We start from the raw sequence: 144,179 nt of genomic DNA on the forward strand, positions 1-144,179 counted from the left end.
CTTTACAATGGGTGGACGAACAGACATGTAGTTGTAATCAGACAAGTTGGACACACAGTAACAGAGGAGTTGAGGGCCCTGCTCAGTGAGTTTACATGTTAGAGGGAGTGGGGTATAGTGACACAGTAACAGAGGGGATTGAAGGCCCTGCTCAGTGAGCTTAAATGTTAGAGGGAGTGGGGTATAGTGACACCGTAAAAGAGGGGATTGAGGTCCCTGCTCAGTGAGTTTACATGTTAGATGGAGTGGGGTATAGTGACACAGTAACAGAGGGACTGAGGGCCCTGCTCAGTGAGTTTACATGTTAGAGGGAGTGGGGTATAGTGACACAGTAACAGAGGGATTGAGGGCCCTCCTCAATGAGTTTACATGCTAGAGGGAGTTGGGTATTGTGACACAGTAACAGAGGGATTAAGGGCCCTGCTCAGTGGGTTTACATGCTAGAGGGAGTTGGGTATTGTGACACAGTAACAGAGGGATTGAGGGCCCTGCTCAGTGAGTTTACATGCTAGAGGGAGTGGGGTATAGTGACACAGTAACAGAGGGACTGAGGGCCCTGCTCAGTGAGTTTACATGTTAGAGGGAGTGGGGTATAGTGACACAGTAACAGAGGGATTGAGGGCCCTGCTCAGTGAGTTTTCATGCTAGAGGGAGTGGGATATAGTGACACATTAACAGAGGGATTGAGGGCCTGCTCAGTGAGTTTACATGCTAGAGGGAGTGGGGTATAGTGACACAGTAACAGAGGGATTGAGGGCCCTGCTCAGTGAGTTTACATGTTAGAGGGAGTGGGGTATAGTGACACAGTAACAGAGGGATTGAGGGCCCTGCTCAGTGAGTTTACATGTTAGAGGGAGTGGGGTATAGTGACACAGTAACAGAGGGATTGAGGGCCTGCTCAGTGAGTTTACATGTTAGAGGGAGTGGGGTATAGTGACACAGTAACAGAGGGGTTGAGGGCCCTGCTCAGTGAGTTTACATGTTAGAGGGAGTGGGGTATAGTGACACAGTAACAGAGGGATTGAGGGCCTGCTCAGTGAGTTTACATGCTAGAGGGAGTGGGGTATAGTGACACAGTAACAGAGGGATTGACGGCCCTGCTCAGTGAGTTTACATGCTAGGAGGGAGTGGGGTATAGTGACACAAAGGTAAGGATAGTATTAGGCTAATGAGAGTTGCAAGAGAGGAATCAGTCGGGATCTACTAACAGTTTAATTGATACGCTTTTATACATGCCAGGCAACATTTATATACATTTAGTTCTAATTTGAATTCTAGTTTCTGCCCTGTTTAGGTTCTGAGGGTTTTATTAGCCTTTTCTCCAGTGACAAAGGAGGACACGCCGCCTCATGTGACATCCTCTCCTAAACTACGTCTTACATTGCAGAATACAGCACCCAGACCACCTCATTGAGATAAAGTTGTCTGGATGATTTAAGTGGTCCATTAACTGGTCTTAACTGGAACTTAGATGATAAAATTGTCCGTTATACAGAATATAGGCAGGCAATATGCACAAACTGACACAACAGAGGACCTTGACAGTGAACTTACAGTCTTTGCTAATATATCTGTGAAATAGATCATATAAATATTGTATCCAATTGTACTTACTGTCAAAATGTAATATCTGTGTATAAAGAAATTAATTTTTTATTTCTTTGTATTTCTTTTTTTCCATTTTTGTGCACCCCAGATATATTTAAAGGGTTATTCCACTTCTGATTTTAGAAGTGGCCATGGTGGTAGGAGTCTGCATGTGCAGCTTGAAACGCTTTTGTGCATTCCTGACACACATGACTTAGACGCCCATATCTCTATGCTGGGCTGGTAGTGTCAGTTCGATGCAAAAAATGTGTTGTCCGCGCGGACACTGTGCTGGCAGCAGACATCATAAGCTTCTTCCTTGCAGGCTTTGTGCCTCTGAGAAGAAGCTTCAATGTTCCCTCCCTGGTGTGCCCCACCAGCCTCCCTCCTGTGAACGTTATTTATGTTTAATCTCCTTCCTCCACTACCTGGCTCAAAGCATGCATGCATACAAACATAAACATTTAATTGGAGTGTGCAAGGGATGTGGAAACTAGGGATCTTCTCCCAAAGTGGGCTTCGAAGTTAGTTTTTGTTTTTTTACTTCATAATGGGGAGACCTAATTAGCAAAGCCCAATAAGGTTTTCTAAACTTATAGTCTGAAAAGGGTTGGTCCTATAATGAATTGTTCATTATACTTCAGTTTACCAACAGGGTCATCTTTTGTTTGAGTTCTTTGGAAGTATATTAATTATAATGATTATTTGTTGGTATAGAGTGCCCTCCGCCCTAGTAACACACATTAAAGACTCGATTTTCCCTTTCAGATCGTCACCATGGGACTCCGATGCTGCTTGATGGTGTGAAGTGTATTGGAGCAGAGCTGGAGTACGACTCCGAGCAGAGCGATTGGCATGGCTTCGATTGAAGGAGCCACGGAAAAGGCTGGGGATAGTCTGCTTTGTGTTGCTAATTGGCTTTGAGAATGGAAGAAATCAATAGGTTATCTGCTCGTCTCGTAAACGTCCGATGGCCAAAGCTTTGTATTGGACTGTAAATAGAGCCCAGGGTAAAGTGTCACCAATTTGGCCCGGCCATTTGACAGTTTTATGTTTTGGGAAGGATACCTACAGCTCTGTGTTCTGCAGTGTGATTTATTGTGTTTACAAATGCAGGCACGATATGATACAATAGCTTTTAACTGTGCCTAAGATGCCGCAATCTGTTGCCTTGTGTGCCAAGTCTATATCGCGCTAGCAGATGAGAAGCGAGAGTAACCCTGTGTAACCTCCACTTTTTGTGTAATGTATTCGGTAGCTGCCTGAGGATTATCGGCTGCTAAATGAATGTTTCCACGTATGGTACTTGCTCAGGACTTATTCATACAATCCATATGCCCTGTGACATTTTTACCCCTTGTACTCTGAATCGGGTTGAACAGACATCATTTTAAGGAGCGTTAGAAACTTTTAAAGCATTTCTGCATTTAGTCTTTAATTGCGTTAAATATGAATATATACAAAGTTCTGTTCAATAAACCTCAGATGGCAATATTTAATGTATGGATTGTAATATTTTCATTATTGAGAAAATATATCAAATCAGAATGAAGGGAGCAGCGACTCTTTTGTCATTCTTTTTCCCTTTTTCATTCAGCATTCCCTTTCAATATAACTAAATCTTGTCTTTTTGTGCAAAAACTAGCAATGCATTTGGAGAAAATCAGCATGACCGCCATCTAGTACGTATCCATGAAGCGTTTCCATACCAGGTCGTTTGATTTTTATGGGATATTGTGCGACTTGACCAAGAAGTGTTTTAGGCCAAAGTAGCCATAGAACGAAGTTCTGTCTATTCCACCCCAATTTTCTGTAGCAATAAGTTAGTGTTATGAAAACCCAAACTCTGAAGAAACTTGGAGAATCCTAACCCTAAACCCTCACTCTGGTAGCTGGCTACAACGAAGACTTTGAGAACCCAATATCTCTGGATGTCTTTGATTACCCCACAATTTTAATTGTGTGTCCAATCCTAGGATCCTAAGCTAAGGCACCACAGGAGGAAATTGATGGCCCAGTGCAAAGTTTTATTTTTGTTAGCCCATCCCCATAGTTACAAGCCTCTTGGACACAGATCCTTCATTATGGTTATAAGGCTAGATGACCTCTGTCTGTATTTGTTGTTCCTCCACACTGCCCCATCTTCTAAATGGATCTGAAATTGTGCTCTAATTTTAAATGTTCAGAGAGTGATTTCACATGGTGGCTGCAGTAAATTGGAACATGCCAGGTGAGTATATTTGTATAAAGAGCACAGGAAAAGTGTGTTTCTCTATAATGATGGCAAAGCTTTCTAGAAATAAAGAACATCTTTTGTAGTTTGTTTCTACATTTATCATGTACTTTTTAATTAAAATGGGCAGAACTCATCCAAACTTCCCTACAGAAAGTATTGTATTCAATGCTTTACTTTGAACTTGTGCGTTGCATTACCGTTTTACGCTTTGAGTGCTGCAGACGTGCTTCTAGCATTGGGAAGACTCCACTAGATGTGGAATTAACCCTGCGATGTTTCTACAATTACTACAATGTTATACAATAGAGATGAAGTGTTCTCGGTGACATTAGTGTCCCTTTAAGGTGATACTTTGTCTTTAAAAGAGAGAAAACGGCACAGAAGGAAAACGACCAGCAATGATTGCTAATCTGTATCAATCTCCTAATGGCTTTAATGTAATTATAGAACCACTTTCCTGAAAGATTCCATTTATTTATTTTTTGTAGTGAGTCTTTTTTTTTTTTTGCTTCAGTCCGAGATGCTAAAGTATTTATGATTTTTAGTATTAAATATCCTCTAAGTCAATCTCTAAATGGATGTACTGCGTGTCCACTTCCACAGATCAACATCTTACAAATGGAATTTATCAACTCATTTGGACATATCGGTACATAATGAGAAACTGTTCCTTATACCAGTATATCCAATCTGTAAAGGCTTTACCATTCTTTATATTTAATAAACATGTATTTCTGAGGTAGGGATACAAATAAAATGTAGAAATCTGCACCTCTTGATCCTGCCACTGGGCGCCTCCATCTTGGTTGTGAGCTCTGTCCTTTACACCTGGCAGTCAGCACAGAGAGAGAATATAAAATAAAATTGCTATTTATCCTTTTCATTTGCAATCTTTACACCGTTTGTGCTTTTTCTGAACTGGATTATATTGTCACTTGCTAAATCTTTTATAGAAATGTAAACGGACATGTAGCATCTCATGCATAAAAGTATCAGCTATAGGGGAGTTTCCTTATGGATATTGGATGTATTACTGCAGGGATTTTCCTCCTGGTCTCCTTCACGACAGGTAGCATTTAACCCTTAAACTTTAAATCTAATATCTTAGTGCCACCCAGACTCCTTCACACTATGTTACAGGGTAGAAACGCCCAACAGGTTTGCATTTGTGCCTTTTTTTTTCTCCCCCCTTCTTACCTGCAGTGGGTGAGTCTGCAGAGGTTCAGATTAGGGCAATCTGAACACAAGTGAAGGTGCATGCTGGGAAGTATCTGGGCCAGAACCTCCTTTTGCAGTGGTACACTTGCTGGAGTTGTCCCCATTACTGCCTGATGGGTGCAGGATATGAAGGAGAAGCCAGCCATGAGCTGGAAGGGATATTTGCAGTCAAATGTATCCACCATTCCAGCAGTGAACAGGGCCAAGGCTTGTATGAAACCTTTACAAGCAAACCTTCTGAGGGAATGGAACAAATATTCTGTCACTGGTAGAAGTCTTCATATTTGGTCATCAACGGGGTACACCTACTATGTTGGGTAAGAAACTCATGCTGCAGGAGTTTCTATTAGAGGATGAAAATACCATTTGTTGTCACCATAGATGCATGAAAACATGGATGGTGAGCCCATCATCTTCAAGTCACAACAAGAGGTGGCTGGAATCCAGAAGGCAACAGTCCTCGAACTACAAATAACTGAAAGCCGTGTGGAAAGCATTGGTTTCTTTCCGAAAACAAACAAGGTCTAATTTTGTTCTGATTGGCTCAAAGTTTCACCATTGTGGCATATTTAACAAATCAGGATATGGGTAGAAGTGTTCATCTTAGGTCTACAAGAAGTCCATGGCGACACCTACAACTCCCATGATGCTTTGCAGCCATAATTCTGACAAAGCATCAGGGGGATGCAGCTCTCAACATCTGGAATGCTGGTTGTCGCCCACCCCTGATCTAGCGAGATCTCTGATAGGGGGCAGTCATGAGCGATATAACAATCACTGCATGCACACCCCACCACTACACAACTTGTTCTCGCTTTGTGTTGATAATAAGTTTATTATGTTCAAGGAATACATTTTACACAGTGACCATTATGCATACAACGTACAAAATGCATAAAAAGGTTAAAAATACAAAAATAAAATCTGGTAAAATTTTTAGAAAATATTCTTAGAATATGTAAAAGACACTGGCATTAGTAAGTTACAGAGTGTATGAAAGGGGCTCGTCTGTGCACCCCTCCCCAAACGCATCTTGCATAGTATTTTCTAGAGATCCTCAACATTGTGTAAGTGCTTAACGTAAGGCAGATCATCTCTCCCTGTTACAGCTCAAACTAGCCAAGATTATGGGGAAACGCTCTACCCAAGGCTGCCTTTACCAGCTGGTAACATATTCTTTCTCCAAGGTCTTTAGAGACCAATATTGCTCATTTGTATCAATCTACCATTTTATTTCCACTGGCTATTACTGCCAAGATCACGACTGCTGTAATATTATTCAAGAGAGCTGGACAACGCTGTATGCGATCACGGGTGATAAATCTATCTGGTTTTACAGTCTATCAGATTCCCTTGTGAACAATGGTGGTAAATCTTAAAATCAGAAATCATAATCTTTGTTGGCAAGTTACAGAAAGCCCTTATTATAAGAAAATATCTCATTACTTCTAAGCAAAGTGATTACAAATAATACATTAAAAAGGGGGGGAAATATATGTATATACGTGATCTAATACCGCTTTCTGTTCCAAGCTTTGGTATGGCAAATGGCGAATGTTTTTGATAACTGCAATTTCCATATGAAATGGTTCAGCATTAGTTACTCTAATATCTGCAATAAATCCATTTCACTGCGAATGATTTAGGCAGCCATTAGACGTTTGTCTCCGAATGAGAGAGGCAGTTCTGTGACTGATAGGAATGTGGCTTTTAACAAGGAATACAAGATGATGGACTATTCAATGTAATCGTTGAAAGACATTATTAATCGCCTTCTGCTGTGTGACTGGAAACACAATGTTCCTCTAAAGAACACGGACATTCTGATACAGATCATGTGTCTACATTTATACAGATTAGTGATTGTTAATTGCTATTGAAGTTGTGGGGATTAATTATTTGTGCAGAGATGTGCATGTATCATGGGGTACTTCATTACTACATAATACTACAGTACATATGAGAACTTCGATAAATTCTCAAAGGCCTGTTGCTAGGACTGTAACAGCTATGCATGTACATTTTTGTACAAAGAGTTAAGTCCTGAAAATGATTAAAAAGTGAAATTATTCCTAAAATGTTTTGAAGAGGTCTATTTTTAGTTGGAAAGAAAGTCAATGGCAGCTCTGACTATTTTTGACGTTTTGATATCCATAGCAGTCATTTTGATTTCCGTGTCGCCAAACTGCATGCTTGCTCTGATCTCCCGGCGACTTATCTTTGAGTTGGACTCGTTGATGTCTGGTAGTTCTAAGTTAATAGTCCCACATTTTCGGACACCGGGATCCGTGATATATACCACATCATCAGTGGAAGAGCAGTAAATGTTGATGATGATTTTACGTTGCCCAAGGCGAGCTGGACAGTAGCTCCGCTGTACTATGTCTCCGAGTGCCACCGACTGATCCACGGAAACAAATTTATCAAAGATATCGGTGCACCAATTCTTTCCATCTTTAACCAGCAGCTTTTCTTTAGGATGTTTCCCTTCCACAAATTTATTTAACACACCCACTCCATAGGTCAGTGGAGAGCGTCTCACTCTCACTATAGTTGGATCAAGACCAAAGAGGACGGCTCCTTTTAGTATGGTGAGGCCAACATCTTGTGGGATAATGACTCTGCAGATGTCACTAAAAGCCAGTTGGACAGCATTTTGGAGCATTGGAGATTCTGCAAAACCTCCCACTAGAAACAAGTACTTGATGCCTTTAACATCTGGTTTCTTCATTAGATCCTCTATAAAACATGAATAAAGAGTTGTTAACATGGATAGATGATAGAAATAGATATCAACATCTGCTTAAGTGAAGAAGAATAGAAGAAAGGTCCAGGCATTCCAGGATACAAACAGGCAACTTTTGTCAAGACCGTGTAGGTCGAAACGTTGTGAGTGGCAGTGGGTTCAGTAAATTTGCCTTTTTGTATCCTGGAGTGCCTGGACCTTTCTTCTATTCTTCTTCATCAAGTATTTGGTCCCTGGTACTGGGTCTGGCCTGGTTGCACCCGGATACACATTGGGATTGAGTGCAGTTCCACATTCCTGCTATATTATATACAATAGCTAAAGTGACACTTTACGCATCAACTCAACGTTTTTTTTGGCCTCATGTTCATACTGTATTACCCCCCCCCGCCCCTCACCTCTCCATATTTATGCTCCTACTATCTGCTCCCTTTTCGCTTTTTTTTGTACTACTACATATGTAATAAAAGACACACACACACATATATATATTATATACACATCGATCAGTCAGAACATTAAAACCAGCTTCCTAATATTGTGTATATCCCCCTCATGCTTACAAAAAAGGTTCTGATGCATTGATGCATGGACTCCATAAGACCTCTGAATGTGTCCTGTGGTACCTGACACCAAGACACATGGTTTGGACCTGTTGTTCCAGCACCTCCCACAGATGCTTAATTGGATTGAGATCTGGGGAATGTGGAGGCCAAGGCAACACATTTAACTCTTTGTCCTGCTCCTCAAACCATTCCTGAACAATATTTTTCAGTGTGGCAGGGTGCATTAATCCTGCTGAAAAAAGCTATTGCCATCAAGGAACACCATTGCCATGAAGGGGTGTATGTGGTCTGCAAAACATCCACATGAAAGCCAGGATCCAAAGTTTCCTAGCAGAACATTACCCAGACCATAATACTGCCTCCGCTAGCCTGCATTCTTCCCATAGTGCATTCTAAAAGAAAATCTGATTCATTAGACCAGGCAACTTTCCACCATTGCTCCATGGTCCAGTTATGTCGCTCACATCCCTATTGAAGGTGCTTTTGGATGGGGACAGGGGTCATCATGGCCACTTTGACTCATCTGCGGCTTCACAGACCCATATGCAGCAAACTGTGATTCACTGTGTATACTGACACCTTTCTATCATTGCCAGCAAAGAGTTTTAGAGAAACTTGAGCTACACTAACTCTTTCAAGGGATTGGACCAGATGGACTAGCCTTCGCTCCTCATGAATGAGCCTTGAGCGCCTCTGATCCCAGTTCCCACTAAGCACTGCATATATTTTTGTTTTTCTTTTAATCATTATTTTCTTTTATTTTTTATATTGTGATGCTTTAAAAAACAAATGTAAAATTGTTCACAGAGCTGGTATAATGACTTAGGACACAAGTTTGGGCAGGAATGATTTGGTCAGTTTGTACCCCAGCCAGATTTAGGACACATTCTATTTCCTGTATTCAATTAGTCTATGTATCTACTCTCACACCATTAAAACTGATTATAAATAGCAGATTTCAATACCAGGCTCTTAATTAAAAATCATCATCGTTATTCTGGGCTGCAAGAGCTATCTGTATACATCCTGCAAGCTTTGCAAGGCCAGCTCTGCCTGATTGGGTTGTCAATAATTTATGTGACTGTGGAATAATCTGCCATGAATCTAATGGAGGTTATTTAAATTGAACATTTGTACACCACGGTGCTAAAACCGGGATAAATCCGTATGAACATTCAATGCAGATTGCTCCACAGTCACTCTTTGTTAACAGGAATGAACTTGATGGACTTTAGTCTCTTTAGTTTTCTTTTAACCTAGACAACTATGTAACGATGTGCATCTTTCCCATCTGAGGTTTGATGTATCAGTGGTCATAAAACACCTCTGAGGAATTCTACAGGTGCCATTGCGGTTTTAACCATGGCTTCTTAAGGGATCGGCTGTACTAAAGCCTACCCAAATTAATGAAAAAAACTTCTAGAAATGTAGACATTTTAATACAGGTTGGCAATGCACTGTACAAAGACGTTATTGGGAAGGATAACAATCTCAATATCTGTAGCAGGGCAAATTCCTAAATCCAATCCCGTTTACGGATGCTGTTCTGTTCAGTCTCTAATCGTACATGTTTAGGCTCCCAGCAGCATGCAGGGCATCTGGGGTGCTCTAAAAATAGCACTCTTTGCCATCAGTTGTATCATCTCCCTGTATGAGTTATGATTATGGCCCAAACAGAATGCACGGCATTTAGGGAGCTCTAAGATGGAGCTCTGTAGGTTCAGTTCCATCATTCCCCCGTATTCTCTATGATTAGCACCCGTGCAGCCTGCAGGACTTTGAAGAAGCTGGGTAAAGGTTAGTTTGTAGTAAAATGAGGACTAACGAGAAACACAAATATACAAGACCAACCCCTGCCTTTAATTTACCCTAAATTCTAATACAGATCCAGAGGGACGTCCGGTTGTAATCAATGAAATGTGAATTCCTAACTACCTCCGATATCCAAGGGTTTCCCAGGACACAATGATTATTGGGTTTTATTTTTTTTATAAGGAACCAAATTAGGTTTGTGACATTCATCCATTGGAACATTTGAAAGAGATCTCAGTTGCACGCAGGAAGACAGTCTTCCTTACAATTTACTAAGGGCTTTGTCTGAGCTCTGATACTATGAAGTATGTGTCCTAAATAATTGATGTCCTACTGAACTATGATTAGAATTTAACTTAGGGTCTTAACCATAGGTTATGAACAACTGTACTCAACCCAACGTCCTCCAACACAGATACAAAAAAAATAAATAAAAATATAGGGAAATAAACAACCAGCATAGGCTTCGTACTGACATTTCCCCACTATCTCCACTACCTGGCACGGGTGAGGGTGTTCTCCCCTATTAGTCTAATAAGAGTACAGTGCAACATTCCAACAGAGGGGAACACCCCACACCTGGCAGGTAAGGTTGGCAGTGGGGGAATGTGCTGGTTATACATTTACCTATGGCACAGACCTTCATAGTGAGCCAGCTTTCTGCTAAGTGAAAAAGCAGAGCAAATATGCCATGTTCTGCTGCATCAGGTCAGTGTGGGAGTACACCATACAGAGCATGTCAATGTATGGCTTCCCTACCCCAGCCATTACATACATGATTCACAAGTAAGGATGAGATCTCCATGTAGGTTGCCTGTGTCAGATAGTCAGACATTCTAGATATCTGTATGTATAAGGCAGAGATCACTCAATATGTCTGGCTGTTCAGTTGATCATATTGTGAGGTATCAATGACTGACGGAGGATTATTCACTGTTTTACTGCTTTTCACCACTAGGTGGCACTGTTTCATGACTGCAAAACTCTCAAACTTGTAACATTTGTCTTGGAAAACTGTGGCAAGCTGTGTCCACTGAGTGAGATGGTAAGGACCGGGCAAGTTGGTGAGGAGGAGAGATTATAATATACCACCCGATCAAATTGTCCAGAACCACAATATATAATTATTTCCCCTTAAGTCACACAGCAGCAGTAGATCATCTTTCCAGCGTGGGATGGAACATGTCTATGGCTACATTTTGGGATATACTTTCAGGCTGAAACCATGTCTGACTGCCACTGCTTTGTCCTTCCCACCTTATCTTACTGATATAATGGGTAAGGTGCTCCACACTGTTCAATACTGCTTATAATCAATAATATATATATTAGGATAGAATATGAAAGACACAGGATAGGGATAGTAGAAGGAAGGTATGAAAATAGGATAGGGGCTAGGAATTGTAAAATAATTGAATAGCAGTGTTTGCATTGTGCGAGGAGCGGTGGAAATCTATAAGAAAGACTCCGTACCTACCTATGTGCTGAACTATTTGCTGGATGGTTGGTTGGAACAGCTCGTTCATGGCCTCTGAGGACATCCGGAGCATGCCTTGTGATGACCACTTCACAAAGTTCACACTGTGAGAAACAAAGCACAGACAACCGTAAGGAATCAGCGGAAGCAGACAGACCCATCAATCATGCACCTATGTATTTAATACAGTACATACACATTAAAGGGACACTATAGTCACCAGAACAGCTACAGCTTATTGCATTTGTTCGAGTGAGTAGAATCATTCTCTTCAGGCTTTTTGCAGCAAGCAATGTCTTTTCAGAGAAAATGGAGTGTTTACATTACAGCCTAGAGATAACTTCACTGGCATCTCCTCAGATGGCTACTAGAGGTGCAGAGTAAGCAGCACTGACATTCAGTGTCTCCACCCTCTGCATGCAAACACTGAACTTTCCTCAGAGAGATTCATTGATTCAATTCATCTCTATGAGGAGATGCTGATTTGTCGGGGCTGTGTTTGACTTGTGCTGGCTCTGCCCCTGATCTGCCTCCTTGACCGTCTCAGCCAATCTTATGGGGAAGCATTGTGATTGGCTCAGACCACCACTTCTGATGATGTCAGCCAAGCACACAGAACAGGGACAGAGGCAGCAGCTACAGACTTTAATACAAGTAAGATTTTACTATATTTATGGAGGCAAGATGAGCTAGGAGGGCTAGATGGTGGTTTTAACACAATTGGGTCAGAAATACATGTTAGTTTTCCTGACCCTCTTATTCCTTTAAGTAAGTTTTTCATATTGAATGTAATTTTCTCCTACTGATAGAATATTGGTTTCTCTTATTAGAAATCTTGAACATTTATCATCACTCTCTAACAATGATCACATCATTGACTGAAAATCATTCATACTGATCCATATTCTTTCACTTTGCAAGGTAGTCTCCGGTATTGACCAAAAGCCTCGCATTGATTCACAATCTAGGCGTTGATCAGTAATCTCACAGAATGGTTTCCTACTGAATTTTGGGTGATTCAGAGCAACCCAGATTTCCCGCGGTGCACAAGTTTAGTGGTTATGTTGCCTGAAGTGTTTCTGTAAATGAATTGTTATAAATTCAGAAACATCCAATTTTTATATCATTATGTCGAAGTGGCACCGTGGCGATATATTTAGTGCCCTTGCAGAGAACATTTATCAGAGGCATTCAGTGAGTTCACATACTTCCTGACAATCACTGGGTCATTAGAGCCAGGATCGAAACTTAATCTAGGTCCATAAATAATGGGCCATGGTGGTTTACTAAGCAATTCACACAGTAGATTAGACCTCTCCCCAGGGGTCCATTTAACACGCACAGCCTGAGTGGAAAAAAGAGGAACTAATTACACATAAAACAATGAGAGATCTATGGAAAGATTGATTGGGCTGTCTAGAAAGATCTCTGCATATTAACCCCTACAGTATGACCCGGAATATGATTATTTAGCAGGAAAGAAATTCCACCAAAACCAAGACATCACATGATTTGTATTTCCTATAGTCCTGTTTCTCTGTTAATTGGGAGAGCTAAATGGAACATAGACAACAAACAAGACTTTTAACAGTTTTTTTCTTTTATTGGTTACACTGAGTAATAACTAGGGTCAGTCTCAGCACTGAAACACATTGATATCATGAAGTAGTTGTGGTGTATAGATTATTCTTCTGCAGTGTCACTTCTCAATTCTCTGCCGTTTAGGCGTTAAAACCATTTCAATTCTGCCGCCCTATCCATACTTTCCCTGGTTATAATTTACACTGTCTCCCTTCACACTTTGTGTTCATGTGGAAGCTCTCTTAAAGGACCACTATAGGCACCCAGACCACTTCAGCACAATGAAGTGGTCTGTGTGCCAGGTCCATCTAGGGTTAACCCTGCCTGCAGAGAAACTGCTATGTTTACTTTAGGGTTAATCCAGCCTCTAGTGGCTGTCTCATTGACAGCCGCTAGAGGCGCTTCCGCGCTTCTCTCTGTGATTTTCAGAGTGAGAAGACGCCAGCGTCCATAGGAAAGCATTGAGTAATGCTTTCCTATGGACTGACTGAATGCGCGCGCGGCTCTTGCCCCGCATGCGCATTCAGCCGATGATGTCGGAAGGAGGAGGAGAATGTTTTAACCCCTTCCTCCCACTTCACCCGGGTGGGGGGGGGGACCTATTAACACTATAGTGCCAGGAAAACCAGTTTGTTTTCCTGGCACTATAGTGGTCCTTTAATAGCCCACTAGTGAAATGCAAAGCAGCCCCCTGTGTGACCAGCAATGCAGACACAGCTCAGCCATTTCCACCATATTCTTCTCTATAACGAAGCATTGGCTCTTTCACAGCAACAGATGACTTTGCACCCTGTTAGAATTCATGCAAAACCATAGCCGGTCTTTGAATGTTTTTTTGGTTTTGTTTTTTCATGCACAATAGAAACGTGGAAATCATGGAAAATATCACTTTGCTGTTAATATTCAGAATTTTATAACATGACAGGAGGCTTCCTATTTTGCATTAACTCTCTTTACTAAACTCCACAGCAGTAAAGAAAACGTAAAGAGTAACATTAAATCAGTGAGCAGCATAGTATATATAAGGGTCATGCTGCCTGTACACTTCCTCTTTCTTTACTGCTCCATCGCAGACAGATCAGACTATTTGGCTCCTCCAGAGCCTTATTCATTTATTATTATTAGTCTGTTTAGTTTAATTTCTCCACTATATATATTTGTATTCTTGTAATTTTTCCTTGTTTTTTTTTGTTTATCATTCTACCTTATTACTCTGGGCAGTGGGATTGGGTTAGCCCTTCCCTCTCCTTCTTTGCCCCTCTACCGGCCCTGGGCTCCCCCCTTGGGCTTCCCTCTGGCCCCCCCCCCCCCGGTCCTACTACCTTGGAGTGCCCTCCTGGGCTCCCTCCTCGCGGCCGGAATCGATCACTGCCTTTTTTCGCGCCGGACTGCTTCCACCCGCGGCCGGCCTCAAAATTAGTCCCCGGCTTGCGGCCTACACTCGCGGCCACCATTTTAGATCGCGGATACCGCAAGATTCATGCGGCCAATTTGTTTTACCGCGTGGATCTCATTGGAGACTCAGTGGTTGCAGTCTTTGCTGTCTACCACCTGCATTCTTCTGGATTTAACCCCTAGTGTGATTTTCATCCCTGTGAGTGCCAAGGATTATCGACTCAGCCTTTCACAAGACCTCCTACTGTACTCTACACTGCATTCCTGTACCTGTGTCTACTCCAACCAAACTACAGACTCCTATACTCTGTGGCTGGGTCAGTCAGGTCAGTGCTGCTGCCTGTTTAATATTGTGACCTGCACTTAAGGGTACCAACCCTGTGCAACCGGGGTGAGCCCCCACTATAAGTACTTTAGTACCACGCTGCTTATTGGGAGACTAGCTGTTGCAGTTCTCTCTAACTGGGTGAGCCCCAGTTTTATAAGGTCACCAACTATACCCTGCTGGGGTTTATAACTGGGTGGTGTTGTTACGCACCACAACTACCACGTCAACTGACCCTACGCCTATACTTAAGACCTGGGTGCCCCCCATTTAATACTGTGCCTATTAGTGACATGTATCACAGCCTACCCTTGTCATGGAAGACTCCCAGAACGTCCCTGTGGACTTCCAAGCCATGATCAATGCAGCCGTCGCTGCCTCTGTGGAGAAGGCACACTCCAAGGTACGCGCTACAGCTTCAGATGTACCCAAGCCTACCCGCAGGCGACCACGCCACGAGTCGGATTCTGATATGTCCGACTATCAGACCAGGGATGACTCCCGCCCTAAGAAACACCACGAGAAAGGCGAAGACTATGCACCCAAGCCACTCAAGAATAAGGCATCTGCCAAACGCAAATCTGCCAAAGCGAGTACCCCGGCCCCGCGTCAGGATTACTCTTCGGACGAAGAGCAAGGTCCTTCCCATTCCATGTCCGTGCTAGACGAATGGCAAGCTGACGTTTCTGACTCGGACTACGACGCTTGTAGTTCGGATAAGAAATCTGTCTCCGCTTTCATGCAGGAGACCCTCCTGGGTGCGGCCCAGACAAGGGGTACTGAGGACACTGCGGACGCAGAGCCTCCTCTTGACTCGGACACCATTTTAGACCCTTCGGGTCAGGCGATGTTCGATCCCCGCAACATACGGCACCCCAGATCGGGAGACTGGTCACCCCCAGAACACCTCTCCAGGTTCATGCACCTCTGGCTCCGCAAGCCCCTAGAGAAAGAGGTCCGCAGCCGGCTTAGATCAGAATGCCCACGCCCTTCCCTGCCGGATAAAGTGGCTCAGACTCCTGAGTTTGACAAGGTTATGACAACCTTCATGATGTGCAGTGGAAAAGACCCTCGACGAGGGGTAGAGAAAGGCCTATTTGGCGCTCAGGATAACCTGCTGGATTCCGTTGGCCCCCTGGCCCGCGTCACGTACCTGGCAGATGACGCCTATGCCAAAGCCGATTCCTTCTCTGCCGAAGACATCAGGGAATGGGCACACGATGTTCGCGAGTGGGCACAACTGTGTTTTTGTTTCATTGGAAACACAAATGTTACGCTCTCTTCGGAGAGGCGGAAAGCAGCGTTATACCGTATTAACGGTAAATTGGCAGAGCTTGGCACAAAGGAGATTGGGCCCCAGGCACAAGGGAAACTGTTTGGTGAACCGTTCCTCAAGGAACTTAACAAACGTGTTCACTTCACTTAATAAAGCGCAATCCTCAATGCGCAGAGTCTTTCGAAGCAACCCCACCAGAGGGTTTTTTGGAAGGGCTGACCGGCAACGGGGCCGTGCCGCCAGCCGATTCTGGCCTTCAGGCCCCCGCACCCAACCTACACCGTTTTACCCAACGAGAGATTACAGGCAGCAGCCTTTCTCCAGAGGCTCGGACAGAGGCCGTGGACCCCGCGGACGCAGACGTTCCCGCTTTGCTACAGGTAGGCACCCGTATTCCTCCGTTGTTACCATGCACCCGCTCTGCGGGCCGTATTTCCCTTTCTTTCCAGAATTGGGCCGCCCTGTCTTCAGACACGTGGATCCTACAAACAGTACAGGGATATATCATAGACCTAGTGGGGACCCCCATTCAGACACAACCTCCTCGCCCCATCCACATGTCGTCTTCCGACCACTACCTCGTCAACGCGGAACTACGCGAGCTTCGGGACAAAGAGGCTATCCAGCCGGCCCACAACTGGGGAGGTTACTTCAGCAATATCTTCCTGGTTCGGAAAAAGACGGGAAAATTCCGTCCCGTCATCAATCTACGCGACCTCAACGCGTATGTGGTGTACCGCCACTTCAAGATGGAGGGCATCCACCTTCTGCGAGACCTCCTGCGAAGCAACGACTGGTACACCAGTCTCGATCTAAAAGATGCATACCAGTCGGTCCCAGTGAGATCCAAGGGCAATCGATGCATCATCTACCTGGACGACCTTCTCCTCTTTTGCTCCAAGGAACGCAGACTGCGTCAACACATTCATCTCGCAGTGACACTACTGGAATCTCTGGGCTTTGTGGTAAACCAACAGAAATCGGAATTGACCCCGTCCCAGACGATACAATTCCTGGGCTTCGAGATCGACTTGACAACATGCACTCTGAGGCTACCAGCCTCAAAGATCTCGTCTATTTGCAAGGAGATTCGCAGAGTTCTCTGTCGCGACTCCATCCCACTACGCAACCTGGCCAGGATCGTAGGACTCCTCTCCGCCTCCATTCAAGCCATATTTCCGGGTCCCCTCCACTACAGAGCCATGCAAAGCCTCAAAGCAAGATACCTACGCCGCAGGCCCACGTACGATCAACCCGTCCCGGTGATGGCGGAGGTTCGCGCGGAACTATCATGGTGGCTGGACAGCATGCAAGCCTGGAACGGCAGGGCCATATTCGGAGATACCCCAGACTTCATACTGGAGTTAGACGCCAGCTTGTGGGGCTGGGGTGCCACCAACGGAACCATCTCCACGGGGGAAACATGGACGGCACAGGAGCTAGAACTCCTGGCGGGGTCTTTTGCGATCCGCAGCCTGGCCCGGGAAAGATCCAACTGCTGCATCCTCCTACGCATGGACAACGTCTCCGCAGTCCGGTATATCAATCGCCTGGGGGGCGCACGCTCACGCCTGCTGTCGGGCATCACAAGAGACATTTTCGACTATTGCCTACCCCGCAACAACGCACTTCAGGCTGAATACCTACCCGGAGAGGTCAACCTCACAGCCGACTGGTTCTCTCGCCACTGGAGGGACGTCAGCGACTGGAGGCTGAATACGAGAGTCTTCAGGGCCCTGGCGACCCGGAGGGGTCCCTTTCACCTGGATCTGTTCGCTTCCTGCAACAATCACCAGACCCCGGAGTTCTTCAGCTGGCTCCCGGACCCGGAGAGCAAGGCAACGGATGCATTTCTCCAACAATGGCCGAGGACCGGGGCCTACGCTTTTCCCCCATTCGCCATGATTGCGAGAACATTACACCAGATATGGACGCAACACTGGTTCTCATAACGCCCTTGTGGCAGAGCCAACCATGGTTCCAGGATCTCCTGGCCGCCTCTTGCAAGGACCCTCTACTCCTACCATCCTTTCCGGACCTGCTCACGGATCCCAAAGGGAATCTTCACCCACTTCTCTTGGAAGACCGCCTACCCCTGGTGGCTTGGACTCTTTCCGGGGTTCCTGGCAAGTCAGCGGACTATCGCAGGCTACTAGAGACCTCTTATGGGATTACTGGGCCCCCGGAACTAGACGCTGTTACCTTTCAGCTTGGGCCTCCTGGTCTACTTGGTGCGTGGAACGGGACTCCGATCCATTTACAGCACCTATTCCCATGATTCTCAATTTTCTTTCATCCTTGTTTTCGTCGGGTCGCTCCTACCATTCAGTTAACGTCGTTGGCTCCGCGTTTTTGGCGGCCCACACCCCCGTGGGGGACCTTCCGGTCGGCAAAGACCCTCTCGTCTGCCGCCTGCTCCGTAGTATGCGGCTCCGCCGCCCTCCGGCCCCCAGGTACCCTCACCTATGGGATGTTGGGCTGGTTCTCCGTTTTTTTCAGGGATTGGCTTCCTAACGACCGTCTCTCCCTACGCCAATTATCAGCTAAGTGCGCCTTTCTTCTTGGTCTCGTGTCCTTTCGACGGGTATCGGACGTTCGAGCCTTCGACATCGACGCCTTCGAGGTTGCCCCTGAGGGGGTCACATTCCACATTTCCCGTCGCACTTCGGTCTTCTACCCCTTGTTCCCCGACGACCCGCAGCTCTGTGTCGTGTCCACCCTTCGCAGATACGTTTCGGTTACCTCCTCACTCGGTAACTCGGCGTCGGGTCAACTCCTAGTCTCGTATGTTCACCCCCATGCTCCGGTCTCGGCCACCACGCTGGCCCGATGGATTTGCTGGATCGCCTCTCTCGCCGGTTTAGACCCCGCTTTCGGCGCCCACTCCGTTCGCGGAGCGACGGCTTCCTCAGCCTTCCTAGCGGGGGCGTCCCTGTCAGACATTTTCCGAGTGGCGGATTGGTCTAGGGAATCTTCTTTCTTTACCTTTTATTTTCGCACTCCCCCTTCTGCTGGAACATCTCTACTTCAGCGTTAAAATTGCAAAATAGGAAGCCTCCTGTCATGTTATAAAATTGAAGATTATGCTAGCTTTAGTGTACTAATAATCTTAATTTTAATAAGGACAGGAGGCGAGTATTTTCCCTCCCTTCTGTTCCCTGCCCTGACTCCTCGGGGGAGTGGATCTCAAGGTGACGGATGTTTCATTTTGACTAGCTAGTGGTTTCTCCTTTTCTTTGGGGTGTATGCTGTTTCTATCCCGACACTCATTCCAGAAACACTGTCTTATGCAACCAGGTTTACGTTGTATCACATGCTTGCATATAAACATGTATTTAACTTTTACATTACGCACGCTAATCATGTATCTAATCATTTATGTTAACACACTCTGATAAGGCTCACCTGCGTGACCAGTTACGGTTCAGTACCTAACCTATTTCATACTCTCCTTTCAGTGTAATCCTCTTCAGCAGTGCTCCCCAACCTTTTTATCGCCGCGGACCGGTAAACATTTGATAATTTTTCCGTGGCCCACTTGTTTTGATTTAATAAGACAAAAAAAAAAACAGTCACATATATTAAAAAAACACGCAGACACATACATAGTCAGAAAATCACAAACACAGTCACATAAAGACATAGACTCAAAATTGTGTGTATGTGTGTGTGAGCGGTGCAGTGTGTGTGTGTTTGGGGCGGTGTGTGTATGGGGGGCAGTGTTTGCGGGGCAGTGTGTGTAGTGTGTGTATGGGGGAGTGTTTGTGGGGCAGTGTGTGTAGTGTGTGTATGGGGCAGTGTTTGTGGGGCAGTGTGTGTAGTGTGTGTATGGGGCAGTGTTTGTGGGGCAGTGTGTGTAGTGTGTGTATGGGGGCAGTGTTTGCGGGGCAGTGTGTGTAGTGTGTGTATGGGGCAGTGTTTGTGGGGCAGTGTGTGTAGTGTGTGTATGGGGCAGTGTTTGTGGGGCTGGGTGTGTAGTGTGTGTATGGGGGCAGTGTGTGTAGTGTGTGTATGGGGGCAGTGTGTGTAGTGTGTGTAGTGTGTGTATGGGGCAGTGTTTATGGGGCAGTGTTTGTGGGGCAGTGTGTGTAGTGTGTGTATGGGGCAGTGTGTGTAGTGTGTGTATGGGGCAGTGTTTGTGGGGCAGTGTGTAGTGTGTGTATGGGGCAGTGTTTGGGGGCAGTGTGTGTATGGGGGCAGTGTGTGTAGTGTGTGTATGGGGGCAGTGTGTGTAGTGTTTGTATGGGGCAGTGTTTGGGGGCAGTGTGTGTAGTGTGTGTATGGGGGCAGTGTGTGTAGTGTGTGTATGGGGCAGTGTTTGTGGGGCTGTGTGTGTAGTGTGTGTATGGGGCAGTGTTTGTGGGGCAGTGTGTGTAGGGCTGTGTGTGTAGTGTGTGTATGGGGAGTAAGGAGGGTAGGGAGGCTTTTTTTTAATTTATTTAATTAAATATAATATATTGATGTCCCCCCTCCCTTCTTACCTTTACTGGGAGGAGGGGGGACATTTCTTAGTCCCTGGTGGTCCGGTGGGGATTCCCTGGTGGTCCGGTGGTGGTGAGATGAACTCTAGCCCAGTTACAGGGCTAGAGTTCACTCTCGCGAGATTTGGAGCGTTGCCGTGGTTACCGCGGCAACGCTCCAAATCTCGTGAGAGGAGGACCCGGAGGAGCTGCAGGTAAGAGCTCCTGGGTCCTCTCTCCCTCCCCTGCCGGCTGCCAGCACCGTGCCTGCGGACCGGGGAGGGAGATCTCTGATCTCCCCTCCGGTCCGCAGGCACATTGCAGGGCTGGCACTTGGGCAATGCCAGCCCTGCATTAGCTGGCAGGCTCGCACACCCCTGGGCGGCCCGGTACCGTTTGATCCACGGACCGGTACCGGTCCGCGGCCCGGGGGTTGGGGAACACTGCTCTTCAGGACCTCCACTGGATGTTGGTTCGGTTACCCTCACGACTCCGCTTGATGGGATAAAGACTTTGTTTCGTCTTGCCCCCAATCTCGTTTGCCAGGTGTCTCCTCAAGTTCTGCTCACCAGAGACGGTTGTTTGCAGTTTCATTGGCTTTTCTGGTCATTTCGAGCTCAGTCTGGACTTGGATGTTGCTTCAAGAAAGAGGAAGTGTACAGGCAGCATGACCCTTATATATACTATGCTGCTCAGTGATTTAATGTTACTCTTTACGTTTTCTTTACTGCTGTGGAGTTTAGTAAAGAGAGTTAATGCAAAATAGGATGCCTCCTGTCCTTATTAAAATTAAAATTATTAGTACACTAAAGCTAGCATAATCTTCAATTTCTGATTCAGGTGTGTGTTTTATTTGACGTGCACATTTCTCCGTTCTCTCTGGAATTACCAGAGCCATTGAAGACGAGCGGAAATGTTATCTTCTTCATCAGCTGTGTGGCTTACCACTCGCTAAAGTCTCGTAGAATTTTTCCATGGATAAAGCAGATGTACAGATTCCAAAATTCATTACAAATAGGAGAAAAGGATTTCTGCCATACCTAACCCACGATAAAAAAAATGTGAATACCGGACGCTAAAATAAGGTATTTATGGATTGCACTAAAAGAAAATAAACAAAAAAAATTCAATAATCAAAAGAATTGAGTGTTACTGCAGATTGCTGATTACTTCTAGAGCGTTAACCTAGAATTGTCCTTGTTGTTAATAAATGACCACCATTGTCTCGATCAAATGTTTTGCTCGTCCCTGCATTGTGATTGGCTAGCTATACTGGATTTGTGGGAGGGGTTATCTGGATTATATTGCTGTTTAATAAATCATTTTTGCAGTTCATTAATAAATACAAAAAGTAGCCATGGTGTCTCCTAATGATTTCATTTTATTATAGGAGCCTATTTCCACTGGCAGGCGATAAGGATTGCCTAAACTGGAAAGTGTAGCGATTCGCCTTATAAAACAACAAAAAAAACAAAATTTGGCTGTCATCCAAACATCCAGATATAGGATGAAACCTTCATAAAAACAAGGAATCATTCTAAATTAAAATTAAATCAAACATTTATTAACCCCATAATGACAAAAGAAATCCAGTTCTCGCATCACTGTCTAAGCAATAACACAGGAACGTAGACAGACGCCAGTAAAAGTGGACCGGTGTAAACATGACATGACAAATACACAAAGCAATGAAGACAGCCAGCAGCGCCCCTATCCAGACACACATATCGTCATAGCAATGCTCTAATCCAATCAATTAATGGAGGGGAAAGAGACAATGTTTCACAGTGATAGGGAACTGCCCACAGCTTGTTTATCTGTAACATTGCGGATCCGAGTCTCTTTTCTAATCAGTTTGTCCTGACTTTACCCAGTTAGCAGAATCATTCACTCCAGAGACTCTATGGAGTCTATGCCTATGGAGGAAAACCTCTCAGGAAGAGATCTCCATAAAGTCCGTTGCTCATACAGAGGAAGGCGGTAGTGGACAGACATTCCACACACTGCTAATCCTTATTTATCTACACCGGGCAATCATAATGGTGGGCATGTTTTATCGATGGGATTGGTGCTAACTCGTGCTTGTAACAGATCCCAGTACTCCAGCTGAGTACATCCGTGAAGAATCCCAAGCGCAGTAGTGATTATAAGTGTGAATATAGCTCTTAATCCCCTAAACATGAGCCTAGACTTCATGAAGGGGTAAAATGATCTGTTTAATCCAGGCTCAATGGACTGCTTTTATACAATACAGAGACACAGGATACACGCCCATGACACTCCCATAAACACACCCACAAATTGTCCCCAAATGCCATGTCACTAAGACTTAGCATAAAATGCCAAATTATAGAAAACACACAAAAAAACACATTTTCAATATAGGAACCCCCATAGTTTATCCATCTTCGGAGAGCCAGGATCTGAGCGTCCAACATATCCAAAAAGCGCTCAGATCCCACCACCACAGCCAAACGCCACCGGGGTAAAGTTCTGACCGGCCACACACATGGTCCTATGCCCAAAACAGTTCCAGGGCGTTTTGTGCCTTTGCTGGTCAACTTCGGGAGTTCCATGCGGAAGAAATACCGAATGCATGGTTCATATGAACAAACCTACAGAACAGCGCTCTCCTGACAGGTGTGGGAAGGAAGCAGGAGTTTCTTCAAAGTTCAGCGGTGTTCGGGAGATTCCATGTCCAATTTAGTTCCATGCGATCAACGCCCAAACACGCTGCCTGCTTTTCCGTGAATAAAATGGCCGCCAACACAGTCCCCACGTGTTCGTGCATATGAACGCCGGCCACCCAACCGCACAATTAGAACACACGATAATTGAAGTGACAGGAGAGGTTACCAGGGGTTAACAAGCCCACAGGTGGTCCGAAGTTCCTGAGTAGTGATGTCCCGAAATGTTCGCTGGCGAATAGTTCCTGGCAAACATAGCGTGTTCGCGTTCACCACGACGGCGAACATATGCGATGTTCGATCCGCCCCCTATTTTTTGTTTTTTTTTGGTTTGTGGCCAAATTTACTAATACTAAGTAAAAATTACGGGTGGGGGCCCTAAAGTAAAAAAAGGGGGGAGGACCTATTGTCCTCCCCCCTTGCCCCCACCCCTGAGCGGTGGGAGGGGGCCCTAAATACCAATAGGGGGGACCTATTGTTCTCCCCCCCACCCGGCCCCCACCCCCGAGCGGCGGGTAGGGGCCCTAAATACTAATAGGGGGGGACCTATTGTCCTCCCCCCCAGCCCCCACCCCTGAGTGGCGGGTGGGGGCCCTAAATACCAATAGGGGGGACCTATTGTCCTCCCCCCGGCCCCCACCCCTGAGCGGCAGGTGGGGGCCCTAAAAAAAACAATAAGGGGGGACCTTTCTGTCCCCCCCTGGCCCCCACCCCTGAGCAGTGGGTGGGGGCCCTAAAAATGACAATAAGGGGGACCTACTTTTCCCCCCGGCCCCCACCCCTGAGCGGTGGGTGGGGGCCCTAAAAATAACAATAAGGGGGGGACCTACTCAACCCCCGGCCCCCACCCCTGAACGGTGGGTGGGGGCCCTAAAAATAACAATAAGGGGGACCTACTGTCCCCCCCCCCGTCCCCCACCCCTGAGCGGTGGGTGGGGGCCCTAAAAATAACAATAAGGGGGAGACCTACTGTCCCCCCTGGCCCTCACCCCTGGGGGGACAGTAGGACCCCCATTATTGTTCATTTTAGGGCCCCCACCCACCGCTCAGGGGTGGGGTCCAGGGAGAGGGGACATTAGGTCCCCCCCTTATTGTTATTTTTAGGGCCCCCACCCACCGCTCAGGGGTGGGGGCCGGGGGGACAGTAAGTCCTACCTTATTGTTATTTTTAGGGCCCCCACCCGCCGCACAGGGGTGGGGGCCGGAGAGGGGGAGGACAGTAGGTCCCCCGCTCATTATCTTTATGGCCCCCACCCGCCACCCAGGGGGGGGGCCGGGGGGGTGAGGACAGTAGGTCCCCCCCTCATTATCATTATGGCCCCCACCCGCCGCCCAGAGGTGGGGGCCGGAGAGGGGGAGGACAGTAGGTCCCCCCCCTCATTATCTTTATGGCCCCCACCTGCCGCCCAGGGGTGGGGGCCGGGGGGGGGGGGAAGGAGAGTAGGTCTCCTCCTCCCCCTTCAACCACTATTGTGGCCAGAAAGAGTCCCTGTGGGTTTTAAAATTCTCCTGCCTATTGAAGTCTATGGCGTTTCGCCTGGTTCGCGAACATTTGCGGAAGTTCGCATTCGCGATCCGCGAACCGAAAATTTTATGTTCGCGACTTCACTATTCCTGAGTTGGTTCGGTTCCCGAATTGTACATATAAATCTCATGAACTAAGTCTGTTTGTAAGCCTTTTCCATGGCCCATAGTCAATGGGCAGGAGGCTAGCTTCCACACTCCTCCAGGAGCCCGTGGCGAACGTCCAGGCAAGGGGGCATTCATCACAGTGCTATTAACGAAGTTATTAATAATAAAATAATTTTTTGCAGTGGAAATTTGTTGTTGATGGAACTATGTGGTTGCGGGTTTAATATGGTATTTTTCATCTGATCACATATATTTTTCATCTGATCACATATCGGTTTATTTAAAAAAAAATTATGTGTTTGGAAAACCGATGTATGAAGCAGTTGTATAGCACCCGCTTTTATCAAGCTTATCAAGTTCTTATAAAATCAGGACTTTACACCTTATGCCTTTTCCAACTGTTTAAAATATTTAAATATATTTAAAACAAATACTACTAAAGTATAATGACTTTGTTAAAGGAATATAAGCATTATTCCAATTCTTCCGGTGGGTGAGTTCAGAGAGGGCCTGCCCTTCATCCTAAAATCCATGAGAAGGAACTACCAGCCAGCTGAGAAATTACACGAGAAGCTTCGGGAACGCAGGGGTCTGAGGAGTATAATTGTTACAGTGCACAGGGTCACTGACTGGCGTTGCAGTTCCCTTTGTGACAATCTGGTTGGTATTGATGCTTTTCAGTCTTTTGGCTTATGTACCATTATTTAGGTTAATGAGATTAATTTGAGGTTGAATGTACCTCATTTCTTGTTTTTAAAACATGACACTGTGACACTTCATAGAGCAAAACATTTGATCTAGATTGGTGGTTATTTATTAACAACAAGGACAATTCTAGGACAATGCTCTAGAAGTGCAGAAATTTGCAGGAACACTCAATATCTTTCAGTGGTGATTTATCTTCATTTAATGCTGAGCAAAACCATGACCCTTACAGACAACTTCTACTGAATACAGATATTTAACTAAACACAACCATATTCCATAAGGATGAAGATATAAACAGAGCAGTACCTGCTCTTCCTCAGAGCTGTTTCCACATTCTGACCCTTGTTCCTCTTGTAGAAGTCAATGAAGGAGAAGGGTAGGGAGATATTGAGATGATTGGCCCTCTGTGGTGCTGCTGTCCTCTTTCGGGCTTCAAAAGCAATCATAAGATCCACCCAGGCCGCAGGCCGCTTAAGTTTGAATGTATGTATAAAGTCTTCTCCAAAGATCTGGCAAAGCATATTTTCAAAAGCGAGGTCCACGCCAACTGCTCCGTAAGGACCACCTAGAAGATGACAGAGGCCATTAAGTGTATTGTTTACTTTTATATTATAGGAAATAATCCCTCTCAGTCAGGGACAGTGGAAGAGTAGACCTCTGGTAGGCTGGTTAAAATAACTATTTTAACCTTTGCAGTCCAGATAGCAACTATAGGATTATTTACAGGATGTTCAAAGACTTCTGATCATAAATTCATTGTCCTTTAATTAATACATCCACATGAACTGAGGGTAGATAATTCCCACAACCACCTCCACAACCACCTCATGTACTCTTCTTTACCTTAGTAAATACTGCATGGCACGTATAGTATTTTATTATATTACATCATTGCTTTATTTGTTATATAAACCATGGGCAAGGCTCATCGTGAATTTAGGGATCCTTAGGATAGGTGTCAATCCATATCTGCCAAGTGACCCTATGTAGGGGGAACAGTACCTATTCTGCTCTGTGTCAGTGTGTATCAGGGATCCTTAGGATAGGTGTCAATCCATATCTGCCAAGTGACCCTATGTAGGGGGAACAGTCCCTATTCTGCTCTGTGTCAGTGTGTATCAGGGATCCTTAGGATAGGTGTCAATCCATATCTGCCAAGTGACCCTATGTAGGGGGAACAGTCTCTATTCTGCTCTGTGTCAGTGTGTATCAGGGTCCCTGAGGACAGGTGTCAATCCATATCTGCCAAGTGACCCTATGTAGGGGAAACAGTCCCTATTCTGCTCTGTGTCAGTGTGTATCAGGGGCTCTGAGGACAGGTGTCAATCCATACCTGCCAAGTGACCCTATGTAGGGGGAACAGTCCCTATTCTGCTCTGTGTCAGTGTGTATCAGGGATCCTTAGGATAAGTGTCAATCCATATCTGCCAAGTGACCCTATGTAGTGGGAACATTCCCTATGCTGCTCTGTGTCAGTGTGTATCAGGGATCCTTAGGATAGGTGTCAATCCATATCTGCCAAGTGACCCTATGTAGGGGGAAGAGTCCCTATTCTGCTCTGTGTCAGTGTGTATCAGGGATCCTTAGGATAGGTGTCAATCCATATCTGCCAAGTGACCCTATGTAGGGGGAACAGTCCCTATTCTGCTCTGTGTCAGTGTGTATCAGGGATCCTTAGGATAGGTGTCAATCCATATCTGCCAAGTGACCCTATGTAGGAGGAACAGTTCCTATTCTGCTCTGTGTCAGTGTGTATCAGGGATCCTTAGGATAGGTGTCAATCCATATCTGCCAAGTGACCCTATGTAGGGGGAACAGTCCCTATTCTGCTCTGTGTTAGTGTGTATCATGGATCCTTAGGATAGGTGTCAATCCATATCTGCCAAGTGACCCTATGTAGGGGGAACAGTCCCTATTCTGCTCTGTGTCAGTGTGTATCAGGGATCCTTAGGATAGTTGTCAATCCATATCTGCCAAGTGACCCTATGTAGGGGGAACAGTCCCTATTCTGCTCTGTGTCAGTGTGTATCAGGGTCTCTGAGGACAGGTGTCAATCCATATCTGCCAAGTGACCCTATGTAGGGGGAACAGTCCCTATTCTGCTCTGTGTCAGTGTGTATCAGGGATCCTTAGGATAGGTGTCAATCCATATCTGCCAAGTGCCCCTATGTAGGGGGAACAGTCCCTATTGTGCTCTGTGTCAGTGTGTATCAGGGATCCTTAGGATAGGTGTCAATCCATATCTGCCAAGTGACCCTATGTAGGAGGAACAGTCTCTATTCTGCTCTGTGTCAGTGTGTATCAGGGATCCTTAGGATAGGTGTCAATCCATATCTGCCAAGTGCCCCTATGTAGGGGGAACAGTCCCTATTGTGCTCTGTGTCAGTGTGTATCAGGGATCCTTAGGATAGGTGTCAATCCATATCTGCCAAGTGACCCTATGTAGGGGGAACAGTCTCTATTCTGCTCTGTGTCAGTGTGTATCAGGGTCCCTGAGGACAGGTGTCAATCCATATCTGCCAAGTGACCCTATGTAGGGGGAACAGTCCCTATTCTGCTCTGTGTCAGTGTGTATCAGGGGCTCTGAGGACAGGTGTCAATCCATACCTGCCAAGTGACCCTATGTAGGGGGAACAGTCCCTATTCTGCTCTGTGTCAGTGTGTATCAGGGATCCTTAGGATAGGTGTCAATCCATATCTGCCAAGTGACCCTATGTAGGGGGAACATTCCCTATGCTGCTCTGTGTCAGTGTGTATCAGGGATCCTTAGGATAGGTGTCAATCCATATCTGCCAAGTGACCCTATGTAGGGGGAAGAGTCCCTATTCTGCTCTGTGTCAGTGTGTATCAGGGATCCTTAGGATAGGTGTCAATCCATATTTGCCAAGTGACCCTATGTAGGGGGAACAGTCCCTATTCTGCTCTGTGTCAGTGTGTATCAGGGATCCTTAGGATAGGTGTCAATCCATATCTGCCAAGTGACCCTTTGTAGGGGGAACAGTCCCTATTCTGCTCTGTGTCAGTGTGTATCAGGGATCCTTAGGATAGGTGTCAATCCATATCTGCCAAGTGACCCTATGTAGGAGGAACAGTTCCTATTCTGCTCTGTGTTAGTGTGTATCAGGGATCCTTAGGATAGGTGTCAATCCATATCTGCCAAGTGACCCTATGTAGGGGGAACAGTCCCTATTCTGCTCTGTGTCAGTGTGTATCATGGATCCTTAGGATAGGTGTCAATCCATATCTGCCAAGTGACCCTATGTAGGGGGAACAGTCTCTATTCTGCTCTGTGTCAGTGTGTATCAGGGTCCCTGAGGACAGGTGTCAATCCATATCTGCCAAGTGACCCTATGTAGGGGGAACAGTCCCTATTCTGCTCTGTGTCAGTGTGTATCAGGGGCTCTGAGGACAGGTGTCAATCCATACCTGCCAAGTGACCCTATGTAGGGGGAACAGTCCCTATTGTGCTCTGTGTCAGTGTGTATCAGGGATCCTTAGGATAGGTGTCAATCCATATCTGCCAAGTGACCCTATGTAGGAGGAACAGTCCCTATTCTGCTCTGTGTAAGTGTGTATCAGGGATCCTTAGGATAGGTGTCAATCCATATCTGCCAAGTGACCCTATGTAGGGGGGGCAGTCCCTATTCTGCTCTGTGTCAGTGTGTATCAGGGATCCTTAGGATAGGTGTCAATCCATATCTGCCAAGTGACCCTATGTAGGGGGAACAGTCCCTATTCTGCTCTGTGTCAGTGTGTATCAGGGATCCTTAGGATAGTTGTCAATCCATATCTGCCAAGTGACCCTATGTAGGGGGAACAGTCTCTATTCTGCTCTGTGTCAGTGTGTATCAGGGTCTCTGAGGACAGGTGTCAATCCATATCTGCCAAGTGACCCTATGTAGGTGGAACAGTTCCTATTCTGCTCTGTGTCAGTGTGTATCAGGGATCCTTAGGATAGGTGTCAATCCATATCTGCCAAGTGACCCTATGTAGGGGAACAGTCCCTATTCTGCTCTGTGTCAGTGTGTATCAGGGATCCTTAGGATAGGTGTCAATCCATATCTGCCAAGTGACCCTATGTAGGAGGAACAGTCCCTATTCTGCTCGGTGTCAGTGTGTATCAGGGATCCTTAGGATAGGTGTCAATCCATATCTGCCAAGTGACCCTATATAGGGGGGGGGGGGGCAGTCCCTATTCTGCTCTGTGTCAGTGTCTGGGGGGAGTATCTGCAGTAATACAGAGTGTCTGGAGGGAGTATCTGCAGTAACACAGGGTGTCTGGAGGGAGTATCTGCAGTAACACAGGGTGTCTGGAGGGAGTATCTGCAGTAACACAAGGTGTCTGGAGGGAGTATCTGCAGTAACACAGAGTGTCTGGAGGGAGTATCTGCAGTAACACAGGGTGTCTGGAGGGTGTATCTGCAGTAACACAGGGTGTCTGGAGGGGGTATCTGCAGTAACACAGGGTGTCTGGAGGGGGTATCTGCAGTAACACAGGGTGTCTGGAGGGAGTATCTGCAATAACACAAGGTGTCTGGAGGGAGTATCTGCAGTAACACAGAGTGTCTGGAGGGAGTATCTGCAGTAACACAGGGTGTCTGGAGGGAGTATCTGCAGTAACACAGAGTGTCTGGAGGGAGTATCTGCAATAAGACAGGGTGTCTGGGGGGAGTATCTGCAGTAACACAGAGTGTCTGGAGGGAGTAACTGCAGTAATACAGAGTGTCTAGAGGGAGTATCTGCAGTAATACAGAGTGTCTGGAGGGAGTATCTGCAGTAATACAGAGTGTCTGGAGGGAGTATCTGCAGTAACACAGAGTGTCTGGAGGGAGTATCTGCAGTAATACAGAGTGTCTAGAGGGAGTATCTGCAGTAATACAGAGTGTCTGGAGGGAGTATCTGCAGTAACACAGGGTGTCTGGAGGGATTATCTGCAGTAACACAGAGTGTCTGGGGGGGAGTATCTGCAGTAATACAGAGTGTCTGGGGAGTATCTGCTTGTAACATTTATATGCACTGAAAAAAAATAAAAAAAATAATACATTGAAAAAAATAAATAAAATGGTTGCAGCTTCCGAATGAATCTAAAATGGATGCTGTCCAGTAGGTGGGAGGGTCTGCTAGAGAGGGTGTGCTCCTTATTGGCTGGAATGTGTCTGCTGACTGTGAGGTACAGGGTCAAAGTTTACTCAATGATAAAGAATAGGGGGCGGACCGAACATCGCATGTGTTTGCCCGCGGTGGCGGACGCGAACATGCTATGTTCGCCAGGAACTATTCGCCAGCGAACCGTTCGGGACATCACTAGTTTTGATCAATTCCCATAATTCTCTGCCAGGTATTCTCCTTATTGAAAAAACTGGGTAGTGTTTGCACTCAGTTACTCGGTGGTGATGGTATTTAAGAGGTATCCCCCTACTATAACCTCCAAAAATGAGAAATCCAAAATATAAATAAAATACCGCACTCTAAATAATGTATCAGAAGAAAAATAAAAAAGAAATAATGTAGTATGCAAAAAAAGTAATTTAATAAGATATATATGTGATCAAAAGTTGATATATACACATACAAAAAAAGATTTGATGATCTCAACCATTATTTGAAAATTCATCCGCTTACTGCTCAAACCCTTATTATAAACAATATGTACTAGTAATCAATCCTACGAAATGTGTTGATTAGAAATTACTTGAATAAAGCAGAACCTGCCTCTGAATTCCTATATATACATACACTTCCCTTGGATAATCCCTTGGATAATCCAGAAAATGTCTCAAAATACATATATTTACACACTCACAGCTCTGCATAAAGGTCAGCCCTTAATCAATTCCATGGATAAGAGACTCATATCACCACATATGAAGCTATGCATAGCACACTAACGCTACACAGTCCTGATGGATCCACATCCTTGCAAGGATGTGGATCCATCAGGACTGTGTAGCGTTAGTGTATGTTAGTTGTATGTGTATATATCAATTTTTGATCACATATATATCTTGTTAAATTACTATATTTGCATACTACATTATTTCTTTTTTATTTTTCTTCTGATACATTATTTAGAGTGCGGTATTTTATTTATATTTTGGTATTCTCCTTATTGGATGACGGTTTGCATTTGAGAACCCATCACCCATCCTTGTTACAGGAGCCTAGCTGTCAGAAAGCAGGCAATTGCTGTATGATTAGCAGGCAATTAATAAAACCTGACCTGATGCCTTGTATAGCTCTTTGAGCGTTCCTTGTGGTTGTTCAATCTGATGGACAGTGAGATCAACTGTGCCCCCTCCACAGTCTGCCACAATGTAACGATCACCTAGAGAACAAACAAACAATTGATTACAGAGTATTAATCCCCGGTGGCACATTGACAATACAGTGTAGTAAACGGAAACTGCAGATATATTCATGAAAGACACATATTTTATTTTGTTAAATACACATATTAATTGTTACAATTCAAATAGATTAGATTTTTTTGTTGCAACAAAAACTGGGGGTAACTGGATCCCACCTGCCCCTATAGCCCTGCCTCCACTGTTTGAGAAACTGATATTGTACTGTATGGAATGCAGTCACGTAAGATTGGAGTGTAGGGTTAGAGTCACAGACATGGCATATACCCCACGCACTGCCCTTACATGAAAAAACGTACAGGAAACAGCAGCAGCTGGATTGTAAACCATTTTCTTTGAAGCACAATTCAAGATACAAATTTCTAAATCCTGAATAAATGTAGTAGTAGGGTGGCTACAAGGCTCATAGGTTAAGCATTTGATAGTAGGGTGGTCTTGAATAGGCTCAGAGAGAAAAATAGTGATAGGATGGCGTCCAATAGGCTCACGGTGTAAGCTGATAGTAAGGTGACCTCCAAAGGCTCGCAGGGTGAGCTGGTAGTAAGGTTCCCAGGATAAACTGAAGTAGCACGTTGTGTGATACAGCGATAGTGCTGGCTCTGCCACCTATCAGCCATCATCATAAATGACGATCTCAGCCAATCCAATGCTTTCCTAAGGAGGCCACCCTGGCCACTCAACAATGCATCTCTATGAGGAGCGTTCAGCGCCTCCATGCAGAGCGTGGAGACACTGAACACCAGTGACTGCCAATGGAGGCGTTCTTATGGAGCAATGGAAACAACGCCTTTTCTCTGAAAAGTCAGTGTTTACATTAAAAAGCCTGCAGGGACAGATTATACTCACTAGAACAACTATAATAAGCTGTAATTATTTTGGTGACTATAATGTCCCTTTAATATTATATCCTAGAATTAGTTTCGCACAGCTACCTGAAGATTAAATTACATTGCAAAACATTTAAATCTCACTGTTCAGGCACCCCCTGGCCATCATGGTGAGTAATAGTGGGATAGTACACTTTGCCCTAAAATCATGGACTCATTAAAATAAAGTAAATTTCTTTTTTACACAATAAGTTCTCACATCATACATATCAGCCCTCCGTCTGTGGGAGTGTTATGTATTTTGTTGTCAATGGCCATTCAGTTGTAAGCTTCCAGTGTACTGTTGGCTGAAGGCTGTGAGGTCGTGTATGTATCACAGTATGTTTTTATCCCAGAGGAAGCATTATTTTTAGGTAGCTTCCAAAAACCTAATCTTTCGTCTCCTGTCTCCACCCTGTCAGACCGAGTCCCAGAGAGGCGGACACTGGTGGAAAAGATTCAACAATGAGCTCACTGGGTTTAGAGCCCACATGCACTCCAGTAATAATTTAACTCTATCCAAGTTATTATGCTGACACAGTCTTAGCTGCAATGTGCGTACAGATGTGGATACGCACACTTCTTCCTTTATTTTGGTTTGAAACAGACTGCTCTGCGCCTGGCATTGCAACAAACGGCTTCTTATACGGTACTGTAGGGACATATTAAAACACTTAAAATAGAACCATGACTACAGTGGGAATGAGACCACACAGTGCTGGAGGAATCACAACGTGCAGGAAATGGCTTTACTATAAAAGGCCCACGTATCGGGCCCTACACAAATATTCAAGCCCTACACGGTTCCACATTTTGTGGAGTTAGAACCTGGAATTAAAATTCTATTGGGATCGTTACCATTTCATTATACGCCATAATGTTAAAGGTGCAATATATATTATATAATTTTGAAACATTTTTAAGAACAAGGTGCTATAGAAACTAGTCTGGTCTATTATTCAGTATCAGTCAATCTCCATTTATAAATCAAAATAACTTAACCCCTTACCAGAAACCACATCGTCACCATATGTATTGAGGAAGCTACAACAAAATAAGTACTAATTATATATATATATTGTTGTAGCGGCCTTAATATTTATGGTGACGATGTGGTTTCTGGTGTTTCAACACACTATTGTCTATAACTCACTATTGTAAAGTTTGACATGACATCTGCAGTATTTGCTGGTCACCACATGAGTATTTGCTACGTTGGCTCCGATTTCTGTGAGTTGGAGTGTTACCTCTCATAGTCGGTGGGTACAGTCACCATAAGGACCTTTATCTATGCATTTCGTCTTTGTTTTACCCTTTATATTCTATTTTCCTTATTGGATGCTGTGATCTGGTATTTAATACTTAGGAATTTATATTTGTAAGCTCAGTTCGGTAATATAGGCATCTACTACTGGCGCCGGACTCTGAGGTCAGTCTGCATATTTTTTCGGATTATTTTTTCGGATTATTTTTTCGGACCTCTCTACAGCCCATATAATATATGTGTGATATAATTTCTGCTCTCTGTGGTCAATAGAGTAAGGAGTGTTTAGGAGTTTAGTTTTTTTTGCTTTACAATATGGTTTGCTGTTTGAATCTATATTTTGTTGCAGTCTGTGCTAGGATCTGGCACCTATTCAGCTATGCTTTTCAGTAACATGTTTCCACCTCCGAATAGGGGTTCTTCTCCTTATAGTTTTACCTTTCTCAATGTATTAGTATGCCAGCAGCTTTATTTCTGGTGGTATATAGCTGGATTAATGAAACAATTGAAATATATTCTTTCCTTCCAGTCTCGGCCTATCCAGCCCACCCGGCTTTAGTAATTGTTTTTTAATATGGGCAATCTCTGAGATACTACATGTGCAGCAAGGATCAATGCCCTTCTCTGCACAGGTTGTTGCCATAGTAAACATGGCCTGTTTGGTGTTCAGATACACAGAACGGACTTGGCGTCCGGTTTCCATGGAGATGACCTCCGATGACGTCATGACGCCGGACGTAACGTGATGACGTAATCGGGGTCAACCAATCATCCATTCTGGCTCGAACCAGGTTTTTCTCAGACAGTATCCCTTCACTTATTGGGTAAGTGTATATTGGTGGTGGGTATATATGATTGTCTTTTAAGATGTTATTTTATCCTGATGAAAGTTTGGGTTAGAAACTGAAACGGTGATCTCTTAATTGAAGAAAATAAAAGTTAAGTTTTACTTTTAATACCATTGGAGTCCTGGGAGTGCTATCTATATACTACTTGGTTATATATATATATATATATATGTATTAGGGCCAAAAGGCCTGTAATTGTGGGAGAGGTTTCCGGGCCAATTTAACTCTAACCCACCCTCTTATATTCTGATCTGATCTGGTCATCCCACCATCTCTCCCCCTTTTTAATTATTTACCTTGCTGAGCCCTCTTTTATTTACAGTCCTTCCCGAATGTCGGTTTCGGCACATTATTACTAGTATAACATTGCGGCTTTTATGTTTTCCGACCACAAATATATTTATATTTATACAAAATAAATAAAGGATGGTAGCACTCATTGTCTTTGCAAGAATTAAAAGCTTCTCTTTGTTAATTCATTTCCAGATTCACATTCTGTGTAACTAAATGTATGTCACCCATAATATGAAGATGGAAATGGATTAATTAGTAAAAGTCTTTTATTCTTACAAAGACCGTGAGTGCTACCATCCTTTATTTATTTTGTTTAACATCAGCTTGGTTTAAGCACGCAGCAATTGGTCATTCTAGCAAGAGTGCAAGGATTATTATTATTTTTTTTTTTAAATAAAAACTCAAAATAGATTTACTTATTAATCCTAATTGTTAAAATGCCTCATATGTCCAGGATCTAAACAATTGTTTTAATGGTATAAGGTAAATTTTACAAAGAGTGAATCATTTTTTCAAAGTTCAATGTTTGCAATATTTGGTCTGCTAAAACTATCATTTAAATATCATTCACACAATCTAAAACTGCTCCACAAAGTATAAATGTATAGAACTTAGAACACAGAGTATTTACGGCAGGCTTCTCAGGCTGATACTCGACAGTCTCATGACTATGGCTTCCAGTAACAGCAAGTACACCATGTGTTCACGGCATGAACTGTTCTTAATGAAGGTCCCTTGGCTGGATGAGGATGATAACAATCGCTGTGCACGGCTGTCTCAGAGATTGCTTGTCTTGGTGGACCTCCACATAGCTATTTCAAAACCTCACTAGCATTAAGACAATTCTGGCCAAGCAGCTCGAAGTACAGGGTACAGTACAGGAAGTATTACTTTACTGAGAGGGTAGTGGATGCATGGAATAGCCTTCCAGCTGAAGTGGTAGAGGTTAACACAGTAAAGGAATTTAAGCATGCGTGGGATAGGCATAAGGCTATTCCTAACTATAAGATAAGGCCAGGGACTAATGAAAGTATTTAGAAAACTGGGCAGACTAGATGGGCCGAATGGTTCTTATCTGCCGTCACATTCTATGTCACAAAGTGCATAACGGGTGTTGCTGTGTCACCATTATATGTATTTAAAATATAATGGGTGCGATAGGCACAACCACAGCTCTTCATGGAAAAAGCTGTTCATAAAAACTCAATGACTGGATATGTTGGGCATTAGTCAGAGCAGTAACCAAGAAGTTAAGTAAATTCTGAAGGAGGTGGAGAGATCTGCAGCTGGCATGATGGATTGTATTAACCAGTCAGTCAGTCAAAGCTGGGCCTCATGGCTTTGTGATGAGAAGAAGACCCAGTTTGGAGTTTGCTATAGACCATGCGAGAGACAGAGTCTGATGTATCTGAACTTTCTAACCTTAGTGTAAAACTTCATGTTTACACAACAAGCAAATTTCCCTTTAATCTAGTCAACGTTTATGTCACATTCAAAATATTTTGCTCCTTTATAACACGCTCCTTAGACGTGTTATATTAAGCAAATGGTAAAAAATCCCAATAAAGCCCATTTTCCTCAGACACTGACTGACAGGACATCCTGAGACCAGCAAGCTGATGGCTTCCGATAAACATCAAAACAGCCGTTAGAAAACACAGAAGGGAAGTAGTTAAACTTGCTTTTGCTTGTCCACTCGGTTGCTTCAGCTTGATGGGAATCACAGGAACATTTAGGAAAATTGGGATTCTCTATAAAGATCAAATCTAAACTCTAATCATGGTGCAACCAGCAGGAACATTCCATTGATTCCTATGGTGATTGCTCCACAATCAGTCCCAGGATCGCTTCTTATAGATAACCTCAGTGTGTGGTTCTGCGGAGCATTTACTTGATATGAAAGCCTAGTTCTATCGAGGGGAAAATTGTACTCATTCATTGGGTGCTAAGTGACCTATTTGATTTTGTCAATGACTATAACCAGAAATAACTTGAAATTGCCTGTAAAGTTAAAGGATCACAAAACCTGTGACATTCGATTATTTCCAATCGCAGGGCCAGATCCCTGCCTGCAGTTACAATGCTCCTATGTATATGGCATTTCTCAAGGCTCAGTCTTTCCACAGTGAGTAGAGGGGACACTTTACCAACTGCTTACTGAACGTATCTTACTGCTTACCAAATGTATCTCACTGCTTACTGAACGTATCTCACTGCTTACTGAACGTATCTTACTGCTTACCAAATGTATCTCACTGCTTACTGAACGTATCTCACTGCTTACTGAACGTATCTTACTGCTTACCAAATGTATCTCACTGCTTACTGAACGTATCTCACTGCTTACTGAATGTTTCTCACTGCTTACCAAATGTATCTCACTGCTTACTGAATGTATCTCACTGCTTACTGAATGTATCTCACTGCTTACTGAATGTATCTCACTGCTTACTGAATGTATCTCACTGCTTATTGAATGTATCTCACTGCTTACTGAATGTATCTCACTGAATGTATCTCACTGCTTACTGAATGTATCTCACTGCTTACTGAATGTATCTCACTGCTTACTGAATGTATCTCACTGCTTACTGAATGTATCTCACTGCTTACTGAATGTATCTCACTGAACGTATCTCACTGCTTACTGAATGTATCTCACTGCTTACTGAATGTATCTCACTGCTTACTGAATGTATCTCACTGAATGTATCTCACTGCTTACTGAATGTATCTCACTGCTTACTGAATGTATCTCACTGCTTACTGAATGTATCTCACTGCTTACTGAATGTATCTCACTGAATGTATCTCACTGCTTACTGAATGTATCTCACTGCTTACTGAATGTATCTCACTGCTTACTGAATGTATCTCACTGCTTACTGAATGTATCTCACTGCTTACTGAATGTATCTCACTGCTTACTGAATGTATCTCACTGCTTACTGAATGTATCTTACTGAACGTATCTCACTGCTTACTGAATGTATCTCACTGCTTACTGAATGTATCTCACTGAATGTATCTCACTGCTTACTGAATGTATCTCACTGCTTACTGAATGTATCTCACTGCTTACTGAATGTATCTCACTGAATGTATCTCACTGCTTACTGAATGTATCTCACTGCTTACTGAATGTATCTCACTGCTTACTGAATGTATCTCACTGCTTACTGAATGTATCTCACTGCTTACTGAATGTATCTCACTGAATGTATCTCACTGCTTACTGAATGTATCTCACTGCTTACGGAATGTATCTCACTGCTTACTGAATGTATCTCACTGAATGTATCTCACTGCTTACTGAATGTATCTCACTGCTTACTGAATGTATCTCACTGCTTACTGAATGTATCTCACTGAATGTATCTCACTGCTTACTGAATGTATCTCACTGCTTACTGAATGTATCTCACTGCTTACTGAACGTATCTCACTGCTTACTGAATGTATCTCACTGCTTACTGAATGTATCTCACTGCTTACTGAATGTATCTCACTGCTTACTGAATGTATCTTACTGAACGTATCTCACTGCTTACTGAATGTATCTCACTGCTTACTGAATGTATCTCACTGCTCACCGAATGTATCTCACTGCTTACTGAATGTATCTCACTGCTTACTGAATGTATCTCACTGCTTACTGAATGTATCTCACTGCTTACTGAATGTATCTCACTGAATGTATCTCACTGCTTACTGAATGTATCTCACTGCTTACTGAATGTATCTCACTGCTTACTGAATGTATCTCACTGCTTACTGAATGTATCTCACTGAATGTATCTCACTGCTTACTGAATGTATCTCACTGAATGCATCTCACTGAATGTATCTCACTGCTTACTGAATGTACCTCTCAGAATGTATCTCATTGCTTACTGAATGTATCTCACTGCTTACTGAATGTATCTCACTGCTTACAGAATGTATCTCACTGCTTACCGAATGTTTCTCACTGCTTACTGAATGTATCTCACTGCTTACTGAATGTATCTCACTGCTTACTGAATGTATCTCACTGCTTACTGAATGTATCTCACTGCTTACTGAATGTATCTCACTGCTTACTGAATGTATCTCACTGCTTACTGAATGTATCTCACTGAATGTATCTCACTGCTTACTGAATGTATCTCACTGCTTACTGAATGTATCTCACTGCTTACTGAATGTATCTCACTGCTTACTGAATGTATCTCACTGCTTACTGAATGTATCTCACTGAATGTATCTCACTGCTTACTGAATGTATCTCACTGCTTACTGAATGTATCTCACTGCTTACTGAATGTATCTCACTGCTTACTGAATGTATCTCACTGCTTACTGAATGTATCTCACTGAATGTATCTCACTGCTTACTGAATGTATCTCACTGCTTACGGAATGTATCTCACTGCTTACTGAATGTATCTCACTGAATGTATCTCACTGCTTACTGAATGTATCTCACTGCTTACTGAATGTATCTCACTGCTTACTGAATGTATCTCACTGCTTACTGAATGTATCTCACTGCTTACTGAATGTATCTCACTGCTTACTGAATGTATCTCACTGCTTACTGAATGTATCTTACTGAACGTATCTCACTGCTTACTGAATGTATCTCACTGCTTACTGAATGTATCTCACTGCTCACCGAATGTATCTCACTGCTTACTGAATGTATCTCACTGCTTACTGAATGTATCTCACTGCTTACTGAATGTATCTCACTGCTTACTGAATGTATCTCACTGCTTACTGAATGTATCTCACTGAATGTATCTCACTGCTTACTGAATGTATCTCACTGCTTACTGAATGTATCTCACTGCTTACTGAATGTATCTCACTGCTTACTGAATGTATCTCACTGAATGTATCTCACTGCTTACTGAATGTATCTCACTGAATGCATCTCACTGAATGTATCTCACTGCTTACTGAATGTACCTCTCAGAATGTATCTCATTGCTTACTGAATGTATCTCACTGCTTACTGAATGTATCTCACTGCTTACAGAATGTATCTCACTGCTTACCGAATGTTTCTCACTGCTTACTGAATGTATCTCACTGCTTACTGAATGTATCTCACTGCTTACTGAATGTATCTCACTGCTTACTGAATGTATCTCACTGCTTACTGAATGTATCTCACTGCTTATTGAATGTATCTCACTGAATGTATCTCACTGCGTACTGAATGTATCTCACTGAATGTATCTCACTGCTTACTGAATGTATCTCACTGCTTACTGAATGTATCTCACTGAATGTATCTCACTGCTTACTGAATGTATCTCACTGCTTACTGAATGTATCTCACTGAATGTATCTCACTGCTTACTGAATGTATCTCACTGCTTACTGAATGTATCTCACTGAATGCATCTCACTGAATGTATCTCACTGCTTACTGAATGTACCTCTCAGAATGTATCTCACTGAATGTATCTCACTGCTTACAGAATGTATCTCACTGCTTACCGAATGTTTCTCACTGCTTACTGAATGTATCTCACTGCTTACTGAATGTATCTCACTGAATGTCTCATTGCTTACTGAATGTATCTCACTGCTTACTGAATGTATCTCATTGCTTACTGAATGTATCTCACTGCTTACTGAATGTATCTCACTGCTTACTGAATGTATCTCACTGCTTACTGAATGTATCTCACTGCTTACTGAATGTATCTCACTGAATGCATCTCACTGAATGTATCTCACTGCTTACTGAATGTACCTCTCAGAATGTATCTCATTGCTTACTGAATGTATCTCACTGCTTACTGAATGTATCTCACTGCTTACTGAATGTATCTCATTGCTTACTGAATGTATCTCATTGCTTACTGAATGTATCTCACTGCTTACAGAATGTATCTCACTGCTTACTGAATGTATCTCACTGCTTACTGAATGTATCTCACTGCTTACTGAATGTATCTCATTGCTTACAGAATGTATCTCACTGCTTACCAAATGTTTCTCACTGCTTACTGAATGTATCTCACTGCTTACTGAATGTATCTCACTGCTTACTGAATGTATCTCACTGCTTACTGAATGTATCTCACTGAATGTATCTCATTGCTTACCAAATGTTTCTCACTGCTCACCGAATGTATCTCACTGCTTACTGAATGTATCTCACTGCTTACCGAATGTATCTCATTGCTTACTGAATGTATCTCATTGCTTACTGAATGTATCTCACTGCTTACCGAATGTATCTCACTGCTTACCGAATGTATCTCACTGCTTACCGAATGTATCTCACTGCTTACCGAATGTATCTCACTGCTTACTGAATGTATCTCACTGCTTACCGAATGTATCTCACTGCTCACCGAATGTATCTCACTGCTTACTGAATGTATCTCACTGCTTACTGAATGTATCTCATTGCTTACTGAATGTATCTCATTGCTTACTGAATGTATCTCACTGCTTACCGAATGTATCTCACTGCTCACCGAATGTATCTCACTGCTTACTGAATGTATCTCACTGCTCACCGAATGTATCTCACTGCTTACTGAATGTATCTCACTGCTTACCGAATGTATCTCACTGCTTACCGAATGTATCTCACTGCTTACTGAATGTATCTCACTGCTCACCGAATGTATCTCACTGCTTACTGAATGTATCTCACTGCTTACCGAATGTATCTCATTGCTTACTGAATGTATCTCATTGCTTACTGAATGTATCTCATTGCTTACTGAATGTATATCACTGCTTACCGAATGTATCTCACTGCTCACCGAATGTATCTCACTGCTTACTGAATGTATCTCACTGCTTACTGAATGTATCTCACTGCTTACTGAACGTATCTCACTGCTTACTGAACGTATCTCATGGCTTACTGAATGTTAGGACATGTAATAACCCTTACCTGCCTGCATTTCAGACCAAAGTTCCCCCATTCCTGTCTCCACTAGAAACGTCCTGCTGTGTCTGGATCGACGGAGTTGCTCTCTTGCTGGAAATAAAGCAGGAAGGCCCGTATGATTCAATCAGTCTATAAGCCCACAGGTTGCCGCCAATTAGACTAGGAAACATTACAAGTTTCTCCAGAGCTCTCATTGACACAGAATCTTTAATTTTTTTCAACAAAATGATCTATTATAAACGTCTAATTATGAGAACATTTAAAGTATTTTAAAAAGAGTCGTTTTCTGTGTGATGGAAAATAAACTCTAGTAAGTTATATGGGGATGGGTTAGTTATGTTTTGCCAGACACCTTTTTTTTTGTTACAAGCAAACGACCGCTACTACAGCCTCTCCCATGAATTCAAATATTCAAACACGGTATACGGGCTATACCATGGCGGCAGCCTGCCATCCTTCATTCCTTGCGTTTACCTTGCCTGAAGCTGGAGTCGATGCTTCGATCAGAGGGGAATCCATTGAAGAAAGCCTTTGAGCTCAGATCGATGAGCTGGTGCAGGCGCAGTTTGCGACAATATATGGAGGCTGCTTCTGGTTCCAGGGCAATCAGCAGCTGGTCTGGATTTTCAGGAGATACTAAACCAGCCTGCATATAAAATAGAAAGAGAGAAATCCATACTCTAAATCACGATAATTGTATCAGTGGAACCAGAGGGAATACCATTAACCTTCATCTATGTCCCGACGTATAAATGTTATGATTGGGGGCCTTGCCTCATGCCCCTCCTAGAGTTTTGCTGTCATTGTGGGTGCATCAATTATGGCCTCTTATTCAGAATTTGCCTAAGGCCTCACCAGCTGTAAAGACCCCTCCTACCACATGTAAATTCCTAATAGAAGTACAAACCAGGAGTCAACGGAGATCCTGCGAGACCGAAGGCCTGTAGGCATGTATTGCACATTGTGAGAATAAAATGCCCGTTTTCCATCAGCTGTTACTGGTGAGATACGAGAAGATATATTGGAAGAAGCTGCTTGTAGTTTCACCTTTTGCAAAATTATACAAAAATTCTACGTGCGATTCAGTCAATTAATTTCAATAAAATTCCAGTACAGCTTTTATATGCTTTTTATATAAAGCATGGATGTTTTCTTTATATGCTTTTTATAGGAAGCATGGCTGTTTGTCTTTACAATATAAGGCTACACTGCTTTGATGACACCGGAATGACTGATATAATTCATTCCATTGGTTTCCAATGATACAGGCTTATTGAGAGAGACACACTCACAGACATACACAGCCCTCTCACGGGATACAAACACAGATGTACACTCACAGATACAAACTCATGGGTACATACAGTGCGATAAAGCCAGTGCAGGAACAGCCACTTCAATGCATTATCAGGGTTCAGAGAAGAAATAATTTGAGAACCTTGTCTAGCTTGGTTACACAATAGGTGAAGCCGTACCAAGCAAGAAGATTGATTTTCTGCTCTGTAGAGTTTGCCCATTTATTCTTGATTGCTCCATGATTCTGACATAGTTGGTCTGTTTAGGTCTAATGATTGTGTGTTTATATGTAAAATGTGATGTCCTGCATTCATTTGAATCCGCCCAGAGCTCTATCAGCAATCTTAGTCAACATTTTGTCTCATTTGATACAGATGTTTTTATAAGGTTTCTAACGAAACATGTACACTGTCTATTTTTGCTTTATCTGCATCCTACAGGCTAAATAAATTCTTATGTTTTTACCAAGTTCTGGAGTTCCTACATTTGGGTTATTTTCATGTATAGTCCTTACCAAGTAGGCGGCTTCTCTCATGAACTGCTTGGCCGGTTGCTTCCAGATTGCTGGCACAGTGATAACCCATCGGATTCCTTCATTCTCATTCAGGGAGGGACATTGGTCTTTAAGTTCCTTTTCAAAGCACAAATATATTACACAGTTAGGACATATTTCTCTCTGATTATCATGGTTTTGCAAAACAATTGCAAGTCCCCAGGTATTCACCCATGGTGAACAGGGAAAGAATGTCCTACACAGCTGGAACAAAATAGTTTCCCATACATTTTGCAGAAAATGGAAACAAACAATTAACTTGGGACCTTTTTTGATCAGTCCACTTACATTATTAACTGTAAATTGTGTTTAACTGATAAAATGCAAATTAATGTTGATATTCGTTTATTTGCATTTTATGTCAATCCTTTGTCACCAATCCAGATAATGTAAAGTGAACAAACATATTTTTTAGAAAAATGTGTAAATTCTCGTAATATTATCAGTAAAAGTACTTTACTTCTATTGGCCAAGTAAGAATGGACCAACGGATCAGCATCCAGATCTATACTAAATACACTGTACGATGGATCAGAGAATAAAATTGTGAAGAACTCATCGCAAACCACTCTTGCCCTCCATTAACTACTCGTTAGATGGGATCATACACTGACCTTTACAGCATGTTCCTTGAAAAATCTAAGAGCATGAGCAAATACCATCAACGCTTGGACTTTCTTTCCATTTACTGCCTCCAGTTCAGTTTTCATAGTAAGGTCCTACAACAAAAACAAACAAGGACAAAGCATTGATGGAACCAGTATATTATGGCCATTCAGTTGTGTGAACTGAATGAAATAACTATCTATGAATGCCACTCTTAGCATGATGAGAAGAAAGCTTTAGAGGATAGAGCAAAATTTACTTACGCTGGTGCTGTGTATTTTCATCTTAAATTTTTCAAAGTAGAGCCAGTCTCTGGCTTCCTCCGGGTCTAGATCGTGGTAGTAGTCCCTGGCTGTGTATCCAAAGCTGTGGAAAGCTTTGTCGGGTGTCAGCAGCAAACTGGTTGGTGTTTTCTGGTTGGCGACACCAGGATCTCCTCCTTCCCACTTCCTGATATGGGAATAGCACAGTTAGAACCTATATCAATGGGTTCTAGTGATGTGATCCAGAGCAATGTTTTGTAAACCTGTCCTATAGATCAGTGGTCCCCATCCCAGTCCTCATGGACCAACAACAGTCCAGGATTTATGTATTTTCCTTTTTTTATTCAAATGGAGATACTAACAAAACCTAAACTGTTGGTGGTCCACGAGGACTGGGGTGGGGACCCAACTGCGTACCTCCCAACATTTCATATGGACAAAGAAGGACACTTTAATTTTAGGGATGTAAGTATGGGTGGTGGCAGAGGCGGGGCTGTTCTGAGTGTGAGAAGGGTGGGGCCTGGGATTTTAGGTGAATTACTAGTAACTTCTACAACTAAAATGTAATTTAGAACAACAACAATGCATTTAACACAGACTGGTTTCTTGATATGTTTATTGTAGCTTAGAAACACATTTCTGGTAGTATCATTGCTGTGGGGCTCTGTTATACACTCAGGCACATTACTGGGAGTATTATTGCTGTGGGGCTCTGTTATACACTCAGACACATTACTAGGAGTATTATTGCTGTGGGGCTCTGTTATACACTCAGACACATTACTGGGAGTATTATTGCTGTGGAACTGTTATACCCTCAGACACATTACTGGGAGTATTATTACTGTGGAGCTCTGTTATACACTCAGTCACATTACTGGGAGTATTATTGCTGTGGAACTGTTATACCCTCAGACACATAAATAATATGGAGCTCGCTAATAATTATAGTTAACTCTCTATAGCTTGCTTAAAAAGAAAATAGAAATGAATACTGTGTCCATGACCTTCACAAATCAAAACTACGCTTTTCAATGTTTAAAAAGTGACTGAATAATAAAGTAGCAGAACAACATGGCCTCTGTTTTTTCTTTCCTTTGTTGTGTAATTACATTTTATTTAACCCCTTAAGGACCAAACTTCTGGAATAAAAGGGAATCATGACATGTCACACATGCCATGTGTCCTTAAAGGGTTAAAAAAAAAAAAAAAAAAAGAGGTTTTTCTTTTGTTTTTAAATTTGGCTAAAGAAGAACAGGCCTGTAATACACAGACAGGGTGAAAGTATGCTACCACTTATATATAATTACATTAATTCCGAGAACAATTTCATTCAAAGCATATGCACCAGTCATCATGCCAGACTGAACCCCAAAACAAATAATACAAATATGCTTTAATTAGAACTGGATGGAAAATGGAGATTGAAAAAAATCTATGTGATCAGACAATACTGAGCTACCGAAAGAAAACAAATTCATTTATGTGTCTGCTCGTTTTATGCTTTTTGTGCAAAATTGCTTCTTATTGGCGAATGAAACAATGGCAACAAATGGTCCCAGAGAGGTAATAATAAGAGGTCCAGCCCGGTTGTGATCCGATCTGTAGGTATCTTGACCTGTAAGTGGGGGCTTTCGTTAAGCTAAATGCATTGTCTATGTTGATGTGAATAGATTGTTCCCTGCTGGTTACTGAGCCTCTCCAACCTCTAGCAGCATGTCACCGGGAGAATACATCCTGTGCATCTCTGCAGGGAATACAATATATTGGATCAAACACCTTCCTAAACTATAAACTACAGTGAACCTACGCAGCAACAAATTGTATCCTATACAAATGATACAAAAATCAATGACTGATCAGAGGAGATCAGGAAACGGCAATGCCTGCTATAGGACCAGCTATTACACTACGACTATTGGCATCCTCGGAAGCATTATGAGGACCAGTTGCTGGACTGATGCTCATAGTATTTGTTTTACTCCAGTATTAGAGCCAACTGGTGTTGAATCACAGCACCAAAACTGAACACCAAGATTGTGGTGAACAAGATCTCTCTACCCATTGCTGTACTTATAACCAGCTGGTTTTGGACTCTAAATTCCACCATTGAAGAAGTAGCTGGATTTGATGGAAGTTGTAATAACAGATGTTAACTCGTTCTGATGTATGTATATGTAGCGGAATGCCGTAAGCCTGTCCTATAACATGCCTGTGTGATTGTATTCGGTATATTTTTCCTGTGTTAATTTTCCTATTCGTATGTTTTCTGTGTGAATTGTATGCTATTCGGTAGTTTCCATCCGTACCATATGCATATGGAAACTACCGAACGGAGGGACCACCCCAGAGAGAAGTGTGTTAGCAAATAAGGTTCACATATTTCCTAAACCGCAAGTTAACAAGCTCGTTAGGATTGTATCTGGGTGGCCGCCATTCGGCATGCGTACACGTGGCGGCGGCCATCTTACGCATGAAAATCTCAGCGGTGTTTGGTCGTCGAGTGTCTGGAACTCAAATCGGACACTCAAACAACCGAACACCGCTGAGACCTCCAGAGCTCTGTAACTACCGAACGGAGAGTCCTAACGAATCCCCATTCGGTAGAAACAAAGTACCGAATGAGGGAACCAATATCTAGGCGGATGGAAGTATGGATGGCAATTGTAAGAGTATGTTTTAACTGCCGAACGGAGACCGACCGCAGGGCCCAATCTTATGGAACCCTTTTCGGATACCAACTCGTGTGCGGTCGGTCAAACTTCACCTTCCCGTAACTACCGAACCACTGGTCCGATCTGGGTGAATTTTGGATATAATAGTCACCCAGATCAGGGCTACCTAGCGGTACCCTAATATTAATGTTATGTGATGGTTTAGGGGTACATCCAGGTTTGGGGTAAATTACTGTGCAAGTTAAGGGGATTATGACTCACTCTGAGGGGAGGAGAGGTGTGGGAGGTAACAAGCACTGTATTGGTTACTGTCCTAATTAATGTGAATCCCTCCCTTGCATGGGAGCAGGCTTTATAAGAAACCCTGGAATAAACGATTGTTAGTTCTACTCCTGAAACTGTGTGTCGTCCAGTTATTGGGAGTGCTGTGGGGATATTGCTGTACCTTTTTACCTGCTGGAAACTCTGCTGTGGATTTACTAATGACTTGTTCCTGAGCCTCCCTGGGATCTTAAGTGGAGAATAGCTGCGAGAAATCAGCTCTCCGCTACAGTATAGCATGACAAACTAATAGACAGGCCTGCAATGTTCTGCGCCTGCTTTGGACAGGACAGCCCAGATTTCAGTGTTCTCTCCCGTTTCAGCTCACGCTGTGCGGCGGGCACTTGGCGCATGCAGAGATCACCCCTTTTATCCCGGCATGATTGCTGGGAGATATGCACCTCAGCAGTGGCAGAAATAACGTAGAAAGGGCCCTGGTGCGAGTCTTTTGGGCCCCCCTGCCATAATGGTGGCCAAAAGGTAGAACCCCATCTGTCATACAAGGGTTTGCAGTGTGTTTTGTGTGAGTGCAGGGGGTGTAAGGTGTATATAAGGGGGTAAAGAGTGTCTAATGTGTATATATGAGTTATAGAGTGTGTTTGTGTGTGAGAACAGGGAGTGTGATGCGTGTATATAAGGGGGGATATAGAGTGTGTGTGAGTGCGGGTGGTGTAATGTATGTATACAAGGGGTATAGTGTGTCTAATGTGTGTAAGTGTAGGGGGTGTAATGTGTGTATATGAGGTATAGAGTGTGTGCATTGTGTGAATGCAGGCGTGTAATGTATGTATATAAGGGGGTATAGAGGGTGTGTAGTGTGTGTGTGTGAGTACAGGGGGTATGGAGTGTGTGTAGTGTGTGTGAGTGCAGTTGGTGTAATGTGTGTATATAAGGGGATATAGAGTGTATAATGTGTGTGTAAGTGCAGGGGGTATAATGTGTGTATACAAGTTATAGAGTGTGTGTAGTGTGTTTGTGTGTGAGTACAGGGAGTGTGATGTGTGTATATAAGATGGTATAGAGTGTGTGTAGTGTGTGTATATAAGCCTGGAGCCATGGCCCCACCGTGTCCTATGGTGTCTTGCTAACAGAACAATTACAATCAGTAAGTGTGGAAACAGGCCAGTATTGTTCTGGCACCTCTTTGGGCAGTACTGATCTTGGGTCACGTAGTGGAAGACGTTAAACTCCTATAGTCACTATCTTCTCCCAGACACAAACCGATGTCTGCTAGGTAACAGACAGTTTTCTATATAGATTAAAATACGAGATATGAATGCGTATTTAGTAAACACTATATTCTAGAGCTTTTTTCCCCCATGACTCATTGTTGTATAGCGTGGCTGATGGGAGCGACCTGTCTTTGGCCGGGGTTTGTATGTAACATGCTGGGAATGAGGATTATAGGATCAGCAGTTGATTCTAGTACAGTCAGGGGTGAGAGCGAGGTTAGCCAGAGACTGCCACACTGTATGCATGTGTCTTAGTGTAGGGTCTGACAGTGGCCTGCTGCAGATATAGTTATATCAAATGCCAAATCAATGGCATCCGAGTAACTAACCTGGGGTTAGGAAGTCTTTGTCTTGGTTGAACTATCCTAGACCCAGACTTGCAGTGCCCCCAATTGATGAAGCATACTCAAGACAAAAGACACCTAACAGTCACTGTCAGGCAGATATTGCAGGAGCTGGCAGTGACAGTGATTCTCACGTCTTCTGGATAGTAGCATAGGACTTCAAATTGTTAGATTAAAAGGTTTACTCCAAGCACCATCACTACTTCGCTGATTTAAAACTGCACATACAGAGTTTAACGGCTCTGCTGCCGGAGTTGTACAGCATCCAGGGAGGCAATGCCGGGATTACGCCCATCCTTTCTGCGCATGTTCTCAACTAAACCCACCCTTCTTGACCTCCTCTGGTAATTAAGAGTGACATCAGCCATGGAGGATCAGGCTTCAGGGATAACTGTTGGCACTGGATTGAGCTCAGTTTTAGCATTCTTTTTTTTTCTTAATGAGGTGGCAAGGGTTACTCTAACCAATACCAGTGAGTGCTTCATGAAAGCCCTCAAATAGCCCTGATATAGTGTTAGATAGTATTAGATAGTGTAGTATGGTATGGTATAGTATGGTATAGTATGGTATAGAATGGTATAGCATGGTATAGCATGGTATAGCATGGTATAGCATGGTATTGCATGGTATTGTATGGTATAGTATAGCATGGTATAGTATGGTATGGTATAGTATGGCATGGTATAGTATGGTATGGTATAGTAAGGTATGGTATATTATAGTATGGTATAGTATGGTATAGCATGGTATAGTATAGTATGCAGAGCCGTACTGGCCCACCGGGATACTGGGAAATTTCCTGGTGGGCCGTCGGCACCTGGGGCCGGGCAGGCAGCTGGCTCACCTGCGGTCGCAGAGGGAGCCCTTCTGGCGGCCGCTGACTGGGGTCTGCTCTTCTGGCGGCCGCTGGTTGGGGGAGCCCTTCTGGTGGCCGCTGGCTGGGAGCTTGCTGTTCTTTCTCTGCTCCCCCGCCCCAGCGCGCAGCTTAATGAGACCAGCGGCCGCTAGAAGAGCTCCCCCAGCCAGCGGCCGCAGGAAGAGCCAGCTGCCCCCTGCGGCCACCATCAGACTGAGCTCCCCATGCGGCCGCCATGTGTGTCAGTGTATGTGTGTGTGTCTGTGTCATGGTGTATGTGTGTCTGTCTGTGTCATGGTGTGTGTCTGTCTGTATCATTGTGTGTGTCTGTCTGTGTCATGGTGTGTGTGTGTGTGTCAATCTGTCATGGTGTGTGTGTGTTTTTGTCTCTGTGTCATGGTGTGTGTGTGTGTGTGTCTGTCTGTGTCATGGTGTGTGTGTGTCTCTATCTGTCATGGTGTGTGTGTCTGTGTCATGCAATGTGTGTCTGTGTCATTGTGTGTGTGTGTTTGTCATGGTGTGTGTGTGTGTGTCTGTGTCATGTAATGTGTGTCTGTCTGTGTCACGGTGTGTGTGTCTGTGTCACGTCTCTCTGTGTCGTGGTGTGTCTGTGTGTCATTGTGTGTGTGTCTGTGTCATGTAATGTGTGTCTGTGTCACAGTGTGTGTGTGTTTGTGTCATGGTCTGTCTGTGTTATGGTGTGTGTATCTGTTTTAAGGTGTGTGTCTGTCATGGTGTGTGTTTGTTTCTGTCTGTATCATGGTGTGTGTGTGTCTGTGTCACGGTCTGTCTGTGTCATGGTGTGTGTCTGTCATGGTATGTTTGTGTGTATGTGTGTTTTTACTCACCTTTTTTTCCGCCATGTCGTGCTGGTCTCCCTTCGACTGGCCCTGCCTCTATGGCTGAGATCATCAAGCTTGATGATCTCAGCCAATCCGCACTGACACAGGAAGCACCTCTAGTGACCGTCTGAGTGTCTGTCATTAGGAAGCAATGCAAACACTGCCTTTTCTCTAAAAAGTCAGTGTTTATATTGAAAAGCCTGCAGGGACAGGCTATAGACACCAAAAGCACCACATTAAGCTGTGTGTGTGTGCGCGTGCCTGCTAGTGAGTGGGCTTGCTTGTGTGTGTGTGTGTGTGTGTGTGTGCCTGCTACTGAGTGAGCTTGTGTTTTTATGTCAATGACCTTATGTATATCAGTGAGATTGTTTGTCTATGAGGCTGTGTATCAGTCAGCTTGTGTCAGTGAGATTGTCTGTGTCTGCATGTGAGTGTGCTTACTGTATAATTAAAAATTTGACTCTGAAAAGACCAATATTTTATATTGGAAAAAGCAATATAATCTAGGGTGGCAATCATCTAGGGTGGCAAGACATAGCCTTACATATTACATGCGACAATATATGGCACAATGACTTATGGGGCTGGCATAGATTTTTTTTTCCAGGGCTGCTTTGGAATCCCCAGTCCGGCCCTGATAGTATGGTATGGTATAGTATAGTATGGCATGGTATGGTATAGTATAGTATGGTATAGCATGGTAAAGTATAGTATGGTATGGTATAGTATGGTGTAGTATAGTATAGTATTGTATGGTATGGTATGGTATGGTATAGTATGGTATGGTATGGTAGGGTATAGTATAGTATGGTATGGTATGGTATCATTGAGTAACATTTAGTGCTATATAGTATATCACCCATAATAATATTGCAGAGACATGCCCTATTCTCCTTTATCATTTCAGACCTACGTGTTTCATCACAAGAGGAGCCATAATGTATAGGAGGTATAGAGTGTGTAGTGTGTGAGCCTTGTATAGTATAGTATGGTATAGTATGGTATAGTATGGTATGGTATGGTATGGTATAGTATGGTATTGTTAAGAATCCCCCTCCATTCATTCGGACCCTGATAACATTTAGAAGAGTTGCCAGAATTTGCCATAAATCCATTTGGGTTTTCAGCCCAAGTCTTCTTGTCAGATCTTATGTGTATGTGTGTAAGTGAGCATTGGTTATTATTGCCCCTTCCCCCAGGATACAGTGATTCCAGTCTAAATAACTGTGAATTAGACCATGTGACTCAACTATTACCTGTGTTGACATTTTTAAAACATGCTACAATTCATATTATTCTCAGTCACACCACCATGATACACCTTGAGATGTCATGTCATGTCGTATGGAAGAAATTATACATTAGTTAAGTTATTATGGGATCCAATCAGATTTACAGGCTGAGATGAGAACCCTCCCTCTCGGGGCAGCAGTGGAGTTGGTCAAAACAGGAAGCTGGCGTGAAGGGACACTTACATTTCTCAAAAATAAAAAATTGCAATCTCAGAACTATAAAATGGCCTCGACCATCCTAAATGCTGGTAATATGCACATTCATTTTTGTGTGCCTCGTGTTTGTCTTTCTGTAAGTCATTACATTTATTATTTGAAGTAGAACATCAGTCTGTACCTCATCATGTGAATGGCCTCTGGATCTTTAGAAAAGCTGAAGGCGTAGCCACTGGACGTGGTTCCAAAATCGATTGCCACAACCACAAAAAAACGTGAGGTTCTCACCGCTCTGTGCTCGCTCCTCTGAAACACAATGAACAGAATGTGAGTTACATTCTCAAGCCACTAATAATCTCACTAATTCAAATAATCACGACTTCCCTCTGTGTGCCTTTCCATATATATAGGATATATCATAACCTTTCTGAACCATTTGTAGCCTGAGCATTCTGGGTGTCACATACAACAGAAACAATAAACACAGAGTGAGTAAAGGCAATATCCTTAAAGGAACTATAGTGTCACAAACTGGTATTCCTGGCACTATAGTTGTAAAAACACTGTAGCGGAACCCTATTGTGGCTGTCCTCCCTGTATTGTGGATTGCCCTCATCTACCCTACCCTGGCCCTAAAGACAAAAACTGTGCCTGGCCCTTGGATTACCTCAGGGCAGTGGTGCTACTTCAAATGGGCACTTCGGATACCGTCGAAGTGCCGAAGTAACCGTCGAAGCTGTCGAAGTCGTCGAAGTGCACGGCATCGAACAAAGGACCACGTGCCGGCGGCCATTTTAACTCCTAACATCGCCGACCCATACCATCGACTCCACTTCGACACTTTGACTAACGTCGAAGTACTGGCCGCACTTCGAACGGGACTTAGACATTTTTATGCCAGGAACTGACCGACCGCACAGCTCAAATCTATGGAACTATTTTGGGCAGGAAAATGTGTGTGCGGTCGGTCATAAAGGGACCTCCAGCTAACTTTTGATCTGCTGGAGGGATTGGGACGATTTTTGAGAGGATTACTAATTAAAGGCTGCTGATTCTGAATGCATGTTTTATGTTTGTAGCACAAATATTATAGAAGTTATGAATATGGTGTAAAAGTTATGTTTGAAACTGTACAATAATGGGAGTATGTGTCACACTAAGGGGAGGGGATGTGTGGGTTGTACCCAAGATACCATTGGTTGTTTTCTGCCTCCCCCTGGGTGTGGCTTGTCTGTGTACAGTTGTAATAAAAGGCAGGCTGGATGTACCAGCCAGCAGTTCTGTTCCTGAAACTGTGTGTCGTCCAGTTATTGGGATTGCTGTGGGGATATCGCTGTGTTACTTTGCCTGCTGGAAACTCTGCCTATGGATTTACTATTGCCTTGTTCCTGAGCCTTCCTGGGATCGTCAGTGGAGAATAGCTGTGGGATATCAGCTCTCCGCTACAAACACATTTTAGGTCCCCGGCCACCTCTTGTCTCCAGTTAAACAGTTATAAAACTACCCTGGTCTCCTTGCGGCTGGCTCTGCCTCCTTTGTTGAGATCATCAAATTTGAGATCTCAGCTGACCCAATGCTTTCCCATAGGATAACAAGGCATCTCTATGAGTAACATTTAGCTTTTCCATGAAGAGTGTGGTGATACTGAACGTCAGCAGCACTGGCCCAAGAAGCATCTCTACTGGTCGTCTGAGTGTCTTCAACTAGAGGTGTAATGAGGCAGTAACGTAAACACTGCATTTTCTATTAAAGGACAGTGTTTACATTAAAATGCCTGCAGGGACATACTATACACACAATGTTCCTCAACGCTCCCCCCCGCCGCCGTCAACCGATGGTGGAGACCTAATGCGCATGCATTAGGACTTCCCCTATAGGAAAGCATTATACAATGCTTTCCTATGTTATTTCGGGAGACGCTGGACATCCTCATGCAAAGCGTGAGGACAGGGAGCTGGCTTTGTAAGTAACATGTTGGGGAAGTGTGACTAGGGCTGCGTAAACAAAGTGATTTAACTCCTAAATGGCAGAGAATTAAGAATGTAGACTATAGGAGTATGATCTATACACCAAAACCACTTCAAAAAGATAATGTTTTGTTGCTTTTAGCGTCCCTCAAGCATAATGCCACTTGTTATATATTGATACATTGATATTGATTCTGTTAGTGGAATGAACTGTTCCTTATACACGGAGACGAGGACTCACCGGAGATTCAGATGGCGTGAGTGGTGCAATATTACAGCTCTCATTGCGGAGGCTCGGCGAATGTGGTGGAGATGGCGTACAAGACCGATCCATGTTGGAAACTGAAAAATAAAATATGTAAAAAAAATTATAGCATTTTTAAAGCCTCATATTATTCAATAACAGACTATTATAAACATCTAACATCCCCTAGCCAAGCACTTCTAATGAGTAATTACATGGACAGCCTTAATTACTGGAATCATCTCTAATGACCACTAGTGATGTCACGAACATGAAATTTTTTGTTCGCGAACTTCCGCAAATGTTCGCGAACGGGCGAACCGCCATAGACTTCAATAGGCAGGCAAATTTTAAAACCCACAGGGACTCTTTCTGGCCACAATAGTGATGGAAAAGTTGTTTCAAGGGGACTAACACCTGGACTGTGGCATGCCGGAGGGGGATCCATGGAAAAACTCCCATGGAAAATTACATAGTTGATGCAGAATCTGGTTTTAATCCATAAAGGGCATACATCACCTAACATTCCTAAATTGTTTGGAATAACATGCTTTAAAACATCAGGTATGATGTTGTATCGATCAGGTAGTGTAAGGGTTACGCCCGCTTCACAGTGACAGACCAAACTCCCCGTTTAACGCACCGCAAACAACCGCAAACAGTCCATTTGCACAACCGCAAACTCCCCATTTGCACAAGGTTGGATACCAAGCTAGCCATGTCCCGTTCCTTGTCCTCACTGATGTCATTGAAGGGCTCTTTCTCCACCCAGCCACGTACAACACCAAGGGTCCCCGAAAGGTGACAACAAGCCCCCTGTATTTGTTTTTTTAAATGTACACTACTGTTACACCAGATATGAGATGCACTGGTGTGACACTGTGCCCTGGCAGGCCCTGAAATGCACACATATGAAGGAAACTGACTGCTATTATTTCACAGTCAAATTTCTAGGTTTTTTTTTTTTTTTTAATTCTTTATTTTTCTTGTGCATTGTATTACAAAACAGAGCATTCTGTAACGCCACAACAGCGGTTACAGGCATTTCAGCGACATACATGGTCATGGCAAAGATAAACAGCACATTTTGTTTTTAAAAGTAGATATAACGCGCTAGGAACAATGTTAAACTAAGGAACATAGTAAGTGCTCGTTTGTGACACTCTTCTATTTTGTTGGATCACGAGTGGATCGACATGCTTAAATTGTGAAACATCATATATTGTCAACTCGCTCAAAAATAGGTAATTACAAGGAAACAATGCTTGAATGGAAAAGATATGCATATAAGACATCTTAGCGTGATTACACCCATTCTGTCGGGTTATCAAGAGTGGCATTTCTATGATGCAAATCTAGCTAAATTAAATATGTCAGTGCAGCAATGGCTAAATTCAGACGCTTAGGAAGCCTGAGAGAGTTATCAGGTTGTCAGTGTCATTGTGGATAAGTGATTGGGCTACAGCACATATTGTATGCGATTAAATTTATCGAGTAAAGTAAAGAGGATAATAATAATAAAGCAAGTGTTGCTGTGGAGGTTGCCTTTAGGTTAATGAGCCAATGCCCTTAGAGGGTGAGGCGCAGCCATCAGCTGACTGGAGTCCAGCAAGCTGGAGCCAAGCGTCCCAACGACCCTCAGCCACAGCCCGCCCTGATCCAGTGGTTCCCGGAGTACCAAGCCACCTAAGTGGACAATAGCCAATATGCCTGGCTAGACAAGCTATGCGTAACAGTAGCAGGGTATGAGGCATGGTAGGGTGCCTTAAAGTGAGTATGAGTTAGACTAAGTATGCAAGCGGGGCGCAATACACGCTTGTGTGGCATGAGTATGCGAAAGGAAAGGTAAACAGTTAAATCGCCGGGTAATCAGGCTTGTCAGCATGGAATTAGCAGGGGATAGGCTATACAGGCACATGTCTAGTAGGCGTAATAAGACATTATAGTATTGTGCAAAGAATATTCTGAAAAATTCAAAGTCAATCAGAAATGAATAAACAATGAAGAACTCTTAAAAGTTCGATGTTGGTTGCTGATCTCAAAACATAAAATTATAAAAGTACACCACCGAAAATCTGTATGGACATGGTGATAGGGCAGAAAGCTAGCCCCCAGTGTGTTACCGAAAGTCAGCCGACTCCCCTAGCCGGCATTCTCATGGCGCCTGCAAGCGAGGCACAGGCGGTGCTCAGAGATAGTGTCCACATGTCGGTAGTGCTTCTCCCGGCTGGGGTCTTAGGGCGATGTCCTCTGGAATAAGGGGGGCCTGGCGTGTAGTGGTGGTCTCGCCGTTCTGTTCGGGTGTTCCCACTGCGACTCTGCTTCCCGGCTCTCTGGCTCCGGGCCTTAGCGAGAGCCCTCGCCTTGAGTCCATGGAGCCTCCCAGACACGGTGGTTGGCTTGGGGGCCCGCGGGTTCTCCCTATCCTGGGTGTCCCCACGGGTGTATGGACGGCATGGGGTAATCCCCCGATGGGCTCCCAGCCCAGAAGGACGTTGGGTAGTCAGGGCGGCAGCTTTGTACACCTTTTTGACGGGCGATGCTGGTTTGGGTTTTGATGTAGGCTTACAGGTTTCCTCTTGCTCTTGTGCTGGTAGGCCCGCATTGCTCCGTTTGGGTTGTGGCTCGGTAGCCCTCCCGGTGGCGCCATGCTTGTTGCTTTTGTGGCACTTGCTTAGCCGTTGTGAGGCTGTCGGCTTCAGTTTGGCCTCCAGCTTACGCCAGAAGTCGTTGAAGATTGCTTCTAGTCTTTGCCGGGTCTCATGCTGTGGGTCTGTGGGCTCGGGGGAACATGAGGCGTCCGCCATGTTGGGTGCAGCATTGTGTTGCATATTTCCCCATGCGTTCCCCCTCTGCACCCGCTCCGGTCTCGATTTCTCTCTCAGGTGTGGACCGCGATCACCCCCGACGGTCCAGGGGCGGGGGGGGGTAACGGGGTTTCTTCTTGCGTTGTGTCAGCATCTCGTGGCACCGGACCGGGGGATCGGCCGCCTCTCCCGCTCTACGGTTGCTAGGCCTCATGGCGCAAGTCGGTCTGCCAGCCAGTTTCAAAATGATCGCAAGCTGCAAGGTCGGTTTAGTGCCCTTTCATGGGTCAAATGAAGCTATTTGGGCTGCCTTTTCATAAGCTTTTAGAGCTAAAAAGTGGTATTTTGCACTATTGTCTGAGGAGCTCTGCAGTGGCACGTCTATCAGCCTCGTTGGTCAGACCCCGCCCCCGTTTTTTTTTTTTTTTTAAATGTACACTACTGTTACACCAGATATGAGTTGCACTGGTGTGACACTGTACCCTGGCAGGCCCTGAAACGCACACGTGTGAAGGAAACTGACTGCTATTATATAACAGTCAAAACCTTTTTTTTTTAAATGCAAGCTATTGTGACACCAGATATGAGTGATGGCACTGGGACCACCTTAAAAATATTGGATATCCCTAAAAATCATGATCACTATATACTTTCTCTACAAACCTCTAAAACGAACCAAACTACTCATCCATCCGCTATACCACTTTATCCCACCTAGAACTAGTGCCCAGTTAAAATATTTGACTCTTACCCACACTCAGTCATGCCACACACATTTCACCACTACTCTCACTGAATCCCTCTGACTACGGCTAAATTCATCTTCTACATCAGAACACTACTCCTAAGATTGGGTTGTATCCATGTCTCGGGTCTTTCATTTAGAATAGGGGCAGCTTTGGTCTCCTTCAACACTGACACTCCAGTGCATATTATTAAAAGATTGGGCAGATGGAAATCCTCAGTCTACAACCGATATATTCCTCATCCCAAGAAAGAAATGAGGAAAGCTTTTAAAAGTTTGGCTTTGCAAATTTGATGCAATAAATGTGTTTTTCTTTAATACCTTTTCACCCTCTTTGCATGAACCCGATTTACATATATTACTAATATGTTTCTGAACATATATATTATATTATTCACTCACTCACTCACTCTCTGGGCCGGCCTAAGACATCATGCTGCCTAGGTCCAACGATAAATGACTATGGGGGATAATGTATAATAAACAGGTTACTGGCTATGGGGAGGATAATGTATAATAAACACAGGTTACTGGCTATGGGAGGATAATGTATAATAAACACAGGTTACTGGCTATGGGGAGGGTAATGTATAATAAACACAGGTTACTGACTATGGGATGATAATGTATAATAAAAACAGGTTACTGGCTATGGGGGGAATAATGTATAATAAGCACAGGTTACTGGCTATGGGAGGATAATGTATAATAAGCACAGGTTACTGGCTATGGGAGGATAATATATAATAAAAACAGGTTACTGGCTATGGAGGGATAATGTATAATAAACACAGGTTACTGGCTATGGAGGGATAATGTATAATAAACACAGGTTACTGGCTATGGAGGATAATGTATAATAAACACAAACAAAAAATAATACAAAAAAAATGAATGCAGCTTCACAATTAATCTAAATTGTATGCTGTCTAGGAGGGGGGGGGTCTGAGAGGGAGGGTCTGCTGCTGATTGGCTGGAATGTGTCTGCTGACTGTGAGGTACAGGGTCAAAGTTTACTCAATGATGACGAATAGGGGGCGGACCGAACATCGCATATGTTCGCCATCTGTGGCGAACGCGAACACGCTATGTTCGCCAGGAACTATTCGCCAGCGAACCGTTCGGGACATCACTAATGCCCACTAATAAGCACTGTGGAATGGGAGATGGCTCTAGATTCTGCTCAGTGAATCCATAAATACAGTCTAGGATTCTGTGCCAAGCACTAGGGAACTCTGTGAATTACTGGTTTGATGGATTGGTGTGAACGGCTTGGTACCGGCTCAGTGCAGGACTTGGCTGTTTGTACACTATAAAACATGTGAACAGGGCTGCTTAACCCTATAGGTAACATAGTGAGGAGCATAGATTTGTAATATACCAGCTGGTAAAATCAACCCTTGTTTTCAATATGTAGGAGCATAGATTATGACTAGAGAGAAGAGATATTCCAGGCATCTACCACTCTTTCTATATCAATGTTAGCCTTTACTACAGCCAGAGGAAGTATATTCTAGAGATCTACTATTACTGGTGGTCAATAATACTTCTCCTGGGAGGACATTCCATGCATCTACTACTCTTCCTCGTTGTTAGTCTTTACTACAGCTCCAGTAATAACCTCTGTCAAGTACATGATCCGAGCCCGATACTTCGCAATCATGATTGGGATTTTGACCTCTTTGAACTGGAAGAGGTTAAACGTTGTCATGCACCTGGACTCCACTCCAAACGGCTTCTTTCTAAGAAAGAATCTAATTTATAGTGCTGCACCTCCACAAACATTCCATGCAGAACTACTGATGTTTCAGATTCCTTTTTCAGAGCCAAAATCAGCAGATTCTTTGGATTTTAAGCATTCTCCTGTTTTCTGGTTAGCAATTACAAGCGTTTCCTCATTTGACAAGGGTGGAGCTGATTCAATTTATTTTCCCCTGCTTCGGACACCTGTAAATAAGCAGACAAGCCCAGCTGGCTCTCTGACATTTTTTTCTGTTTTTTTATTTGTTATAATCCCATATTGTGCTATCGTTACGAGACTTATTATATCGCTTTAAAAGAAAATCCCCAAAACCTGAAAATAGCTCCTTATTGGGCAGAAGGATGACTTTTATATAGGTTCATTCTAACCTAATCAGAATTAAAGTCATAGCCCCAAGGTTAATTACCGTGTACCGTGTTATCAGACCTAAAACAAATTCACGAAAAGCATTTAGGTATATTATATTTCGGTTATATCAGGGTTATTCACTGAAGTGAAAAATCAAAGTGAATTTGATGTGAATTTCCAATTTAAGATCATAATCGCCAAATGAAAAAGTCAAGTATGGTTTTGGTTTGGCTACTCTGGCCTTGAATTTGAAATTGACTTTGAATTCTCACTTTAGTAAGTAACACTGTACATGTCAGGATAACGGTACTCTGACACATGTTCTGACGAGGAGGTATTAGTAAAATATGATGGCGGCTCTGCTGGGAAAGTGCTGGGTAGTCCTGAGGTTCGATGGTTTGGAGTTAAGTGAGTTGGTGTTAGATGAGTAAGGCTTCAACTTAAATGGACTCTCCAGTGCCCCTCTCCCTCCCACCCCCCATCCGATGTCCCTCGGCGCTGGGTCAGGCTCCGCCTACTCTCCTCCCCCGTCGCCGTCAGCAATGGCAGCACACGTGCATTAGGCCTCCTCATAGGAAAGCATTATTCAATGCTTTCCTATGGGGATTTTGGCGATGCTGGAGGTCCTCACATAGCGTGAAGATGTCCAGTGTCGTTTAACACACTTTTCGTGTTCTAAGAACACGGAAGTCCCTCTAGTGGCTGTCTGATAGACAGCCACTAGAGGAGGACTTGAAAACTGCAATAATTGCACTTTTAGGGTTAAGGGTGGTGGCAGTTGGCACCCAAACGACTCCAATGGGCAGAAGTGGTCTGGGTGCCTGGAGTGTCCCTTTAATATTGTAAGCTTTCCAAATGATTTAAAGGACCACTCTAGTCAGCTCAATGAAGTGGTCTGGGTGCCAGGTCCCCCAGGTTTTAACCCTGCAGCTCACAACCTCTCACATTGCCCCACTACCAGGACAGGAAGAGTAAAAATGGGAGATTAGTAAGGATTGGTGGGGGATGGGAGATTAGTGAGGACCAGTAGTGGGGAAATGTGGGAGATTAGTGAGGACTGATAGTGGGGCAATGTGAGAGGTTAGTAAGGCCTGGTAGGGGCAAAGTGGGAGATTAGTGAGAACTAAAAGTGGGTCAATGTGAGAGGTTAGTAAGGACTGGTAGTGGGTCAATGTGAGAGGTTAGTGAGGACTGGTAGTGGGGCAATGTGCAAGATTAGTGAGGACTGATAGTGGGGCAATGTGAGAGGTTAGTAAGAACTGGTAGGGGGGGAAAGTGGGAGATTAGTGAGGACTGGTAGTGGGTCAATGTGAGAGGTTAGTAAGGACTGGTAGTGGGTCAATGTGAGAGGTTAGTGTGGACTGGTAGTGGGGAAATGTGAAAGGTTAGTTAGGACTGGTAGGGGGGCAATGTGAGAGGTTAGTGAGGACTAGTAGTGGGGAAATATGGGAGGTTAGTGAGGACTGGTGGTGGGGCAATGTGAGAGGTTAGTTAGGACTGGTAGGGGGGCAATGTGCAAGATTAGTGAGGACTGATAGTGGGGCAATGTGAGAGGTTAGTAAGAACTGGTAGGGGGGGGGAAAGTGGGAGATTAGTGAGGACTGGTAGTGGGTCAATGTGAGAGGTTAGTAAGGACTGGTAGTGTGTCAATGTGAGAGGTTAGTGTGGACTGGTAGTGGGGAAATGTGAAAGGTTAGTTAGGACTGGTAGGGGGGCAATGTGAGAGGTTAGTGAGGACTAGTAGTGGGGAAATATGGGAGGTTAGTGAGGACTGGTAGTGGGTCAATGTGAGAGGTTAGTGAGGACTGGTAGTGGGGCAATGTGCAAGATTAGTGAGGACTGATAGTGGGGCAATGTGAGAGGTTAGTAAGAACTGGTAGGGGGGGAAAGTGGGAGATTAGTGAGGACTGGTAGTGGGTCAATGTGAGAGGTTAGTAAGGACTGGTAGTGGGTCAATGTGAGAGGTTAGTGTGGACTGGTAGTGGGGAAATGTGAAAGGTTAGTTAGGACTGGTAGGGGGGCAATGTGAGAGGTTAGTGAGGACTAGTAGTGGGGAAATATGGGAGGTTAGTGAGGACTGGTGGTGGGGCAATGTGAGAGGTTAGTTAGGACTGGTAGGGGGGCAATGTAAGAGGTTAGTTAGGACTGATAGTGGGGCAATGTGAGAGGTTAGTGAGGATTGGTAGTGGGGAAATGTGGGAGGTTAGTGAGGACTGGTAGTGGGGCAATGTGAGAGATTAGTGAGGAATGCTAGTGGGGCAATGTGAGAGGTTAGTGAGGACTGGTAGTGGGGAAATTTGGGAGGTTAGTGAGGCAAAATGGGAGATTAGTGTAGTAGGGCCAACGAGGTATTTGTATATGACAATAGAGAATTTCATGGTAGATTTGTTGGTGGAGTCTAGGCTAGTGGGGTTTTTGCAGTAAATAATGAGCCCTGTGAACAGATGTTTTCCTTGGTATTTTTAACTTTTTACGCTGTGGATGACAGGAGCCGTGTGGTTTTAACTACCACGAGTGCTGGGAGAATTCAACTAATTGCAAGTACGCCAGTGACTCCCTCTCAGTCGTATGTTTACACATACTGTATATTGTATGTATTAAAGGTCTAGGTCACTATTAGAAAAATCAGAACTGTCTTATAAACCACCACTAATTAAAATGATTAATTACCAGTAAAGTGCTTCTTCCATCCATCAGCCGCAAATAAATAAATCCTTCTAAAATGACCTCAGCTCCCAAGCTGCAGACGTGAAATGCGATCTGCACCAGGCGATCATTTGTTATTTGATTTGGACACTTTGTGCAACCTTATAAAACAATGAAACTTTGGCCAGCAGCCCTCATCGGCTGCTTTTGGGGCTGAAATGTGATCACTTTGCATCACTTTGCATCACTTTGCATCTGCTGCACAGCCCAATGCTACATAATACTATTTATTAAAACGTAAATTGTGAAAAATCGACAAGGGATTTGCAAATATTTGGCCAAAAACAGTGTCGCTTTTACATGTCGGCTATTTGATGGATAAAGTTTATCAGAAATCTGGAAAAAAAAAAGCCTCTAGATCACTAAGATATTCTTAATTGGCATAAAATGACGTTTTAATGGACAGTTCACCTAGAATTCCCCATATAACTCCTTAACTTAACCAGGGTGGGTGAATCCCTTTCTACTGTCACATTCCTGACATGGCATTGGTACTGAAGGCATTAAAAGGCACAACATGTTTTACATTGATTTTGTAATATATATATATATAACTAACCATTACAGATTGAGTTTGAAGTTCATTGTGAAGCAGTGTGTACCTTATACATGGGTACATTGTATACTTAAAGGTTAGACAAATATACCTCCCACACTTTATGTTGCCAGAGAGACACAGCAAAATAGGGATATACTTGAGCAAGTTTTACTCAACCCCCTGGAACAACAGTAGGCAACAATTAGCTCTCCAAATGTTCTGGACTACATATCCCCTGATGCTTTGCCAGCATTATGGCCGTAAGAGGATTGTGGGAGATGTAGTCTACAACATCCGAAGGTTAGCTACCCCTTATAAGATAACAACTAAATGGTGTGACAGATCCATCTGCATAGACTTATATTGTTGGTTCATCTGTTTGCCTTAATTTCGCTGGATTTCCTGTCCGTATGCCCCTGTTCGTGTGTTTCCCCAAGTACTGATTGAAACTACTGAACGGACGGCCACCCAGGAGAGGAGTGTGCTGCTAGTTAACCTATTGGCCTCAATTAGAACGTTGCGGTTAACCGCAGACACCTCTCCATTCCATTTGTACGGGTGGTCGTCGTTCGTATGCCGACCACGAGGCGGCGGCCATTTTGGGACACGAGGAGAATCAGCGGTGTTCGGTGCAAATCCTATGGAACTAAAAACGGATACTTTATCTTCCGAACACCGCTGGAAGCTGCCTCCCGCCTTCTATTTCGTCGAGGCATACGAACACCGGTCAGTTCGGGAGTTTCTATCATTCGTATGGACTTTACCCAGGTAGCCGTCCCATGGAGTCATTCATATACCGAAGGACTTGTGAAAGACTTTGACTCCATGGCGATTGAACTAGGTACATCGGATCTGAGAGCTATTCGGTAGAAATATGCACTCAGATCAAGGCTATCTGGGGATACGTTACACGAACCATATGCATTCGGTATTTCTGAATTTATGTATTTTATTGTATTTTTCTTATTATGTTTTAAAATGGCGTTTGTCTCTATCCTGGGAGATAATTAGGTTTCTCTCCAATATATTGTACAGTCTTCCACAAGGTCCCCTAGGGGTGTGTCCACCTTGTGGAGACCCGCATAAATACCTGGCAGGTAGCCCCCATTAAACACATTCCTGTTTGACCTTCAAGACGGAGCTTGGTCTCGTTTGTGGAGGGATTTATTATTGGGACAGTACTTTTCGTTATTTCTAGCTGTGGAAGGATTTCGACTGAATTGCTGATCGGGAGTTGCCGCGTTCGTATGCTCCGTTCGGGAGTTTGACGATCGGCTGGATTAAAACTGCATTTCTGGAGAAAGGGGATTATTCACTAAACGGCGGCTTCATTCCCCTGGCGGTGAGTGTCCTAACAATTGGTGGCAAGCGACGGGATGAATCCCACCGCCCAGAAAGCCAGCTACAAATCCCAGGGTGGAAATGCAGTATGAGGAATTAAGGCGTGCTACCCTTAAAGATATATTGGAACGCAGAGGACAATCAGCGAGTAATCTCAAGAAAAGAGAGATTATTTCTATATTATTGGAGATGGATGCAGCACAGGGATTGGAGAGAGCTAATGTGCCTGGCATACTGGATTTAACACCAGAGGAGATACAGTTTAACCGGGCAGTCCATATAAGGCTGGCACACTTTGGCCCCAACCCTGCAGCAGATATTGTGGTCCAGGTGCAAGCAGCAGTAGCAGCACAACAGGCGCTCCAGGGAAGAGGAGCTGCAGCAGCAGAGGTACCCCATAATAATAATGGACGGAGAAAGGTACCCTTTGCTGCATTCCGTAATTTTGTTGAAACAGAGGGAGAGATTGATGGGTTCCTGGCTGATTTTGAAAGGCAGTGTGCCTTACACCAGGTACCCGCAGAAGAATGGGTCACTATCCTCTCTGGGAAATTATCCGGCCGGGCCAGTGACGCTTTTCGGGCCATCCCAGAGGAGGAAATTACCAGTTACCGGGCAGTAAAGGATGCCCTTTTGGCCAGGTACGCTGTCACCCCTGAGGCGTACCGGCGGCGATTCCGGGACACTAACAAGCAGGCTGGCGATTCCTATGTGGAGTGGGCATGCAGAGTACACCGCACAGCAGCCCACTGGATGGCAGGGTGCCAAGCGGTAACTGGGGAAGAGGTGCTGCAAGTATTGTTGTTGGAGCACTGCTTTGACCGGTTACCTGCAGGAGTTAGAGAGTGGGTTAGGGACCGCAAACCCGCTACCTTACCTGAAGCTGCTCGTCTGGCCGATGAATACACAGATGCACGAAAGCTAGACCAGACAGCAGCCAAGGTCCCTACTCGAGTGGAGTACAAACCGGCAGCACCTCCAACCACTACCGTGTATCACCCCCCAGCGCAACGCACCCCCACAATGCCACCAGCAAACAACTATGTTCAGCCAGCCCGATTCAACGCCCGGGATTACTCTCAGCAGATCCGGTGCTATGGATGCAAACAGTTGGGGCACAAGAGACCGGAGTGCCCATTGAACAATACCAACCAAGCGCAGTCATGGAGAAGACCAGCCGGCGGAAATGAGCAGCCACCCCAGCCTTCCGCTCACTGTTTTGAGCAGGAGGAATTTTGGGGTATACTACACGAGGCAGACCCAGTGCAAGCAGCCCAGCAGGATAACCGCAAGACCGTTAAGCTGAATGGTAAAGTGGTCACTGGTCTGAGAGACACCGGAGCCACTATGACCCTGCTCCAAAAGAACCTTGTTTCCGAACACCAGCATACTGGAAATACTGTAGCAGTGAGGGTAGCAGGAGGCGCCGTGTTCCGCCTGCCTGTTGCCCGGGATCATTTGGATTGGGGAGTGGGCTCTGGACATGTGAATGTGGGGGTTATGAAGGACTTGCATGCTGATGTTTTGCTTGGGAATGATTTGGCCCCTTTGGTTTCCGCATATGCTCCAATGGGACCTGCTGATGTCAACCCAGTGACTACCTGTGCTCAGACCCATGCTGCTGGAACCAGCCCACCTGCTGCTGAGACCCAGGTAAGACCCGATTCCCAGACTGATACCCCAGGGCAGACTTTTGTTAGCTGGGATTCCCCAGAGGAGTTTGGGAGGGAAACCCAGGCAGATCCGACTCTCCAGAAGTATAGGGACAGGGCAGATACTGGAGAGGAAGGAGTAGATGGGGAGCGGTATGAGTGGTTGGGGGACAGGTTATATAGGATCCCTAAACCGTCCCAGAAGAGTGTTGCCCATCCGCCGAATCGACAGCTGGTGGTGCCCGCAAAATATCGGCAGGAGATTCTGCGGATAGGGCATGATGTTCCGTTAGCTGGACATCTAGGGTCCCGCCGCACAGCCTATAGGATCATGCAGAACTTCTTTTGGCCAAGTTTTAATCAGGCTGTGCGGATATATTGTAGTACGTGTGACACTTGTCAACGGGTAGGAAAGCGGGGGGACCACGCAAGAGCTAGGCTTATGTCTATGCCTATCATTGGGGAACCCTTTGCCCGCATAGCCATTGACATTGTGGGTCCACTGGCCAGGGCTAGTCCATCCGGTAAGAAATACATTCTCACCGTGGTGGACTATGCCACTCGCTATCCAGAGGCAGTAGCGCTGTCTAACATAGAGGCAGAGACAGTTGCTGATGCCCTGGTTAGTATTTTTACCAGGGTCGGGTTCCCTAAGGAGATTCTCTCTGACCAGGGAACCCAATTTACCGCTGTGCTCACTCAGCAGCTGTGGAGGGTATGCCGCATTAAACCGATACTTAGTTCCCCATACCATCCACAGACTAACGGTCTTTGCGAGCGATTTAATGGCACCCTCAAACAGATGTTGAGGACCTTTTCTGACACTTGCAGAGCCTGGGAGCGATTCCTGCCTCATCTGTTGTTTTCTTACAGAGAGGTGCCCCAGGAATCTACTGGGTTCTCCCCCTTTGAGTTGCTTTATGGGAGAAGGGTCCGCGGACCCCTAGATCTCATTAGAGGCCACTGGGAGGGGGAGACAGAGCAAGAAGGGACCCCCATAGTACCGTATGTCCTGGAACTCTGGGACCGCATGGAGAAACTGTATCTGATGGTAAGAGAGAATCTCCAGGTGGCCCAGCGGAGACAGAGGAGATGGTACGATCGGGGTGCCCGGCAGCGGGTCTTCCAGGTGGGGCAGAAAGTGTTAGTGCTCAAACCTGTGAAGGCAAGCAGGGCCCGTATAAAGTGTTAGCTCAGGTGTGTGAAACTACCTACCTTTTAGCCAGCTGTTCAGATGAGAGGATCCAGCGATCCTTTCATGTGAACATGCTAAAGGAGTATCAGGAGAGAATGTAGCTGCAGTATGTGCCCCGGCTGCAGATGACCCAGAAAACTTACCCCTTCCCGATTTGCTAGAGAGGGACTCCCAGACTGACCTTACTAGCCTTGTACAACTAGGGGACAGGTTGAGCCCCACAGAGAAGGGACAGGCAAGACAGCTTCTGTGGGAGAAGCAGGCGACGTTCTCCCAAGAGCCTGGCTACACTACCCTAGCTGTACATAAGGTCGAGACCCCTGGACAGAACCCCCTGCGACAACCCCCTTACCGTATCCCTGAAGCAGTCCGAGAAGGAATGCGGAAGGAGATACAGGAGATGACCCAGCTTGGGGTCATCGAACACTCCGATAGCCCTTGGGCTTCCCCTGTAGTTCTGGTGCCTAAGAAAGATGGGACCACCCGGTTCTGTGTGGACTACAGGAGGCTCAACGAGCGGACCACCACTGACGCCTACCCGATGCCCCGGGTAGACGAATTACTAGACCGTATTGCCAGGGGACGCTATTTCGGAGTGTATGACGATCGGCTGGATTAAAACTGCATTTCTGGAGAAAGGGGATTATTCACTAAACGGTGGCTTCATTCCCCTGGCGGTGAGTGTTGTGACAAATGGACTCTCTTGATACAGTCACATGGACTCTCTTTATACAGTCACATGGACTCTCTTGATACAGTCACATGGACTCTCTTTATACAGTCACATGGACACTCTTGATACAATCACATGGACACACTTGATACAGTCACATGGACTCTCTTTATACAGTCACATGGACTCTCTTGATACAGTCACATGGACTCTCTTGATACAGTCACATGGACACTCTTGATACAGTCACATGGACTCTCTTTATACAGTCACATGGACTCTCTTGATACAGTCACATGGACTCTCTTGATACAGTCACATGGACTCTCTTTATACAGTCACATGGACACTCTTGATACAGTCACATGGACTCTCTTGATACAGTCACATGGACACTCTTGATACAGTCACATGGACTCTCTTGATACAGTCACATGGACTCTCTTTATACAGTCACATGGACTTTCTTGATACAGTCACATGGACTCATTTTATACAGTCACATGGACTCTCTTGATACAGTCACATGGGCACTCTTGATACAGTCACATGGACTCTCTTGATACAGTCACATGAACTCTCTTGATACAGTCACATGGACTCTCTTGATACAGTCACATGGACACTCTTGATACAGTCACATGGACACTCTTGATACAGTCACATGGACTCTCTTGATACAGTCACATGGACTCTCTTTATACAGTCACATGGACTCTCTTGATACAGTCACATGGACTCTCTTTATACAGTCACATTGACTCTCTTGATCACACTGTAAACATTACGGTATAAAGAGCATGGCATTCCTGTGTTTGTGTCAAACCGGATTTCAAGTGTTTTGACAAAAAAAAAAAAAAAAACTATTTCATTGTTGCTGGGTTTAATCACTAAACCATATGTTGTGAAGAGATGACGAGGGAATTGCAGATATTACGCCAAATAGTAAAAATAGAAAACGTTCCAAGTCAGTTATTTTCATGTCTGGCGATTTAGGCTCAACATTTACAATTTATTTGTATTTAATCCCAGTAAACTGTGATTTATAAAATAACATTAACATTATCTGTGTTAGAACTGGAGGTCTTTTCGAACCCTTCCATTTGAGCCCTGCCATGGCCTGACACATTACCCCTTTGTGACACGTTCAATTAAAGTCAAATGTTGAGTGTTTGAAAATGCCACAAGAAGGAATTTTCAATGAAATGTAGAATAGCTTTCGGCCGGCCGTGTGCCATTATTTGATGTGAAGCCCCCCTGACACAGGATCTCAGACATTGCAGGCTGATTAATACCATCTGTACGCAGAGGGTCTGCTTTGCATTCCCTGTTGCAAAAAAATATTTTTAACTCTTTGAGGTCTAATTGGATGACCATTCTAGAAGACCTTGCTATACACACTTCCTACGCAAATGCAAAGCAAGGCATCATGGGAGTTGCACTTCTACAATAGTGGGGTCCAACTTTTAAAAAAAATTAGATCTTCATTAGCCGGGGGTCTTGCTTTTTGGCCACCCCTGGCTTCAGCATTCCCCTCTTTCAGCTTGATTTAATATACAAGTCTTTTACGTCGGGCTTTGGCTGTACGCTGTATTTAAAGTACGCTCACCATGGTAGTGTGCTCGATATCTGTCGTCACTCTGATTGTATAAATACTGTGAGGCCCCATCAGATCATATTCTCAGCCCAGGCCTCTAGAAATGAGTCCCAGATGGGGTTAACGCCAGCCCGTTTGGGTATCAACTTCACAGAAAAAAATTGCATTTTTGGCGATAGTTAAAAAAGCAGCATTGTTTATTTTGTATTTTCACAAGGAAAAGGATGGTGGCTTTGGTTCAAAGCCTGGACGTCTGAGCGGGAACTTCTTTGTTATGCAGTATATATATTATGATTATAATATGCAAGCTATGTCTGCTAAGCTTCACAGCTGGGACCTAATATCTCAAGAAACAATGTATGAGTTTCAGAAAGCCTACAGACAATTCACCTATTGCCCAGTAACTTACTCTGACTTAGTTCTTCTAACTTAGTTTAGGAGACCATTAAAGGGGCTTCCTGTAAAACACAATATCTCTCCACAGGCCTAGATTTTATGAACATCGTCCTTATTCCATAATTTTCACAGCGACAGTCACATATTTCTTTCTATCAACGCTTTTCTTTTTAATTTAAAAAGAGGAAGACAACATATAATACAGTTACCCCATAGCATGCCAACTGTTCCAAATCCCCAAGATACAGATGAGGATGAGGAAAGGTCGGTGTTCATGGATGTCCACCAAGGTTTCATACAGCATTAACTAGTGCGCTATCCCTCAACTCAGCCGGGTCTTCTGTTTCTTGAGGCTTCTTGATCAAGTTTACTTTCTGTGCTGAAGGTAATAAATTACCGAGGTGCTTAGAGACACATGGATTTTATGGGGATTTGTGCAAAGTTGTAAATGGTAAATCTTTAATAAGTTCCTTCATCTCAGAGAGACACGGCCATGGATTTAACCAGCGTGCCAGATGATGAAGGCAATCAATCTGTCCAAACTATCTTTTCATACAATAAAATCCAATAGCCCAGATGTGTGCAAAAAGACTGTCAGCTGAGCTTCTTTTACACGGAGTGAGTAAGAATTGTGATTTTCTGCATTAACCACTTTTACTGCTCGGTTGCTGGATTTTTGATCACATATAATAGAATTTCACTGATAATTGCCTTGCTTGTTCTTGGTTATTTTGAAACAGCAAGTGTAATGTATTCAAATACCTACTGAAAACTGCTCCCATTCATTCAGACCTATTGTTAACCCTGTAGGGAGAGGGCAGGGAGGTAGTGTAAGAAAGAATAGACCTGAGGTAGCAAAATGACATACAGTAAGACAGAGTATGAATGGGATAGCATAGTGAGGTAGTGTTAGACATAGTATGAGTGAGGTAGTATAGTGAGGTAGTGTTAGAGTATGAGTGAGATAGTATAGTGAGGTAGGGCTAGACAGAGTATGAGGGAGGTAGTATAGTGAGGTAGAGTTAGAGTATGACTAAGGTAGTATAGTGAGGTAGAGTTAGACAGAGTATGAATGAGATAGTATAGTGAGGTAGTGTTTAGACAGAGTGACTGAGGTAGTATATTGTGGTAGTGTTAGAGTATGACTGAGGTAGTATAGTGAGGTAGAGTTAGACAGATTATGAGTGAGGTAGTATAGTGAGGTAGAGTAATGCAGAGTATGACTGAGGTAGTATAGTGAGATAGTGTCAGAGTATGACTGAGGTAGTAAAGTGAGGTAGTGTCAGAGTATGACTGAGATAGTTGTAGCAGGACCCGAGTAACCCGACTGGTTACCTCCACTATGAATAAATGAAGAGACCCATTTCCCCCCTGTAACTGGACGACTGTCCTGGGGGTACAACAACTTTGTCCCCAGTTCCCTCCACTCATCCTCAGGGTTTCCCACCTCTGGGGACAGGGGGTCTTTATCTCATGAGCCTCTGTGTCTGGGAGCCCCAGCCTGGGAAAGCTTCCCACCTCCTGGACTCCCAGTCACAGATAAGCCCGCCAAATCGCCATTGTCCCCAAAGAGTGTCCCCACCAATCTCAGGGACCCCCAGAACGGCAACTGCCACAAGCTGCCTCCGTTCACGGGGTCCCTGGGTGAAACCAAGCAAGGGAAGTGTCTCCTTTCGGGACACAAATGCTCCCCCGGGCCTCCGTTCGCCGGTACAAAAGGCGGCTGTTCAGGGAAGCACTCATTAATTACTTATCTTGTGGATTCACACTTATATTGCAAGTTGCCAACGTTCTAATTGATTGGTGTGAACATTCCAAAGGGCACCGGGGAGGTCTTCGTTTGGGCACCGGATGAGGTGAGAAGCAATCCAATAATGCTCCCCTTAGATGCTGCCACCCAGGGTCAGCACGCGCCGAGGCTTCCCTTGCGGTTTGTGGTTTTTACACCTCGTTAGTAAGGTGTGAACGTTCTAACTAAACATTCTAAATGGGGTCTTGGGGTGGTCCCCGTTTGGGAGATGGACGGAACACGTTCGTATGAGCTCTCCAGAACAGGGGGTAGGTAGAACACACAATACGGGGAAAGACACAGGGAAAGGACACAGCAATTCATGAACAGGTCCCGCCAAAGTAGTATAGTAAGGTAGAGTAATACAGAGTATGACTGAGGTAGTATAGTGAGGTAGAGTAATGCAGAGTATGACTGAGGTAGTATAGTGAGAGAGTGTCAGAGTATGACTGAGGTAGTATAGTGAGGTAGAGTAATACAGAGTATGACTGAGGTAGTATAGTGAGGTAGAGTAATACAGAGTATGCCTGAGGTAGTATAGTGAGAGAGTGTCAGAGTATGACTGAGGTAGTTTAGTGAGGTAGAGTAATACAGAGTATGACTGAGGTAGTATAGTGAAGTAGAGTTAGACAGAGTATGACTGAGGTAGTATAGTGAGGTAGAGTAATACAGAGTATGACTGAGGTAGTATAGTGAAGTAGAGCTAGACAGAGTATGACTGAGGTAGTATAGTGAGGTAGAGTAATGCAGAGTATGACTGAGGTAGTATAGTGAAGTAGAGTTAGACAGAGTATGACTGAGGTAGTATAGTGAAGTAGAGCAATACAGAGTATGACTGAGGTAGTATAGTGAGAGAGTGTCAGAGTATGACTGAGGTAGTATAGTGAGGTAGAGTAATGCAGAGTATGACTGAGGTAGTATAGTGAAGTAGAGTTAGACAGAGTATGACTGAGGTAGTATAGTGAGGTAGAGCAATTCAGAGTATGACTGAGGTAGTATAGTGAGAGCGTGTAGTACAATAATTCTAATTGCTTTTCTAAGCTAATATTTGGGTTAATAGAATGTGATACTGAATTACAATAATTACAGAAAGTAGTTCTGCTCAGGGCAGACACTGGAAGACCTGCATGCTGGCCTTCTGCCAATATAGACAATTAACCTCTGGTATTGGTACAATATGTGTCGCGAGTCTGTGACCTCAGCACGTGACCTCACTGTGCGGCCTGCCCTGACCTCCGACTACTGGCCTGCTCTATCAGTGTCTGACTGCAGATATTGCCTGGTGGTGGTTTATCTTCTGTCTGTAACCTCTTACCATTTACTGGGACTACACATATCATTTACAGCATATAGTTATGATAATATTATATTTCCTTTTCTTACAATTCAACTATTTATTATCTCTATTTTTCGTAATTATTTTTTTACATTTTGCTTAGTCTAATTGGGATTTTAATGTTGAAATATTCAATGTGTTGTCTCTAACTATAAAAGCTATATGATTTATCTGCTAGGTCTGTGACAAAATAAAGATTATTTGCCTCTGTCTGAGATAGTCCATGTACTACATTACATATTATATTACATATTACTATATTATAGCCTTTTAAAGGAACACTCCTGACTCCGTGCACTACCACTACACTGTTTTATTGCCCAGAGTGCCCTTCACCCTCCTTTTGTAAATAGTCACAGCATTTTGGAACCCTTTGACTTCTTGCCAGAGATCCGACAAGCAGCGCTCCCAAACTCCACTATTCCTTGGTGGTGCTGGGCTTAGCTCATTGGTGGAGAGTGATCAGCTGGTGCAGGGTAGGCGCAGGAGCGTTAACATAAAATCCTGCCCAGAAACTCTCGGCTCCCTGCTGTAGAGGTTATGGTGCTTTAAAATGGTAAATATATTGTGGTGACCCCTACGGCCTTCTCTTATTATCAGTAACTGAAAGTTGGAAATTGAGATATAATTCCAAGATGGCTGTCTTCATACTGCAATACCGACAGAACGTAAAGGGTATATATCTGGTAAACTCACTATAGTTCTGTCTGAGGAAAATAATGCAGATCTATTATTGTTTTAATGTAAATTATGGGAAGATGTTTTTCAGTTGGTCCTGACACATAGAATTCTTACAGCTCAGCATCCATATTACGGGGGACTAGAAATGATGTAATTAACGCTAACTTATTAGGGGCACGTGACATTATAAGGCCCCACTGCCGCAGCAATGTATGTTTGTTCTCTTAATTCAAATGAGCTGGGGACAGCCTGAGCATTGTTTGTACTCAAATTCTATCTAATGAATCCCAGAATGATCCTGATGTGCTGATAGAAAATACATGTGACACAGAGTTTGGGGAATTGCTACAGGTGTGAAACTGGGAAAGGATGCTATTTATTAAAGATATTCGAGTTCTGGGTGTGGAAGGAAATCCAGGAATGTTCTGTACATCCAGCAATAGTCTAATTTTAGCAGTGCTTCCAGTTAGATCAGAGTGTGCATTGTCTGCTAGCCATTCTAGAGATGATGTGTATTCTGAGATCTACAGTTCTCTCTCTGCCCAGAATGTGCTAAGACAATGAATGCACCACGCTGGGTCTCTCCTAGGCCAGCAGCAGGAAGTTTGAAGATTATCTCACAGATAATGGCCCCATAGGAGGAATTCTAAAATATCTGAGTTCATGCTCAATATCAGTGGGAGGAAAATTCACACAATTCTCTATAACATGGACCTTGAAATTCTCAGCTGAAATTCTGAGGAAAGTATTGTTCTAGAACTCTCAGTGAAACATTCTAAGCTGTGTATTGGTGTTAGAACTCTTTGTGACAGATTCTAAGCTATGTATAGTATGGGAGGAGTCTAATCTATATATAGTATGCGAGGGTTGGAGACGTGTATAGTATAGGAGGGTTGGGGAGGTGTATACTATGGGAGAATTAAGGAGGTGTATAGTATGGGAGGATTGGAGAGGTGTATAGTACGGGAGGGTTGGAGAGGTGTATAGTACGGGAGGGTTGGAGAGGTGTATAGTATGGGAGGATTGGAGAGGTGTATAGTATGGGAGGGTTGGAGAGGTGTATAGTATGGGAGGATTGGAGAGGTGTATAGTATGGGAGGGTTGGAGAGGTGTATAGTATGGGAGAATAGCGGAGGTGTATAGTATGGGAGGATTTGAGAGGTGTATAGTATGGGAGGGTTGAAGAGGTGTATAGTATGGGAGGATTGGAGAGGTGTATAGTACGGGAGGGTTGGAGAGGTGTATAGTATGGGAGGATTGGAGAGGTGTATAGAGATGATGTGTATTCTGAGATCTACAGTTCTCTCTCTGCCCAGAATGTGCTAAGACAATGAATGCACCACGCTGGGTCTGTCCTAGGCCAGCAGGAGGAAGTTTGAAGATTATCTCACAGATAATGGCCCCATAGGAGGAATTCTAAAATATCTGAGTTTATGCTCAATATCAGTGGGAGGAAAATTCACACAATTCTCTATAACATGGACCTTGAAATTCTCAGCTGAAATTCTGAGGAAAGTATTGTTCTAGAACTCTCAGTGAAACATTCTAAGCTGTGTATTGGTGTTAGAACTCTTTGTGACAGATTCTAAGCTATGTATAGTATGGGAGGAGTCAGTGGCGTACATACCAGGGTCGCGGCTGCGACCGGGCCCGGCCCACCAGGGGGCCCGGCCGCCCTGCGACCCAGGTATGTACCCACAGGGCCAGCCTCTTCTGCTGGGGGGCCCAGGAGCTGGCCACCTCCGGGCCCCCCGAGACTGGCCCTGCTGTCACCCGGCTGGCGGGCGGGCGGGCGGGCGCGCGAGGGAGCACTTTCCCCTGAGTGCTCCCTCTTCAGCTCCCTCGCGCACCGCACTGAAACCGGAGCCGGAAGATGACGTCATCTTCCGGCGCCGGCATCCCTACGCGGCGCGCGAGGGAGCACTCAGGGGAAAGTGCTCCCTCGCGCGCCCGCCAGCAACACCACTGGACCCCAGGGAATCCCCTCAGCTCTCCCACAGGTAAGGAGGCTGGGGGGATTAAATAAAAAAAAAACAACAACGTGTTAGTGTGAGTGTGTTAGTGTGAGTGATTGTGTTAGTGAGTGTGTTAGTGTGTTAGTGTGTTAGTGTGAGTGATTGTGTTAGTGAGTGTGTTAGTGACTGTGTTAGTGTTAGTGTGTTAGTGTGAGTGATTGTGTTAGTGAGTGTGTTAGTGTGTTAGTGTTAGTGTGTTAGTGTGAGTGATTGTGTTAGTGAGTGTGTTAGTGTGTTAGTGTTAGTGTTAGTGTGTTAGTGAGTGTGTTAGTGTTAGTTAGTGTGTTAGTGTTAGCGTGTTAGTGAGTGTGTGTGTGTGTTAGTGAGTGTGTGCGTGTTAGTGAGTGTGTGTGTGTTAGTGAGTGTGTGTGTTAGTGAGTGAGTGTGTTAGTGTTAGAGTGTGTGTTAGTGTTAGAGTGTGTGTCTGTTACTGAGTGTGTTTGTGTGCTTCTGTCACTGAGTGTGTGTCTGTCAGTTAATGTGTGCGTCTGTTCATGAGAGTGTGTGTGTGTGTCTAAAGCACTTACCTTTCTCCAGCGCCGGGCTCCCTTGGCGCTGGGGATCTCTCCGTCCCGATCCGCCTCTCAGCTCCAAATGCACATGCGTGGCAAGAGCCACGCGCGCATTTAAACCGCCCATAGGAAAGCATTACTCAATGCTTTCCTATGGACGTTCAGCGTCTTCTCACTGTGATTTTCACAGTGAGAATCGCAGAAAATCCTCTAGCGGCTGTCAATGAGACAGCCACTAGAGGCTGGATTAACCCTCAGTAAAACATAGCAGTTTCTCTGAAACTGCTATGTTTTCAGCTGCAGGGTTAAAACTAGAGGGGCCTGGCACCCAGACCACTTAATTGAGCTGATTTGATCTGGGTGTCTGTAGTGGTCCTTTAAGTGTATGCGTTTATGCATGCACTGGCGTACATACCGCGGTTGCACGAGTCGCAGCCCTGCGACCAGGTGCCCGCCGCCATGTGTTGTGGCCCCAGCCCGCGCAGAGTAAGCGCGGGGGGGGGGGGGGGGGCCCACGGATCAGTTTTCGCACCGGGGCCCCATGGGTTGTGTGTACGCCACTGGGAGGAGTCTAATCTATATATAGTATGGGAGGGTTGGAGACGTGTATAGTATAGGAGGGTTGGAGAGGAGTATAGTATAGGAGGGTTGGGGAGGTGTATAGTATGGGAGAATTAAGGAGGTGTATAGTATGGGAGGATTGGAGAGGTGTATAGTATGGGAGGGTTGGAGAGGTGTATAGTATGGGAGGGTTGGGGAAGTGTATAGTATGGGAGTATTGGGGAGGTGTATAGTATGGGAGAATAGGTGAGGTGTATAGCATGGGAGGGTTGGGGAGGTGTATAGTATGGGAGGGTTGGGGAGGTGTATAGTATGGGAGGATTGGGGAGGTGTATAGTATGGGAGAATAGGTGAGGTGTATAGTATGGGAGAATTGGAGAGGTGTATGGTATGGGAGGCTTACCCTTACCCTAATAATAATGGGGCCATTAAAACTAATATCTGTAAATTATATCTGTGTTCGTTAGTGTGTGTATGTGTGTGTGTGATGTCTGGAAGTACAGATCTGAATTTTGTGCCTCTCGATGTTTGGTCTTTTGTTTGTCAGGGAATATGGATCTGTGCATGTGTGTGTGTGTGTCTTTGAATATAGATCTGTTTGTGTGTGTCGTGCAGTACGGATCTGTGTTTGTGTGCATGAACCTGTGCATGTGCGTGTTTTTGGGACTATAGATCTGTTTGTGTGCGTCTGTGTGTATGGATCTGTGTGCGCCATAGGGTGGTAGTACAGTTCCATGTGTCTCTGGGAATATGGATCTGTGTGTGTGTACATGGGTATCCAGCAGTACGGATCTGCTCTCCCCATGGAAGAAAATGGCTTGTCCAGTGGCCCTCTCGTATAATAAGTTTGAGACTACTGCCATAGAGAGGAATTAAAACCATCCAAACAAACTATGCTATGAACATGAGTGTAATCTTTTGTACACATTGTCAATATTATTTTCTATTATCGATTTATTTTCCTTCACGTATATGGCAATAAATACCAAAACATAGAGGAGCATTCTCTTTTATATATATTTTAGAATTTTCTTCACATGGTCGTTTAGGCTTTATTCATTCTTAATTCCTTTCCAAAAGTTATAATCGGATGCTACTCCAGATCACGAGCCTTACCTATTTGCAAAGTCTCCATCCTGTTGTCCAGTATAGTGGTGGTCATCTCCTAAAAAAGCAAACACGGTGTGAGTGGCTCGGCTTACAACGATAACAAATAACTTCCAAGAAATAAAAAGCCATTCTATTGGTTATCATTTTATACATATGACACTGTTGGGCTTATTTAATAAACTCTCAATTGTAACAAAATAAACTTTAAATAAAAAATGAAGGCTACAATAGTTTACCTGAAATTATAGCTAATATGGACACATTTTCCAAATCAGAATTTTTTTTCCCAAAATGTTGCCATTTATTTTGCCATTTATTTTGCCATATTAAAATTTTCCATTCAAGATTTTGGGCTAATTTTCTCATCTACATACATTAAACATTTCCTGCAGATAAGGTCCACAGTGACCATGGCACATGTTATTTACAAGACTTGTGGACAAATTTCTCTCAATCTATGGCTGAACGATCTGATTCGCTGATATCTGCCTAATGAATCGATTGGTTCGTCCATAGATTAACTGGCATTGGATTCGTTCAGCGCAGCTCTCAGGGATTTGTGCTTGTCTAATGTTTTCTGTGGGACATTGTATCAGAGATGAATGATCAGATGGACTGAAGCATTGTGTTAGTCAGTGCATGTAATAGTTTGTGATATAAACCTGTTTTATAAATGTGTTGTATGTTGTATGGCTCATATAATATCCTATTACCTTATCTGACAATCTTTTTTTAAAGTGTATTGTTTGCTGTGCTATGGTATGGTTAGTAATGATTTGTGTTTCTTTTACGCACTCCCTGCCCCCTTCCCCTGGGGACCGCTCCCTTCCTTCCCGTTAAGGCAGAACAGGAGGCAGGGTCCCGGGGCTCTAGTCCTGCTGTGTTCCCAAGAGATGCCATTTAGTTTGTCATTAAGAACAAGTTCACAGTTTTATTATACCAGCAGAAACCATGTTATAAAATGTTATCGTGGGGATAAGTTAAAACACACAAAATATTCTGCACTCGTGTTCTGCTCTAGTTTTTAAAACCTGGCCCAATCATTCTTTTGGTGACTTCCATATACAGGCACAAGGGGGAATCTGGAATAAGATATAGGATTACAGAAGAGTACAGGCAGTGCCATTTTGCACTGTTTTGACCCGGAATTATTCTGGGTTTGCTGAAAGAAAGGAACCATATTAAAGAAGGAACTTGTGTAACACGGAAGGATTTGGGTCTCCAAGATTGCTGTTACTGCACTTGGGAGGGATGAGTCCTAGTCACATACACATTCATTTGCACGACATTCAACAGCAGTACAGATACACTAAGCATGATTATTAGAACATCCCCTCCTCTCCCTCAACGCCTGCTAGATGAAGCCCCATATTTGGATCTACAAAACTTCTGTACAGTGTGGGGGCTCGGCAATAATTTATCTGCAGTGATACACAAGAGCTGAGGGGCAACCTGGCAGAGAAATCTGTTTCTCTCCTGCATAAAGACAATGCACTGGAGAAAAACACATTTTCTCTGCCTAAAGAGGTTGTCTCATCAGATTCTATATATATATATCTTTTTTTTTTAAGTTTGGATTTTTTTTGCATAAACAGAATATTTAAGGATTTAAATGATATACATGTAAACAGGTTGTTGATGGAAGGATATTTGTGACATAATTGGAAATGGCTATAATTGTGTTTGTTGCCTTCTTTTTGATTAACAGCATAAACATATTGGTTTCAAGGTTGATCTTATTTCACCCTAGAGTAAATGGTGGTGATGGAGTTATGTACAAAATGTAGTATGCACTGGTATGCAATGGGTTTAAAAATGTAAGTCTGTATTTCTACTAGGCTCGGGGATTCTTTTCCCAATTCCCAACGTAGTTTTGCACTGGGATGGATGCAATGGGTTTAAAAATGTAAGTCTGTATTTCTACTAGGCTCAGGGATTTGGCCCAATTTTTGGCTGAATTCTGAGCCGAACAATCTGTGAATTACGGACTAACCAAACGGCGCAATGTCAGACGTGTTTGGGGGTCAATTGATTGACAGCAATAGAAAAAAGTAGGAGCATTGAAAAAGCATCTACATTTATATTTAATACATATGTACTATATAGAGATCTTGCAGCTGTTGCTCCTGTTTTTCCCTCTATAGGTTACTTTTTCGCACGTGATCTGTGAGCCAAATGGCATGAAAATCAGTGAATTACAAAATATATACATTATGTATATTATATATTTTGCAGCACACTGATGGGCCCATATTTTTCCGCCTTTTTGGTTAGCTCCCCTGATCTGGTTCCCGAGATGAAATTTGGCTGATCAGAGTGTCCCGATAAATGTTCTACCTTTAGAAAGAAATATTTGTCAGAAGCAAGTTTTCTCGTCTTGCAAAACTCTAATTTCCACTGAGGTTGGGAGGGAAGTGCTTATGAGCCAATCCATCTGTAATACTAGCCAGTGAAAAGTCATGTGGCTTAAAAATAATTTAAAATACTTACCGTATATAAAAAAAGGCAAACGCTGCTTTCATTTACAAACTGCAGAACTTCCGTTCCAGGAATCTGAAAATCCTTGATTTTAAAGGTCTGATGTAAAATATAAACACTAAATAAATAAATAAGGTTATATTAATTAAAGGAATATATAAATTCCACATAACTCCTTGCAACAGCGAGATGAAATGAGACATGGCGCCGTCTTGCTAGAAATTAGGCTGACATATTGGTGTGTAATTATCAGTAATAGATTTCTTGTTTACATGAAGGATCATGCTTTGAATACATTACGCTGAAACCACAGACCACAGTTTAATAGAGGAGTTACGACTCCCACAAGAGTATCCAGCTGGTGCCAGCCACAACTTAATCCTTTTTTTACTTGAAAAAAAAAATAGATATTCCCTCCCTCAGTATGTTTATCAGCAAACTGTTCTGCTTACGACGGCTGGGGAGTTTCATGAAAATATCACCAATATAAATAAAGGAGCCTGCGTGCTTAAAAACAAAGAACTTAAACAGTCTGGCACGTCACAATGAGTGTGACAATGACAGATTACATGCTTTAAATCGTTCTTTTTATTTATATAAAAATACTCTGTTGCAAGGCAGATTTACCACCCGTCTCTTTTAATGCATTTAGGAAAAATACATTAAAAAGTTACGTAAAAATATACCGTCCTATTAACGTTGCTCCCCAATCCTCCTCCAGTGAAATGTGCTGAGATGGGAGAATGGCTGACATTATTCAGCCGGTCTTGGCCCTCCTGTGGGAGCGCTTCTGATTTGGTGTAACGGAGTGTCTCTCTATTAAAGTGGGCCTGTCAGCTGAATTCGAAATTCCCATCAATCAGTCGGGTAGAGCGGCTGTAATGTGAGCCGAAAGGAAACCACTGGTACTTGAGCTGTCATGGAATAAGGATCTCACAATCAAGATGGGAGATGACCTCTTCTGACCTTAAAGGGACAGTCATGTATTCACTCAGGTTTTACCACACTGTTAGAGCATTTTGAATGGCACCGCTCTCTAGTGCTGAGCTCGTTTAAGCTATAAGTAGTATTGGATTCAATGAATACTTCTCCTTGGTGGAATAATAACGGTTGACGGCAGATTAAGTAATAACACAAAATATCACGTATCATGTATCAGCAGTGGAAGACGATTTCATGCATAACTCCTTGTCTTTCAGCTTCCATTTCAGTGTGCTGCCATCACCACCCCTGTGTAATACAGACCTGTTTAATAAAAATTATAATTATAAGAATTAAACTCTCTTTGTGAAGGGTCCCACAAAGCAGGCTATGCTTCCCCCCAATCCCCGATGCTTAGCTGTGGAAAGAGCTGTATTATTATTTTATTATTTATATAGCGCCATCAGATTCCGTAGCGCTGTACAATGGGATAAATGACCAATCTGGCTGAACATTCCCAGTATCGGACGTGTGTTCTGCATTTTCTGAGGTATACTCTCTGTACTCAGAACCTGTGGATACCAGAAATCCAGCAAGTGCCGTGCGAGTGTCTGTAACTGTGTTTGCTTCAACGTGAGCATATTGCTGAGCATTTCTGCTCATACGAGAAGGCCTACACAGTATTTTGCTGGAGCCGGCTGCCTGTCATGTAACATGTCACCCACTGTGTTTGCTCTCTGCGTTGACACTCCTTTATGTCACTCGCTGATTGTCACTATTGACATATGTATATACTGAGTTCACTTTAGTCTGTATCAGGAAGACTACTAGAGTCACACAAGTCTGGCCTTAAGCCCCTAAAAGCTAGGTAACTCCCTAAAAAGCCAATTCTGGCTGCTCTTTAAATCAGTATTGCCATTCCCCCACTGCTTAACACCACATCCCCTTTCCCCCACCACTATAGTCTTACTGCTACAGTCAGACCATCTGTCCCACACTTAGTTTATGGAAATGAAAGAGATCATTTGATAACATTTGCTGAAGTCAAAACTAAAGAATATCTTCTGCCTGAGACTCATTGTAAATAGAGATGTGTATCCCTCGGATCCACAGAGCCAGGCACACAGCTAATCACAGAGTCAGGGATGGAGCTAGGCTTACAGCCAGACAGAGAGCCAGGCACACAGCTAATCACAGAGTCAGGGATGGAGCTAGGCTTACAGCCAGACACAGAGCCAGGCACACAGCTAATCACAAAGTCAGGGATGGAGCTAGGCTTACCGCCAGACACAGAGCCAGGCACACAGCTAATCACAGAGTCGGGGATGGAGCTAGGCTTACCGCCAGACACAGAGCCAGGCACACAGCTAATCACAGAGTCAGGGATGGAGCTAGGCTTACAGCCAGACACAGAGCCAGGCACACAGCTAATCACAGAGTCAGGGATGGAGCTAGGCTTACAGCCAGACACAGAGCCAGGCACACAGCTAATCACAGAGTCAGGGATGGAGCTAGGCTTACCGCCAGACACAGAGCCAGGCACACAGCTAATCACAGAGTCGGGGATGGAGCTAGGCTTACAGCCAGACACAGAGCCAGGCACACAGCTAATCACAGAGTCAGGGATGGAGCTAGGCTTACAGTCAGACACAGAGCCAGGCACACAGCCAATCACAGATAATCACAGAGTCAGGGATGGAGCTAGACTTACAGCCAGGCACAGAGCCAGGCACACAGCTAATCACAGAGTCAGGGATGGAGCTAGGCTTACAGCCAGACAGAGAGCCAGGCACACAGCTAATCACAGAGTCAGGGATGGAGCTTGGCTTACAGTCACACCCAGAGCCAGGCACACAGCCAGACACAGAGCCGGGGATGGAGCTTGGCTTACAGTCAGACCCAGAGCCAGGCACACAGCTGATCACAGAGTCGGGGATGGAGCTAGGCTTACCGCCAGAAACAAAGCCAGGCACACAGCTAATCACAGAGTCGGGGATGGAGCTAGGCTTACCACCAGACACAGAGCCAGGCACACAGCTAATTACAGAGTCGGGGATGGAGCTAGGCTTACCGCCAGACACAGAGCCAGGCACACAGCTAATCACAGAGTCAGGGATGGAGCTTGGCTTACAGTCAGACACAGAGCCAGGCACACAGCCAGACACAGAGTCGGTGATGGAGCTTGGCTTACAGAGCCAGGCACACAGCTAATCACAGAGTTGGGGATAGAGCTAGGCTTACCGTCAGACACAGAGCCAGGCACACAGCTAATGACAGAGTCGGGGATGGAGCTAGGCTTAACGCCAGACACAGAGCCAGGCACACAGCTAATTACAGAGTCGGGGATGGAGCTAGGCTTACCGCCAGACACAGAGCCAGGCACACAGCTAAACACAGAGTCAGGGATGGAGCTAGGCTTACAGCCAGACACAGAGCCAGGCACACAGCTAATCACAGAGTCAGGGATGGAGCTAGGCTTACAGTCAGGCACACAGCTAATCACAGAGTCAGGGATGGAGCTAGGCTTACCGCCAGACACAGAGCCAGGCACACAACTAATCACAGAGTCGGGGATAGAGCTAGGCTTACAGCCAGACACAGAGCAAGGCACACAGCTAATCACAGAGTCGGGGATGGAGCTAGGCTTACAGCCAGACACAGAGCCAGGCACACAGCTAATCACAGAGTCGGGGATGGAGCTAGGCTTACAGCCAGACACAGAGACAGGCACACAGCTAATCACAGAGTCGGGGATGGAGCTAGGCTTACCGCCAGACACAGAGCCAGGCAAACAACAAATCACAGAGTCAGGAATGGAGCTAGGCTTACAGCCAGACACAGAGCCAGGCACACAGCTAATCACAGAGTCGGGGATGGAGCAAGGCTTACAGCCAGACACAGAGCCAGGCACACAGCTAATCACAGCTAATTACAGAGTCAGGGATGGAGCTATGCTTACAGTCAGGCACACAGCTAATCACAGAGTCAGAGATGGAGCTAGGCTTACAGTCAGACACAGACCCAGGCACACAGCTAATCACAGAGTCAGGGATGGAGCTAGGCTTACAGCCAGACACAGAGCCAGGCACACAGCTAATCACAGAGTCAGGGATGGAGCTAGGCTTACAGTCAGGCACACAGCTAATCACAGAGTCAGGGAAGGAGCTAGGCTTACCGCCAGACACAGAGCCAGGCACACAGCTAATCACAGAGTCGGGGATGGAGTTAGGCTTACAGCCAGACACAGAGCCAGGCACAAAGCTAATGACAGAGTCGGGGATGGAGCTAGGCTTACAGCCAGACACAGAGCCAGGCACACAGCTAATCACAGAGTCAGGGATGGAGCTAGGCTTACAGTCAGACACAGACGCAGGCACATAGCTAATCACAGAGTCAGGGATGGAGCTAGGCTTACAGCCAGACACAGAGCCAGGCACACAGCTAATCACAGAGTCAGGGATGGAGCTAGGCTTACAGTCAGGCACACACCTAATCACAGAGTCAGGGATGGAGCTCGGCTTACAGTCAGACACACAGCTAATCACAGAGTCAGGGATGGAGCTAGGCTTACCGCCAGACACAGAGCCAGGCACACAGCTAATCACAGAGTCGGGGATGGAGCTAGGCTTAGAGCCAGGCACACAGCTAATCACAGAGTCAGGGATGGAGCTAGGCTTACAGTCAGACACAGACCCAGGCACACAGCTAATCACAGAGTTAGGGATGGAGCTAGGCTTACAGCCAGGCACACAGCCAATCACAGCTAATTACAGAGTCAGGGATGGAGCTATGCTTACAGTCAGACACAGAGCCAGGCACACAGCTAATCATAGAGTCAGGGATGAAGCTAGGCTTACAGCCTGACACAGAGCCAGGCACACAGCTAATCACAGAGTCAGGGATGGAGCTAGGCTTACCACCAGACACAGAGCCAGGCACACAGCTAATCGCAGAGTAAGGGATGGAGCTAGGCTTACAGCCCGACACAGGGAGAGACACAGAGCTAATCACAGAGTCAGGGATGGAGCAAGGCTTACAGTCAGACACAGAGCCAGGCACACAGCTAATCACAGAGTCGGGGATGGAGCTTGGCTTACAGTCAGACACACAGCTAATCACAGAGTCAGGGATGGAGCTAGGCTTACCGCCAGACACAGAGCCAGGCACACAACTAATCACAGAGTCGGGGATAGAGCTAGGCTTACAGCCAGACACAGAGCCAGGCACACAGCTAATCACAGAGTCGGGGATGGAGCTAGGCTTACAGCCAGACACAGAGCCAGGCACACAGCTAATCACAGAGTCGGGGATGGAGCTAGGCTTACAGCCAGACACAGAGACAGGCACACAGCTAATCACAGAGTCGGGGATGGAGCTAGGCTTACCGCCAGACACAGAGCCAGGCAAACAACAAATCACAGAGTCAGGAATGGAGCTAGGCTTACAGCCAGACACAGAGCCAGGCACACAGCTAATCACAGAGTCGGGGATGGAGCAAGGCTTACAGCCAGACACAGAGCCAGGCACACAGCTAATCACAGCTAATTACAGAGTCAGGGATGGAGCTATGCTTACAGTCAGGCACACAGCTAATCACAGAGTCAGAGATGGAGCTAGGCTTACAGTCAGACACAGACCCAGGCACACAGCTAATCACAGAGTCAGGGATGGAGCTAGGCTTACAGCCAGACACAGAGCCAGGCACACAGCTAATCACAGAGTCAGGGATGGAGCTAGGCTTACAGTCAGGCACACAGCTAATCACAGAGTCAGGGAAGGAGCTAGGCTTACCGCCAGACACAGAGCCAGGCACACAGCTAATCACAGAGTCGGGGATGGAGTTAGGCTTACAGCCAGACACAGAGCCAGGCACAAAGCTAATGACAGAGTCGGGGATGGAGCTAGGCTTACAGCCAGACACAGAGCCAGGCACACAGCTAATCACAGAGTCAGGGATGGAGCTAGGCTTACAGTCAGACACAGACGCAGGCACATAGCTAATCACAGAGTCAGGGATGGAGCTAGGCTTACAGCCAGACACAGAGCCAGGCACACAGCTAATCACAGAGTCAGGGATGGAGCTAGGCTTACAGTCAGGCACACACCTAATCACAGAGTCAGGGATGGAGCTCGGCTTACAGTCAGACACACAGCTAATCACAGAGTCAGGGATGGAGCTAGGCTTACCGCCAGACACAGAGCCAGGCACACAGCTAATCACAGAGTCGGGGATGGAGCTAGGCTTACAGCCAGACACAGAGCCAGGCACACAGCTAATCACAGAGTCAGGGATGGAGCTAGGCTTACAGTCAGACACAGACCCAGGCACACAGCTAATCACAGAGTTAGGGATGGAGCTAGGCTTACAGCCAGGCACACAGCCAATCACAGCTAATTACAGAGTCAGGGATGGAGCTATGCTTACAGTCAGACACAGAGCCAGGCACACAGCTAATCATAGAGTCAGGGATGAAGCTAGGCTTACAGCCTGACACAGAGCCAGGCACACAGCTAATCACAGAGTCAGGGATGGAGCTAGGCTTACCACCAGACACAGAGCCAGGCACACAGCTAATCGCAGAGTAAGGGATGGAGCTAGGCTTACAGCCCGACACAGGGAGAGACACAGAGCTAATCACAGAGTCAGGGATGGAGCAAGGCTTACAGTCAGACACAGAGCCAGGCACACAGCTAATCACAGAGTCGGGGATGGAGCTTGGCTTACAGTCAGACACAGAGCCAGGCACACAGCTAATCACAGAGTCAGGGATGGAGCTAGGCTTAAAGCCAGACACAGAGCCAGGCACACAGCTAATGACAAAGTCAGGGATGGAGCTAGGCTTACTGCCAGACACAGAGCCAGGCACACAGCTAATCACAGCTAATTACAGAGTCAGGGATGGAGCTAGGCTTAGAGCCAGACACAGAGCCAGGCACACAGCTAATCACAGAGTCAGGGATGGAGCTAGGCTTACAGCCAGACACAGAGCCAGGCACACAGCTAATCACAGAGTCAGGGATGGAGCTAGGCTTACAGTCAGGCACACACCTAATCACAGAGTCAGGGATGGAGCTCGGCTTACAGTCAGACACACAGCTAATCACAGAGTCAGGGATGGAGCTAGGCTTACCGCCAGACACAGAGCCAGGCACACAGCTAATCACAGAGTCGGGGATGGAGCTAGGCTTACAGCCAGACACAGAGCCAGGCACACAGCTAATCACAGAGTCAGGGATGGAGCTAGGCTTACAGTCAGACACAGACCCAGGCACACAGCTAATCACAGAGTTAGGGATGGAGCTAGGCTTACAGCCAGGCACACAGCCAATCACAGCTAATTACAGAGTCAGGGATGGAGCTATGCTTACAGTCAGACACAGAGCCAGGCACACAGCTAATCATAGAGTCAGGGATGAAGCTAGGCTTACAGCCTGACACAGAGCCAGGCACACAGCTAATCACAGAGTCAGGGATGGAGCTAGGCTTACCACCAGACACAGAGCCAGGCACACAGCTAATCGCAGAGTAAGGGATGGAGCTAGGCTTACAGCCCGACACAGGGAGAGACACAGAGCTAATCACAGAGTCAGGGATGGAGCAAGGCTTACAGTCAGACACAGAGCCAGGCACACAGCTAATCACAGAGTCGGGGATGGAGCTTGGCTTACAGTCAGACACAGAGCCAGGCACACAGCTAATCACAGAGTCAGGGATGGAGCTAGGCTTAAAGCCAGACACAGAGCCAGGCACACAGCTAATGACAAAGTCAGGGATGGAGCTAGGCTTACTGCCAGACACAGAGCCAGGCACACAGCTAATCACAGCTAATTACAGAGTCAGGGATGGAGCTAGGCTTAGAGCCAGACACAGAGCCAGGCACACAGCTAATCACAGAGTCAGGGATGGAGCTAGGCTTACAGCCAGACACAGAGCCAGGCACACAGCGAATCACGAAGTCAGGGATGGAGCTAGGCTTACAGTCAGGCACAGAGCCAGGCACACAGCTAATCACGGAGTCGGGGATGGAGCTAGGCTTACAGCCAGACACAGAGCCAGGCACACAGCCAATCACAGAGTCAGGGATGGAGCTAGGCTTACAGTCAGGCACAGAGCCAGGCACATGGCTATTCACTGAGTCAGGAATGGAGCTAGGCTTACAGACAGACAAAGAGCCAGGCACACAGCCAATCACAGAGTCAGGGATGGAGCTAGGCTTACAGCCAGGCACAGAGCCAGGCACACAGCCAATCACAGCTAATCACAGAGTCAGGGATGGAGCTAGGCTTACAGCCAGACACAGAGCCAGGCACACGGCTAATCACAGAGTCAGGGATGGAGGTAGACTTACCGCCAGACACAGAGCCAGGCACACGGCTAATCACAGAGTCAGGGATGGTGCTAGGCTTACAGCCAGGCACATAGCCAATCACAGAGTCAGGGATAGAGCTAGGCTTACAGCCAGACACAGAGCCAGGCAAAGAGCCAATCACAGAGTCAGGGATGTAGCTAGGCTTACAGCCAGACACAGAGCCAGGCACACAGCTAATAACAGAGTCAGGGATGGAGCTAGGCTTACAGCCAGGCACAGAGCCAGGCACACAGCTAATCACTGAGTCAGGGATGGAGCTTGGCTTACAGCCAGGCACACAGCCAATCACAGAGTCAGGGATGGAGCTAGGCGTACAGCCAGGCACACAGCCAGGCACACAGCCAATCATAGAGTCAGGGATGGAGCTAGGCATAGAACTAGACACAGAGCCAGGCACACAGCTAATCACAGAGTCAGGGCTTACAGAGCCAGGCACATGGCTAATCACAGAGTCTGGGATGGAGGTAGGCTTACAGCCAGACACAGAGCCAGGCACACAGCTAATCACAGAGTCAGGGATGGAACTAGGCTTACAGCCAGACACAGAGTCAGGCACACAGCTAATCACAGAGTCAGGGATTGTAGCGGTACTTACCCTTCCCAGGGGCCGGCCGGGGTCCTCTGTTCAAGCCGCGCACGGTCATGCTGCTGCACGAGCCGCGTGCGGCTCATCCAACGGCTGCTACAGGAAGGCGGGCAGTGACCACGAGAAGCGGGTATCGGGCGCGCTCTTAAAGGGACAGTGGGAGCCTAAATTGGCAAAGGTCTCCCATTGGTCCCTGTCATGCCACACTCCCCATACACTTACCTTTCGAGGGCGTGGATTTGACAGGAGCCAATCAAAATAGATGTTAAGGTATATATACTCACCTTTCTCCCTTAGTTCCTTGCCCTATCATGGTTTCTGTTTCAGTTCCCTTTAGCGCTTGTTGTGTTCCGTTGTGTTCCTTCGTACTTGACCTTGGCTTTGTTTCTGACTACGTTATCTCTTTATCCTTATCTGTTCTGTTTGCCGGCTTGCTGTTTACTGTGTACCAGACCCTGGCTATTCCTAGTTTTCGCTGTCTCTTTGTGCCTTTACCTCGGATCACTCCTGACTCTGTACTCCTCTCATATACGTCAGGTACGGCCATTCTAAGGTCCGGTAGACGTATCTCCCCTCTGTTTTGTCTTCTGTTGAGTTGCATCCTGCGTGTTGGGGTATATTTTCGTTACAGGGATGGAGCTAGGCTTACAACCAGGCACAGAGCCAGGCACACAGCTAATCACAGAGTCAGGGATGGAGCTAGGCTTACAGCCAGGCACACAGCCAGACACACAGCCAATCACAGAGTCAGGGATGGAGCTAGGCTTCAAGCTAGACACAGAGCCAGGCACACAGCCAATCACAGAGTCAGGGATGGAGCTAGGCTTAGAGCTAGACACAGAGTCAGGCACACAGCTAATTACAGAGTCAGGGATGGAGCTATGCTTACAGCCAGACACAGAGCCAGGCACAAGGCTAATCACAGAGTCAGGGATGGAGCTAGGCGTACAGCCAGACACAGAGCCAGGCACACAGCTAATCGCAGAGTAAGGGATGGAGTTAGGCTTACAGCCCGACACAGGGAGAGACACAGAGCTAATCACAGAGTCAGGGATGGAGCAAGGCTTACAGTCAGACACAGAGCCAGGCACACAGCTAATCACAGAGTCGGGGATGGAGCTTGGCTTACAGTCAGACACAGAGCCAGGCACACAGCTAATCACAGAGTCAGGGATGGAGCTAGGCTTAAAGCCAGACACAGAGCCAGGCACACAGCTAATGACAAAGTCAGGGATGGAGCTAGGCTTACTGCCAGACACAGAGCCAGGCACACAGCTAATCACAGCTAATTACAGAGTCAGGGATGGAGCTAGGCTTACAGCCAGACACAGAGCCAGGCACACAGCTAATCACAGAGTCAGGGATGGAGCTAGGCTTACAGCCAGACACAGAGCCAGGCACACAGCGAATCACGAAGTCAGGGATGGAGCTAGGCTTACAGTCAGGCACAGAGCCAGGCACACAGCTAATCACAGAGTCGGGGATGGAGCTAGGCTTACAGCCAGACACAGAGCCAGGCACACAGCCAATCACAGAGTCAGGGATGGAGCTAGGCTTACAGTCAGGCACAGAGCCAGGCACACGGCTAATCACTGAGTCAGGAATGGAGCTAGGCTTACAGACAGACAAAGAGCCAGGCACACAGCCAATCACAGAGTCAGGTATGGAGCTAGGCTTACAGCCAGGCACACAGCCAATCACAGCTAATTACAGAGTCAGGGATGGAGCTATGCTTACAGTCAGACACAGAGCCAGGCACACAGCTAATCATAGAGTCAGGGATGAAGCTAGGCTTACAGCCTGACACAGAGCCAGGCACACAGCTAATCACAGAGTCAGGGATGGAGCTAGGCTTACCACCAGACACAGAGCCAGGCACACAGCTAATCGCAGAGTAAGGGATGGAGCTAGGCTTACAGCCAGACACAGGGAGAGACACAGAGCTAATCACAGAGTCAGGGATGGAGCAAGGCTTACAGTCAGACAGAGAGACAGGCACACAGCTAATCACAGAGTTAGGGATGGAGCTAGGCTTACAGTCAGACACAGAGCCAGGCACACAGCTAATCACAGAGTCGGGGATGGAGCTTGGCTTACAGTCAGACACAGAGCCAGGCACACAGCTAATCACAGAGTCAGGGATGGAGCTAGGTTTAAAGCCAGACACAGAGCCAGGCACACAGCTAATGACAAAGTCAGGGATGGAGCTAGGCTTACCGCCAGACACAGAGCCAGGCACACAGCTAATCACAGCTAATTACAGAGTCAGGGATGGAGCCAGGCTTACAGCCAGACACAGAGCCAGGCACACAGCTAATCACAGAGTCAGGGATGGAGCTAGGCTTACAGCCAGACACAGAGCCAGGCACACAGCGAATCACAAAGTCAGGGATGGAGCTAGGCTTACAGTCAGGCACAGAGCCAGGCACACAGCTAATCACGGAGTCGGGGATGGAGCTAGGCTTACACCCAGACACAGAGCCAGGCACACAGCCAATCACAGAGTCAGGGATGGAGCTAGGCGTACAGTCAGGCACAGAGCCAGGCACACGGCTAATCACTGAGTCAGGAATGGAGCTAGGCTTACTGACAGACAAAGAGCCAGGCACACAGCCAATCACAGAGTCAGGAATGGAGCTAGGCTTACAGCCAGACACAGGGAGAGACACAGAGCTAATCACAGAGTCAGGGATGGAGCAAGGCTTACAGTCAGACAGAGAGGCAGGCACACAGCTAATCACAGAGTTAGGGATGGAGCTAGGCTTACAGTCAGACACAGAGCCAGGCACACAGCTAATCACAGAGTCGGGGATGGAGCTTGGCTTACAGTCAGACACAGAGCCAGGCACACAGCTAATCACAGAGTCGGGGATGGAGCTAGGCTTACACCCAGACACAGAGCCAGGCACACAGCCAATCACAGAGTCAGGGATGGAGCTAGACGTACAGTCAGGCACAGAGCCAGGCACACGGCTAATCACTGAGTCAGGAATGGAGCTAGGCTTACTGACAGACAAAGAGCCAGGCACACAGCCAATCACAGAGTCAGGAATGGAGCTAGGCTTACAGCCAGGCACAGAGCCAGGCACACAGTCAATCACAGCTAATCACAGAGTCAGGGATGGAGCTAGGCTTAAAGCCAGACACAGAGCCAGGTACACAGCTAATGACAAAGTCAGGGATGGAGCTAGGCTTACCGCCAGACACAGAGCCAGGCACACAGCTAATCACAGCTAATTACAGAGTCAGGGATGGAGCCAGGCTTACAGCCAGACACAGAGCCAGGCACACAGCTAATCACAGAGTCAGGGATGGAGCTAGGCTTACAGCCAGACACAGAGCCAGGCACACAGCGAATCACAAAGTCAGGGATGGAGCTAGGCGTACAGTCAGGCACAGAGCCAGGCACACGGCTAATCACTGAGTCAGGAATGGAGCTAGGCTTACTGACAGACAAAGAGCCAGGCACACAGCCAATCACAGAGTCAGGAATGGAGCTAGGCTTACAGCCAGGCACAGAGCCAGGCACACAGTCAATCACAGCTAATCACAGAGTCAGGGATGGAGCTAGGCTTACAGCCAGACACAGAGCCAGGCACACGGCTAATCGCAGAGTAAGGGATGGAGCTAGGCTTACAGCCAGACACAGGGAGAGACACAGAGCTAATCACAGAGTCAGGGATGGAGCAAGGCTTACAGTCAGACAGAGAGGCAGGCACACAGCTAATCACAGAGTTAGGGATGGAGCTAGGCTTACAGTCAGCCACAGAGCCAGGCACACAGCTAATCACAGAGTCGGGGATGGAGCTTGGCTTACAGTCAGACACAGAGCCAGGCACACAGCTAATCACAGAGTCAGGGATGGAGCTAGGCTTAAAGCCAGACACAGAGCCAGGCACACAGCTAATGACAAAGTCAGGGATGGAGCTAGGCTTACCGCCAGACACAGAGCCAGGCACACAGCTAATCACAGCTAATTACAGAGTCAGGGATGGAGCCAGGCTTACAGTCAGGCACAGAGCCAGGCACACAGCTAATCACGGAGTCGGGGATGGAGCTAGGCTTACAGCCAGACACAGAGCCAGGCACACAGCCAATCACAGAGTCAGGGATGGAGCTAGGCGTACAGTCAGGCACAGAGCCAGGCACACGGCTAATCACTGAGTCAGGAATGGAGCTAGGCTTACAGACAGACAAAGAGCCAGGCACACAGCCAATCACAGAGTCAGGGATGGAGCTAGGCTTACAGCCAGGCACAGAGCCAGGCACACAGTCAATCACAGCTAATCACAGAGTCAGGGATGGAGCTAGGCTTACAGCCAGACACAGAGCCAGGCACACGGCTAATCACAGAGTCAGGGATTGTAGCGGTACTTACCCTTTCCAGGGGCCGGCCGGGGTCCTCTGTTCAAGCCGCGCACGGTCATGCTGCTGCACGAGCCGCGTGCGGCTCATCCGACGGCTGCTACAGGAAGGCGGGCAGTGACCACGAGAAGCGGGTATCGGGCGCGCTCTTAAAGGGACAGTGGGAGCCTAAATTGGCAAAGGTCTCCCATTGGTCCCTGTCATGCCACACTCCCCATACACTTACCTTTCGAGGGCGTGGATTTGACAGGAGCCAATCAAAATAGATGTTAAGGTATATATATTCACCTTTCTCCCTTAGTTCCTTGCCCTATCATGGTTTCTGTTTCAGTTCCCTTTAGCGCTTGTTGTGTTCCGTTGTGTTCCTTCGTACTTGACCTTGGCTTTGTTTCTGACTACGTTATCTCTTTATCCTTATCTGTTCTGTTTGCCGGCTTGCTGTTTACTGTGTACCAGACCCTGGCTATTCCTAGTTTTCGCTGTCTCTTTGTGCCTTTACCTCGGATCACTCCTGACTCTGTACTCCTCTCATATACGTCAGGTACGGCCATTCTAAGGTCCGGTAGACGTATCTCCCCTCTGTTTTGTCTTCTGTTGAGTTGAATCCTGCGTGTTGGGGTATATTTTCGTTACAGGGATGGAGCTAGGCTTACAACCAGGCACAGAGCCAGGCACACAGCTAATCACAGAGTCAGGGATGGAGCTAAGTTAACAGCCAGGCACACAGCCAGACACATAGCCAATCACAGAGTCAGGGATGGAGCTAGGCTTCAAGCTAGACACAGAGCCAGGCACACAGCTGATCACAGAGTCTGGGATGGAGCTAGGCTTACAGCCAGGCACACAGCCAATCACAGAGTCAGGGATGGAGCTAGGCTTAGAGCTAGACACAGAGTCAGGCACACAGCTAATCACAGAGTCAGGGATTGAGCTATGCTTACAGCCAGACACAGAGCCAGGCACAAGGCTAATCACAGAGTCAGGGATGGAGCTAGGCTTACAGCCAGACACAGAGCCAGGCACACAGCTAATCACAGAGTCTGGGATGGAGCTAGGCTTACAGCCAGGCACACAGCCAATCACAGAGTCAGGGATGGAGCTAGGCTTACAGCCAGGCACAGAGCCAGGCACACAGCTAATCAGAGAGTCAGGGATGGATCTAGGCTTACAGCCAGACACAGAGCCAGGCACACAGCTAATCACAGAGTCGGGGATGGAGCTTGGCTTACAGTCAGACACAGAGCCAGGCACACAGCTAATCACAGAGTCAGGGATGGAGCTAGGCTTAAAGCCAGACACAGAGCCAGGCACACAGCTAATGACAAAGTCAGGGATGGAGCTAGGCTTACCGCCAGACACAGAGCCAGGCACACAGCTAATCACAGCTAATTACAGAGTCAGGGATGGAGCCAGGCTTACAGTCAGGCACAGAGCCAGGCACACAGCTAATCACAGAGTCAGGGATGGAGCTAGGCTTACAGCCAGACACAGAGCCAGGCACACAGCGAATCACAAAGTCAGGGATGGAGCTAGGCTTACAGTCAGGCACAGAGCCAGGCACACAGCTAATCACGGAGTCGGGGATGGAGCTAGGCTTACACCCAGACACAGAGCCAGGCACACAGCCAATCACAGAGTCAGGGATGGAGCTAGGCGTACAGTCAGGCACAGAGCCAGGCACACGGCTAATCACTGAGTCAGGAATGGAGCTAGGCTTACTGACAGACAAAGAGCCAGGCACACAGCCAATCACAGAGTCAGGAATGGAGCTAGGCTTACAGCCAGACACAGGGAGAGACACAGAGCTAATCACAGAGTCAGGGATGGAGCAAGGCTTACAGTCAGACAGAGAGGCAGGCACACAGCTAATCACAGAGTTAGGGATGGAGCTAGGCTTACAGTCAGACACAGAGCCAGGCACACAGCTAATCACAGAGTCGGGGATGGAGCTTGGCTTACAGTCAGACACAGAGCCAGGCACACAGCTAATCACAGAGTCGGGGATGGAGCTAGGCTTACACCCAGACACAGAGCCAGGCACACAGCCAATCACAGAGTCAGGGATGGAGCTAGGCGTACAGTCAGGCACAGAGCCAGGCACACGGCTAATCACTGAGTCAGGAATGGAGCTAGGCTTACTGACAGACAAAGAGCCAGGCACACAGCCAATCACAGAGTCAGGAATGGAGCTAGGCTTACAGCCAGGCACAGAGCCAGGCACACAGTCAATCACAGCTAATCACAGAGTCAGGGATGGAGCTAGGCTTAAAGCCAGACACAGAGCCAGGTACACAGCTAATGACAAAGTCAGGGATGGAGCTAGGCTTACCGCCAGACACAGAGCCAGGCACACAGCTAATCACAGCTAATTACAGAGTCAGGGATGGAGCCAGGCTTACAGCCAGACACAGAGCCAGGCACACAGCTAATCACAGAGTCAGGGATGGAGCTAGGCTTACAGCCAGACACAGAGCCAGGCACACAGCGAATCACAAAGTCAGGGATGGAGCTAGGCGTACAGTCAGGCACAGAGCCAGGCACACGGCTAATCACTGAGTCAGGAATGGAGCTAGGCTTACTGACAGACAAAGAGCCAGGCACACAGCCAATCACAGAGTCAGGAATGGAGCTAGGCTTACAGCCAGGCACAGAGCCAGGCACACAGTCAATCACAGCTAATCACAGAGTCAGGGATGGAGCTAGGCTTACAGCCAGACACAGAGCCAGGCACACGGCTAATCGCAGAGTAAGGGATGGAGCTAGGCTTACAGCCAGACACAGGGAGAGACACAGAGCTAATCACAGAGTCAGGGATGGAGCAAGGCTTACAGTCAGACAGAGAGGCAGGCACACAGCTAATCACAGAGTTAGGGATGGAGCTAGGCTTACAGTCAGCCACAGAGCCAGGCACACAGCTAATCACAGAGTCGGGGATGGAGCTTGGCTTACAGTCAGACACAGAGCCAGGCACACAGCTAATCACAGAGTCAGGGATGGAGCTAGGCTTAAAGCCAGACACAGAGCCAGGCACACAGCTAATGACAAAGTCAGGGATGGAGCTAGGCTTACCGCCAGACACAGAGCCAGGCACACAGCTAATCACAGCTAATTACAGAGTCAGGGATGGAGCCAGGCTTACAGTCAGGCACAGAGCCAGGCACACAGCTAATCACGGAGTCGGGGATGGAGCTAGGCTTACAGCCAGACACAGAGCCAGGCACACAGCCAATCACAGAGTCAGGGATGGAGCTAGGCGTACAGTCAGGCACAGAGCCAGGCACACGGCTAATCACTGAGTCAGGAATGGAGCTAGGCTTACAGACAGACAAAGAGCCAGGCACACAGCCAATCACAGAGTCAGGGATGGAGCTAGGCTTACAGCCAGGCACAGAGCCAGGCACACAGTCAATCACAGCTAATCACAGAGTCAGGGATGGAGCTAGGCTTACAGCCAGACACAGAGCCAGGCACACGGCTAATCACAGAGTCAGGGATTGTAGCGGTACTTACCCTTTCCAGGGGCCGGCCGGGGTCCTCTGTTCAAGCCGCGCACGGTCATGCTGCTGCACGAGCCGCGTGCGGCTCATCCGACGGCTGCTACAGGAAGGCGGGCAGTGACCACGAGAAGCGGGTATCGGGCGCGCTCTTAAAGGGACAGTGGGAGCCTAAATTGGCAAAGGTCTCCCATTGGTCCCTGTCATGCCACACTCCCCATACACTTACCTTTCGAGGGCGTGGATTTGACAGGAGCCAATCAAAATAGATGTTAAGGTATATATATTCACCTTTCTCCCTTAGTTCCTTGCCCTATCATGGTTTCTGTTTCAGTTCCCTTTAGCGCTTGTTGTGTTCCGTTGTGTTCCTTCGTACTTGACCTTGGCTTTGTTTCTGACTACGTTATCTCTTTATCCTTATCTGTTCTGTTTGCCGGCTTGCTGTTTACTGTGTACCAGACCCTGGCTATTCCTAGTTTTCGCTGTCTCTTTGTGCCTTTACCTCGGATCACTCCTGACTCTGTACTCCTCTCATATACGTCAGGTACGGCCATTCTAAGGTCCGGTAGACGTATCTCCCCTCTGTTTTGTCTTCTGTTGAGTTGAATCCTGCGTGTTGGGGTATATTTTCGTTACAGGGATGGAGCTAGGCTTACAACCAGGCACAGAGCCAGGCACACAGCTAATCACAGAGTCAGGGATGGAGCTAAGTTAACAGCCAGGCACACAGCCAGACACATAGCCAATCACAGAGTCAGGGATGGAGCTAGGCTTCAAGCTAGACACAGAGCCAGGCACACAGCTGATCACAGAGTCTGGGATGGAGCTAGGCTTACAGCCAGGCACACAGCCAATCACAGAGTCAGGGATGGAGCTAGGCTTAGAGCTAGACACAGAGTCAGGCACACAGCTAATCACAGAGTCAGGGATTGAGCTATGCTTACAGCCAGACACAGAGCCAGGCACAAGGCTAATCACAGAGTCAGGGATGGAGCTAGGCTTACAGCCAGACACAGAGCCAGGCACACAGCTAATCACAGAGTCTGGGATGGAGCTAGGCTTACAGCCAGGCACACAGCCAATCACAGAGTCAGGGATGGAGCTAGGCTTACAGCCAGGCACAGAGCCAGGCACACAGCTAATCAGAGAGTCAGGGATGGATCTAGGCTTACAGCCAGACACAGAGCCAGGCACACAGCTAATCACAGAGTCGGGGATGGAGCTTGGCTTACAGTCAGACACAGAGCCAGGCACACAGCTAATCACAGAGTCAGGGATGGAGCTAGGCTTAAAGCCAGACACAGAGCCAGGCACACAGCTAATGACAAAGTCAGGGATGGAGCTAGGCTTACCGCCAGACACAGAGCCAGGCACACAGCTAATCACAGCTAATTACAGAGTCAGGGATGGAGCCAGGCTTACAGTCAGGCACAGAGCCAGGCACACAGCTAATCACGGAGTCGGGGATGGAGCTAGGCTTACAGCCAGACACAGAGCCAGGCACACAGCCAATCACAGAGTCAGGGATGGAGCTAGGCGTACAGTCAGGCACAGAGCCAGGCACACGGCTAATCACTGAGTCAGGAATGGAGCTAGGCTTACAGACAGACAAAGAGCCAGGCACACAGCCAATCACAGAGTCAGGGATGGAGCTAGGCTTACAGCCAGGCACAGAGCCAGGCACACAGTCAATCACAGCTAATCACAGAGTCAGGGATGGAGCTAGGCTTACAGCCAGACACAGAGCCAGGCACACGGCTAATCACAGAGTCAGGGATTGTAGCGGTACTTACCCTTTCCAGGGGCCGGCCGGGGTCCTCTGTTCAAGCCGCGCACGGTCATGCTGCTGCACGAGCCGCGTGCGGCTCATCCGACGGCTGCTACAGGAAGGCGGGCAGTGACCACGAGAAGCGGGTATCGGGCGCGCTCTTAAAGGGACAGTGGGAGCCTAAATTGGCAAAGGTCTCCCATTGGTCCCTGTCATGCCACACTCCCCATACACTTACCTTTCGAGGGCGTGGATTTGACAGGAGCCAATCAAAATAGATGTTAAGGTATATATATTCACCTTTCTCCCTTAGTTCCTTGCCCTATCATGGTTTCTGTTTCAGTTCCCTTTAGCGCTTGTTGTGTTCCGTTGTGTTCCTTCGTACTTGACCTTGGCTTTGTTTCTGACTACGTTATCTCTTTATCCTTATCTGTTCTGTTTGCCGGCTTGCTGTTTACTGTGTACCAGACCCTGGCTATTCCTAGTTTTCGCTATCTCTTTGTGCCTTTACCTCGGATCACTCCTGACTCTGTACTCCTCTCATATACGTCAGGTACGGCCATTCTAAGGTCCGGTAGACGTATCTCCCCTCTGTTTTGTCTTCTGTTGAGTTGAATCCTGCGTGTTGGGGTATATTTTCGTTACAGGGATGGAGCTAGGCTTACAACCAGGCACAGAGCCAGGCACACAGCTAATCACAGAGTCAGGGATGGAGCTAAGTTAACAGCCAGGCACACAGCCAGACACATAGCCAATCACAGAGTCAGGGATGGAGCTAGGCTTCAAGCTAGACACAGAGCCAGGCACACAGCTGATCACAGAGTCTGGGATGGAGCTAGGCTTACAGCCAGGCACACAGCCAATCACAGAGTCAGGGATGGAGCTAGGCTTAGAGCTAGACACAGAGTCAGGCACACAGCTAATCACAGAGTCAGGGATTGAGCTATGCTTACAGCCAGACACAGAGCCAGGCACAAGGCTAATCACAGAGTCAGGGATGGAGCTAGGCTTACAGCCAGACACAGAGCCAGGCACACAGCTAATCACAGAGTCTGGGATGGAGCTAGGCTTACAGCCAGGCACACAGCCAATCACAGAGTCAGGGATGGAGCTAGGCTTACAGCCAGGCACAGAGCCAGGCACACAGCTAATCAGAGAGTCAGGGATGGATCTAGGCTTACAGCCAGACACAGAGCCAGGCACACAGCTAATCACAGAGTCAGGGACGGAGCTTGGCTTACAGCCAATCACAGAGACTCTTTATTTATTTAAGCTAGATGCACTGTGATAAATTCACGCAAATTAGCCACCCTCGACCACCAAGTCCAATATTCAAGAGGCCTGCACCTTGAGGTTTCAACACTCCCACTCTTTCTCTCCTCTCTGTCCTGGCAAGACCAAACAAGAGGTCCATACACTCTGCCTTCTCTGATCTACCACTGACCCAGATCAGCTTCAACATAGCTTCACCTTTGGAGGAGGAAGGGCTCGTAAAGCACTCAAGAAGAGATGGTGGCCAAAAAGTCAAAGACGCACATCTTCGACTAAAAACATCCATCTTCAGGGCACAATCCTTAGGACTTATGAAAACACACTGTGGTATTTTCAATGTCAGGTGCAATAAAGACAAAAAAACAATGTGTACAAAAAACATGAGAAGATTCATCTACACACATGCAAGTGAAAAAACACATTAATAAGTAAACAAACAAAGACATATTTCTGTTGATGCCAAACACTAGACTGAAAATCATTAAATTTTTTGTCAAATACAAGGAGAGTTTAGATGAAGGTGCTAATGAAGGCTTTCTGAGCTCCATCAGCGCATGCATCTTAGGCTTCGCAGTTACGCTATCTGTGAACGAAGTACCTCCCCAGGGGACTAGTTATGGATGTTAGATATGTAAAGGTGTTCGGTGAATAGGGCAACAACCAGCTGGTTGCAAACGAGGTCATTGGACAGCAATATCCAGACAGGCTCCCAATGAACCTGAATTAGGTCAGAATGGCTGAAATCAGGCTTGAATGCTTCAAATCCGGCAGGATAAAAAATCTATACTATTTGTCCACTGGCAGCGCTAGGAGTGGTCTTGAATTTTGTAACATTCAATGCTTTATGAATTTTTCTAATTCCAATACTTAGTATAGAGTCTCAATGAAAAAGCACTGATTTTAATCTCTACATTGAATGCATCTGGGCAACTGCTGCAAATCAGGTCGGACCCACAAGATTCTGAATGGATTTCACTTTAGTAAATATGAGAATTGCCTTTCTGGTGACAATTCTGCCATTTTTATGTTAAGTGAACATACCTGTGCATTTTGTTCATCTGTGTAAGAACTAAGTTTATCCATTCAGAAAAAACAAATCTGACAAACCAAAAGGGTTCAACAATGGGTCAATCAGTTTACTGAAAAATATATATTTATATAAATATTGTTTATCTATGTTATTACATATTATGTGGCGAAAGTAACCTTGCCACGTGCTCTTGGAAGGGCCTGCTTGCCAGCCTCTTGCCAAAAGACTATGGGCCCTTTAAAAATGCATGTGAGTTATGTACTTTTGTACTCCAGAAAGAGAGACCAACCATTAGCCCCAATTCCCTGGAACTGTTTTGGGCACAGGACCATGTGCACGGTCGGTCAAAACTATGACTTCCATGGAAATCCCGAACCCCTGAACCGATATGGGTAATTTTGGATATGTTGGTCCCCCATATCGGGGCTATCAGGGGATATAACTTTTGTGGGGTTTCCTTATGTTTTGGGGGTACTTTTGGAGTATTGTAAAATTTATGTTTTCTGTGCCTGGAGATAATTGAGTTTAGTACTGTTCCTGACTCAATTATCTCTCAGGCACAAGGGAGGGATTATCCTATTTTGTATGGGAGTGTCCTGGATGATCTTGATGAGGTCAGCCAATTATGCAGCCCATAGGAAAGCATTGGGAGGCCATTGGGCATGCACAGCAAAATGTCACACTGCACCACTCAGCATCTCCTCTTAGAGATTAATTGAATCAATACAATTCTATAGGGTGTGTTCAGCACCTCCATGCAGAGCACGTAGACACTGAATGTCCGTGCAGAACTAGACTAGGAAGCACCTCTAGTGGCCGTCTGAGTGACGGCCAATAGAGGTGTTACTAGCCAGGGCAGTGTATCCAGTGCTACCACTACAGGGACAGGTTATAGACACCAAAACCACTACATTAGGCTGCAGGGATTCTGGTAAATATAGTGTCACTTTAACTATTCAACATCCCATTGCTTGCATGCCACATCGGCAGAAATCTATCGGACAGCATAAAACTAAACATTAACAAGATCATAGTAACCCTAAACTGGTAAAAAAAACTGCTTTATGCAATTAAGTATCGTACATTTAAACCAACCGCATTAGCTGAATCTCCCAAAAAGCTATGAAATATATTGTGGTCACTGTGGAGGAAACATAAATAGATGGCATGAAATCCTAAAAGTGTCCAATCTTTTTTGATCGGTATTCCGAGTGTTGTGAAAACATCAATTCTAGGACGTTTGAGGATTTGATTAAATGATTGAGAACTTTTCCACCTCTTTGCCTCACCTTATTGCACACAGCATCCCTGTCTCCCTCTAATATTAAGCATCTTGCATGAAATGACTATATCTGCCCAACATCCTTGAACTTGGTGGCCTGGCTGATACACTGGTTTACTGTAGCCAATAAAAGGTGCATTTGAAAACATATAGAAAGTTTTATGGATGGCTTTACACCTCCCCCCCCCCCACACACACACACTATATGTTATATTTACTCCCCCAGACATAAAACATATAGCAAGACAGATTGTGCAAGTTAAGTCTGATGCTGAAGTTATTGTCACAATGATGCATGTACATTGTACAAAGTGATGGCAAATTTAGATACTTTGTAGCATTTTGATTCCATGACACTTTTTTTTATGACATTGCGTGTTCTGAAAACAAAAATATATATTTAGCCATATTTTCCTATCTATCAAAATGTTACTTTTAGTGAATGCACCCTAAACTTAAAGAAATGGCAAACAATGGTTTTTGTTTTGTCTCTGATGATAACAAGGTGTACAGAGGGATACAGTCATGGAATGTCTACCTAACCAGATGAGAACATGGACCTAAACTAAAGCTAAAGTGAATGTGGGGTCCAAGTGGACGCTGGTACAGCAAACAAAGAAATACATATGATGTAGATATTTTTAGTTGCAATTTTGGGGTACTTATCACCCTGTTATGGTGCTTTACCAGCATCAACACAAAATACATATTATATATAGAGATATGTTAAATAAAATCAATTTATGGTGTTCCTGGCTATTATCTAACTGAAGCAGGGGTTCAGACTCAGAAACCTACAGAACAAACTGATGTCACATTTTCCTAGTGAAAAGTTAAAAGGTTTCAGGTGACACAGACAGGAGTTATTGTTCTTATAAACATGTTGGTTTTGTTTTTTTTCTAAAACCCAACTTGTAGAAAATTAAAATATGAATATCAAAGCTGGGACAAAGTTATGACAGCAGGTGAACTGTTGTGTTTTTTTCCCCCCAGATAAGTTATTTTTGTGCAATTTAGATTTGAATTTGCTTTAATTTAACATTAACTCAGAGATAAATCCTACATATCACTTGGTCCATGGGAAGCAGAAATAAACCCAGCTTTAGTGTACCCCCAGTGATTAACCCCCAAGGTCACTTAAACAACAAGTTGTACAGTCTCAGGTGAGCCACAGTTAACCCAGAGTGTCAGAAGGACAGCAGGAAAGCACATATCCACAAAGGAGCTGCAGAACACATCTCAGATCTCACTGCACAATGAAACCTGCAATTACACCAAAAAAGGCATGTCTCCATCTCAGTCTCCTAAGGGTTAACCATGTGTTATCTCACTGGAGGACATTAACCTAGTAAAGGATGTCTATATACAGCCAGTACCTGTAAATGGATCTTCTTGCTCTCTCCAGATGTGACCCAGCAGCAAGACCTCCTCCTCCTAGACCTTCTCGCTGTGTGTTCCCTGTGGCTGTAGAAAGGTCCCAGTTTCTCCCAGCAGGAGTAATGAAGGGACCCTGCTCCTTGCTGCCTTTTTGTTCTCCTGCAGTGAGTGAGGAAGCTCAGTCTGGGAGTCAGCCTTCCTTTAACCAGTCCAGGCACTCCCAGCCCTGCATGCTTTAAATGGCCATCCCAGATGGATGCAGGAGGCAGGGCCAGCAGGCACTAAGCTCTATCCTTCCATTTAGTTATATGGTAACATTGAAATCATACCTTCATTTACACAGCTTGATAAAGGCATTTTTTTATTTGCTGTGTATTTTGCATTATTGGCCCAATAGTTCCTGCTTCTCATTTCCTAACCCTGCGCCTGTTTCCTCTCCCTACTCTTTTCTAGATTGCTTCTTGTCCCCCACATCCCTTTCCTCCCCTTCTCCTCATTGTTTAGAGTAAACTCTCCCAGGATCAGAGGGAACCTCCCGCTCTGCTTTCATTTTCTCTAAATCCTGTACATTGCTTAATTTACACCTCTCTCTGCCCTCTCACTAGTGAACGCCACCCATCAGGATACACTAACCAACCTGGAACCATCTCCATGTTAGATATGATTCCTGCTCTGCAATATTGGCTTTAAATGTGCAAATCCTGCCAGAGTTATTCACTGAAATGAGAATTCAAAGTGAATTTTTAAATTCATGGCCAGAAGAGCTAAACTAAACATATATCTGACTGTCTCTAGTTAAGCCGTTTTGACCTTAAATTTGAAATTTACTTTTAACTCTCACTTTAGTAAATAAGTATACAATACAACAAAATCACCCTGTAAAAATCCCAAGTGGAAAAACAAAGTGGGGAGGTCAAACACGGAAAAAGAGTTTACCTATATAGTAATACTCCACACTGTAGAATCTTCCTCCCAGCCCTCTCAATACATGTATAAATTATAAGATCTACAGTGGGAAGAAAACAAATGTCATGGTGTGCAATCTAAAATATCCTTTAACCCCTTAAGGACTGGACTTTTTTTGCGATGTTGTACATTTGCGACCAGGCATCTTTTTGACACTTTTGTGGTGTTTGTGTTTAGCTGTAATTTTCCGCTCTCTCATTTACTGTTCCCATACAAATTATATATTGTTTTTTTCAGGACAAAAGGGGCTTTCTTTACATACCATTATTTATATAAACTGATCTAATTTAATTTAAAAAAATGAAAAAATATGATGAAAAATTGAAAAAAATACACGTTTTTTTGAATTTTATGTGAAAAATCTTTTACTCATCTACAAAAGCGAATGAAAAAAACTGCTAAATAGATTCAAAATGTTGTCCTGAGTTCAAAAATACCCAGTGTTTACATGCTTTTTGCTTTTTTTTTGCATGTTATAGGGCTATAAGTACAAGTAGGATATTGCGGTTTCAAAACATACATTTTTAAAATGTATCAATAGTGACATTGTAACACTATTATCTGTCATAAATTGCTAAATAACACCCCACATGTACATATTTTTTTAAAAGTAGACAACCCAGGGTATTCAATATGGGGTATGTCCAGACTTTTTTAGTAGCCACTTAGTCGCAAACACTGGCCAAAGTTAGCGTTCATATTTGTTTGTGTGTGAAAAAAGTAAAAAACTAAATTGAACGCTAATTTTGGCCAGTGTTTGTGACTAAGTGGTTACTAAAAACGACTGGACTTACCCCATTTGCAATACCTTGGGTTGTCTTCTTTTGCAAATGGTATGCCATCATGGGGGTAATTCTCATTCCTGGGCTACCATACGCTCTCAAAGGCAATGTAACCAACCTGGCCATTTTCAATGTAAAAATATTTGACCTATATATTTGACCCTGTAACTTTCAAAAACGCTATAAAACCTGTACATGGGGGGTACTGTTCTACTCAGGAGACTTTGCTGAACACAAATATTAGTGTTTCAAAACTGGAAAATGTATCACAACAATTATATCATCAGTAAAAGTGCTGTTTGTGTGTGAAAAATGCAAAAAAAGTCACTTTCACTGACAATATCATCGCTGTGATATGTTTTACTGTTTTGAATCACTAATATTTGTGTTCAGCGAAGTCTCCCGAGTAAAACAGTACCCCCCATGTACAGGTTTTAGGGTGTCGTAGAACGTTACAGGGTAAAATACAGTGATAGCAAATTAAATTCTCTGGTCTTTCGGCCTGGGTTGGCAGGCAGGTCCCTTAAATTGCAATCAATAAAATAACTTAATTATGTAAAAATATTACATAAATACGCACGTAGAATTTAAATATATATGCATATTTATATATTTAAAGTCTACGTGTATATTTATATAATTATTTATGTAATTTTGTATATCGACATATGAATAGTTTGCATTCTTTTTATTTATTTAAATATACATAGATATATATACAATTTCATTCTAAGTGTATTTTGATATAAATATATATATATTAATATCAAAATACAGTTAGAATAAAATTTCGTATAGATATATAATTTTTTTTCAATTTTTTATTATTATTTTTAATTTTTTTAATTTAATTTAAATTATTTATTATTCGTATTTTATAATAATATATATATACAATATATATAGTTATTATATATATTATATATATACGTGTGCAAATTAATTATAAGTGTATTTTTATATTAATATATGTACATATTAATATAAAAATACACTTAGCATGACATTATATATATGATATATAGACATATATTATATAGGTATAATATATGTCTATATATTCTATATATACACATATATAATAATATATTTTTTTTTTATTAACTATAACTTTACATTTTTTTTTTGATTTTACAGTTGCAGGGAGACTGCCTGTCAGCACAGACAGTCCCCCTGCAGGCAGAGTCTAGGACACCTATTGTGACCATGTGGTCGCCCTGTTGGGCGATCACATGGCCCCAGGGGTCCTAAACCGCCATGGGGAGACTGTCTGGGCTGCAGGCAGTCTCCCCACAACGGGAGCACCGCCGATCGCCGCCGGGGGAACGACGGCGATCGGGTAAGTACATTTTAAATTTAGGACGGTTCAGGACCGTCGTCGGTCGGCAACGCAAAAATGCCGATGACGGTCCTGAACCGTCCTGCGTCCTCAAGGGGTTAAAAGTGGCGTTCAGGGGGGCGGAGCTAGCGCTGGAACTGAACGGTCGCATATCCCTCGAGCTCCGACCACAGGCACCCAAAAACGATTAAAATTTAGCAAATACCCCAAATTTTGCGGGCACCACTGGACCCACGACCTACACAAACAGCAATGGGTCGTAAAAGCAAAAAGCTGACAAGCCGAGAGCCGGAGCGACCATAGGAGACCTATGGCGGCAGGCACATGGCGCCTCACAATCTCAGCTATCACACTACATGGGAGAGAGCTCCGACTTCTCCGATGACCAGACCATGGGGTCGGAGGACCTTCACGTACCGGCACCAAGAGCACAGACATCGCCACCTGCGCCCACTGGATCACAATCGACTGCAACACCGGTCACTAAGGCGGACATGCAAGAGCTCCTAGCGGGCCTGCGGCTGGATATACAGGCGGATGTGGCCGTGCTCAGAAAAGACCTGCTGGGCCTCACAGGCCGCATGGGCAAGCTCGAGGAGAACGCCCGCGCTGCCACTACGCAACTCACCCAAGTGCAACAAGAGTTACACACGCTCCAAAGGCAACACAATATGCTGGAGCAAAGATGTGCAGCTATGGAGGACTCCAGACGCCGCAACAACATTAAAATCAGAGGGGTGTCGGAGAATGTGCCGGACGTCGAGCTACCGCACTTCCTCAGACGGCTCTGGGGTGCTCTCCTGATCCCCAGACAAGCCAAATTGATAACAGCTGCGGACACATTCCGGATTCCCAAGCCATCCCGGGCGCCGGCCACGGCCCCAAGGGACCTGATCGTCCGTTTCCAGACCGGCCAGGACAAGGCCGCGGTGTTGGGCTCTCTCAGGGGACAAACTCCATACTCATTCGAGACCTCTCAGCTTCACTTTTATGCAGACCTCTCTGGTAGTACCCTGGCTTGGAGGAAGACACTACAGCCCTTCACTACGTTCTTACGAAACCAGGGAATCACCTACCGTTGGAAATCAGCCCGCACGCTGATGGTCACAAAGGACAGTGCTTCCTATCCGGTCCATGATATTGGAGAAGTGGAGGCGACCCTGGCGACACTGGGCTTCCCAAAGGACACACTCCAGACTGGGAGATCGCAGGTAGCGGCCCGGCCCCACGTATGGAACCCAGCTACCACGGCACCATTCGTACCCAGAAAGCTCACAGGGCACGCAGGCGCACTGACCAACACAGGAGTGTCAGTGGGAGATCCACAGCGCTAGGCCTCCAGAGGGACACCCCCTACTGCATGGTACGGGCTGAAGGCTCGCTGGACTAAGTACTGAACTCCCTACTGTAACTAACAACAGGAGGGTTCTTAATGCTCTTGTTGTGCCTTTGCTTGTTATGTTTTATTGTTCCTTTATCTATATTATTTTTGTTTCACTCCAAGCGCTGCACATCTATGTGCGCGCCGAGCGCCCACCCTATGGCCACCGGATTAACCACCGCACAGCCGCCACCATACAGGGACTGGAACATGGTGAGGAGCACTGACTACAGGACACTCGGTCATCCCCCCCCCCCCCTGACAGAGGACCACGAGCTACAACTTCGGGACAATGCTCCCACGGGGTAGGGGCCACTTTACCTCTTAGCAACGACCCGACAGGGAACCACCAATCACACCCCCCCCCCACGCATACTACACACACTAGAAGGCGACTGACCCACAACACTTGACCCACAACACTTGACCCACAACGTCGCTCAAGATCAAGCGACCGCACACACTAAGCATCAATGTATATAGTTTACCCATAACCCATACAGGTCTCTTCAAATACATATCAACTATGTGCCTTAGCATTTGAAACACGAAACACACCGCCTTAAGGCATGGAACGGCCCCTGTCTTGTTCATTGTTTTCTTGTTAGAAGCTGCTTTCTGGGATACGGCATATATAAGAGTAGCAACACTAGCAATAGCTATCACGGTACTATATCTCAGCCAGCAAAATTGAACTAGCTCAGTTAAACGTATGTTGTCCTGGAGGCATGTTATCTTTTATGTTTGAAACTATTTGTACCATAACCGCACATGTCTGATTGTTTCACAGCTACCGCATCAAACGTATTCCTATGCACACTAATAATGCATGTCTCACCTATACCTCAGCTAATTTTTCAAAACGTGTGCAATTACATTACATTTTGTATTTTACCATAAAAAAAAGGTGCAGGCTCAGCAAAATGAAACAAAAAATCACCCTTAAGATGTAACTGTTGATATAATCTGTTTTGTTGTGACTATTTCTTGCTCCTGCAACCGTTATTGTGACGATGCAGGAGGTTATGTTCATACACGCACTACAAAAATAAAGAATTTAAAAAAAAAAAAAAAAAAAAAGTGGCGTTCAAAGTTTCACTCACTAGAAATAATTTGATTGAAGGCACAACAAAAAGTAAAGTTGACAGGAATCAAGAAGATTCTACTTATTGGAGACTGGATCTTCCACTTTGATTTTATCCCTGAGGAAGTCTGTAACATCAGGCGAAACGCGTAGGGTTGGGACTATTGTAGGAGATTATCTCTACTTTATTTGATTTGATTTATGTTTGTTTTATTTATTTGTAATAAATGTAGCTTTTTAATTAGAGAGATGCCTACTTTAACTTTTATTTTGATCTAATGAGAATGCTGGCGGACTGACACCAAGTATCCTGGTCACCTGGGATTTGATATGCTCATATATCACTACAATCTTGTAAGTGTTTTAACTTTTAGCGCATTACTGGGTCACCAATAGTCTGCACTTATTACCATATAATTTCTCTGTCCTACATGCCCACAACGTGGAGAAGATTCCCTATCAACTTTACTTTTTCATGTGCCTTCAATCAAATTATTTCTAGTAAGTGCAACTTTGGACACCACTTTTAAAGGATATTTTAGATAGTAGACCATGATATTTGTTTTCTTCTCACTGTAGATCTTATATTCTATACTTTAGTAAATAACCGTGTATTCGGTTTACTCCTGTCATTTTGTCGGTGGTTCTTTCCACGTCCTTGATCTCCGCGGTTCCCATTCTCTTGGTTCCGTTAAATCCTTCATTCATTGTTAATGCTGACAATAGAACGTCTTCACCGGGGTCTGTTCACCTCTTCTCCCACCTTCTCATTCATTGTCCAATGATTTACATCTCTCTCTGGTTCTCAGTTACTTTCGTATCCTCACTCATTCTCCTGTTCTCATCCTTCCCTGGTACTTCTCTTTTTACCTTTTAATATGTTAATTCATTCCCACTTCCCTCCTTTTCATTGTCTTGTTCTCTCATCCTCTCCCTGGTTCTCTCTTTCCTTGCACTCTTTTCTCAGATTATCTTTATTGCCAATCCAATTCCTTTCTGACTGTCACTCTGTCTGTCTGTTTAGCTGTCTCTTGGTATCTTCGGTTCTCTTTATTCTAACTCTGAACCTTGCAGCCCCCTTCTTCCATTTTCTAAACCACATAGGAGGACACCCCAGTTTCTAAATAATTTCATTTACAGTAAACACCCCCATACTGAGTGATAGCACTCTCAAAATGTCTCTCAGTATCACTCTGTCTTTAGAATTCTTCCCTCTATAAGGTCCTCACTCTCTCATTCTCTCTGTTTCTTTATTTTCACATTCGTATTATGCCCCTAGTGCTCAGTGTATCACTCTATCATTATCCCCCTGGCTCTCACCGCATCACTCAGCCAGTCTCACTTTGGTTCTCACTGCATCACTCTCTCATTCTCCCCCTGGTTCTCACTGCATCACTCTCTCATTCTCCCCCTGGTTCTCACTGCATCACTCTATCATTCTCCCCCTGGTTCTCACTGCATCACTCTCTTATTCTCCTCCAGTTTCTCACGGTATCACTCTCTTATTCTCCTCCTGGTTCTCACTGCATTACTCTCATATTTTCCCCCTGGTTTTCACTGTATCACTCTATCATTCTCCCCCTTGTTCTCACTGTATCACTATATCATTCTCCTCCTGGTTCTCACAGTATCACTCCCTTATTCTCCTCCTGGTTCTCACTGTATGGCTCTCTCATTCTACCCCTGGTTCACACTGTATCACTCTCTCATTCTCCCTCAGGTTCTCACTGCATCACTCTCTTATTCTTCCCCTGGGTCTCACTGCACTGCATCACTCTCTCATTCTCTCCCTTGTTCTCACGGTATCACTCTCTTATTCTCCCCCTGGTTCTCACCGTATAACTCTCTCATTCTCCCCATGGTTCTCACTGCATCACTTTCTCATTCTTTCCCAGGTTCTCATTGTATCACTCTCTCATTCTCCCCCTTATTCTCACTGTATCACTCTCTTATTCTCCCTCTGGTACTCACTGTATCACTCTATCATTCTCCCCCCTGGTTCTTACTTTATCCCTATCTTACTCTCACCCTGATTCTCACTATATCACTCTCTCATTCTCTACCTGGTTCTCACTGTATCACTCTCTTGTTCTCCCCCTAGTCCTCACTGTATCACTCTATCATTCTCCCCCTGGTTCTCACTGAAACATTCTCTTATTCTCCCCCTTGTTCTAACTTTATCACTCTATCATTATCCCCCTGGTTCTCTCTGTGTCACTTTATCATTCTCCCCCTTGTTCTCACTGTATCACTGTATCATTATCCGGCTGGTTCTCACTATATCATTCTCCTCCTGGTTCTCACTGTATCACTCTCTCATTCTCCCCCTGGTTCTCTCTTTTTTTTTTTTTTTTTTTTCAATGTCAATTTTTATTTCAATTATTTTTCCATACAAAAAACAACAACAACAAAACAAGAAAAAAAGAAAAAAAAACAGCACAAATTGTATGCAACAAACAAAAACCCAATAGCACAAAATAGAATATGCTCTTCTTTACTATTACCTTCATTTCATTTGTAATCACTATATTCGACTCCTTGGAATATGCTAATTTATAAATAATTGTCATTACCTTTTTTTTTTGAGGGAAAAAAAAAATCTTACTCACAAGTGGAATGCACAGCATGTTCATCCTATATTAACAAATATATACTTAGAACTTTCAGTTATACAGTCATACTCAGGCTATTAGTCATTAATATACAATAATATACAAGCATTAACCTCATATCTGAATTAATCTATTCCCACTTTTTCTTTAAAATCTATATATACATTGATCTTATTCTCCCCCTGGTACTCAATGCATCACTCTCTTATTCTCCCCCTGGTTCTCACTGCAACACTCTATCATTCTCCCCCTGGTTCTCACTGTATCACTGCAGCGGAGCGCTAGGTCAACATAGACTTTCTCCGCTGATAATCCAAGAGTAGCTCAGGAACAAGAAGTTACCACAGGAAGAACAGCATCAGTAGTAAATAAAATAATCTACGAATATCCCATCACCTTTCCCAATGACTGGACGATACGCAGTATCAGTAGCAGAACTGATGTTTAATGCCACATACCCTGCTTTTATTCAACTCTCCCATGCAAGGGAGACACCCACAGAAAAATGTACATTAACCAATCACATACAGGTTGCAGCCCACACATCTCCTCCCCTCAGCCTGAGAAATAATATAATTAACAAAACAGTTTCAACACACAGTTTACCCTGTTTTGCAAATGTACCCCAAAGACATGGCGTACACCCCTAAATGATACATCCACTGATAGCCCGGATCTGGGTGAGCAACATACTCAAAAATCACCCAGATCGGACCAGGGGTTTGGAAATTTCCTGGAAGTGTTCGTTTGACCGACCGCACAGAGGCAATAGCCGAAAGCATTTTCACATATTCTGCCCCCGCGGTCGGTCTCTGTTCGTGGAGTAAAATACATGAAAATACTGGGCAGAATAGACTTTACCTGGATTTGTATGAATCCCTTAGTTCGTGGGCATCTTTTTACTGAACGCCGGCCCGTTCGTGTATTTCCTCACGAACGGGTGGAAGTATGGAGGTCTCTGCGGTGTTCGCGTGGTCGAGTGTCCGATTTGGGTTCCAGACACTCGACGACCTAACACTGCTGGGCGTTCGTATGGCAAGATGGCCGCCGCCACGTGTTCACATGTCGAACGGCGCCCACCCAAGGAATACACAGTGCATTCGTATAGTTAGCAATTAGGCTGTGAAGAACGATGGGGAGGGTAAATTAGAGTCACACTTCTCTCCGGGGTGGTCTGGTTGTTTGGTAGTTTGTTCGTATGTCGAACGGGGGTATGCAACTTTGTATCTTTTGTGTTTTTACCGAACAACCAGATGAATGCTTAGGAAATACATTGTATATAAGCCAAAACCATAGTGAATAATGTTGCAAATATGAAAAGTGATGGACAGCCAAACGTAATCCGCTACAATCACTCTATCATTCTCCTCCTGGTTCTCACGGTATCACTCTTTTATTCTCCCCCTGGTTCTTACTGTATCACTCTTTTATTCTCCCCCTGGTTCTTACTGTATCGCTCTCTTATTCTCCCCCTGGTTCTTACTGTATCGCTCTCTTATTCTCCCCCTGGTTCTTACTGTATCACTCTTTTATTCTCCCCCTGGTTCTTACTGTATCACTCTTTTATTCTCCCCCTGGTTCTTACTGTATCACTCTTTTATTCTCCCCCTGGTTCTTACTGTATCACTCTCTTATTCTCCCCCTGGTTCTTACTATACCGCTCTCTTATTCTCCCCCTGGTTCTTACTGTATCACTCTTTCATTCTCCCCCTGGTTCTTACTGTATCACTCTTTTATTCTCCCCATGGTTCTTACTGTATCACTCTTTTATTCTCCCCCTGGTTCTTACTGTATCACTCTCTTATTCTCCCCCTGGTTCTTACTATACCGCTCTCTTATTCTCCCCCTGGTTCTTACTGTATCACTCTTTCATTCTCCCCCTGGTTCTTACTGTATCACTCTTTTATTCTCCCCCTGGTTCTTACTGTATCACTCTTTTATTCTCCCCCTGGTTCTTACTGTATCACTCTCTTATTCTCCCCCTGGTTCTTACTGTATCACTCTTTTATTCTCCCCCTGGTTCTTACTGTATCACTCTCTTATTCTCCCCCTGGTTCTTACTGTATCACTCTTTTATTCTCCCCCTGGTTCTTACTGTATCACTCTCTTATTCTCCCCCTGGTTCTTACTATACCGCTCTCTTATTCTCCCCCTGGTTCTTACTGTATCACTCTTTCATTCTCCCCCTGGTTCTTACTGTATCGCTCTCTTATTCTCCCCCTGGTTCTTACTATACCGCTCTCTTATTCTCCCCCTGGTTCTTACTGTATCACTCTTTCATTCTCCCCCTGGTTCTTACTGTATCGCTCTCTTATTCTCCCCTTGGTTCTCACTGTATCAATGCTTTCTCAATGCTTTCTATGGACGTCAGCGTCTTCTCACTGTGATTTTCACAGTGAGAAGCGCGGTAGCGCCTCTAGCGGCTGTCAAGAGACAGCCACTAGAGGCTGGATTAACCCATATGTAAACATAGCAGTTGCTGTGTTTACAGCTGCAGGGTTAACCCTAGATGGACCTGGCACCCAGACCACTTCATTGAGCTGAAGTGGTCTGGGTGCCTATAGGGGTCCTTTAATTATTGTCTTAGTTCTCCTTTTTTTCATATTCTCTCTCTCTCTCTCTCTCTCTCTCTCTCTCGCTCGCTCCTTTTCCTCACATGTTAATGATCAATCTGCCTCAAACATTCATTCTCTCTAATTCTCCCTTCCCCACACTCTCATTCAGTTCTTTGTTGTTTTCTTACTCCCACATTCATTCTCTGTTTCCCTTTTCTCACACTTGCACTCTCTTCCTGGTTCTCTCTGTCTCACACTCTTTTATTCTCTCTCCGGTTTTCTATTCCTCACCCTCTGCTCTCCCCCTGATTGCATCTTGGTCAAACTCCCATCTCTCTCCCTCACTTTCCCATTCTCTCTCTCCGGTTTTCTCTTCCTCACATTGTAACTCTTGGAGTAAATCTTGCTGGCACCTCCCCCCATATAAAAGAGAAATAAAATAAAACGTACCAGCTACCCTCAGCCAGTCCTGTGTCCCCTCTCAGCCGATCCTCCTTTAGGAGCGTACCAGCCTGACTGACTGGAAGCTAGGATGGAGGTCCTTAACTGCAGGACTAAGAGCTGCAGATTTAAATACATAGTGATAAATAAACATGATATTAAAACCTGGAGCGTGACAGGTCCCATTGGAAAATCTGGAACAGAGTAATGAAAGCTGACCGTAATCAAACAGAGTGCTAGCTCTTATGGTGATCTTTAGAAGAAATGCGTAAAAGACTGAAAGCGTCCTAGTGGGATTATTTTGACTGATGGGATTCTGTGTTACCCATAATGTGTCTATTCTCTGGAGTGCAAACTCTGTCTCTGATATTAATTCACATTTGTTTGCTGATGTGTTTCCTATTATTTCTAAGTTCTTTATATTTATAAATATTTTTGTTATTGATGAAACTGTTTTCGAGCAGAAACGTTGTTTGTCCTTTACACTAAGTGTATTTTGACAGTAGGTGAATCTCCAGCAAGTCCATATAGTTAAAGGAACACTCTATAAAAAATAAATAAATACATAACTGCAGATATACCAACAAAGAAAATATGCATGTGATTTGTTTGGTGTAATTAGTGATTTCTGTATCTTTGAAGCACCGTAAAGATTGTGAAGATGGAATATAAAGCAATAATTGGTCACACTATATCCATTTTATTGCCACATGTTTCTATGCTTGGTATTTCCATCCAAGTGGAGTCACAAGTGTTTTTGTTATATTCCATTTTTGTTTATTTTTTTTGTGTTGTGTGGTTTATTTTTTTGAGTTTCCACTACTTGTAGTGTGGCTTCTGTAATTCATTTTGCATGTTTTCTCTAATAGTATATGAATTCTTGGCTTACAGTAGCTGTGAATCTAGTATCTTCAGCTACTGTAAACCCACCCCTTCTAACCCCGCCCAGACTTTCTGTGGCTGTCCAATCACAGACTTCCCAATACAGCTCAATGAGAAGTCTTTGCAAGGCAGGTGCTTTGTGCAATTGCTGCTTCTTGAATTTAGCTCCACTGAGCTAACCAAACCAGGAAGTAACAGGACACGTTCTCTAGTTGATGGCTTATTCATAAAGGCGCCATTTAAAAAATAAAATAAAATCAGCACTTTTATAAAATGAAAAATTGACAATTAAATCTAAAGCTTTTTCAGTAGCTGAAGAGCTTCGTAAGTTTGGAGTGTTCATTTAAATAGAATAGACATATTGGTTTTAGTTGTTTGCAAGTCCCTATGGTTAACTGACCCTCTCTCGTTCCAACTGAAAGTGGGGAGATTTCTGAAAATAATTTGAAAAGGTCTCTTTTTCTCTGGTCTTTTATCATATTTATTAAATTGTTCTAAAAATGATCACAAATGATTGTTTGTTTGTTTGTTTTGCAAGTTCATTAATCATTTGATGTACTATTTGCGCTCTGGTGCCAGGTAGTTATAAAGCCGCAGCAATGTGCTCGCTAGCCGGCCGCCACGTAAGAAAAATAAAAATTAAACCCTTTATGGAGGTCAATCCTTTAACCATGTGGCATGATGGGGGCATATCTACTAAATAAATAAAACTACTAAATAAAAAGATACATAAATAAATACAACTAGTCCCTGGGCAGCCATTGCTACCCATTTGTTTGGAAGGCCCCATCTCATAGGAATAGTACCTGTAAAATAATGGGACATAGTGGGAGACTTTAAATATACAAATGGGGGTTGGACAGATCACTGTACACCCCCTACTCCCACTTGTGGTCTGCGTTTGGGGACATAGTAGCCCCCAGCCAACACACATGAGTTTCAGGATGGGGCTATTATAATATAACTGGGGGACCTGGTGTCCCCACCCCAGCATCCAACCATTCCTATGGGAAAGCATTGGATTGGCTGAGATAATTGATCTTGATTATATCAGCCGTGGAGGCAGAACCGACTACAGAGAGCATCGCAGTGTGGGAGAAAAGGTTTTCAGGCACTTGGTGGAGTGGGTAGAAAATTAAATGGCTACTTAACACTATAAGGTTGGGAATAAACATTCCTTTAGTGTTTGCCAAAAGTAGCCAAAATAAAACTACAGCTGACTCAGATTTCTCCCAAATTAACCTTTTTTTTTTCACCAGAATTTGAAATACACTGGGGTTACTGTATCTGTCATGAAGAGGGAGCCTGCTGCCATTTTGGATTTGTGCCTCCACATTGGATGGAATGAGTCTGATATGCAAATGGTTTTGGTTCTCTCTGTAATGGCACGATGGGCTAAAACCAGCTAGCTGAGCTGGTGTCTGTTCTCAGTATACTCTTGCAGCCTCTTTCTCACATTTTCAATTTCCAAGAAGTCCTAATTTATTGAATAACCCAGCCTGATGCCGATATCTCCCCTGACATAGGAAATTAAATGATTGGAATGTTTATTAAGCAGAAGGGAGACACCCTTTCACAGTACGAGCTGGCTTCATTCTACATAATACCGTATCCGGCTGTCACTACTTTTTGTCATTTCCCTAATAAGGCAAACGCTGGGATTAAAGTTAATTTCTAGTGAACTACTGAGATATTTAACCTTACAAACACCACAAAGGTCAGCACGAAAGTTTAATGATACCTCTTGGCGTTGTTTGAAGATCAGCATTTTAAACAATAATACATCTTCCGTAACACCCTTTCCTCTCCTTGTATTTCCAGGTATTGTTAGGGATCAGACATTTATACTTTATTAACCTCTTGGTTGCTGTAAAGTATACATCCTTAGCCAAAGCCACTCTCCAGGCTCTGGGCGACTTACACTTAATAGTATGAAATATAATTTACCCTATTTCTGTAAATAATTATAATTTAAAATTGTTGGAGTTTCTAAAGCAGGCTGTCAGGAAAGATGGTCCATGTTATAAAGCTAATTAAGAGTTGTAGATTTTCTTTCAATGCCGCAATGGTTTGCTGTATTGTTAAAAAGTGTTTCTAAACCAATTTTTTTCATGACTTTGACCTCTAAAGAAAATACTAGTCTACAGCTTATTGAATTTGTTCTGGTGAGTAGAATCATTTCCTTCAGGCTTTTTGCTGTAAACACAGATTTTTCAATGTTTACATTACATCCTCCTCAGATGGCTGCTAGAGGTGCTTCCTGGGGCAGTGCTGTGCAGTGTGACTGACATTCAGTGTCTCCTTCCTCTGCGTGGAGACACTGAACTTTCCTCATGGGGATGCAGTGATTCAATGCATTTCTATGATGAGATGCTGATTGGCCAGGGCTGTGTTTGGCTTGTGCTGGCTCTGCCCCCGATCTGCCTCCTTGACAGTTTCAGCCAATCCAATGCTTTCCTATGTGAAATCATTGTGATTGGCTTTAAACACCACTTCTGATGATGTCAGTCAAGAAAGCAGATCAGGGGCAGAGGCAGAAACTGCAGATTTGAATACAAGTAACATTTTACTGTATTTATGGAGGTAAGGGGTAGCTAGATGGTGGTTTTAATACTAAAGAGTCAGGAATACATGTTCCTTTAAAGTTTGCCAATGTCAATGTCCCAGTAGACTTTATAATTGGCTTCTGTTGCCCAAGTTCACAATCAGATATATTTGTATATTATTTTATTTACAAATAGCTTTTTAAATGGCTATCTATAACTCTCGAGTATTGCTCCGTTAATGGAATTTCCAATCTTATCTGCCTTTCAGAGCCTCAAATATTGAAAACACACTGAACACACCAACCAAGTGCTTTATATCAGCTGTAGAACAGATTAACTCGAATATCGGATGATTAACTTCTAATATCCAATGGGATAGCTCCTTCTTTTTGTCAGGCATAGTCAAATTACTGAGAAAACGTAGTCCTTACTATATCTTTTGACTGTGTTCAGTGAAACCCCAGCACAGTCAATTTGAGTATTTCATTAAGATTTGCTTTAAAAAACACTTTAAGCTCAAGCTGTTTTGGTTCTTATACTGTCCCGTTAAGAAAGTAAAATCCGAATGTTACAATAGTGAATTACCATTTAGAGTAAAGCCTTGTGATCTCCGTGTTAGGATATAGAATGTTCAGGTTACATGGAAGTAAAGTCTGAGCCTATTAGAAAAGGCAACAGAACAAAATGATGAAAAAAAAATGAATACTTAGTGTAACGGACCGTTTCAGCATAAAAGGGGAAAAATGCGTTTAGGCGATAATCCCCTTTTCCATAGACAGGCACAGCTACTGCAGAACATCAGAACTCACGAGCTGGATACGAAATAACACTCCGAACTGGAACAGCTGAACAAGAAAAGCATACAATCGGCTTACACTCTTGGCAGTCAGCTTACAATCCAATCCCCCCCAAGAACGAGACGACACTTCATTTTGAGGGTTAAGCAGGAACTCAAGACTGGGACACCCAGTCTGGCTTTTATTACCAACAAGTACATACAGGACACTCCCAGGGGGAGGATGAAATTAACCAATCACATGGATGTACCTCCCACACATTTCCTCCCCTTAGATTAACACTTAACACAATTATACTGTACACCTTTTTCCCCAATTCCTGGATGTACCCCAAATACATATGCTACACCTCCAAAACATTCAGGGGGACAACATATGCAAGAATCAGCCCATTCGGATAAATGGTTCAGGAGTTATGGGACTCCAAAGATTTGACCGACCGCATGGGTAAAGTATCCGAAAACAGTTCCATGCATTTTGGCCCTGCGATCGGTCACAAACAAGGGAATGAAAACAGGCGAATTGCCTGTGTTATAGAGCCTGGAGAGGGTTTGAATGAATTCCCTTGTTTATGGGGTTCTTTCTACCGAACGGCGGGTCATTCGGTAGTTTCCATACGAATTTCTGGAAGTATGGAGGTCTCAGCGGTGTTTGCCTAGTCAAGTGTCCGATTTTAGTTCCAGACACTCGACGGCAAAACACCGCTGTTCGGTAGTTAAAGATGGCCGCCGCCACGTGGTTGTTTCCTGAATGGCGGCCACCCAGAGGACACAGAACACATTACATGATTGCCAATTACCCGTTTGCAACATTGTTGCAAACGGTAATTGGAGGCACACTTAATCCTGGGTGGTCTGGTTGTTCGGTAGTTTCCTCAATACAATGAATGGAGTGATTCTACCGAACAATCAGATGAAGGCTGCATATATATATATAACCCAGGTTAACTGCATACATAAATACATATACAATATACAGGCAGTACAATAGAATATGCTTCACAGTCTTAAAGGGACAGTAGTCCCAAAATGTCCACCGCTGATTTTAAAGGGCCAGTAGCAGCAATATAAATTATACATGCCCAAATATAGTCTTTAAAGTGCAATATGTCCAGGGGCCATAGTCGCAGGGCAGGAGGCTAGCAGCCAGGCTTCTCCAGCCCACAGTGGCGAAGTTGGTTTCGCCACACTTAGCTTGTGTGGCACGTCAGGGGTCAGCAGTTGTCAAACTTAATTTTGTCAGTTTTTAGACAATTTCTTTTCCCTCAATTCTCATTAGATTTAATTTTAGATGGATTTTCAGCAGCAGATCCCAATAAACGGGTTTGGTATTTGAAATCAAACTGCAAATAAATGTGCTTTGTAAATATATTTATTGGCTTTTTTTTATAACTAATCTTTTTAGTCAAAAAAGAAATAAAACCAAAGCCTATGTAGGTCAATATAACACCCATATTAGTGTAAGGGAGGTTAACATCCCCCACACACCCTCATCCATGCCATAAATAGGGGCATCTCTACTAAACAGCAAGCATCCAGTGTCAGCTATTGCAACCCAGTCAATGGTACAATAACAGGGACGACTGGCAAAAAGCAGGGCCACCCTCTTAGTCTCACACGGTGGGGCTAGTAATCAGTAATAAAGCGGGAATGATATAGTGTCTTTGTGGCCAGCGGATGGGGGATAGCAAATAAAATGAATGGGTGGGATGTTCTAAATATAAAAATAACCAGGAACGGGGGCCTCATGTCTCCCTCCAGCCTCTGCTCGTGCGTGGAGTGTGGAGGCTATTAAATTACTATTGACACAGAGGGACCTAATGCACCTCCCAGCTCCCACCCATAGGTGCAGATGGTGGTCATAGTATAATATACAAAGGAGGTTGGACATACTATTAAATAAGATGACATACAATACAATGTTCCACTACCTGATCTTAACTTTCAATCCTGACTTTAAAATAGGTCAGTTGAGCAGCTTTCTCCTACAGACAAATATCAATCCTGCCACCAGTTGGAAGTCTCCAATTAACATCTGAAAACATTTACCTTCAATCATGTTTTTTTGTATGTGTAACATTGTACGCATAGAACTATTGTACTGAATATATCTCCTATTAGACGTACAACCATTTATTTGTATGTTCTATCAAGGACCAACTTTAAAACAATAGAAATCTCAATGTATCCTTCCTGGTAAAATAGTTTATAAATAACTCTTTTTTTTGTTTCTGTATATTTTGTACTAGGGTAGGAATGTGTGTGTTAGAGTTTATGTTAAAGGACCACTATAGGCACCCAGACCACTTCAGCTCAATTAAATGGTCTGGGTGCCAGGTTCTTCTAGTTTTAACCTTGCAGCTGAAAACATAGCAGTTTCATAGAAACTGCTATGTTTACATTGAGGGTTAATCCAGCCTCTAGCGCAGGGCTGTCCAACCTGCGGCCCTCCAGATGTTGCTGAACTACAACTCCCATGATTCTTTCAATGAAACAGGTAGCCAGGGAATCATGGGAGTTGTAGTTCAGCAACATCTAGGGGGCCGCAGGTTGGACAGCCCTGCTCTAGCGGCTGTCTCACTGACAGCCGCTAGAGGCGCTTCTGCGATTCTCACTGTGAAAATCACAGTGAGAAGAGGCTGACGTCCGGGAGTTTTTAATGCGTGCGCGGCTCTGGCCGCGCATGCGCATTCATCTCCACTCGGGAGCCAACGTCGGAGGGGGAGGAGGGGTCACCAGCGCCAGCGCTGGATAAAGGTAAGTGGCTGAAGGGTTTTTAACCCCTTCAGCCCAGCGGGAGGGGGTCTATGAGGGTCGGGGGGACCTAATGACCCTATAGTGCCAACGAGTTTGTTTTCCGGGCACTATAGTGGTCCTTTAAGGTTAGGAGTTGTGTATACACTTCCGGCAGCTTTAAACTTCCACTCCAGACACTGTTTACCGCAATTATGATCATTTTCGGTCTGGCTGAATAATATATAATACATAATATACATCCAGATGCTACCAGGGCCACAGATCTCCTGTCCTGCAGAAGGCTGAGACCCAAGCACAGATTAGGACAGAGGGCAATAATTATTCACACACTGGGCATCCCCTCCAGGTACCGTGGGCTGTGCTTGCTTAACTTTACATTTATCATGCAGAATTTCTGCTTTAAATGCATGATCCTAGAACAGGGGAAGGCAACTTTCTGCACTCCAGATTTTGTGGACTACATCCCCACTGATGCTTTGTCAGCATTATGGATATAAGAGTATTATGGGGGATGTAGTTCACAACATCTGGAGTGCCAATAGTTTCCTACCCACTGTCCTGTAACATAGAGATTGCTGTCTGGGCATTGCTGGGATCATCTTCTAACATATCTTAAAGTCGCTGCCTTTAACCTGAAATTGCTACCACGCTCGCTTGATTGATGAAGATGCAGACACAGAAAGCTTTTTCCAAAACCAGGTCTCCCCATTCATTTCCTCCCCAGGTGTGATTGGCTGGCTCTCGCTCCATACATTTTATTACTTAAACCGTGCGGCCTGTGTGTAATGTTACAGGGATTCAGATTACATGTTCTCTGGCTTGTGACCCGTGGACCAAATAATTACATAATCTGCCAAAAATTCACTCAAAAAAAAAAATCACTTGCAGATGAAGCTTGTTTTCTTTTTTCTCTCATTTCTTTCTTTTAGTACGACCGATAGATACCCAAGCCTGCAGGAGTGGTGTAGGGTTTATATAGTAAGACAGAGACGGGTCAGAGCTATGCATATCATGCAAAGTGTTTAGAAATATACGTTAATACAATGGGCTTTTACTATTATGGAAGATATTAAGCTTTTTGTGGCCTTTCTTTTGATAACATCTGTTCTGGTTATTATTTAGAGGTATGGAATTCTTTAAGCCAGGCTTCCCCAAACTCCAGCCCTCCAGATGTTGCTGAACTACAACTCCCATGATTGTATGAATGAAATAGGTTGAGAATCATGGGAGTTGTAGTTCAGCAACATCTGGAGGGCCGGAGTTTGGGGAAGCCTGCTTTAAGCTCTTCTAGCCTCCCTATATCCTTACACCCTGTTTGGGTTCAGGAAGCACACAGACTGGGGCCAGAAGATCCCTTCAGATAACTTAGAGGGTGCACAGATCATGCAGTAATTTCTTTCAAACAGAGATGTTTACCATCTTTCTACAGCTTTTAAACCAATGACAGAACAAGGATATGTGAAATAAATGTAGTAATTAATTGAAATATATAGCATACTTTTTTTATAAACTGTTCCTGATGGGATTTTTTTTTTATGAGAAATGACATAATTGTATAAGATCAAAGGATGAGGCCAAGTTGCTTATAGAGGCTAATCTGTACTCCATTATTTTATCGAAAATCTGTATACTTCTCTATAGATTAAAGGAACACTATAGTCACCTAAATTACTTTAGCTAAATAAAGCAGTTTTAGTGTATAGATCATTCCCCTGCAATTTCACTGTTCAATTCACTGTCATTTAGGAGTTAAATCACTTTGTTTCTGTTTATGCAGCCCTAGCCACACCTCCCCTGACTATGATTGACAGTGCCTGCATGAAAAAAAAAACTGGTTTCACTTTCAAACAGATGTAATTTGCCTTAAATAATTGTATCTCAATCTCTAAATTGAACTTTAATCACATACAGGAGGCTCTTGCAGGGTCTGGCAAACTATTAACATAGCAGGGGATAAGAAAATCTTAATTAAACAGAACTTGCAATAAAGAAAGCCTAAATAGGGCTCTCTTTACAGGAAGTGTTTATGGAAGGCTGTGCAAGTCACATGCAGGGAGGTGTGACTAGGGTTCATAAACAAAGGGATTTAACTCCTAAATGGCAGAGGATTGAGCAGTGAGGCTGCAGGGACATGTTCTATACACCAAAACTGCTTCATTAAGCTAAAGTTGTCCAGGTGACTATAGTGTCACTTTAAGTAAAACCCACCTCATTCACAAATATTTACAGTTAGAACGCCATGCACAAAATCTCCATACAATGTTTTCCTGTGCCTGTGTGGTTTGAAGTATGCCTTCTAAGGAGCTACCTTTTTTTTTCCCTAACAGTCCCGATTTTGGGGCCAAGTCCCACCATCTCAATTTAGGCATTGATTTAATATTCTTGGATAAACATTAAAAAGATTTGTATCCACATATCAAAATATAAACCTAATATATATCTCTCATATATATATAAAAAAAAAGAGATTAACATATCAGAAACACATGAGAATAGTCTAAATTTAGAATATTTCTCATAATATTAAATGTTTTTTTAAAGTTTATCGGAACATATTAAATCATTTGGTAAACGTATCCAACAATATTGAATTGTGGACTAAGGAAAGGTCCTCGGGAAGCACTGTGCGAGCTCATCATTAGATGCACTAGGACCCTGCAAAGAGTGGTCCAGCAGCTTTCTCTGCAAGGTCCTGAAGGCTAGGAGCTAGGAGCCAGGATCTAGGAGCCAGCCAGGTCCATTTTCCCATTTGCTATTATGGGCTTTGCCAGTGATGCAAGTCTGTCCCAATTTGTGTACTCTCACTGTTGCGAGGTATGCACCATCACCTCCAAATCTTTAGGGGTGACTGCTGAACAATATGTTGGAGACAGTGTCCCCCAATTCCAGTACAATGCCCTCTGATAGTGTGTTTCCAGAGCTACACTGTAATTAGGAACCTGCTTAAAGACTCATGCCTAATAGGGGCTCCCAAATGCTTACTTTTCCTGTTAAAGGCTGCCCGGGGTGCCTGAATCAAGACAGCTGGAGTCTGTGCATAGCTGGCTGAGTTAATTGAGTAAAGTCTGAGCGAGGACTGATTTCTGGCTGGCCCCTCCTGCTCAGATTTAAAGAGACACTCCACTGCCCAAATACAAAAAAAAAAAAAAAAAAAACATATAAAACCGATTAGCAGATATACCCCAATGAAAAATGCATTCGCTCAAAGGCACACTATATTCACCAGGACAACTACAGCTTATCGAATTTGTTCTGGTGAGTAGAATCATTACTGTTACGGAACGCAGTATATTAGTCCACGATATCCGTTGGTATCCTCAGGAAATCCACAGTCACGACAGAAAGCACGGCAATATTCCCCATCCTCCCAATAACCGGACGAAACACAGTTTGGGAGTCAACTAACTCGGTTTATTCACAGGTAGCATATTTATACAGTTCCCCATGCAAGGGGTTTCCAGACAGTAATTCCAGGGGATTTCTCCCAACATGCACTGCGACTTTCCCAACAGGCATTGCTGCACGAGAAGGATACTCCTACCAAAATGGACGCTTAAGTGGATTATCTCCTCGTGCAGCAAAACCGACAATTGACCTTAAAATACACAATTCACACAATACTCGGTACTTTATAATAATCGAACGTTCGGTAGATAGCTGGGGTCGGGGCGCACACCTTGGGAGAATACCGCTCCGATCCCAGCTGAATTGACCGAACGCCGCACATAATACGATAAAACATTAAAGTGGTTTTAAAAGTACCGGATAAGTACAGGGCATAATATGCACCGAACGCGGGATTCCCGAACGCTCTGAAAGTCTAGCGGTGTTCACTCATCGAGTAGCCGTTTTCCGTTCCAGGCTCTCGACGACCGAACACCGCTGCAGAGACAAAGGATCCAAGATGGCCGACCGCCGCATGGTCGGTAGCCGATCGGCGGCCACCTAGGAGAGCCTTGAAATACCGATTGCAACCGGGATGCACTCGGTTGCTTGGTGCCACACAACTGGTGAAGGTGTGGTCTACCTGGGGAGCCCACATTCGTACGGCGAACGGCTGTACATAGCATTATCACAGGTAACGACTTGCAGTATACATTCAGCCTATGGACAACATACGATACATATAAGTCAGAAGTGGCTGGGTTTGCCACAATTACCTTCAGGCTTTTTGCTGTAAACACTGTCTTTTCAGAGAAAATGCAGTGTTTACATTACAGCCTAGTGATAGCTTCACTGGCCACTCCTCAGATGGCTGTTAGAGATCCTTCCTGGGTCATGGCTGCCTAAAATGCATCCAAACATTCAGTGTCTCCTCCCTCTGCATGCAGACACTGAACTTTCCTCATAGAGATTCATTGCTTCAACTCCTCTCTATGAGGAGATGCTGATTGTCCAGGGCTGTGTTTGAATTGTGCTGGCTCTGCCCCTGATCTGCCTCTTTGTCAGTCTCAGCCAATCTTATGGGGAAGCATTGTGATTGGATCAGGTCACCACTTCTGATGATGTCAGCAGACAGCAGGGAGATCAGAGGCTAACAGGGGCAGAGCCAGCAGCTGCATACTTGAATACAAGTAAGATTTTGTTCTATGTATGGAGGCAAGGGACGAGGGACGGGGGGCAGGGGAGCTAGATGGTGGTTTTAACACAATTTGGTCAGGAGTACATGTTTGTGTTCCTGATCCTATAATGTTCCTTTAATAAAACAGTTAGCAAAAGCTGCAGATCTCTTGTCTACAGTCTTTGCAAGGCCTCCCCTTCTAACCCCACCCAGGCTTTTTGTGTCTGTCCAATCACAGACTTCCCAATGCAGCTCAGTGATAAGTCTTTGCAAGTCAGATGTTCCTCTAACACAATGATCTCACACTCTGGAGCCTGAGATAATGAAGTAAGGATGAGGAGAGTATAATGCATGGCAGGTACACACAGCTACACAAACACTGGTGTCCATTTCCCTTACCCAATCAAATGCTTTTGGTGCATTTATTGGAAGTTTGAAATGTGTGGTAGATGTAAGACACTTATCCTCACAGTATTTCAGATGCACATTATATCTTACTTCCATCATACTTTAATCTTGCAAATAATGGAGTATGCCTCCCAGGAAGCTTTGCATGCAGGTGCAGCCTAGAGGCTCAGTGCGCATGGTGTCATGAGAGTACTGTGCATTCCAGGCTGTGATTAACAGGCTCTTCTTTTATCCCTTCATCCATTCTTTTATCCATCCAACCATCCATCCATTAATCCATCCTTTTATCTAACCATCCATCCATCCATCCATCCATCCATCCAACTATTTGTCCTTTTATCTAACCATCCAACCATCCATCCATCAATCCATCAATCCTTTTATCCATCCATCCATCTATCTATCCATCCATTCTTTTATCCAACCAACCATCCATCCAACCAACCATCCATCCATCCATCCATCCATCCATAAATTGATCCTTTTATCTAACCATCCATCCATCCAACCATCCATTCTTTTATCCAACCAACCAACCAACCAACCAACCATGCATCCATCCAACCAACCATCCATCCATAAATCCATCCTTTTATCTAAGCACCCATCTATCTATCCATCCAACTGTCTATCCCTTTATGTAACCATCCATCCATCAATCCATCCATCAATCCTTTTATCCATCCATCCATTCTTTTATCCAACCAACCAACCAACCAACCATCCACCTAACCACCCATCCATTAATCCATCCTTTTATGTAACCATCCATCCATCAATCCTTTTATCCATCCATCCATTCTTTTATTCAACCAACCAACCAACCAACCAACCATCCATTAACCCATCCTTTTATATAACCATCCATTCATCCATCCATCCTTTTATCCATCCTTTTATCTAACCATCCATCCAACCATAAATTCACCCTTTTATCTAACCATCCATCCATTAATCCATCCTTTTATCTAACCATCCATCCATCAATCCTTTTATCCATTCATTCATTAATCAATTTGTCATAATTAGTTTTATCATTATTTATGAAGCACCATTTTCTGTAGCACTGTACAATAGAATCCCAGATATACAGATGAAATACAATAATATATAAATAAAATACAAATCTGACTTAGAGGATCTAGAGTTAATGAGGGCCCTGCTTGAACAATCTTACAATCTAGAATCTCAGAGGTAACATTTTGTCTCTAATGTTTTGCTTGCAGGTAGGAATTGGTTAATTCTCAGAAAAAAACTATTCTGGATGAGGACATTGAAACCCGAGGAAGTAACCGCCGTATATAATAACAGCGTTTGGCAACCATCGGTGCTGGTCCCACAGAATGTCTCCGTGGTTGTGTTGTTCCTGAAGAGTGTTATTGCTGTGGAGCCCTCACAATGACTGGCTGGGTGTGTTCTCAGCAGTTTCCTGAAACACTAGGATTTTATATACATGCTATTCAGAGAAGACAATAAAACAAGCTTTGCAGCTCTTATCTTTTATTGTTAATAGTTGCCAGTATGCTGCACTCATTCCAGAGTATTTATTTTAACATATCAAAAAGTCAAGCCTTCTGGATCTCATTTAAGTGTGACTTCTTGACCCCATTCCGTAATTGTAAGGTTTACGGCCCCATCTGCTGAGCATGGAGAATCTTGCACTCTTACCTGGACATTAAAACACATGCAACTCCACTGGGGTTATTTACTAAAGCTAGATTTCACAGTTAATATAAAATTTAAGGCCAGAGTTGTCGAACTGAAATCAGAGCTGGTTTATAGAATTTTTCAAGTTAGGCTAATTTGACCTTAACGGGACACCCTGGTCACCTTAATGGCTTCATCTAAACAAAGTTGTTATGGTTCCACGAGGCCCCCAGGCGCACTTTTATCTTTAGGGATTAAAACATTCTCAAAACGTTGCCTCGAGCACCGATCTCCGTGTCCTCTCGGATGCGGTACTGAATCTCAGTTACTTGGAAGGCAGATTGCTGCCGGTCAGGGGTGCCGCTGGTAGTCTAGAACAGTCAGCTGAGACTCTAAGCTAATCAGCAGCTCCCCATTGATAAAATAAGGTACATATATTTAGATAAAGTTGTTAGAGTGATTGGAGTGTCCCTTTAATTTTGAAATTCACTCTGAATTCTTACTTTAGGAAATTACAGTTTAAGTTTGTGGGTTAATATAGCTCCTGTTTTCTGTCTTGATATCTTGATTGATCATGTCTGTTATAGCTCTGGATTAGAAACTTCCAGAGATTCCATCAACATGGGTTTCTTCTGTGCAGTATTTAAAGGAACACTTCAGCATTATAAATTCAAAATAAATATAAAGCCTTTAAATAACTGGCAAGCTCAACCTGGCGGGATTACCCTTGATAAAGGCGTCTTGCATAGCGCCAAAACGCACGTTGGGTAGGACGCTGAATTTTTAACCAGGGTCTCATTCGTATGCCTGCCTGATTATATTACATCTAGGAGGTAGTAACCTCACACTAAAGCTGCCCATAAGCAGCTAGTTAGATACTAGGATGATTGGGAGGACAGTGTCATGTACACGTCCCTTTATACTTGTCTCCATTAGGCTGCTGCAATAGATGAGATACTAACATCAATATGATACATACTTGGGGACGTTTTTATGATTGTTGCAACAGATTGCTCAGCAGCAGATATATATTATAGCTGCCTTGAGGCAGCTAGCTAGTTAACCGAAGGGTAGGTGCTTGTATATATTGATGGAACAGTCCTCATGAATATGATGGCTTCTTATGTTTTAGTGTTAAGGTATCTGAATGGGAACTTGTTTAAATGGTATGCTGGGGTCTAGACTGATTTTTCTATGACCCATTAGCTACCTATATAGTCCCAGTCCTTTCTCCTTTATCTTCATTCCATCCTATCCTTTATTGTACATTATTATGCTCCCAATTAATAAGCAATACCTTGCAAGGTATGTGGGGATGTGTGACATGATAAGGTGGGGATGGAATTCGATTCAGAGATTAATAAGAGTTTCTACCTTCCTGTCCCTTTCATTTTACACCATTGATTTGCCCCACACTCTTTCTTGTGTATATACTCCAATCAATTGTATCTTATTTGTCTATACTGAGACAGTTTCTCTGTAGCAGTCTCGTCCTGTAAATGGCCACCTTGCTACAGAACGACCTTCTAATTAAATCTGTTTGCATGTATCACTCCTCTATTAGATTGTATTTAAATTCATAGGAGTTACACTAGCAACAATATATTTAACTACAGCTATCCGCATATTAGGAAGCGGGCAGGCAACCTAGGAGCTTCCCCCTTTTTATTCACTTCACAAATTCACTGAGTGCTTCACCTTTATTGTGTATTTAGTTTCTCTAATAAAGTTTATTACTTTTTATTTTTCTATTTTTGATGTTTCATACTGTCTATGGTGATCTCATTTTTGGGTAATCTGTTTTGGGGCTTGACCCTAGGTATTTTTTCCTGGGGGTCTCTTCTCAAAACTAGTAGTCTCTTGTTTTTCTACACGTATCCTCCTTACATGATTTGAGTAAGGTAGATAGCCGCATCCGTACGAACGTAAAACTCAAACAGCTTGCATCCCCCTCCCAACACTTCCCCTTCTTCTTTATGTACCTCTCGGAAGCAATAATATTAGTAAAAAAATTTATATATATTGAAAATGAGAAGTGAAAACTGTATGACAGTTCTTTGAGTTATCCTTTAATAAGAACTTAAAGTAGCATTGCAGGAGGGGGCAGGGCTTGGAGGCCATATTGGATGGTCGTAGGCAGCCTGAGCTCCTGGCTAGCCTTGCATCGGAGGGTGCAAATATCCTGTTCCTGGACATTCCCACCTGGCACCCTTGTCTGGCACTGCGGGGGCTACTTTGAAATGGGTTTCAGGCTCGCTATTCTTGTTAACTGTCGACTGCAAACTCCACTTTGCTGCTGCCTGGTGTTTCTCTGACGGGAGAAGTGAACGATCTTTGACACGCTCCTTCTCCTCTCCTGGATAATCTGAGGCCCGCACTCCCCCCCTCTGGACTGGTTGGGGTTATGCTGGTCCCTACTTACCACGGCACCACACCAAGTCAAGTCCTGTGAAGGCGGCCTACGAGCGGCCTTTCCAAAATGGCCGACAGCAACGTTCCACATGATCACTCACCTCTCAGAAACTGGGAAGCAGAATTTATGTGGAAGTTCAATGCCATGTGCCAGCAGTTCTGGAAGAGCTGGAAGGATCGGCAAAAGCCACCTAAGGCACAAAATCCAGTCAGAGCTCCAGTTCGGTGCCCCCTCCTAGGTGGAGAACCAAGAAGGTTCATGTAACCACCCATGGTCCACATACTGGGGTACAACACCTCCACCCGGGATTTTTTATGTTCACTACTTTAGAATAAAAAAAAAGAATATCCTGCCCAATTAGCCTATCACATCATTACATTGTATCGAAAGCTCAATGGGGCTGTACTGGTTATGGTGCTTGGTGTGTTTCCCAGGGAATGAGAGAGAAGCCTGTGGACGCTGGGAGATGGTTCCTGAAAACACCTAGGGCTGCAATGATGCTGCATGTCACAGTGCCACAGGAGGCATGAATTCCTTACTGTATATGTATGGACTCAGCCTGACCATCACCGGCATAGGCTGAGGGGACTGTTGTCGCATCTGGTCTGAGAGCGTACCCAAGCTTTTCCCTTAAATGTATTACCTATTTTTCTATCTAACTACTACCTGCATCATGGTTTCCGTTGCCTTTCTTATGCCCCTGCCCCTTCAATCAATACACAAGTCAACCACCTGAGCTTAGTATTTACAATACCCGATGGTTTAATTCCCAAGCATTCTATACTGTGCAGTCAGTCTGTCTAGCTGAGCATCTAATCTCTTCTATTATTTATACCCTGACTCGCATGTGTTCATAAATGTTTTCCTAAAAGGTGCAAAACTCGTGATATATCCTGTACTGTCACTGCAACCTCTTGTTTCTCAATCATTGCACAACAAAATAAAGCAAGTCAAAAAATAAAGTACCATAGGAGCAACATGGTATTACTTTTCTCATAACTGTACTACAGCACTGAGTTCTACATCCTATATCGCGGTTCCTGCAGGTTTTCTATCAAACCTAGGAGGCTGGTCAAGGCTCCTTGTGCTTATCTCTACCTATGAAGTGGCCTGGGCGCAGGAATTCTACAGATTTAGAGAATCTGCCATATTTTCATTGCAGGGTTAAACACACCTCTAGCGACTGTTAGGAAGAGGTATTTCTGCACTTAGAACCGACTCAAACTCGGTTCTCAATTGAATGCTGCTCCTAGAGGAGTATTGGACGATTTGTTGTGCATGCGCGCTAGCTTCCCAGTGCTTCCCTATGGGAGACTAGTAGTAAGCTATTATATATTATTATTATTATATTTTGTAATCCTAAAGCTATACTGTAAAAGCTCCAGAAAGGTACACATGCTGAAAACAGGTGCTCCCGGTGGGACATGCTCTGCTAACGGGTTAATCTGACCCTTTATGGCACCAGGCGTCACAGCTTTATAACAGGTGATCCATCTTGCTGTGCTGATAATACACAGACCACGTCACATGTTGGTAACTCTTTTTATGTTCACTACTTTAAAATAAAAAAAGAATATCCTGCCCTATTAGCCTATCACATCATTACATTGTATAGAACTCTCGATGGGGCTGTACTGGTTATGGTGCTTGGTGTGTTTCATTAATGGATGAAGTGCCTCTTTTGGATGTCTGTCCCTATAAGCCGCTATGAAGTTGGTTTCATAAAAATAGGAATCTAGGCAGATTACAAATGATTCCTGAAGAACTGGCTGCAGCATGTTTCCAATGCCTCCCTCTGGTCATATTTGGAACTGCAAGTATGATAACTAAATTGTTATACACCCCACTCTCCTCCAATTATACAGTCCACAAATCGGGCTATATGGTAAATGACAGCAGGTGATCAGAGAGACAGATGATTCCCTGTTTCTGAAGTGTTACTGCTTTTCTGAATAGGCTTGATGGTAATTATGGAGTGTTGACATCTTTACTTGCAAGCAAATTGCTAGAAGAAAATCACCAGCAACCATTGTGATTATTGACTATTGTGTGACTGTATTTTGCTGTTTCAATATACATGTGTGGTGGACTGCATGGTAACCCGACTGGGTGCCTCCACCATACACACTTCCTAGCTGTCACCGGGACACCTTCTGCACTTCAGCCCCTAGCCGTCGCAGCTTGGCCCGGTCTTGCTGCTGCTTCCCACCCAGGATCAGGGTCCTAGGTCCAGCTTCCAGTGGTCAAAGCTCTCCTTCCAGGTAGGTATCATCCCCTTTGCCTATTCCTGTTCAGCTCTGCTTACAGTGACTATAGTTATTGCTTTTACAAAGGCAGTTGCGGTTCTCCAGCCTAGCTCACTTGCTTTATCCCAGGGCTAGAGGGATTCTGCAACCAGCAAACATGTCCAAAGACTCTGTCACTGGGATTCCTACAAATCCACACAGGACAGAAGTGCCATAAGGAACTGACATGCAAAACTTTATTTTCCTCAGGACTGGATTATTACATCAAGATTGCTGTGACAACTCAATAAACATACAAATATTCAAATCACATGAGACAACATACAGGAACTAATAATAACATAACGACATATTTATAAAGGGGTGGGAAAGGCAATAATTAACATAAAACATATCCCCTGCATGCAGAAATAGCAATATGCAAATCTACCTGAATATGCAAATTAACCAGCCTCGATATTCAGGTAGTGCATATTGCTGTTGCTACCAACAGAAGGCACTACACAGGCTCCATAGCCAAATCCATGTAGTTGGTAGCAATCCTCAGCAGTACAGGAGAGCAGGCAAAACATTTAACAGTATACACACACACATTATAAACAATTACATTACACGCACCCTGCACCTATAATTGGTACAGGGTGACTAAAACTTAAGAACCTACATAAATAGTCTGTCTGAAGGTCCAGGTGATGGTGACTACCGTCACAACATGGATAGCACATTATTCTAATAGAAACAAAACACATATTTTTGTTGAACATGAAAGTTTAAAATATATCTATATTTACTGAATAATTAAGTTACAGATAAGAAACCAGTATGATATAATCATTTCATATATCTTCCACCAAGTATATTATGTATGTTGGCGCTTTACCACAACATTGTCCATATTAACTCACATTGCAGCCTCTGTAGCCTCTTTGGACATAAAAACACACACACATACATACACACGCAAACACACACACATTGATTGACTGAGTGTGTCTGTCAGTGCAGAACCGTATCTGTGTATATGTCTGGGCCTGTGTTTGTGTTTGTCTCTCTGACAATGTGCAAGTGTGTGTATGTGCCTGCAGTGGTGTATTCTGGTTTTGTGCTGCCCTAGGCAGTGACGTCATATTCCGGCTCCCGTTATCAGCAAACGGCGCGCGGCGAGAGGGAGCAGAGAACACACAGCTCCCTCGCCGCTTCTTGTATGGAGAGAGACGCCCGACCGGGGGGGGGGGGGGGGTGTCCATCACCTCTTGCTCCCCCCTCCATGACAGGGGGAGGAGGAGGGGGGCATTTGGGGGCGGCAGAGTACCTGCAGGAACACCCCGTGCGCACGCCTATGCGTGCAGATACACAGATACACACACTGAATACATACAGATACACACTGAGACAAACACACACAGATACACAATGACAGCAAACAGATACTCAGACAGATATGACATACTGACACACACAGACACATACACTGAGAGACATACTGACACAGACACACTCTGACACACATACTGACACACACATTGACAGACATACTGACACACACACAATGACACACACACACACAGACACATATACTGACACACACACTGGCTCATATACTGGCACACACACACACACACACACACACACATACTGACTCGTGCACTGAAAGACATACTGACACACACAGACACACCTACAGATGCACAGACACTGACAGATATACAAACACACACATTGACAGACATACTGACACACACTAAGAGACAAACTGACACATACACTGACAGACACAGACACATATACTGACACACACACACTGACAGACATAGTGACTCACACAGACACACAAACACTAACAGACAGACATACTGACACAGAAACACACTTACAGCCATACGGACACATACACTGACATACACAGACACATATACTGACACACACACTGACAGGCATACAGACACACACACTGACAGACACAGACACATATACTGACCCACAAACTGACAGACATACTGACACACAGACACACAGACATACCGACACAATCAGACGCACACACACACACACAGACATACTGACACAATCAGACACACACACAGACACACACACACACACACAGCCAGACTGACACAATACGACACACATACAGACATACTGATACACACACACTGACATACTGACACACACACATGCCATATTTACACTAAGCCACCCTCTAGGTTCTTACCTTTTTCTGGAGGGCGATTTCCCTGGGGTCCAGTGGCAAGCTGAGGCAGGTGGGAGTTAGGCTCTGGCACTCCCGGCTGGCCCCTCCTCACTGCCTCCCCCCTCCCACACGCTCTGATATCTCTGTGGGAGGAAGTGACTCTGCTGCCAAACAGAAAGGGGCCCAGTTGCGCTATTTAAGCGGCACTGCGCCCGACCGGGCCCCTGCTGACACATGCCCACCAGGTGGCCCTTAGTACATGGGCCACCTGGTGGGCCTCCTTCCTTTGTGTGTGAGCCGGTGCGGCCCTGTGCAGCCGCACCTCCGGGTCCATGGGCAGGGGAGGGCTGGCAGCCTTAGGCCTGGGGGGAAAAACCAGTCAAGTGGCCCATTGCACCACCAAATCAGTTCACCATCCATGCCCACCTTTTCCTGGTTTTATAACGGATATTGATGTTATGCTAATCAGTAGCTCTTTGCCATACCCGCTCCTTCACGGCTCTGACTTTCAATGTTGTCAGAGCACAGGCTGAGAATCTCTGAGCCTGTGCTCTGACTCACTAACTGAGCGCCGGAACCACGAGGAAGAGGATATGATCTGACTGCACCTACTGCTGGTGCGCACCAGTGGACCACCAGCGAATCGTTTAAATTGGATATGCTGGTGTCCCCAACTTGTGAGCTGTGTTGGCCGCCAGGTGCCTCTGTTGTCATGGCACCCTGCGTGACCGCACAGCTTGCACACCCCAACGGCTGGCCCTGCTGACACACACTGACGTTACTACTTAGACATCCCTCAATATTAATACAGACATCAGAGTAAACACCAATAAACTGTGGAAACAGAGCTGATCCCCCCAAATTTATAAAGGTTTGCTTAGAGGATTTGTTGTAAGATTAAATCATGCCTCCTCCTCTCTCTCTCCCATGTGCTGCTCTGTAGGCTAGGAGGAAGTGAAGAGTAATCACATTCTCCCAGCACAGCGCCACCTGTGTCTGCATGGGAAACAGCTGTTTAATGTAATGCTTGCAGGACGGCCAGCTGCCGCAGAACCTCTTTGTTCCCGTCTCTGCCAAGGGCTCCAGGCACTGCTTGTTTTGAGTGTGAGCCACTGTAAATTAGGGGCAGAGGGCACTTGCACTGCGGTAAAGACGGGTCTGGGCAGGAGGAGAGTGCAGTGCAATTAGTGCACTCCCCTCCTGTGGGTCACCAGTAGACTGGTGCACCTGCCCAGGATCAGAGCCGGTGCAAGGATTTTTGCCGGCCTAGACAAAATAAAAATTTGCCGACCCCTTCCATGTGACATCACAATGCCCCACCCATATGATCTGCCATATGAACTAACGCCAGTGCTGCACACAGTGTGTGTTTACATTAAAAAGTCTGCAGGGACCAGCTATAGACACCAGAACCACTTCATTAAGTTATAGTGTCCCTTTAATGTGGTAAATTATAGATTAGTGTCACTAATAATATACTAGATTGCCTACTTACAACCAGATGAGGATGATGATGGGCTGCAGTTTGGCTCCACTGGTCTGGTGTAGAACAGGATCTCTGGAGGCTGTTTGCAACTGTGGTCACAAAATTCAATGTTCTGGGAGAATTGGAAGCAGCTACATTTTTCGCGGGCCCCTTACACAGCTCAAGGTCTGGGCCCCAGGGCCTGACGGTGAGTATGCCCATAAGGCCCACTCATAAGTCCACTTATATGATCCACCCACCCATGAGTTCGCTCACAGGGAGTGGAGTGTGTAGGGGATGTGTTATGTGTTATTGTAGAGGATCTAATATGTGTGCTTATGGTATGTAGTGTATAGGGATACCGGTTTGTGCAGGTGATGCAGTGTGTTTGTGTGTAGTGGAAGCAGTGTGTATTTGTGTATAAGGGATGTATTATGTGTTTCTGGTTGTGTGTAAGGGATGCATTGTGTGAATCTGTGTTTGTATGCATAAGGGATGCAAGGTGTGTGTCTGTATGTGTGTGCATTGAGTGTAAGAGGTGCATTGTGTTTCTGTGTGTATGTAAGAAAAGCAGTGTGTGTTTGCATGTGTGTGTAAGGGTTTGCATTGTCTGTTTCTGTGTATGTGTGCAAAGGATGCATTGTCTTTGTGTGTAATGGTTGCATTGTGAGTGTGTGCAATGGATGCATTGTGTGTTTCTCTGTGTGTAAGGGAAGCATGTTGTGTTTCTGTGTATGTATAGGGATGCATTGTGTGTGTATGTGTGCGTAGTGTGAAAGAGCTCCCTGTCTTGCCCCCTGTCCTATAGAGCTGTCCCTTCTGTCCCTTAGAGCTCTCCCCTGCCCCTTAGTGGTCTCTCCTCTCCCCCACCCTCCCCTAGCGGTCTCTTCTCACACTCACCCCCCCCTCCCTGTGCTCTTCTCATCGCCCCCTCCACCCTTCCTGTGTTCTTCTCACTCCCCCCCTCCATGTGTTCTCCTCACCACCCATGTGCTCTTCTCATCCCCCTCCACCCTCCCTGTGTTCTTCTCACTCCCCCCTCCATGTGTTCTCCTCACCCCCCTGTGTTCTTCTTACTCCCCCTCTCCACCCTCCCTGTGCTCTTCTGCTCCCAAGTCTGTAGGTGATGGTGAAATTGAAGGGAAATTGAAGGGTTGCAACAATAAACTCCAACGTAATAGCCTGACGTTATCGCCTGAGACCCGGTTTAGCCACACCAACGGTTATGGTCGGTGACCAGAGTGAACTCTTGTCCATACAAATAGGGAGTCAATTTCTGTAATGCCCACACCAAAGCCAAGCACTCCTTTTCAACCGCTGCATAGCTGACTTCGCGGGGCGGGAGCTTCCGGCTGATGTAGACAACTGGATGCTCCCCTCCGTCTTCGCCTACTTGGCTGAGGACGGCTCCCAGCCCGAACATGGAAGCGTCTGTATGGACGATAAAACGTTTGTTAAGGGCTGGGGCCGCCAAGACAGGAGCGTTAATAAGAGCATTTTTGAGCGCCTGGAAAGCCGTTTCCCAGTGGGGAGACCACAGGACCTGTCGAGGTAAGTTTTTCTTTGTCAGGTCAGTCAGGGGTTTGGCAAGTGTGCTGTAGTCCGGTACAAACCGTCTGTAGTACCCTGCCGTGCCCAGGAAGGCTAGGACCTGAGTCTTAGTGATGTGGGTGGGCCAATTGGCGACAGCTTCTATCTTGGCTGGCTCTGGTCGCTGTTTCCCACACCCCACCCGGTGACCCAGGTACTGTACCTCGGCCATCCCAAAGTGGCATTTTTCTGGCTTCAGAGTCAGGCCAGCAGCCTGGATCTGATCCAGAACCATTCCTACGTGAGCTAAGTGGTCCTTCCAGGACTCACTGTGGATCGCTATGTCGTCCAGGTATGCGCAAGCAAAACTCTGGAAGCCATCCAGGAGTCTATCAACCAAGCGCTGGAATGTAGCTGGGGCATTCTTCATCCCAAACGGCATCACCTTAAACTGGTATAAGCCGAATGGGGTGACGAATGCCGACTTGGGGATAGCCTCCGGGGCCAGGGGAATCTGCCAGTAACCTTTGCAGAGGTCGATGGTGGTCAGGTAATTTCCCCTGGCTATACGATCAAGTAGCTCGTCTACCCTGGGCATAGGGTAAGCGTCCGTCACTGTCTTTTCATTGAGCCTCCGATAGTCTACGCAAAACCGGGGAGGCCCGTGGACTATCGGAGGGCTCAATTACCCTGATCATCTCATCGATCTCCTTCTTCATTCCTGTCCTAACTGCCTCAGGGATTCGGTGCGGAGCCTGGCGTAAGGGAGCTTGTCCCGGAGTATCTACCTGGTGGTGGTTAAGGTTTAAGGTAGTGTGGCTTCTGGGAGAAAGTGAGGTTTTTAGACTGTAGGAGTTGGTTAAGCTGCTCCCTTTCAGTGGGGCTAAGTCGGTCTCCTATCTGAACCTGAGCTACTATATCTGTGGGGGGACTCTTTTCTAATAGGTCGGGAATGGGTAGACTGTCGGGTTCTTCCTGAGGGGGACAACATACGGCCGTCACGTTCTCGGGTCGCTCCAAATATTCTTTGAGCATGTTTACATGGAACGTCTTCCTAAGATTGATGTCGTGGCAGCTAGCTATGACATACCGTATTTTTCGCTCCATAAGACGCACTTTTTTTCCCCTGTGCGTCTTATGGAGCGAATATGAAGCTTTACTTACCTGTCTTGCAGCGTTGGCCGGCAGCACAGGGCGCACCGCGGTAGTGGAACTTGAATTTCATGTTCCGGTTTCCGGCGGGACTGAAAGGAAGTGTGCACAAGCTGAGTGCGCACTTCCTTTCAGTCCCGCCGGAAACCGGAACATGAAATTCAAGTTCCACTACCGCGGTGCGCCCTGTGCTGCCGGCCAACGCTGCAAGACAGGTAAGTAATTATGGGACAAGGGGAGGGGGACAGTATGGGAGAGAAGAATATGGGGAGGGGGGGGGGATGAAGTCTATGGGGAGGGGGGGAGATGAAGTCTATGGGGAGAGGGGGGAAAAGTCTATGGGGAGAGGGGGGGGGTCTATGGGGAGAGGGGGGGGAGTCTATGGGGAGGGGGGGAGATGAAGTCTATGGGGGGGAGATGAAGTCTATGGGGAGGGGGGAGATGAAGTCTATGGGGAGGGGGGGGAGATGAAGTCTATGGGGAGGGGGGGAGATGAAGTCTATGCGGAGGGGGGAGATGAAGTCTATGGGGAGGGGGGGAGATGAAGTCTATGGGGAGGGGGGGAGAGGAAGTCTATGGGGAGGGGGGGGGGAGATGAAGTCTATGGGGAGAGGGGGGGAGATGAAGTCTATGGGGAGAGGGGGGGAGATGAAGTCTATGGGGAGGAGGGGGAGATGAAGTCTATGGGGAGGAGGGGGAGATGAAGTCTATGGGGAGGGGGTGGATGAAGTCTATGGGGAGGGGGTGGATGAAGTCTATGTGGAGGGGGTGGATGAAGTCTATGGGGAGGGGGTGGATGAAGTCTATGGGGAGGGGGTGGGTGAAGACTATGGGGAGGGGGTGAGTGAAGACTATGGGAGAGAGGAGAAGACTATGGGAGGGGGGGACACTATGGGACAGGGAAGAAAAAAAATATTCTGTACAAACTGTCCCATAGTAAGAAACACTATGGGACAGTTTGTTCAGAATATTTTTTTTCTGGGTTTCTTCCTCTAAAAACTAGGTGCGTCTTATGGTGAGGTGCGTCTTATGGAGCGAAAAATACGGTAAGTGGTGTCTCCCTGTTTCTCTACGATCTGGTAGGGGCCCTGCCAGGACGCCTGCAATTTGTCTGTCTTCACAGGCTTAAGTACTAACACCTTTTGTCCTATGGTGAAGATTCTCCTTCGGGCCCCCCGATCGTACCATACCTTCTGTCTTCTCTGGGCCGACTGGAGGTTAGCCTGCACTGATTTGGCTAATTGCTCCATTCGGTCTCTGAGTTCCAGCACGTATGGCACAATGGGGACACCGTCAGTCTCCATCTCTCCTTCCCAGTGCTCCCGGATCAGGTTTAGGGGTCCCCGTACCTTTCTTCCGTAGAGCAACTCGAAGGGAGAGAACCCTGTCGTTTCCTGGGGCACCTCCCGATACGCAAATAGGAGGTGCGGCAGGAAGCGTTCCCAGTCTCGGTATTCCTGAGTGAACGTCTTGAGCATTTGTTTGAGGGTCCCATTGAACCTCTCACAAAGTCCGTTCGTCTGGGGGTGGTATGGGGAGCTCAGGAGGGACCTAGTTTTGCAAACCTGCCAGAGTTGTTGGGTCAATTCGGCCGTAAATTGGGTGCCTTGGTCGGACAGGATTTCTTTTGGAAATCCTACCTGAGAGAACACTTGTACTAGTGCATTCGCTACCGTATCCGCTTGGATGTTCGGTAGGGCGACAGCCTCTGGGTACCTGGTAGCGTAGTCCACTATGGTAAGGATGTAGCGCTTATCGGAGGGACTAGGGGTAGCCAGTGGTCCTACTAGGTCAATAGCAACCCTGCTGAAGGGTTACTCTACAATGGGCATATTGACTAGATGGGCTTTAGGGTGATCGCCTCGCCTTCCTACTCGTTGACACACATCGCAAGTATTACAGTAAGTCCTAACGTCAGCGTGTACCCCTGGCCAGAAGAACGTGTGGGTAATGCGGTGTAGTGTACGGGTTACAGCTAGGTGGCCTGCCAAGGGGATATCGTGTCCTATCTTGAGGATTTCTCGACGGTATTTGTGGGGCACTACCAGCTGTCACCTACGTTGTCCCTTTTTCTCTGTCAAGCGATATAGTTTCTCTTTTTCCCACAAATTTTTTTCGTTATCTGCCCCGCCCCCTCCGGTCTCTGCTCGTTCCCGGTACTTTTGTAAGGTCAGGTCAGTCTTAGACTCTGTCTCGAAAGCATCAGGGGTGTCCCAGGGCATGGGGCCTAACATGTCAGGCAAGGTCGGGGTAGGTCTTACCTGTGTCTCCCGCACTGGTGAGGGTTCTCGCTCTGACCGGGCTTGGGCTTGGGTAGTCACTGGGTTCGCCTCGTTGTTGTATACAGGAGCATAGGCAGAAGTCATGGGGCCCAAATCGTTGCCCAGTAGTACTTAGGCAGGTAAATGATCCATTATGCCCACGTTCACAGCCCCCTTTCCCGCTCCCCAATCAAGATGTACTTTAGCGGTCAGAATTTTGTACACATCCCTCCCCGCCACTCTAACGGCCACAGTCTGTCCTGATCGCTTGTGCTCCGGCACCAAATGACTCTGTACCAGCGTGATAGTAGCCCCTGTATCTCTCAACCCCTCGGTAGATCGCCCCTCGAGCCATACCTTCTGCCGATGGTGCTGGCGGTTATCTGAGGCAGCATATACGGGGTCTGCCTCGTGTAGCAGCCCCAAATATTCCTCCAACACAGAGGGCCCGGGCAGGACGATATGACCCAGAGGTAATTGTAATTCCTGGGTGTCTGGTGCGTATTAAGGGGGCAGCTAGCCATGAAGTGCCCGGGTTGCTTGCACCGGTGGCAAGTCGGTCTGGGACGCTCAGAGCTGTTATTGGGTGGTCCTGAGTGTCAGGCGGGCCCTGTGGGTACCGGAGCCCGAAATTCAGCACGGGGTGGTGCACGGTAAACCTCTCTGGGTTCGACCCGTGTTGGAGCTCGGCAGTTCGTGGGCTCGTGAAGACGGGAGTCATAATGCTCATCGGCCAATCTGGCTGCTTCTTCTAGGGTGGAGGGTCGTCTGTCTCGCAGTCATTCCTTCCCCTGATGCTCCATGCCATTATAAAAGTGTTCTAAAAGAAATAACTGTAAAATTTCCTCACCAGTCACAGCTTTACTCCCACTCAGCCAGTGATTTGCTGCTCTCCGCATTCGGTGCGCCCATTCCATATGGGTATCGTTAGGCTTCTTCTTCGTGCCCCGAAATTGTCGGCGATACATGTCAGGAGTTACAGCGTACCGCCGTAACAGGGTCTCTTTAACTAGTGCATACTGTGTCACTTCCTCAGTACCCAGGGTACGAAAGGCTTCCAGGGCTCGCCCGGATAGTTTCCCCGACAGTATCGTTGGCCACTCTCGGTTGGGAATCTGGTGCAGGGCACATTGCCTTTCGAAGTCCGCCAAATGCTCCTATCTCGCTCTCTAGGAAGGGTCAAAATGCCGCATAGGGTATCTTGGGCTTCCCGGCGTTTTCGACAGGAACGATTATCTGTGGAGCTTCAGCATTGCGGTGTGCGTTCACTAGGTCGAGTGCGTGGGCTCGAGTCTTCCGTATATCCTCGTCCGCTTCCGCCATCAACTGCTGTACCAGTTCCATGGGTGGGTTCAGCCTGCATAGTGTGAGCCTCTCCCGAACAATCCTGGTCTTTTCGTCACTATTCGTGGTCGGTGTTTCCGCCATTGTGAAGCTCTGATCCAGTTCGGTCAATTCTGCTATCAGCTCTCTCCTTGGACGGTTGTTGGCATCAAGTAAATCCTTTAGGGTTGTACGCTTCAATTTTTCGTAAGCGCTCTCCATCCGTTCAGTACCTCT

The 144,179-nt window shown here is 45.1% G+C and overlaps 2 protein-coding genes across 2 annotated transcripts in view; one reads left to right on the plus strand and one right to left on the minus strand.

The window, feature by feature from the left end:
- Positions 1–3,086, plus strand: part of ADISSP (adipose secreted signaling protein) — an 81,744-nt gene extending 78,658 nt beyond the window's left edge. Inside the window, exon 6 of the mRNA XM_063459784.1 lies at positions 2,356–3,086. Within this exon, the coding sequence (XP_063315854.1) occupies positions 2,356–2,456 (101 nt within the window). The 3' untranslated portion in view covers positions 2,457–3,086. The remainder of the gene's footprint in view (positions 1–2,355) is intronic.
- A 2,779-nt stretch (positions 3,087–5,865) lies between these two features.
- HSPA12B (heat shock protein family A (Hsp70) member 12B) lies at positions 5,866–78,713 on the minus strand. The gene is made up of 12 exons (XM_063457549.1): positions 78,668–78,713; positions 54,895–54,995; positions 52,868–52,992; positions 44,969–45,155; positions 44,714–44,818; positions 44,061–44,177; positions 42,725–42,896; positions 42,254–42,340; positions 31,927–32,031; positions 26,013–26,271; positions 11,643–11,746; positions 5,866–7,780 (listed from the first exon to the last, which is right to left on the minus strand). The coding sequence occupies exons 1-12, from the start codon at positions 78,711–78,713 to the stop codon at positions 7,140–7,142; spliced, it is 2,049 nt and encodes a 682-aa protein (XP_063313619.1). The 3' UTR covers positions 5,866–7,139.
- Between the last annotated feature and the right edge of the window lie 65,466 nt (positions 78,714–144,179).

The sequence above is a fragment of the Pelobates fuscus genome, chromosome 6, assembly GCF_036172605.1.
Source record: "Pelobates fuscus isolate aPelFus1 chromosome 6, aPelFus1.pri, whole genome shotgun sequence".
Lineage (NCBI taxonomy): Eukaryota > Metazoa > Chordata > Amphibia > Anura > Pelobatidae > Pelobates > Pelobates fuscus.

Excerpts from the sequence above, each read along its gene's own strand:
- HSPA12B (XM_063457549.1), bottom strand. The coding sequence starts at position 78,713 with ATGACCACCACTATACTGGACAACAGGATGGAGACTTTGCAAATAG. Across the intron at positions 44,819-44,968 it reads TGAAAATACACAGCACCAGC|GACCTTACTATGAAAACTGA; the intron begins GTAAGTAAATTT and ends TTTTTGTTGTAG. Across the intron at positions 26,272-31,926 it reads AGAGCTATACAAGGCATCAG|GTGGTCCTTACGGAGCAGTT; the intron begins GTCAGGTTTTAT and ends GTCATCTTCTAG.